This window comes from Pongo abelii, chromosome 18 (assembly GCF_028885655.2).
Source record: "Pongo abelii isolate AG06213 chromosome 18, NHGRI_mPonAbe1-v2.0_pri, whole genome shotgun sequence".
NCBI lineage: Eukaryota > Metazoa > Chordata > Mammalia > Primates > Hominidae > Pongo > Pongo abelii.
The window spans coordinates 23089405-23209456 of NC_072003.2; the positions used below are offsets into that span (position 1 = coordinate 23089405).

Here is a 120052-nt window from a genome sequence, read left to right on the forward strand (position 1 = left end):
ATCAATTCACCCATGTAAGTAGATGCTGGACCCATTGGGTTTCTTCCTTTTCGTTGGGTAGTGTCAGGTGTCGTAAAACTACACACCCTGTAATCCTAGCACATTGTGGGGGCCGAGGTGGGCAGATTGCTTGTGTCCAGGAGTTCAAGACCAGCCTAAGCATCATAGCAAAACGCCATCTCTATGAAAGATTAAAAAAAAAAAAGTTGGTCTAGCCTGGTGGGGCATGCCCATAGTCCCAGGCTGAGGTGGGCAGATCGCTTGGACCCAGGAGGTAGAGGCTGCAGTGAGCCAAGATTGTGCCACTGCACTCCAGCCTGGGTGACAGAGTGAGACCTTGTCTCCAACAAAACAAAACAAAACAAAAAAGTGAAATGTCATTTGAGTTTTGTGTCATCTGGTTTGATGATTTTTTTAGAAACTTCGGAGTCATCCATGTGTTCTCCTCTTGGGAGCTGCCTCCAGGGAGTCTATGTCCAATCAGTGTGAAGGAAGCCTGAGAAGCCAATCAGATGGGAGAGGAAAGGGTTGCATCCTGCTGGGATGTTTGCAATGCGGGAGTCACTAGGAGTGACATGACCAGGATGTGAATGAGAACTCTACTGACCTTTGTTTTGTAAAATGTGTCTTGTGTAGATCATTGATTCACCCAAAGCAGAAAGAGTCTTAAAGTCCTATGATTGTCCAAATATAAAGAAATGACAGGTTTTTACTTTGAAAGTTTCCTCCCTCACATTATAAGCCTCACCACTACCCTCAGGAGAGGAGATGAGAGTATTTGTTCTGAGCGGCATGCACCAGATTCTTAGAGAGGGATCTGGAAAAGTCTAGTGATGGGGAGCAACCACTGCATCATCTCGCATGAGTACCTCCAACCAAAGAAGAATTTGTTGTTTCTTTTGAGGTTATGAAGGAGGAAATGTCTTGATAATCTTTGTTGGAATTTTTTTCTCCTTACCTGGCTGCATTTTCATAGATCAGTTAAACTCTCTTTCCCTACCTCACCTTTGAAGACTTGGATAAGTTTTCCTCATTGCATCTTCCACCTTCAGCCTTGCTCATGGCCGTCGACTGTCAGAACCTAAGCTTTCCTGGCCCCTTTGGACCTAATCTAGGTAGGAGCCCACTACTGATAAGCTGCATCCAGATAGTTGTCAGATGTGAAAAGAGTGCCCAAGATGGGAGATGTTTTCCTGGTCAATGAAAAGGTGGCCTTTGTCCTTCTCATGCATTTGATCCACATCTTTAACCATTGTGCCCAGAGCTCCTAGTCCCTTTCACACAGAGGCTACTCAGAAACAGTGTGTCCCTCCCAGGAGCCCAGGCCGCACTCACCTCCACTGTGAGGCTGAAGACGAAAGTGCTACAGAGCTCAGAGGCTGCTTTTTAGAGAGGTTTTGTTTGCACAAAACTGAGTCTTGGTATGTGAATTGGTCTGAATTACATTTTGAATGTATCTTCTCCTCCAATACTTGTAAATCCCTAGTGTTTGTAAAATAATATGTGTGCCTTTTGTGGTGGTGGTCACACATTCCAGAAAGTTTGTATTGCTTTCTGTATTGGTTTCCAGGGTTGCTACTGATTGCTTTAGGTGCAATGCTCTAACATATGAAAGTGAACTCTTGTTATTGGTTACTTGGTTATTTAACTAACTTCAATTCTCACAGTTTTAGTCATAATTAAGAAGATATGTTATGCAAATCTTTATGGACTTTGAAAATCTGACATGAAGTGCCCTGTTTCAGCAGCAAAGTGAACATTGATTTTCAAAGATAATGCTTTTATAAACTTGGGCTAAACAACAATCTGTGATTATTTTGTTGGAATATAACCCAGGTATTATTAATATAACAGCTGTCTGCTCTCAGTTTTATATATATAAACATATCTTTGTGTAATATTTTCATCTGTAATTTTAAGACTTTTTTCCTATATTTTTCTTATTCTTTCATACAGTGTGGGCATATTTTTGGATATATTACAAATAATGTGATACAAATTTCTAAATATTTAAAAGAAGACCTTGACTTCTTCACCATTGTAACTTTGTATTTTCTTATCTCCATTTTCAATTGAATTATACATTTCTAGGTAAAGTTCTGTAATTATTTTTTAAAATATTTGCAATGTTTTTGTCAGATAAATGGAAACTAATAGTTTGTGTCTCAGATTTCCTTCCTACAGTTTAAGTGTTCTAAAGTCCCGTATAGTAAATAACATCTTTTTAAAGAATACAATTTGATTACTTTTACATATGGATACAGCAATTAAAGCATCACCACATTCCAGATTCAACACATTCCTCCCTCTTCAAAGTTTTCTCCTCTCCTTTTTAATACGCCTGTCCTTCTGCCTCCATTCTACTATCCTCCCCTTGAACTGCATCATACAGGACAGGCATTCTTCTTCCAGATTCTATAAAGTCGGCAGAATCATTTTCACATTGATCCATATTGTTTTAAATATTAATATTTTGCTCTTTTTTATTGCTGAGTAAAATTCCTTTGTATGGACATACGACAGTGTGCCAGTCCTCTCCCTTGGAAAGAGATATGAGACTTATTCTTCCCATTTGGTCTTTGTCCTGAAAACAACAAAACCCAGAAAGCAGCACCTCTGCAAGATTTTCCCTGTGTATCCTTGCGTTTTTGCAACTCCATGGTCAATTGACAGGGAAATGATCCAATTGATAGAGTGTCTCAAATTGTTCAAACATATAGAACATGAATAATAACTATTTTCAAACACTTGTTCAAAGGAAAACTCACTGACATGAGACAAGTGACTTTTGGCAATTACCATCAACATTTTATTATAAAAATGCTCATACATACAACATTGATTTGTTAACATTTTAATGAACATGACTTAACACATATCTACCCATCTTTCCATTCCTCTACCCATCCCTCAGCCCATCTTATTTTAGATGTATTTCCAGCTGAATTGGGGACATCAACATACTTCCTGCTGAATAGTTTGGCAAGACTAACATTAACTAGAATTCAATATTTCTTTATAAAATTTTCTTCTAAAGAAAAGTGACATAGAAGAAACTATGCAAATCTTAAGCGTAAGTTTACTAACTTTGTTTTTTTTTTTTTTTGCATACATTAAATTTTAATTACTGAATTATGTTGCCATCAAGAATTATTGTTTTTCAAATTTAACTGACATTTATAGGGAAAATACTTTTTTTTTTGTTTCTCTTTTTATGTTTTTTTCTTTATTATTATTATTATTATTATTATTATTATTATACTTTAGGCTCTATGGTACATGTGCGCAACATGCAGGTAAGTTACATATGTATACATTTGCCATGCTGGTGCGCTGCACCCACCAACTCGTCATCTAGCATTAGGTATATCTCCCAATGCTATCCCTCCCCCCTCCCCCCACCCCACAACAGTCCCTGAAGTGTGATGTTCCCCTTCCTGTGTCCATGTGTTCTCATTGTTCAATTCCCACCTATGAGTGAGAATATGCGGTGTTTGGTTTTTTGTTCTTGCGATAGTTTACTGAGAATGATGATTTCCAATTTCATCCATGTCCCTACAAAGGACATGAACTCATCATTTTTTATGGCTGCATAGTATTCCATGGTGTATATGTGCCACATTTTCTTAATCCAGTCTATCATTGTTGGACATTTGGGTTGGTTCCAAGTCTTTGCTATTGTGAATAATGCTGCAATAAACATACGTGTGCATGTGTCTTTATAGCAGCATGATTTATAGTCCTTTGGGTATATACCCAGTAATGGGATGGCTGGGTCAAATGGAATTTCTAGTTCTAAATCCCTGAGGAATTGCCACACTGACTTACTAACTTTGAAAAGTACATACACCAGCATAACCCACCTCCTTTTCAAGATCTACACTATTATGTCACCGCAGAAAGTGAACTCTCCCTCTTCCTAGCCAATCCCTTTCTCATAGTAGGTTAATTTTGCTTATTCTGGAATTTCACGTGTATAGATGCATGCCATGCCATAGGCATTCTTTTGTGTCTGCCTTATTCTGCTCAACACAATGTTTCTGTAATCATTCCCATTGTTGCACAGATCTCTAATTCAATCCTTTCCATTTTGGACTCTGCATATTCTGAGTTCAACCTGTTGAATGGCTATCTCTGTTTAATTTGCCATCTTGAAACATTTAAAATTAAGATGTTTTCAAGAATACACAGTTAAATCCAAGGAATCAATGTAGGAATGTTATCAGAAGGTGTCAGAACTTACTCAGGTGAAGTCTTTGTCTTAATTCACATAAGAGTCTAATGGAATTAATATCAAGAATCTTAAAGAAACCCTATACTATTCATGCCATTTTTATGACCTCTGCATTGGTTATGTTTAAGCATTACAATTTGGTACTCATTTCTGAATGAAATCATCTCTTTATTGTATTTTTTTTACTTATGCCAATCTTTAAATGACAAAAATTCATGTACTCTAAGAAAGAAGTGTGATTCAGAGGGATTCTTTCATCATATGATACATGACAAATAAATGCAATGTCATATTCAATTTAAAAAATAAGTAAATATAAGTAAATAAGTAAATATAAGTAAATAACTTTAAAGAAAAGATAATTACTTTATACCTAGCTTGTCTAACCCGCAGCTGACAGGCCACATGCAGCCCAGGACAGCTTTGAATGCAACCCAAAATGAATGTGTAAACTTTCTTAAAACATTATGAGTTTTTTGTGTGTTTTTTATAGCTCATCAGCTATTGATAGTGTTAGTGTATTTTATGTGTGGCCCAAGTTGAAGAAAATTCTCCATCTTCTAACATAGCCCAAGGAAGCCAAAAGATTGGACATCCCTGCTTTAAACCAAGAAAAAGACACACCACATTCACAAAGCCTAAGAAGACTACCAGCCATGCAAGAAGCATGAGACTGGTAACTTCCAATCTTTCTTGAAACAGTGGAATCCCCTGGTGATATCTGAGGGTGCGCTTACTTCTTGGAGGAGGTTGAGGGTTTCTAAGGATAATTCTTTGCGACTGAAATATTGTAAATGTCATTGACCCTTCTTATTATTTCAACTGTTATTATTCCAGGTCATCAATTTTCTGCCTGGCCATTTTCATCCTGGGCCTGACTTTTTTTGAATTCCTTGGATGCTTATCATTGTTGTTGTGTTCCTGGGAATTATTACATTTGCCATTTTCTTCTGGAATACTAGCCTTGGTGTGAGTATACTGACTTCCTGTAGAGGTATACTTGTAATCATAAATAAGAAGAAATTATTTTAAACAATTCATGGCTCTGGACTTCATTATGAATATTGGGTTTAAAAAAAAATTGGAAAAAAATAATTTATTAGCAGAAGAATTATAAAAATAGCTGCCATTTACATTATGAAAATTAAGTAGGTTTGCATTTGTTTAGTAGGATGTCAACAGAGCTTTTGGTCAAAAGTATTTTTTTTTTTTTTACTTTTGTGCTCTTTATCCATGAGGGCAAAGATCATGTAAAACAATTTTGAGCATATAGTAGTTGCTTAACTAATAGGCATTGGATGAGTTATTAATTTGTGATAATAGCTCTTTCCCCTCAAATCTGATTGTTTGTTATTATGTTAATTCTGAGTCCAGAAACACAAATTTTTTAAGTGTTGATTTCTTGGATTTTTTTAATGTGCTATTGCGCTTATTTTAAAGGCTAGTAAAACTGATCTTCTAAACAATTGCTATTCTCCTAGTAAATGTTCCTTCAATGGTAATGGAAGCCATGTGCAGACAAGACACCCTGCAGCCCTTCAATAAGAGCTGGCAGGCTGGCTGGATGAGAGGCTGGCCAAGGCAGCAGCTAGGAGGCTGGTCCAGAGGAAGTCTGAGAGGCTGAGAGACTTCCAGAGGAAGTCTCAGAGACCTCTCTGAGAGACTGGCTGAGAGGCTGTCTGGATTAAGAGCCAGACAAGAGGCTGCCTGAGAGGCTGTATGAGAGGCTGGCTGCCTCAGAGGTTGACTGGTCGAAAGGCTGGCTTAGAGGCAGGCTGAGAGGATGGCTGGATTAGAGGCTTGCTGAGATGCTGACTGGTAAGTTGGCTGGCTGAGAGGCTGGACAAGGAGGTGGCTGAAAGGCTTGCCAAGAGGCCGGCTGGCAATCTGGTAAAGAGGCTGGCTGAGAAGCTGGTCCAGAGGATGGTGGCATGGGAGGCTGACCAAAAGGCAGGCTAGGAGGCTGGTTGGGAGGCTGTTTGAGAGACTGGCTGGGGAGGCTTGTAGAAAGTCTGGCTGAGAAGATGGCAGGCTGATAATGTCACTGACCGAGAGGCTGGCTTAGAGGCTTGCTGAGAGGGTGACTGCCTGAGAGGCTTATTGACAGGGTGGCAGGAAGGCTGGCTGGCTGAGAGGCCAGTCAAGGGGGTCTTGGAAGCTAGCCAAGAAGCCAGCTGCCTGGATGGCCAAGAGGACACCTGAGAGGCTGGCTGAGAGGCTGACTGGGAGGCTGTTTGAGAAGCTTGCTGCCTGAGAGGCTGGCTCAGAAGCTTCCTGGCTGAGAGGCTGGCTTAGAGGCTTGCTAAGAGGCTAGCTGGCTGAGAGGCTTGCTCAGACGCTGGCTGGCAGGTTGGCTGGCTGAGAGGCCACCCAAGGGTGTGGCTGGGAGGCTTGCTGAGAGACCAGGTGTCTCTCTGGTTGAGAGGCCAACTGGGAGGCTAGTCGAGAAGCTGGCTGGAAGGCTGGCTGAGAGGCCAGCCAGGAGGCTCCTTGAGAGGCTAGCAGTCTTGCTGACTGAGAAGCTGAGTGATAGGCTGGTCCAGAGGATGGCTGCATCAGAGGCTTCCAAAGAGGCAGGCTGGGAGGATGGCCTAGAGGGCTGTATGGGAGGCTGTGTGACAGGCTGGCTGGCTGAATGGGCTAGTGACTGGCTGAGAGAATGGCTGGCTGAGAATCTGCCTGGCTGTGAGAGGCTGGCTGCCTGAGAGGCTTGTTCAGAGGCTGCCTGGCTGAGAGGCTGGCTTAGAGATTGACTGAGAGGCTGGCTGAGAGGCTGGCTGGGAGGCTGTTTGAGAGACTGGGTGAGAAGATGACTGTTTCAAAGGCTGTCTGACTGACTGGCTGAGTTAGAGGCTTACTGAGAAGCTGGCTGGCTGAGAGGCTTGCTGAGAGGCAGGATGGCAGACAGCCTGGCTGAGAGCTGGCTGCCTAAAAGGTCGGCTGAGAGGCTGCCTGAGAAGCTTGCTTGCTGGGAGGCCAGCTGGCAGGCTGGCTGGCTGAGAGGCCGGCAAAAAGGGCAGCTGTGAGTCTGGCCAAGAGGCTGGCAGTCTGGCTGGCCAAGAGGTTGACTGGAAGGCTAAATGAAAGACTGGCTGCATGGCCAAATGGCTGGCTGGGAGGCATGCAGAGTGGCAGGTTGAGTGGACGGCTTGCTGAGAGCCTGGCCGTGAGGTTGTCAGGCTGAGGGGCTTGCTGAGAGTATGGCTGGCTTAGAGCCTGGGAGAAAGTCTGGATGGGAGGGTGGCTGGCTGGGGAACTGGCCAACGGGCCACCTGGGAGGCTGGCCGATCAAAGGCTGGCTGGGAGGGTAGCAGAGGCTGGCTGAAAGGTGGCTGCCTGAGAGGCTTGCTCGCTGAGAGTCTGGCTGACTAGCTGTATTAAAGGCTGGTTGTGTGGTTTGCTGGGAGTCTGGTAGAGGGGCTGGTTGTGGAGCTACATGACAGGCCTTCTGGCTGATAGGCTGGCAGGCTGGCAGTCTGGCCAAGAGACTTGCTGGGTGGCTGGCCGAGTGGACGGCTAAGAGGCTGGTTGAGAGTCTGGCTGCCTTGCCAGCGTAGAGGTAAGCTGAAAGGCTGGTCCAGAGGAGGCTGGCTGGGAGGCTGTTTGAGAGACTAGCTGGGGAGGCCGGCAGAGAGGCTGGCTGGTTGGCTGGGTGAGAATCTACCTGGCTGACAGCTGGGTTAGAATCTTGTTGAGAGGCTGGCTGGCTGAGAGGCTTGCTGAGAGGTTGGCTGGTTGGTTGGCTGGCTGAGAGGTCGGCCAATGCCGGGCTGGGATGCTGGCCTAGAGGATGCCTGGGAGGTTGGCTGACAAGTCCAGCTGGGAGGCTTGCTGAGAGGCTGGTTGGAAAGTTGGCTGAGAGGCTGCCTGGAAGCCTGGGCGAGAGGACAGATTGGGGGCTGGCTCTGAATCTGCATGGCTGAGAGACTGGCTTAGAGGCTTTATGAAAAGCTGGCTTAGAGGCTGTCTGAGAGGCTGGCTGTCTGAGAGGCTGGCTCTGAGACCTCCTTGCTGAGAGGCTGGCTTAGTGGCTTGCTGAGGGGCTTGCTGGCTGAGAGGCTTTTTGAGGGCCTGACTAGCAGGCTAGCTGGCTGAGGCAAGTCAGGGGGGCGACTTGGAGGATGGTCGAAGGGCCAGCTAGATCACTGGTCAAGAGGCTCGCTGGGAGGCTGGTTGAGAGGCTGGCTCTCTTGATGGTTGAGAGGCTGGCTGATAGGCTGGTCCAGAGGATGGCTGCATAGGAGGCTGGAGAAAAGGCAGGCTGCGGGGCTGGACATCAGGCTGTTTAGAGGCTGTTTTAGAGGCTGTCTGGGGAGTCTGGCCAAGTGCAGGCTATGTGGTTAGCTGAGAGGGTGGAGGTGAGAATGGCTGACTGAGAATCTGCCTGGCTGAGAGGCTGGGTTAGAGGCTTGCTGAGATGCTGGCTGGCTAAGAGGCTTGTTGGGAGGTTGAGAGGTTGGCTGCCTGAGAGGCTAGCTCAGAGACCACGTTGTTGAGAGGCCGGTTTAGTGGCTTGCTGAGAGGCTGGCTTGCTGAGAGGCTTGCCGAGAGGCTGGGAAGCAGGCTAGCTGGCTGAGATGCTGGTCAAGGGGGTGTCTTGGAGGCTGACTGAGAGGATGGCTAGAGGATGGCTGGCTGTGTTTCTGCCTGGCTGAGAGGCTGGCTTAGAGGTTTGCTGAGAGGTTGGCTGGCTGAGAGGCTTTCCGAGAGCCTGGTGGTATGTTACAGAGGATGACTGCTTGACAGGCTGGCTCATAGACTGCCTGGTGGAGAGGCTCGCTTATAGGCCAGCTGAGAGGCAGGTTGAGAGGTTTACTTGCTTAGAAGCTGGCTGGCAGGCTGGCTGGCTGGCTGGCTGAGAGTTTGCTTGGTTGGCTATCTTAAAGGCTGGCCAAGTAGCTTGTTGTGAGGCTAGATGGCAGGCTCTCTGGCTGAGAGGTGGTCTGTCTGAATGAGTGTCTGGCTGAGAGGCTGCCTGGTTGAGAGGCTGGCTTAGAGGCTTGCTGTGAGGCTGGCTGGCTGAGGCTTGCTGTGCAGATGGCTGGCTGAGGCTTGCTGAGATGCTGACTGGCCGGTTGGCTGGCTGAGATGCCAGCCAATGGTGCAGCTGGAAGGCTTGCTGAGAGGCTGCCTGGCTCGCTGGTATAGAGGCCACTTAGGGGGCCAGTCAAGAGGCCAGCTGGGAGACGGACTCAGAGGCTGGCTGTCCTGCTGGCTGAGAGAGTGGCTCATAGCCTGGTCCAGAGGATAGCTGCAAGGGAGGCTGGGGAAAAGGCAGGCTGGGAGTCTGGCCAAGAAGCTATCTGGGAGGCTGGGGAAAAGGCAGGCTGGGAGTCTGGCCTAGAGGCTGTCTGGGAGGCTGTTTAACAGGCTGGCTGGGGAAACCAGCTGAGAGGCTGTTTGACTGGTTGGCTGAGAAGCAGGCTGAGAAAATGCCAGGCTGAGAATCTGCCTGACTGAGAGGCTGGCTGAGATGTTTGCTGAGACAATGGCTGGCTAACTGTCTTGCTGAGAGGCTGGCCATGAAGCTGTTTGAGAGGCTGGCTGAGGAGGCTGAGCAAGAAGCCAGCAGGCAGGCTGACTGAGAGCTGGCTGTCTGGCTGTTTGAGAGACTGGTTGAGCAGAAGTCTGGCTGAGAATCTACCTGGCTAAGAAGCCAGTTTAGAGGCCTTTTGAGAGGATGGCTGGCTGAGAGACTTCTAAGAGTCTGTTTGAGAGGGTGGCTGCCTGAGAGGATGGCTGAGAGGCTGCCTGGCTGAGAGGCTGTCTTAGAGGCTTGCTGAGAGGCTGGCTATCAGGCTGACTGACTGAGAGGCTGGCAAAGGTGGCGCATACAGGCTGGCCAAGAGGACATCTGGGAGGCTGGGCAAGAGGTTAAATGCATGAGAGCCTGGATGAGAGACTGGCTGGGAGGCTGTTTGACAAGCTGGCTGCCTAAAAGGCTGGCTCAAAGGCTGCCTGGTTGAGAGGCTGGCTTAGAGGCTTGCTGAGAAGCTGGCTGTATTAGAGGCTTGCCTGGGGCATGGTTGGCAGGCTGGCTGGCTGACAGGCTGAGCAAGGGTTTAGCTGGAAGGCTGGTCAAGATGCAGTCTGGGTAGCTGCCTGGCTGAGAGGCTGGTTGCCTGGGAAGCTGGCTGAGAGGCTGCCTGCCTGCAAGTCTGGCTTACAGGGTTACTGAGAAGCTGGCTGGATTAGAGGCTTGCCTGGAGGCCAGCTAGTAGGTGGGCTGGCTGAGAGGCTAGCTGCTTGAGAGGGCAGTTGAGAGGCTGGCTGAGAGGCTGGCTGGGAGGCTGTTTGGGAGGCTGTTTGAGAGGCTGGCTGCCTGAGATGCTGGCTCAGAGGCTGCCTGGTTGAGGGGCTGGCTTAGAGGCTTCCTGAGAGCCTGGCTGGTTGAGAAGCTGGCTGGCAGGTTGGCTGGCTAAGAGATCTGCCAAGGGGGTAGCTTGGAATGTTGCCCAGAGGTGGGCTGGCTCCCTGGTTTAGAGGTCAACTCGAAGGCTCACCAACAGACCACCTGGGAGGCTGGCAGAGAGACCCACAGGCTAGCTCTCTTAAAGGCCAGCTTGGAGGCTGGCCGAATGGCTGGGTGAGAGTCTGACCCAGAAGAGGGCTGGGAGGCTGGGCTGGCTGAGCTGCTGGCTGGCCAAGAGGCTGGATTAGAGGCTGAGTGGTTGGCTGGCTGGCTCAGACACCTCAGAGCCCTGGTCCATGGGTTTTCTTAACTATCAACCGACTCTGGACAGGTAGGGCTCTAAGAAGCTACAAATGAGCTCTAAATCAGGGGGTTCCCAGTACACATCAGAAAAAAGATCACTCATCTTGTAAACACAGACTAAAATTTAAAATAGAAACAGCCATGGATTGGAAGAATATCAATAAACCCTGAAAAGAAACAGCACTGCTACTTTTCTTCAAGTCATATGGACATTTAAAGTTCTGTAAATTTATAGCTACTTTAACTTTCATATCTGTCCAGGTACTATCAAAATGTATGAACAGAAATGGGCATAAAATGACTAGAAGTACTGAGAAAAGGTGACAGCATCAGAAATTAACTGAAAAGTTTTAGGGTGACACCTGGAATGTTAGAAGAGTAAGATCACATGGAAATTTAATTTACTAATGCAGTTATATTATATAGTCCACAATAAACAATTTAAACAGACAAAAAAATGAAGCTCCAAAAAATGTAAATAGATGCTTCTTCTCTTAAAGCAGATCTCATGGTGCAATAGTGATCTATGAAGACATAGCCAGAAAATTTCTGCTCTCATCAGCACATATAGCTCCCATTCTAAAATGTTATTGGTGTTATTTTCTCAAATGAAAGAAAAATAAAGGCTTTATGCTGACTTAAGGTGGGAAGGGGAGCTGGTCCATTTGCTTTCTAGGCTCATCTTTTCAGTTAAAAGTAACCAAGATGTCAGAGTGGGGCAAAGTCCACAGTCAGTGGAGGATCCTAAGCGCCGCCATTCTCAGGGGACCATCTAAAAGACATTCAGCTGGGGCATCTGAGAAAAATAGGGTCCTGCCACCAAGTGAGACACATGTTCTCTGTAATAAGTGCTTAGAATTGTTTCCAGAAAACATTATTGTTACCCCACCTGAGCTCTCAACCCCAAAAGGAGAAGCAGGGTGTGTGGATTGTGCAGCAGAAGTGGCTACCTTCACAGTGAGCTCCTACCTCTCCAGAAAGTGCTCTCTAGGCCCAGTTGTCCCTGGGCTGGCTCCTGACTCTTGTGTATCTCCATGACTCTCTGCTTTTCCATCATTTCCCATCTGGAAGACAGAGAAAGAATTCACTTGAAGAAGAATTAAAACACCAAGTTCTTTACTAGACACTCAAAGCTTCATCTTAAAAACATCCTTAAAAATGTCCATCACAATGACCTACCTGTGCTGCTTGTAGGCAGCTTTCCCCTCTGCCATCTCCCTCTACAAGGCTTGAGCACAGAGCTGTGGGGAGAAAAATACATCCACATCCTGACCTGGCAGATTATGCCCAAAAACAAGGGGAGAGAAACTGCCTGGTTGTCGAGGGCCTTTCTTACAGAAGGGACAATCTGAAAAAAACCAACACATGAGAAATTGTATGTTGAGAGAGTCTAACGGCCATGGCATCATCCACATCAGCACTGAAGGAGCCTGCAACTGCGGGGAGGAAGGCTCCTTACCTTGTGTCTGTAGTAGTTTTCTACTCACCCCCAAAGCTCTTGGGTGTCTTGAATTATTTTCCAATGGTTTAGAATCACTTTCATCAAATAAGCACCATTTCAGTGTGATTTTAAATAATCTGCCATGTTTCTCTTATCCTCACAACTGCATCCTTACACTATCTATACACAGAAGATGTATTTCACATGGTTTTCAAAGTACAGTATGATCAAAACTGTTGCTATAATGATTCTTCCTCTTTTACTCAATGCCTGCTGGGTTCTGAGTTGACATTGTTCTTACCCATTCTCATTCATCCTTCATTGGGCATCTTTGATGATAAAGCTCTAGTCTCCTTGTATTAATATCCTCGCCATATTTCACAGAGTAGAAACAGCTGGGCACAGTCCATTTGAAAAAATGTGGTTGATGCTACAACATGCTTTTCTAAGAATGACGGCAACGGATACCACCCCTAGAATGGCAGAAATGAACTGAGTTTCTACACATTCTGACCCCATTGGGGTCAGATGTTTTGCTACTTCACATGTTTTGGTCACTGATAAATCTTAAGGTATTTTGTTTTCTCTTGTGTGAATTCTCTCTTTCTCTAAATATGTCTTCTGACCATTTGTTTGTATTTCTGTGTTAACTGGGTCTAAACATTGCACAAAAGTTAAAAACAAAACACTCCAATGGAAGTTTCCCATGTGGCTGGTGTTCAGTTTCTGAACTCACTTGTAGGTGTGAATTTTTTCCATAACCAATTTCCCTTTTTCCTCCACCTCTGACAGCTGCCTCTCTTTTTCTGCTCACTCACATTCTTTCATTCTCAGCTTCCTGAGATGAAAATGGAGAGAAATGCACACACATGATCCACTTGCCCATGTGGGATTCTTTCTGCCATTCCGGCATCTGAAGGCCCGTGACTCAAAGGACCCCCACTGCCTTCCCATACATGAAACAACTGATATTCAACACTGGGGAGGAAGAATGGACACATCCCATTGACAGACAAAAAGAATTTAAAAAAAAACAACACTCTGGCCTGTTAGCAAGTCACCTGTAATTTCCAGCTCTTCTTTGTGGCTCCATAGTCCTATTCTTAAGTAAATAAGGACCATTAGAAGCTTCTACAAGATGCGCTATGTGTACTTCTGGGGTCAGTCTTGTGCTTGACACACTGAAAGCTCATTTTAGTTCACTATGGAAAATCAGATCTCACCAACTCATCACAACTAACTCCATCAAGATGGAGCAGAGGATCACTCTTCATCTGACTCCTCCCATAGGAAGACCTGATTCTCATTCAGAGGCTGATGCCAGAACCCAGACAATTAGCCTTTGAGAGATCCTTCCAGGACATGATGTCATTAACCCTGCAGTTCACTACAGCATGTTTCCATGATTCAGGACTGGAACTCTTGTCATTGACCTGAAGGCAAGAAGCTGTTCTTCTCCTTTCCAGGGCAAACTCATTTCCATACTATGGGGACTCGAACAGACAGCATAACTTCCTGGCTATGCCTGTTGGACCTCCAGGCTCTCTGCTGCAGACCTGTGGATCCATCATTTACATTTCATGACTTTGAGATAGACTTGGGAAAAGACATCTAGGAAATAATAACTGAAAAATGACGTGAGTATACTTCACACATGAACTGTACACTTCAACATTGTTAAGACGGCAATGATCATGTTATGAATGTTTTATTAGGAATATTTTACCACAGGTTAAAATGTTTAACAATTTGAAAAGGAAATAATTATCTTCAGTTCTCTAAGTTCTAGAATTTGTAAGATTTCACCTCCTGCTCCTTCCCGATGTGGAGCAGAGCATCTTATTCTTTCCCTGCTTTACTCAGGGTTCACTTTCCCTTATGTAACAAAAACATTGCAAATATTTTTTAAAATAATTACAAAACTTTACCTAGAAATCTGTAATTCAAATTAAAATGGAGATAAAAACTGCAAACTCACAATGGTCAGGAAGCCAAGATCTTTTTTTAAATATTTATAAATTTGCATTATGCTACTTGTAATATGTCCAAAAATATGTCCACACTGTATGGAAGAATGAGAAAAATATAAGAAGGAAAGTCTTATGGTTATAGATTAAAATATTACATAAAGACATGTTTACATATATGCAAAACTGAGAGAGGACAGCTGCTGTAATAATAATACCTGCGTTATATTTCAACAAAAATAAACACAGATTGTTGTTAACCCAAGTTTATAAAAACATTAACTTTTGAAAATTAATGTTCACTTTGCTGCTGAAACAGCTGCATTTCATGTCAGATTTTCAAAGTCCATAAAGATTTGCATAACATAGTCTTCCTGGAATTATAATTTAAACCGAGAGAATTGAAGTTAGTTAAAAATACAATGCCAAGACACCAATAACAAGAGTTCCCCTTCATATTTTAGAGCATTGCACATAAAGAAAGCAATCAGTAGCAACCTTGGAAATCCATACGGAAAGCGATAAAAATAGCCACTGCCACAAAAGGCACATATATTATTTTACAAACACTAGGGATTTACAAGTATTGGGGGAGAAGATACATTCAAAATGTAATTCAGACCAATTCACATACCAAGACTCAGTTTTGTGCAAACAAAACCTCTCTAAAAAGCAGCCTCTGAGCTCTGTAGCACTTTCATCTTCAGCCTCACAGTGGAGGTGAGTGCGGCCTGGGCTCCTGGGAGGGACACACTGTTTCTGAGTAGCCTCTGTGTGAAAGGGACTAGGAGCTCTGGGCACAATGGTTAAAGATGTGGATCAAATGCATGAGAAGGACAAAGGCCACCTTTTCATTGACCAGGAAAACATCTCCCATCTTGGGCACTCTTTTCACATCTGACAACTATCTGGATGCAGCTTATCAGTAGTGGGCTCCCACCTAGATTAGGTCCAAAGGGGCCAGGAAAGCTTAGGTTCTGACAGTCGACGGCCATGAGCAAGGCTGAAGGTGGAAGATGCAATGAGGAAAACTTATCCAAGTCTTCAAAGGTGAGGTAGGGAAAGAGAGTTTAACTGATCTATGAAAATGCAGCCAGGTAAGGAGAAAAAAATTCCAACAAAGATTATCAAGACATTTCCTCCTTCATAACCTCAAAAGAAACAACAAATTCTTCTTTGGTTGGAGGTACTCATGCGAGGTGATGCAGTGGTTGCTCCCCATCACTAGACTTTTCCAGATCCCTCTCTAAGAATCTGGTGCATGCCGCTCAGAACAAATACTCTCATCTCCTCTCCTGAGGGTAGTGGTGAGGCTTATAATGTGAGGGTGGAAACTTTCAAAGTAAACCTGTCGTTTCTTTATATTTGGACAATCATAGGACTTTAAGACTCTTTCTGCTTTGAGTGAATCAATGATCTACACAAGACACATTTTACAAAACAAAGGTCAGTAGAGTTCTCATTCACATCCTGGTCATGTCACTCCTAGTGACTCCCGCATTGCAAACATCCCAGCAGGATGCAACCCTTTCCTCTCCCATCTGATTGGCTTCTCAGGCTTCCTTCACACTGATTGGACATAGACTCCCTGGAGGCAGCTCCCAAGAGGAGAACACATGGATGACTCTGAAGTTTCTAAAAAAATCATCAAACCAGATGACACAGAACTCAAATGACATTTCACTTTTTTGTTTTGTTTTGTTGGAGACAAGGTCTCACTCTGTCACCCAGGCTGGAGTGCAGTGGCACAATCTTGGCTCACTGCAGCCTCTACCTCCTGGGTCCAAGCGATCTGCCCACCTCAGCCTGGGACTATGGGCATGCCCCACCAGGCTAGACCAACTTTTTTTTTTAAATCTTTCATAGAGATGGGGTTTTGCTATGATGCTTAGGCTGGTCTTGAACTCCTGGACACAAGCAATCTGCCCACCTCGGCCCCCACAATGTGCTAGGATTACAGGCTGTGTAGTTTTATGCCTCCTGACACTACCCAGTGAAAAGGAAGAAACCCCGTGGGTCCAGCATCTACTTACATGGGTGAATTGATGGCTAGAAAACCCCTGCAGGAGGAGCCAAAACAGCAGCCACCACACAGGTATGTCCTGGTCCTCTCAGGGCACCCTGAGGTGGCCAGGACAGATGTGGGAGTGGCTTAGGAGTGGGGGAAGGAAGGGGATAGGGATGGGGGTGGGATTGCAGTTGAGGATGGAGAGGGAGGGGAGGGAAAAGGAGGGAAAGAAGGGAGGGCTGTTGGGCACCCGGAGGAGGAGGAAGATAAGGGGCTCTGGGAAAGGATCCAGTTCAAACTAAGTCCTCAAGCGCTGGTGGGAGATTCAGCTACAGGTTAGAGAGAAAGGCCATCAGCTATCAGCGAAGCAGCAGGACACGTGGGGCACGGGAGTGGGAGGCTCACGAGCAGGACTCTGGTTTCCGCCAAACCTTCTCCTGTCTGGAAGCTGCCTTAGCAAATCCTGAGGCTTTATATTCCCTCTTCACAAATCCCCGGCCCGGTACTTGGTGCCTCACAGTGGACAATCCACAAGGAGCCTGTGTTCTTCCAAGGTCCCCTCCCCCAACCTGAACCCCCACCCCCAACCCAAGGACAAGTCCTCTCTGGAACCTTCGCAGACCTTCTGATTTCTGGGTGCCAGCCCACTCTGGCCCAGGGTAGGGTCCTGGGGGGCACACCTCTCTTTCTCTCTTGACTTCTAGATCTGCTAAGCGCCATGCAACACCGCCCTGTCTAAACATACCCACACAGGGTCCCAGGCTCAACCCTGTGCCCCTGTCCCCACAGTCACCCAATCCTGGCCTCTCTGGCATCTCAGGGCCAAGGAACAGCCCTTCTGAAGGCCCTGGAAGGGGCACACACCAGCCCTGGGTTTGGAACCTGGAACATACCCCCTTCCAAGAGAGCTCGGGAGGGCCAGGTCATTCCTGGGTCTGTTCTCTCCACTGCCTTAGGAGTGCCCTGTGGAGTGCCATCCCCGTGTGGTTGTCCTGTGGGCTGGGGTCTGGGAGTGTGTGCATATCTGGATGTGTTAATCTGCACATATGCACCTGTGCGTCTGAGTATCTGTGAGTATGTCACCGTGTAGCTGTCTCTGGATAGCTCTGTTTTTCTCTATCTTTGTATGCATTTGTGTGTTTCTTCCTGAATGAGTGTGTGTTTGTTGTGAAAATATGTGTGTTTGTGACTGTGTAATGTGTCTTTGGGCATGTGTGCCCCTGTGAGAGTGTCTGTGTATGTCTGTGTTCTGTATCTGTGTGTGTTGTTTGGTGTGTGTGTGTATGTGTGTGTTGTGTGTGTGTGTGAATTTGCCTCTCCTTTGGGTGTCCCTGATTGTGTCTCTATTTGTGTGTTTATGTTTCTCTTTATGTCTGTGTTCTCTGTTTCCCTGCCTGTAGGTCTGTGACTGTGTGTGTGTATGTGTGTGTGCATGCACGAGTGTCCATTGTGTGTGGGGTCTGCCCTGTGAGGCTGTGTCTCATGGCCTTGTGTATCTGTGGTCTCCTGGGGTGTGTGTGTGTGTGTGTGTGTGTGTAAGCCTGTCTGTGGGCCATACTCCTGAGTGCCCAGGTGAAGCTGGGGCAGTTCTGTGCCTTTGTGTCTCTGTGCTTGTGGTGTCTGTTTATTTACCTGTGAGTTCCTGGGTTTGTGCACCTAAGAAATTGGCAGTCACAGAGGGCCCTCTGTGGGTGAGAAGGGGACCATATGTGCTCCTCTCATTCCCAGGCTAGGCCCTTTCTGCCCCTGCTCTTCTCAGCCTCCGGTGGCCCCCTGGTGGTCCACTCTTAGGCCCCAAGGAGGGATGGAGAAAAGGGTCAGGTTACAGAATTCCAGGCCAGGGATGTGAGGAAGGCTCTAGATGCCTGGAGAGGGTTATATTCAAAGAAGGAAAATTGTCTGTGGCCAAGGGATTCTGGGCTAGAGGGACCCTGGGCCCTGGGAGGGTGAATGAGTGGGGTCCTCTGGCAAGGGCTAGGGGACAGAGCTCCTGGATCACTGGGAAGGTCTGACATGTAGGTTCCTACAGGGGAAAGCTGGAGGCAGGGCTCCTAGGCCCATGGCAGGGCTGCAGGAGTCCTGGGTCCCTAGAGGTTGGGGCTCTCACTCACACACACCAGGTTTAGGTTGGGATGCATGTGCACATGGGCATTATTGGGGGACACAAAGGCAGAAGCCCATTGGGTGGAAGACCATTGGGTGGAAGACCATTTGGTGGAAGCCCATTGGGTGGGGCCGCAGAGGTGGTCTGGCAGGCAAATGTAGTCCCCAAACCAAGGCTGACCACCCTGGACATCCGTCCTGCCCTGGCCTTGCTGGGGCCTCACCCAGGCCATGGGCAGGTGCCTGGAGCCACATGGGGCATCCCTCCTGGACCCCTGTGTCCTGGCTATTGAAGAGTGCTTAGCGCTACCCTGAGATGCTGGTGCCAGGAGGGAGAATCTGGTCCCAAGATATCTCAGGTTGGAGATTAGGGAGAATTACAGAGGGAGGGCATTTAACATAGGTTAATTCCCTGAATAAATGCTCAACACAGGGTATTGTTGATATCAGTATTTTATTACTTGCAATCTGAGTGCTCACCTGGGAAATCCTAAAGATATAGAGGACTTGGAGGAGCAGAGTAACTGAATTTAATTTAAAAGAACACAAACATTGGAATCGTGGCACTCCTGATACTTTCCCAAATCAACACTCTCAATGCCCCACCCTCATCTTCACCGTAGTGGGGAGACTAGAGTGGCCAGGGATTTGCCTTAGGTGCGCAGTGGGTTCTGAGTTCACTGCCGATTACATCTGACCAATCTCCTTTTTCCGAAGTTCATTCCGTTTAATCTTGCCAGTGATGGTTTTTGGCAGCTCTGAGACAAACTCCACCTGGTTGAGGATAAAGCAAAACCATAGTGATTTAGTCCTGCTGCCATTTCCTAACAATTCTCCACTCTCCTTCTCTGCCCCTCCACAGTCTCCCATGCAGGCTGACACCATATGGTGGCCTTAATGGAGTCCCCAAGTATTTCAGGTTCTCCCCCTGGCCCCTAGAAGGTGGATGCAGCCATAGGATTTGCTTTGACCCAGGAGATGTGAGTGGAAGTGAAGCATGTAACCTTGAGGCAAAAGAGTTGGGAGCCATTGAGACTGTCCACCCTCTCCTTCAACTCTTAGAGCAGCTGACAGGTCCCATATGGAGGCTGCTCCTTTATTCTGGTGGCAGAATGAGGAGATGTAGAGGACAGGGCCCAGGAGAGCCATGGAGGACATGAGGCATGAGCAGAAAAAGAGCCTTCAGTGTTGTAAACCTCCATTGTTTGGGGCTGTTTGTTACCTACAGTGATACCTAGCCCGTCCTAGCAGGGAACTCTTCAGGGGCACCAGATCCCTTCCATCTGCCCTCACTCACCTTCCTTGGGTACTTGTATGGGGCTGTCACTGACTTGACATGCTGCTGCAGTTCCTTGATCAGCTGATCCTTGTCATGGGACAGGAACTGTGGGGTCAGGACAATAAAGGCCTTCACCACCTGCAGAATGAAGGCATGGGCTCACAGTGAGTGCCAACCTACTCCATAGCTTAAAAAGTCAATGTTTATTGAATGAGTGGTAAAACAAGGTGACAATGAACCCTACAGTGTTTTGGAAAAGGAGAGGACCAGGTGTAAATCCCTGTATTTCCAATTCCCACTCCATGCCTTGAAAAGTTATTTGACCTCTCCTTAACCTCAGTTTTCTTTTCTGTGAAATGGAGACAATAAAGCTTCCATTCTTCATTTGGTTTCTTTAAAGCTTCTATGAGATAATACATATAAAACATCCAGCTAGTTTACATTTATTATTACTCCCGTCATCAATATTTTCATCATCATTTTTACTGTTATTATATATGTAATTCTGTGCCAGAAACCCAATGGGCATTTCATAATTACTGGCAAGTTATTATTTTTATATTAGCAATCTTATCCAAGTTTTACTGCACAAGGTCTCACATATAGAAGGTGATCAATAAAGACTTTTTTTTTTTGAGATGGAGTTTCATTCTTGTTGCCCAGATCGGAGTGCAGTGGTGTGATCTTGGCTCACTGCAACCTCAGCCTCCCAGGTTCAAGTGATTGTCCTGCCTCAGCCTCCCAAGTAGCTGGAACTACAGGTGCCCCACACCCCATTCCACCCGCCTGTCCCCACCACGCCTGGCTAATTCTTTTTTTATTTTTAGTAGAGACGAGGTTTCACCATGTTGGCTAGCCTGGTCTTGAACTCCTGACCTCAGGTGATCGGTCCACCTCGGCCTCCCAAAACGTTGGGATTACAGGCATGAGCCACCGTGCCCGGCCTAATAACACTTTTCAACATACAAATGCATGTATGTTCCGGAGCCACGTTGCTGAGATGCCATTCTGCCTCCACCCCTTAGTAGCTGGGTGATGTGGAGAGGTTACTTAACCTCCTTCTGCTTCTCTTTCCTCATCTATGAAAAGCATAAGTGTTCTTAGATTACTACATTGCATGAGAGTTAAGTGATTTGGCATATATAAGTGCTCATTAAATAGTATCTAGCATCCTTTTATTCAGAGCCACAGAGAGTCCACAGTGTCCCCTGGTGACCATACCGTGTAAATGCACATGCACACTATGCCCTTCCACCAAGGCTGCACAGGTAAAACCTGGATGTTTCCCCTACACCTGCTTTCCTAGTGCCCACGCGCAGACATGATGATCTCTGTGTTCTCCTCACCTCCCCTCGAATCGGGTCTGGGCTGCCCACCACAGCTGACTCCGCCACCGCTGGGTGCTCCACCAAAGCGCTTTCAACCTCTGCAGGCCCGATGCGATACCTGGAGGATGAAGGGTTCTGAGGCACATGCCAGGGCTGGGGTGAACCAAGTCCCCAGATCCCCTGCTTTGGAGTCACAGCTTCCTTTGGCACAGAGGGTGGAGGTCATAGGAAGCCAGAGACCCCTGACTTGTCTGTGTCATGCGCCCAAAGTGTAAAGACCTGGACATTATGGGCTGAGAAATACAAGACTCCGGTGCTCCCGGCTTCTTGCCTCACTGCCTGTATTGATGGAGGAGGGCTAATGTTTTGTCTCCTCAGAGCTTGGCCCAAGCAGCTTCCCCCAACACGAAATCTCTTGGAAGCCTCAAACTTGGTCTTAAACATTCATGCAAATTCTGCATACTATTTCCCATTGTATCAGCAGGATTTTTGGCTTTTATTATATATATTTAAGGCTTACAACTTAATGTTTTGATGTACATATACATAGTAACGCAATTAAAACACTCAAGCACGCTGGCATATCCATCGTCTCACATAATTGCCTTTTTTTTTCTTTTGTGGTAAGAGCATTTAAAATCTACTCTCTGTGCAAATTTCCAGTACATCATGTTTTAGAAATTAAAAAAAAAAAATCCCATCCAGGCTGGGCATGGTGGCTCACACCGGTAATTTTAGCACTGTGGGAGGCTGAAACAGGGGGATCACTTGAGGTCAGGAGTTCAAGACCAGCCTGGCCAAGATGGTGAAACCCCATCTCTACTAAAAGTATAAAAATTAGCTGGAGATGCTCACTTGAAGCCAGGAGGCAGAGGTTGCAGTGAGCCAAGATCAGGCCACTGCACTCCAGCCTGGGTGACAGTGAGACACTCTGTCTCAAAAAAATAAAATAAAATAAAATAAAATATAAAAAATAAAATAAAAATCCCATCAATTTCTCCAAAATATCCAAGGGAAATTGTTACTGTAGTGTAATGTGCCTTTTTATAAATCATGTAGGGGTTAGGGACAGGGGCTCAGAGTCAGATTACCTCAGTTCAAATCTGGATTGCACCCTGTGCTATCTTTGAATCTTTAGGCAAATTTCCTCACTGGTCAGTGACCCACTTTCCTCGTTAGTAAAACGGGGATAATAATCACATCTCCAATCCAGCTTTGAGAGATGGGTTATATAAAGCATTAAGGACAGTGTTTTCACATAGTAAGTACTCCAGGTTAGCTAAATAGTTATAGTAAGTAATATATTTATACTAATAAATAATTTTATAATAATATATTTATTATGCTCATAGATGTATAACAAATATATTCATAATAATAAAAATAAACAATAGCTAAAGTTAGCTATTATTATTACTATGTTTGTCCTGTGACATTTGGTGCTGCATTAGAGGGGCAAAAACATGAAATAGGCTCCCTGAACCTATGGAGACCAAGACAGAGTCTCCCTTCTCAATTCCATTCCCCACAACCCCACTTTAAATTTCACAATGTCTTATTATGGCTCCTCTCCCAGACCCTCTTGAATTTCATTTTGCTTGATTCTTCTGTGTGCAGAGAAGGTTAGGGAGGTGCACTGAAGCCTGGAATCAGGGCACCATAGACACGGCTCTATTCAGATTTAGGCTGAAATTTCACCAATGCATGAAAAAATGTCTAGGTAAGCAAAATTCCATGAGGCATGTGACGGCAACAACAGCCAGCCCAGCGTCAGCCACACCTACCCAGAGGCATTAATGATGTCATCACTCCTCCCCAGGAAACAAATGTAGCCCTCTTCATCCATCTTTCCTCTGTCCCCAGTGTTGTAGAAGTCCCCGCATTCCACTTCAGCTGTCTTCTCTGGGTCACCCTGCAAAAAGAAGAGAGCTCCTTTGTTGAAGGCAGTGAATTTAGAGGTGATGAGTCACAACCTTGGGTTCCAATCTGTGTTTGAATTCTGCCTCTGTTTCTACTCGGTACCTGGGCAAGTTTTGCCATTTCTGAGTCTATTTTCATTACATGTAGCACATGATGCATGCGACTGCTCTATGAGTGGTTGTGATTAAACCAATTTCAATGACAATGTTTAAAAATATCAATTTGGCCGGGCGTGGTGGCTCACGCCTGTAATCCCAGCACTTTGGGAGGCTGAGGTGGGTGGATCATGAGGTCAGGGGTTCAAGGCCAGCCTGCCCAACATAGGGAAACCCCATCTCTACTAAAAATACAAAAATTAGCTGGGCATGGTGGTGCATGCCTGTAATCCCAGCTACTGGGGAGGCTGAGGCAGGAGAATCGCTTGAACCTGGGAGGTGGAGGATGCAGTGAGCCAAAATGATGCCACTGCAATCCAGCTTGGGCAACAGAGTGAGACTTCATCTCTCTCTCTCTCTCTCTCTCTCTCTCTATATATATATATATATATATATATATATATTCATTTTGTGTGACACTACACTAGAATGAAATTTCCATTATACTGTACCTTGCTTACTGCTATAAGCTCAGCATTCACATATAGTCTGGACATATGAGAGGGGTCAATAAACATTTGCTGAGGGAATTTTCTTCCCTAAATACTATCTTATTTGATCCTCACAAAAAGCCTATGAGTCTAGTATGTTTTTAAGTTAACTTTTCATTTTAAGATAAATGTGGACAGCATTTAGTTGTAAAAAATAATGTGGATCAATGCCCTGTACTCTTCACTAGTTTTCCACAGTGGTACCATTTTGCAAAACCATAGATCAGTATCTTAGGCAGAATACTGACCTTGATACAATCCACCAGTCTTCAGATGTCCCATTTCACTTGTGTGTGTGTGTATTTAGTTTTATGCAGTTTTATCACATATGTAGGTTTGTGCATTCCCCACCTCATCAGGAAGATCTCTGATGGTGCTCTTTTATAACCACACCCACCTCCCTCTCATTCCCTCTTCCTCTCCTCTCCCCATCCCTGACCCCTTGCTAACAACTAATTTGTTCTCTATTTTTATAATGTTGTTGTTTCAAGCATGTTATATAAATACAATCATGTAGCATATAACTGTTTGCGACTGTTTTTTTTTTCTCAGCATAATTCCCTAGTGATTCATCCAAGTTGTGCGCACAAAAGGTTTGATCCTTTTTGTTGCTGAACAGTATTCCATGTTATGGATGTAGCTCAGTTTTTGTTTAACCATTTATCTGTTGAAAGCCATCTGGGTTGTTGTCTTCAGGTTTTGACTATTTTGAGTAAAGCTGCTATGTACATTTGCATACATGTTTTTGTGTGAAGCTGGCACTTTTTTTGTAGCCCATTTTAAATAAGAAAAAAACCTAGGCTTGAGAGAGGCACATTTATTTGCTTGCTCAAAGTCACTCAACTGCTCCCTGAGAGGGGTGATATTTGAATTTAATTCTTGCTTCATGACCGATTCACTTGACCCCTAAGCAATACCTCTTGTGGAACATGAAATGGTTTTAAGAGCTACCTGAAAAAAACATTTTAAAAACATCAAATTACATCCCTTTTTGGATTCACTTCTGATTGTTCCGAGTATATCAAGTTGATTCTTAGTTTAGTGCTGATATGCTGTGAACTCTCTGGAAGTCTCAACAGGAAGACATGCTTCAGGATCAGAGCTTCCAATGAGAATAGGATTTAGGTAGACTATGAGAAAATTGTTTGTTTTTTTTAAGCCTATAGTTATGGTTATAAATGCCTTCTGTTTATGGCAAGTAATACTGTTTTCCACTTGTGATATTAGATCAATGTGAGTGCCTTTGTGGACTGAGTTGAGAGGTACAAGATGACATCAACAACATAAATGGAAGATGGAACTGTACAGGAGTAGAGTTTTTTTTTTATGCAATTGAAGTTAAGTAGGTATTAATTCGAATTAGATTGTTACAACCCTAGGATGCAATTTAAGTTAAGTAGTTATTAATTCAAATTAGATTGTTACAACCTTAGGATGTTGTATGTAATATAGTAATCATAAAGAAAATATCTATAGAATATAAACAAAAGAAAATCAGAAGGGAAAAAAATGTGTCGCTACAAAAAGGAAACTAAATGTAAAAGAAGGCAGTTATAAAGGAAATGAGGGCCAGAAAATATTAAGCCACACAGAAGACAAATAGAAAAATGGTAGAAGTCCTTCCTTATCAGTAATTACTTTAAATGTAAGTGGAGTAGTTCCAAGTCTTTGCTATTATGAATAATGCTGCAATAAACATATGTGTGCATGTGTCTTTATAGCAGCATGATTTATAGTCCTTTAGGTATATACCCAGTAATGGGATGGCTGGGTCAAATGGAATTTCTACTTCTAGATCCCTGAGGAATCACCACACTGACTTCCACAAGAGTTGAACTAGTTTACAGTCCCACCAACAGTGTAAAAGTGTTCCTATTTCTCCACATCCTCTCCAGCACCTGTTGTTTCCTGACTTTTTAATGACTGCCATTCTAACTGGTGTGAGATGGTATCTCATTGTGGTTTTGATTTGCATTTCTCTGATGGCCAGTGATGGTGAGCATTTTTTCATGTGTTTTTTGGCTGCATAAATGTCTTCTTTTGAGAAGTGTCTGTTGATGTCCTTCGCCCACTTTTTGATGGGGTTGTTTGTTTTTTTCTTGTAAATTTGTTTGAGTTCATTGTAGATTCTGGATATTAGCCCTTTGTCAGATGAGTAGGTTGCGAAAATTTTCTCCCATTTTGCAGGTTGCCTGTTCACTCTGATGGTAGTTTCTTTTGCTGTGCAGAAGCTCTTTAGTTTAATGAGATCCCATTTGTCAATTTTGGCTTTTGTTGCCATTGCTTTTGGTGTTTTAGACATGAAGTCCTTGCCCATGCCTATGTCCTAAAAGGTAATGCCTAGGTTTTCTTCTAGGGTTTTTATGGTTTTAGGTGTAACGTTTAAGTCTTTAATCCATCTTGAATTGATTTTTGTATAAGGTGTAAGGAAGGGATCCAGTTTCACCTTTCTACATATGGCTAGCACCCAAATGTCCAACAATGATAGACTGGATTAAGAAAATGTGGCACATATACACTATGGAATACTATGCAGCCATAAAAAATGATGAGTTCATGTCTTTTGTAGGGACATGGATGAAATTGGAAATCATCATTCTCAGTAAACTATCACAAGAACAAAAAACCAAAAACCGCATATTCTCACTCATGGGTGGGAATTGAACAATGAGAACACATGGACACAGGAAGGGGAACATCACACTTTGGGGACTGTTGTGGGGTGGGGGGAGGGGGGAGGGATAGCACTGGGAGATATACCTAATGCTAGATGACGAGTTAGTGGGTGCAGCGCACCAGCATGGCACATGTATACATATGTAACTAAACTGCACATTGCGCACATGTACCATAAAACCTAAAGTATAAAAATAATAAATAAATTTTAAAAAGAAACAAAAAAAATAATAAAATAAATGTAAGTGGAGTAAACTTTCCAATACAAAGGAAGGAATTGGCTAAGTGGATAATAAAACATGATCCAAATATACACTATCTACAAGAGACTCATTTTAGATTTAAAGACACGAATTCCACTGGGCACGGTGGCTCACAACTGTAATCCCAGCATTTTGGGAGGCTGAGGCGGGTGGATCATGAGGTCAGGAGATGGAGACCATCCTGGCCAACATGGTGAAACCCCGTCTCTGCTAAACATACAAAAGTTAGCTGGGTGTGGTGGTGCATGCCTGTAATCCCAGCTACTGGGGAGGCTGAGGCAGGAGAATCGCTTGAACCAGGAAGTCAGAGGTTGCAGTGAGCTGAGATGGCACCACTGCACTCCAGCCTGGCAACAGAGGGAGACTCCAACTCAAAAAAATAAAAAAAAAAAGACACAAATACGTTGAAAGTTAAAGGATGGAAAAAAATATATTCCCTGCAAATAGTAACCAAAAGAGAGCTTGGGTTGGGTTGTGTGTTGTTATACTAATATCCGACAGAAAAAACTTATTTTTTTTTTTTTTTTTGAGTCGGAGTTTCACTCTTGTTGCCCAGGCTGGAGTGCAATGGCACGATCTCAGCTCACCACAACCTCCGCCTCCAGTAGCTGGGATTACAGGCATGTGCCACTGTGCCCAGCTAATCTTTTGTATTTTTAGTAGAGATGGGGTTTCTCCATGTTGGTCAGGCTGGTCTCGAACTCCTGACCTCAAGTGATCCACCTGCCTTGGCCTCCCAAAGTGCTGGGATTACAGGCGTGAGCCACCATGCCCGGTCAAAATAAAGTTTAAGTCAAAAACAATTGCAAAAGATAAAAAATGATATTATATATTAATAGAAGGGTCAATTCACCAAGAAGATATAATAATCATAAACATATAAGCAATAAACCTCAGAGCCCCAAAATACATGAAGCAAACATTGACAGAATTTAAGGAAGAAGTGTACAGTTCTACAGCAATAGTTGGAGAATTTAATGTACCACTTTCAATAACGAGTAGAAAAACCAGACAGAAGATCAATAAGAAAATAGAGGACTTGAACACCACCACAAATTAATTGGAGATAGCAGACATATACAGGAAACTCCATCCAACGGCAGAAGAACACACATTTTTCTCAAATGCACATGGAACATTCTCAAGGATGGACCATATATTAGGCCAGAAGAGAAGTATTAATTAACTTTAAAAGACAGAAATTATACAAGGCATCTTATTAAGTCACATGAAAGGAATTAAGAGAAGGAAAAATTTTTAAAAATCACAAATTTTTCCAATGTTTGAAAAATTAAACAACATACTCTTAACTAACCAATGAATCAAAGAAGAAATCACAAGGAAATTTAGAAATTATCTTGAGAAAAATGAAATAAAAAACACAACGTATTAAAACTTATAGATTGTAGCAAACACAGTGCTAAGAAGGTAATTTACACATATAATGTCTTAGCCCATTCAGGCTGCTGTAACAAAATGCCATAAACTGGGTGGGTTATAAACAATAGATATTATCTCTTAGAGCTCTGGAGGCTGGGAATGCAAGATCGAATCACCAACAAATTTGGTGTCTGGTGAGGGTTCATAGATGGCTGTCTTCTTGATGTGGCCTCACATGGAGAATGGCACTCTTCTGGAGAACCCTACCGGAGTTGCTTTTTAAAGGGCACTAATATCACTAATCATCAAGGAAATGCAAATTAAAACCACAATGAGATATTACCATACTCCTGCAAAAATTGCCATTGTTAAAAAAATCAGAAAACAATAGATTTTGACATGGTTGTGGGAACACTTTTACACTGCTGGTGGGAATGTAAATTAGTACAGCTGCTATGGAAAACAGTATAGAGATTCCTTCAAGAACTAAAAGTAGAACTACCATTCAGTCCAGCAATCCCACTACTGGGTATCTACCCAAAGAAAAGGAAGTCATTATATGAAAAAGACATATGCACATGCGTGTTTATACCACAATTTGCAATTGCAAAGATATGGAACCAACCAAAGTGCCCATCAACCAATGAGTGGATACAGAAAATGTGGTATATATACACCATGGGATACTACTAAGCCATAAAAAGCAGTGAAATAATGTCTTTTGTGGCAACTTGGAAGGAGCTGGAGGCCATTATTCTAAGTGAAGTAACTCAGAAATGGAAAACCAAATAGTGTATGTTCTGACTTCTAAGTGGGAGCTAAGCTATGAAGGCACAAAGGCAAAGAATGATACAATGGACTTTGGGGACTAGAGGGGAAGGTTGGCAGGGGGTAAGGGATAAAAGACCACACTGTTCAGGTGATGGATGCACTAAAATTTCAGAAATCACCACTAAAGAACTTATCCATGTAGCCAACAACCACCTGTACCCCCAAAACTACTAAAATAAAAAAATAAAAAGGGCACTAACACCATTCATGAGGACCCCGTGCTCATAATATAATCATCTTCAAATATTGCACTGGGGGTTAGGATTTCAACATACGAATCCGGGGAACACACAAACATTCAGTCTTTAGCACATACATTAAAAAAGATCTCAAGCCAAAAACCTTACACTTTAGGGAACCAGAATAAGGAGAGCAAACTAAACCCAAGCATAGCAGAAACAGGAAATAAAGATTAGAGTTCATATAAATAAAATGGCAAATAGAAAAACAACAAAGGAAACTTAATCAAAAGTTATTTCTTTTGAAGAGATGACAAGTCTTTAGCTAGATTGATTAATAAAAAAGTGAAGATTAAAGTTACTAAAATTTTACAGAAATGAAAAGAATTATAAGAGAATACTATGAACAATTGTATGCTAAAAGGTTTGATTACCTAGGTAAAATGGAAAAACTACTGGAAACACACAATCTACCAAAAACATGAATCACAAAGAAATAGAACTCTGAATAGATCTGTAACTCATAAGGAGATAAAATTAGTCATCAAAACCTTCCAACAGAGAAAAGGCCTAGGCCAGATGGCTTCACTGATGAGTTCTGACAAATATTTAAAGAAGAATTAAGACCAATTCTTTTCCAACTCTTTTTAAAAAATTAAAGAAAAGGAAAAATTTTATAAGTCAATCTATGAGGCCAGCATTACCCTGACACCAAAGCCAGACAAACACTGCAAGAGAAGAAAACTACAGACCAATAACTCTTATGAATATTGATGCAAAAATCTCAGCAAAACACTAGAAAACCAAATCCAGAAACATTTTAAAAGAATTATACATCATGACCAAGTGGGATTTATTCCTGTTTCAACATACAAAAATCAACAAATATAATAAACCACATTAATAGGATGAAAAGAAAATAACCACATGGTTTTCTCTCAGTTGAGGCAGAGAAAGCACTTGACAAAACTCAATACCCTTTCATGGTAAAAACACTAAATAAACTAGGAAACTTCCTCAACATGGTGAGGCCACATATAAAAAACCGGCAGCTAATATTATTCTCAATGGTGAAAGTTGGAAAGATTTTCTCCTAAGACCAAAAACACGAGGATGCCTGCTTTCACCACTTCTATTCTACATAGTCCCGGAAGTTCTAGCCAAATCAATCAGGCAAGAAAGAGAAATAAGAGGCATCTGAATTGGAAAGATGAAGTAAAATTATCTCTGCATGCAGATGGCATGACCATATATAGAAAACCCAAAGAATTTTACACACTCAAAAAAATGTTAAAGCTAATAAATAAATTCAGTAAAGTTGTAAAAAACAGAATCCACACACACACAAAAACTCAATTGCATTTCTGTGCACTAAAAATTAAAACTCCAAAAAGGAAATTAAGAAAGCAATTCTATTTACAATGGCATCGAAAAGAACACAAGACAGTAGTACTAGTAATAAATTTAATCAGGGAGGCAAAAGACTTGTACACTGAAAACTGTAAAACATTACTACAGAAAATGAAAGAAGAGATAAGTAAATGAAAAGACATATGATACTCATTTATTGGAGACTTAATATTAAGATGACAATACTGCCCAAAGCTATCTACACATTCAACACAATTCCTGTCAAAATCCCAATGGCTTTTTTGTTGTTGTTGCAGAACTAGAAATACCTATCCTAAAATGCATATAGAATCTCAAAAGACCCCAAATTGCCAAAACAATCTTTAAAAAGGTGAATAAAGGCCAGGTGTGATGGCTCACATCCATAATCCCAGCACTTTGGGAGGCCTAAGGCAGGTGGATCGCTGGAGGCCAGGAGTTCAAGACCAGCCTGGGCAATATGGAGAAACCCTGTCTCTACTAAAAATACAAAAATTAGCCAGTCTTGTAATCTGGTCTCAAAAAAATAAGTCAATAAAAATTTTTGAAAAAGGAGAATAAAGTTGGAAAACTCACACTTCCTGACCTCAAAACTTACTACAAAACTACAGTAATAGAAACAGTGTGGTATTGGCATAAAGATAGACATATCATTGCAATAGAATAGAGAGTCCTGAAAGAAACTCTCCCATATATTGTCAATTGATTTAAGTATAGGTGCCAAAACCATTCCATGGAGAAAAGTCAGTCGTCAACAAATAGTGCTGGGAAACTTCAATGCCCACTTGCAAAATAATGAAGTTACATTACAACACATACAAAAGTTAACTCAAAATGGATCAAAAATATTCTGGTGGGTATATAAAATGGTGCAGCCATTGTGAAAGTGGTTTGGTAATTTATTTCAAAAAGTGCCACATAGAATTACCATGGAACCCAGCAATTCCACATCTGGGTCTATCCTCCCAAGAAATGGAAGCAGGAACTTGAACAGATACTTAAACATCAGTGGCCGTAGCAGCAACATTCTCAATAAGCAAAATGTGGAAATAACCAAAATGTCCATTAAGAGACAACTGGGTACACAAAATGTGTTATATACATACAGTGGAAGTTTATTCAGACTTATAGAGGAATGACATTTTGTTACATGTTAAGACATAGATGAACCTTGAAAACGTTATTCTAAGTGAAATAAGCCAGACGCAAAAGGGCAAATGTTGTATAATTTCACTTATATGAGGAACCTAAAATAGGCAAATTCACAGATTTTAAAAAGCAGATTAGAGAGTATCATGTGCTGGAGACCGGGGCAGTGAGATGTGGCTTATTGAGTAGAATTTGTTTGGGATGGTAAACATTTTCTGAAGATGGGTAATCGTGATGGCTGTACAACACTGTTACTTTATTTGATAGTACTGAATTGTACACTCAAAAATGGTGAAAAGAGTAATTTTATGTTATATTTTATATAAATAAAATATAAAGAAAAAATCAAGTATCTGTTCAAGTTCCTGCTGCCACTTCTTGGTAGTAAATAGCCTTAGAAGTAGAACTGCTGGGCCTCATGGTGATTCTGTAATTCTTTTACATAAATAAGAAGGGAAAAAAACCCAAAGGAGTCTCAATGGAGGAATACTAACATTTCACGGATACGTAGGTGTGGGTATATGTTAGGACTTCTTTGGAAAATAAAATATATCATGCTCAATCAAAAAAAAATTAGCTGGGTGCAATAGCTCACACCTGTAATCCGAGCACTTTGGGAGGCTGAGGCAGGGGGGTTACTTGTGCCCAGGAGTTTGAAACTAGTCTGGGCAACATAGGGAGACCTTATCTCTACAAAAAATCAAAAAATTCGCTGGGCATGGTGGTACCTGCCTGTTGTCCCAGCTACTTGGGAGGCTGAGTTGGGAATATCACTTGAGCTCAAGAGGTCCAGGCTACAGTGAACTTTAATCATGCTCCTGCACTCCAGCTCGGTGACAGAGCAAGACGTTGTTTTTTTTAAATATATTTCTTTGGATTATCCCCATTTCAGCTCAACCAGAATCTCTGGCTGGATCCAAGTACTACTATTTTTAAAAATCTCCTGAAATGATTGTAATATGTAGATCTATATCTGTTCTCAAAGTTGCCTGGACATTATATAATATATATGTGTTACCCCAGGTTTAATCTTTCTTTCTTCTTTCTTTCTTTCTTTTTGAGATGGTGTCTAGCTCTGTCACCCAGGCTGGAGTGCAGTGGGGCAATCTTGGTTCACTGCAACCTCCGCCTCCCGGGTGCAAGTGATTCTCCTGCCTCAGCTTCCCAAGTAGCTGAAATTACAGGTGCATGCCACCATGCCCAGCTAATCTTCTGTATTTTTAGTAGAGGTGGGGTTTCACTGTGTCAACCAGGCTGGTCTCGAACTCCTGACCTCGTGATCCACCCACCTAGGCCTCCCAAAGTGCTGGGATTACAAGCATGAGCCACCCCACCAGACCTAATTTTTCTTTTATCCAACCTTTAAGCTGTGCTGCTGAGAAGTAAGGCTAAGTAAGGCCTGTATGTTCCCCTTTGGTCAACAGTATCACAAAGGAACCATCGCTCCCTTGAAACCACAGTGTGAGGATGGCAGTGACACCAGGACAACCGCCAATGAAAGTGTCTTTGGAGAAAGGAGATGAAGTCTGAAATCAATTTCAGAGTCTGGTCATCCTTCCATGGCCAATATTGGAAGCTGAGATTTTCCTCTTTGTGGCCATTCCTATCCTGGGAGGGCCATTGCTTATTTGATCAGGAGTTTCAGCAGGTTTCCTTGTAATCCATCTCAGTTTTCTATAATCCCTGGGTTTCTAATTTTTTAAAATCCTAAACCTACCATTTATTTGATGTGCAGATGATGTGCAGTGCTTTTAATCTGGAGCTTTTCTCTCTGTAAAATGGGATAATAGAGTTCCCTGGAGGCTCAGCGAGGATAAGTGATTTGTTTACACTCTGTTGCTGGTAAGTGAGATGGTATTATTTGAATCCAGTCACAGCCTATATTCTTGACTACAGTGGATCATTGAAACCCAAGTCTGATGGTTCTGAAGCCAGTCTTCAGTCTACCCCGTCAACCCAAAAGTCCCAGGTGGGTTAGGACAGGAAAGGATGGGAGAACGCACGGTGAGCTTCGCGTTGAATGAAAACTCATTCATTTCATTGAGTTGAAGCAAATAAAAGAGGACTTGAAGAAGCCTCAGGATGCAGAGCTCCCTGTCGGGATCCTTGGGGCCAGGATGGGGGCAGATGGGGGTTCATTACCTCATAGCACTTGAAGAGGCTTACAGGCCTGACAGGCTTGATTCTGATGCCAATGTTTCCTTCTGTGTTGGGTGGCAGGATGCTGCCCTTGTCATCAATGACCTGTAGCAAGAGGCCTGTGAATCATACACTGCAGGAGGCCCCAGCCCTTCTGCCCCACCCAAGCACTGTCTGGCTTATGCATGGGACACCAGTGTGGATGAAATAACGGAGGAAACATCAGAAAATGGAATAAAACTGTCAAAAGCCTTTAAAATAAGCAAATGTGAAACTCAACCAAGGGTCTATGTTTCATGAGTTAGTAGATGTCACCAATGTGTCTTCAAGTTGGAAAACACTGATCAACAAAAATGAAAAGCACCACTTGCTAGAGAGGGCTGCCAGTGCAGCCTCTAGGTATTCTTTCCTACATACTGTGTGTGATGCCCTGGCTGCCAGGGTCAGCGGTGTTCATGCCCACAATAATGCAGTTTTCAACTGAGGCCTCCATACGAAACTGAAGGGAAAAATGAGAAGACAGGAGGAAGGATGACTGCAGCAGGGAAGTGCGGCTGGTGTTGTCACCTGGTGTCAAATTGTCCAACCCCCACTGAGCCCTAACTGCTCCCTGACAATGCCCTTAGGACCAGACCTGGACGTCGTAGGGTGCAGCGGCCTTCCCCATGAAACCCGGCTTGAACTTCATTCCCGGGAAGGTGGCACAAATTGCTCCCTGTTCACAAAAGAAAGAAGATTTGGGTTGATCAGAGAGGCCGGGCTGATCACAAAGCAGTCCGAATCATACACAGCATCCTCTGCTCAGAGATGTAGTATTCCTCTCAATGGATGCTGTGCAAAGAGCCCTTGTAGGGAAGCTGGAAAGCCTTGGTCTAGGCTCAAGGTGTCGACCCAACTCTATTCCACAGTCATTTTCTGCAACCATTGTGGTCTGGCTCTGTACTAAGTGCAGAGTCTACAGAATCCAATTGAGAAACAAAGAAAGAAGAAACAGGGTATTCCCCTGGCTGTGGGCATATAATGTGGGGTGTGGCATGCCCACCATTGAACAGGCATGTGTGTTTCCTAGGGGAAGGCCACTAGTCTATCTAACAAACATTTACCCGGGGCTGTTGAGCAGTGATAGGGATCCTGCCACAACTTCTTGACTGATCCTCATGCCAACTTTTCTTCCTGTGTTGGGTGGCAGGATGTCGCCTTTGTCAGCAGTGATCTGTAGGAAGAGTCCTGTGAATCTCACCCTGCAGGATGCCCCAGTGTGTGTGGAGGTTGTCTGGATTGCTTGTGCTGTTCTCTCTGTTAGCACTGCCCTATCTTCATCTGTCTTCCTGATGAACTTGATTCCTCCTTTATTGTTCTCACAAATATATTTATTTCTGTAGCTGCGGGCTTTTCATCAGACCAATGAGGGTTTGACTCTTGACTCCACCACACACTAACTGCATGCCAATTAATCCCTCTTGATCTCCTCCATCAAAGGGCAATAATGATGACACTTACCTCCCAGAGTGCTTGTAAGCGTATGGAAAATTCTGCATAATACAAGGCACACACCACTTGTTCAACGAATGATGACTACTGGCTATTACTCAAGCTCCAAGGGGAGTCAAGGGAAAGATTCTCTTTTTGCAGCATTTCTCCTATACTTCCATTGAAGCCCACAGGGCATTATAATTATTTTTGCTTCTCTGTTTCCTTCAGTAGATAATGAGCTTCCCAAGAATAGAGACTGCCCTATTTATCCCTGAGCTTCCAACATCTGGAACAATAACCATCAAAAATAACAAGGACCAAAGCAGCTGCAATGTGAGCATATACAACAGGCGGGACACCAGCCAGGGCATTATATACTTCTTTTTATTTACCTTATCACAATCTGTTAAGATTGGCATTATAATTTCCATTTAAAGGTGGGTGAGCTGAGGTGAGAAAGCATACATGATATCCTTATGGTCTTAAAGCTGTAATTGGCAGAGCTGAGACTTGGACCCAGGTCTGTGCTCCTGGGATAGGAAGATCTTTGCTCACTGCCACATCACTGCTCACACTGTAGGCATGTGAAAAACATTGCACACATGAGTGAACAGATGTGAAAGTGTTTTGAGAAATTAAGCACCATCTAGTGCTGCAAATATTGGAGTCGCGGGTGGAGTGTGTTGTCCTGGCCCACCCTCCTCCTTGTCCAAATATGACCTGTGAGCCATTCAAACATAGGCCCAATGTATCAGCATTTTTCAGGTCTGGAAGCAGACAAATTAACTGAATTGCTATTATATTTTTTGCAAAATAATGTCAGCTGAGTATGTGAGTTGGCACTAAAATAATAATTTTGCACAGGGCCTGGGATAGCAGTAATCCTCTATGTGCTAGAGGGATAATGGAGACAGAGGGAGAAAGTGGCTCTGTCCAGCATTGGAAACGGATTGCAAATGTGTTGGAAGAGATGCTCACCCACACTGTAATTGATGAGGTCCTTGAACTTCCAGACCTGCATAATACTCTAAATGCCCCACCCACCTGGCAGCTCAGTGACAGTCTGGAATGACACTGTTTGTGTGTGTATGTGTTTGGCATATACAGAAAGTCTGTGCTCCCTCATCCACCCTGCTAGTATCCCACAGTCAAACCTGTGAGTTGTCCTCCTAAACACCAAGCAATGCACTTTTTGAGCCAGCTTCCACCTGCCTCTGCAGCCCTAGGGATGGTTAGCAGAGTTGACAGGACTTCCTGGAGGAGGTGGTCTCCATGTTGCTGGAGAGAGTCTCCTATCCCACCCACCTTCTGGGGCTCCTCTGAGCTGATGATCACAGGGACAGTGTTAAAACGCCCTTAGACCCCTTTTTAAGTCTTGTCCAAGAGTTTTCAGCACATTGGTCCCTTGGTAAGATGATGAGTTGTACATTTTCCTTCTGCAGATAGATTTGGAACAAATTAGCCTAGAACTTCAGAGCCTCTGGTTGGCATCAAACAATGCTGTGCATGCGATGGGGCTGTGTCCTGCACATGTGGCATAATTCAGCACATCTGCTGGCTCAATTGCTCAGCACATCATGACTATCCAGGAGGGACCTTTCCACTTTGGAAGGAAAACAAACCCCAAAATCACTAAGCCAAAGGGAAAACTCAAGTTGGGAACTGCATCAGTCAAACCTGCCTCCCATTTTATTCCTAAATAAGAGCTAAAAAGATAAAAAACAAAGCAAAACTACAGGCTTCCCTCACAATTTTCCCGCTAAGAAATCCCTGTGGGCCCCAAGATCGTTACTGTAAAACAGTTCTGTTAAATTTCACCCTGACATTGATAGCTCATCTTCACAGGTATAGGACAAAGAACAGAACTCAAAAATCATCCCTCTGCTCACCTGAGACAAATATGTACCCAATTGCTTTCTCTGACTTATGTTTATCTTACGTAAAAATGCAGATTCACTGATCTAGATGAATGCACAAGTGACTCTTCCTCTACCCTTCTCTCACATGTAAATAGCTGATCAAAGACTCACAAGAAGGCAACCATTTGCCTCGTATCTACCCCACCTTTAGAAAATTTCTTCCTTTTTCCCCAATATCTGCCTTTTCTCCTTTAAATATTGAAGCCCTCAAAATCATCTTTGGAGAAAGGCACAAACCTGTTTCCCAGGTGCGTGTCATTAACCTTAGCAAAATAATCTTTTAAATTAATTGAGACCTGTCTCAGATACTTTCTGGTTTGCACCACCTACCGTTTCTGACTGACCATAGTTCTCATAGAGCAGAAGGCCTGTCCTTCTTTTCAACTCCTCCTGATCCCCGGGCAACACGACCTCCCTGCCAGTACAGCAATGCTCCAGGGCAGGGAACCTGATACTTAGAGGAAGACAAGGTGCCAGGCATTGGTAAGCCACCCCAGCTCTGTGCATTCAGAGCTCTTAAGTCTGTCACCCAGATCATTCATCCTTCTAGTTCCTCACTTTCTTATTTACCTTTTGGTCATTTTACAGTTGGCCATGGCCAAGTGGATGTCACCCACTTCCTGCCAGTCCCTGTGAACTATTCTGGCAGAGGGTGGGTGGGTGGTGGTGAGGCTATTGTGTTCAATTGGGAATGTTTGGATTAAATTTGGATATTAGTGTAACAAGAGGGAGAACTGTGTGTTTATCAGAACTCCTCTTGGGGAAGCATTCTGTATAGCTAAGAAGGACATTTTTATAATCATAATGGGGTAAAGGATGAGATCTTAAGGACATGCTAGGGTGATAATAGAACCATACATTCTTTTATGGAGCCTACACTGTGCTAACTAAAGGGCTTTTGTATTTCTGAATGGGGAATGCATGTTAGGGGTTGGAAATGAATTGCTCAGGACATCAGAGCAGATTGAGCTCTGTTCCCTTACAGGGAACAGCCCTGACAGAAGGAATTTCAGAGAAAACAGAAAAGGCTGATGTGAACAGGAAAAATTAAAATATTTTACTCCAAAATATATTTCTTTGACATATTTTGAAATGGCTGCCACTTGGCTAGCAAATAGAGGTGGCCTTGCAAAGCCATCTTTTATGGGGGAAATGTACATCTACAGAGAATATCTATTAATGCAGCCATGCCCTGCCCTCTTTCTGCTGGGAAAAAGCTGAGTTTTGTGAAGAAAGCTGAGGCAGGGCTTGCATGTCTGACATAATGTCCTCTGGAATGTGTCTAGACTTGCTGGCTCCTTGCTTCTAGCCTTCCTAGGCTCCTAGATTGATTATATTCCCATTATCTCAAGTAGCAGAACATGTCCCTTATAAATGCTAAACCATCACAGCTGTTCATCATGCACCTTACTTTTGACCACCTCATTCTCACCACCTGTTTCTTTGTTGGATTACCAATAAATAGCATGGGCTCCCAGGGCTCAGGGCCTTCACAGCCTCCACAGTCTTGATGGCCCCCTGGTCCCACTTTACTTCTCAAACTGTCTTTTTCTCAATCCTTTGACTCTGCCAGATTTCATTGCCCCCACAACCTGGTGTTGGGCCTGATCATCCCAACATTCCTCGGTGCCCAATGTGGGGTGATGAAGACCCTGGTGAAGGAACTCTAGATCATGTGAAAGTGGAGGACACATCAGTTCTCTGATGGCCAGTGATGATAAGCATTTTTTCATGTGTCTGTTGGCTGCCTAAATGTCTTCTTTTGAGAAGTGTCTGTTCATATCCTTCACCCACTTTTTGATGCGGTTGTTCTTTTTTTTTTTTTAACTTAAAATCATTTCAAGAAGTAATGAATGCCTGTCCACATCCATTCCTATCTGGCCTAGAACAATTAATTGGCTATAAGTCTTTTGACTTTTAAGGACCTCAGCCATGGGCAGTCCTGCCAAGGAAAAAATGACAGTGCAGAATTATGACTTCTCCTGTGACAAAACCTTTTCTCTCCCAAATACCAGTATATGGTGCAATACAAAAGTGGTGGGAAGAATAGATTCATCTACTATTAACAAGTCTATAAGAATTTAGATACTGAGGAACAGGTGTTTCTTGCATTTAATTTACACCCTCCTCAGGATGCTATACCTATGGAGACAAATTGGCCGGAAAAGAGATTAAATTTATTAAATTCTAATTTAATGTTGGTCCCACAATTTCCAAATAAGACTTATCAGAGGGTTCAAATAACCCTTAATAAGTAAGGTAACCACATTGTGAGTCTGATCAAAGAATATGATGATGCATGCAGTGTTTATTCTGGCTGAAATATTCTTTCTGCTCTCTGATGCCACCTATAACCTTGGATGCCCAAATCTTCACTATCTTTATGATAGACATTTTCTTGTAAATGTTATGCCAGATACAGCAAAAGGGAAAGGCACAATTAAAGACTCAGATCATGATAGCTCAGAACATAGATCTGATCTGGGATTTTTTTTTAAAAGACTAAACCCTAAGCCTGACTCCATCTCACCCCTTAAACTCCATGTCTTCCCCCCATTATCCAAAACGCTAGTATTTAAAACTATTACCATCAAATCAGAGGACTCTAGGAACAAGCTTTCCTAGCACTGTGGGACCCTGCCAGATGGCCAAATCAGACAACTCTAGGAATGAGTCTTCCTAGTGCCATGGGATGTGCTGCTGTTTGTTGGCCTACACGTGCATTCTATGGAATGTTTTTGGGCCAAGAGCGGGGACTGAGGACTAAGCTCTGATTTTTACAATCTTGCCCAAATTCCTATCTAAGGTGTCTGGGGAGTCATACCTTACAAGCCATAAATTCTCATCAGATGGGTTTTATTTAACCCTTTATATTGTGACTTAACTTTCCAATCTGACTCTGGCATAACATTACGAGACAAGGAAGAAAATCAAAATATTGTACCCCAAAACATGTTTCTCCACCATATCTTGAAATTGCCCTGCAAAGTCTCTTGTGAGAAAAGTCCACATTCTATAGAGAATCCACTTTCCCCTTCATTTTCCTTCCTTCCTTTCCATATCCAGGAGATAATCAACTAAGAACCAGGCACCCCTTTTAAGTCCGATAAGACACATTTTACAACCTGCTTTCTCTCTTAAGTTTGCTATCTGAGAGTTTCCTCTGCACAATAAAACTTGGTTTCCACAATCCTTTCTCTTAACCTGAACATTTCCTTTGATCCCAGGTCTTCAGATAAACTAATTGTCAATGAGAAAATGTTTAAATTTACCTATAACCTGAAAGACTCCACTTTGCGTTGTCCTGCCTTTCTGAACCAAACCAATGTGTTTCTTAAATGTATTTGATTGATGTCTCATGCCTCCCTAAAATATATAAAACCAAGATGCATCCTGATCACCATGGGCACATGTTCTCAGGACCTCCTGAGAGGTCATGGTCACTCATATTCAGCTCAGAATAAATCTCTAAAAATATTTTACAGAGTTTGACTCTTTTCATCAACAGTAGTAGTTTCCTATGTACAGCATGTGATATAAAGTCTCTTCTCCCTTTTCCCATGAAATTTTCCTAAAGAATACAAAAACAATCACAAAATAATAATTGGATTCCCTGAAGAAAATGGAGAAAAGTGATGGAAGTTTGAGAGCCAGCTGGATGCATCTAGCATGAGGCTGCGCCCAGCCAGCTCTTGGTGATGAGGAAAGTGGCACCATCTGGATCACTTTTCCACCTCGTTACCCTCTCCTGATACAGACAGGGTCAAGAGTGAGGACAGGAGGGTTGTGTTCACTGAGGATGTCTTCCTCATTCTTTTGAAGCTTAAACAAAGTACATAAAGTGGGCAGAGTCTCAGATGGAGTCATTAGTTATGCTCTGATAAGATGTGTGCCGAGTTTGGACCAAGGCCATCATCTGAGGAACGTTGCAAAACTTGGCTGTCATATGAGCTTTGAAATACAGATGGAAACAGAATACAGCCAGACTGAAGCTTCATGAGTAAAATCAAATTATAATTCAGAGTTAGCTCTGTAAGGGCAATCATTAAACTCTGATATTTTAACTCTTATGTCTAAAACATGTTAGCTCTGATTTTTCAACTAGCCATTTCAATTTCAGAGTCCCTAAAAGATACATAAATGCCCATAAGTTTCAAAGAGTGTGTTTTGATTTAGCTTAAAATTAACTCTCAAACACAGGAAGATGCAAAAATAAAGTTGTATTAAGATAACACCACACACCCACCAGCCTGGCAAAAATTAATAAGTCACACAATACCAAATGTTGGCAAGAACATGGAACAATGGAAATTCTCCTGCCATGTTTATATAAGGAAGCATAAATTGGTTTGGAAGATAGTGTGGTATTGTGTTGTATCAGTTTACCCACAATTCCTCCCCTTGAAAAACTCTACAGAAATGCATGCTTGTACACACCAGGGTGCATGTCCTAGGATTCTATGTAGCATTAAACATCAATAGCCTCAAAGTGAAAACTACAGAAATGTCCATTAATAGTAGGGCTGGTATAAGAAATTGTGGTATTTTCATAAAATAGGATGCTGCACATAATGAAGATAAACTACAGCAATATGCAACAACAGGGACACATCTTAGAAACATAATTATTACATAATAATGTAGCATTACATGTGTAAAGTTCGAACACATGTAAAATAAAATTTTGGTTAGGGATAGTTCCTTAGGAGGTAAATTATAAAGGCAACTAAGGAATTAACAACATAAAAGTCAAGATAGTTGTTTCCCTTAAGGGAGATGGAAGTCTCTGAGGTGCTGGCAATGTTATTTTTTTTGACTTGGGTGAGTGGGTTACACAGATATTTTCTTTTCAATAATTTATTAATCTGTAAATTTCTGTCTTATGCATTTTCTGTACAATTGTTATTTTACAATTCAAATATTTAAAAAGGAATCAACCCACAATCATGCAAGGCTCACTGAGTTTCCTTTGGATCTCTGGATCTGCTTTAATTTCACTAATTAACTTTTGATCATTATCACCACCAACACTTAACACACAAACACACACACTCCTCAAAGAACCAGAAGAAAAACAGACCATGATGTATCAGATTCCTTAAAATCTTACCCAAAGATGTTGTTACAAGCCACTTCTACCATACCTGGTGAAATCCTGCTGCAGAATCATTCGAAATACAGGTGGTGCCACGACAAAGTGGTTGATGGGGTATTTCAACAATGTCTGGAAAGGGAAGAGAGAAGAAATTTTATTTTTACAGTTAAGGTTAAACTAACAGCCAATTATTAGCAGTCTAGTTCTGACCTTCGCACTAGAAGAGCTCATTTGTTCATTTCTTAATCCTTTAAATACACATATATTGAGCATGGATTTCATACATGGTATGCATCAGGTACTGTTGGGGAAATACAAAAACTCAGATAATATTCCAACTCTTATGGTGAGTAGGGACTCGTAGGACAAAACAGGACTCGAATGATAAGGCAGAAGTTGGCAGATGTCATAAGAAATACTTGAAGTACAAAAGTTCTGTAGGAACACAGGAGAGGGAAATACTCTTTCCAGTTGTGTGTCATGGGGGCTTGATGGAAGAGGTGGTATTTAGTCAGGACATTAGCAAATAGATATGGTGTCTACAGGCAGAGACACCTGTATCTTCATCTATCTTCTATCTTCATGTATCTTGGAGATAGATGAAATAACAAGAAATAGGGTCTCAGGAGCTAAAGAAACATTTTAGTCAAGTCAAATAATATGATTTATTTAGACCCACTAGAGAGGAGCAAGAATTAAATTTAGGAAGATAAGGTAAGTTGGAGCCAGGTTATTTAGACTCTAAAATGTTTGGTACTCATGATTAATTAGCTGGATGTGTTTTCTTTCCGAGTTTCAGATCAGGGTGGAGATACACTAAAAGAGCGAAGAACAGTAAAGAGAAGAGAAAGTGGGTTTGGGTATCTTAATTTAAATCCTGTTACTTAATTTGTCTGTAATTCAATCTCCTTATCTGTAAAATGGGAATGTCCATATATTCCAGTCAGAACCATGATGAAATATAATTGTCATTTGTGGACAAATCTAGCTCTACTTCCAGTCCCTCCTTTCATAAAGACCCAATCAGCTTTCAATCTTTAGCCTCTACCTCTTTAATATCTCACATTTACATACGCTTTTAAAATTTTTGTCCGACTCTCACCCCTGGCCCACTGCTCCTACCCCAACAGGTGTCTTTCCATGTCTGTGAAGGTCTCAGGCCCACACCAGCAATGTCTGTGTCAGTAACCTCACCCCAGGCACAGTGAGTTGGATTGGTGACTTGGTGACAGACAATTGCCTTAGGCTGTGTTGGTAAAAGAGCTGAGGCAGGACTGGCTTCTCTGTCATGATGTAAGAGAGTCTTGGAACATGTCCTGGGTCCAGGGCCTAAACAGCCTTGTGGCCTTTGGAACACCAATCTCTGTGCCAAAGGGTGGAAGGCTGCCCTGCCACACCATAATCTAAGCCCAGGTCATAAAACCCCTTGTGGCTTGGATGGAATCCAGGGCTCAGGGCATAAAACCCCTTGTGGCCTCTGGAATGTGCACAGACTTGTTGGTTACTCTCCCAGGCTCATAAACATGTTCTCCATTATCTCAGGTAGCAGAGCATATTACATATGCATCAAAGAAAATGCTAAACCATCACAGTTATGCTTGATGCACTGCTAACCTTTCTACCACCATGTCTTCCCATCCTCACCTCTTTACCCCCACATCCGCATGTCCTCACCACCTGCTTCTTTGTTTGATCACCAATAAATGGTGTGGGCTCCCAGAGCTTGGGGTCTTCGCAGCCTCCATACCAGCATTGGTCCCCTGGGCCCACCTTATGAACTCTTAACTTGTCTTTTCTCATTCCTTTGACTCCACTGGACTTTGTAGCCTCCACGGCCTCATGTTGAGTCTGATCACCCCAACATTCTGGACCACTCACTCAGCCTCTAGTTGACCTGGACTGGTTATCTGGGAAGGAGGAATGTCAGCCCTGAAATGCTGTGATTGCTATGTTTGACTATGTGCATGTGAAGTAGCAAAAGTAGTTCTACAAACACTAGAAAGAAGGAAGCACATCTATAGAGAAAAGCAGAGGAGACACTGAAGCTGCCTTAATTCTTGGTATTTTTCTAGTTTCTGTTTTAGATCTTTATCAAGCTCATATTGCTCTTCTCCTACAGAATAATGAGCTATTCTAATTCCCCCTTCCATGTATTTCTTTTTCCACTAAGCTCTGTTGAAGTAGGCTTCTGTTACTGGCAGCCAAGGGAGCTCTGCTTAGTAGGTAAGAATTAGACATCATAGGTGTCTAGGGCTTTTCCCAGAACTTGGCACTTAGTAGGTCTTCACCAAAAGTGGGCTCTGGCTATTATCATGTAAGTTGTAATCTATGACTCCTCCTGGTGCTTTGCAGCTTTCAGTAGGGGCATGGAACAGAGAGCAGGAGACTCTTGCAACAGATTTGGCAAGAAGGACTAAGTTGACGGATGGGCAGAGAGGAAATAGAAGGAATGTTTTGTTTTACTAATTTGAATAGTATTTATTTATTTATTTATTTTTGGTCTAAATGCCCCCTTTAAAAGGCAGAGTGGCAAGATGGATACAAAGAAAAGACCCAACTGTCTTGTCTTCAAGAGACCCATCTCGCATGTAATGACACCCACAGGCTCAAAGCAAAGAAATGGAGAAATATCTGCCATGCAAATGAAAAACAAAAAAGAGCAGGAGTCATTATTCTTATATCAGATAAAACAGACTTTAAACCAGCAATGATTAGGAAGGACAAAGGAGGGCATTATATAATGATAAATGGTTCAGTTCGACAAGAAGACTTAACTATCCTGAATATATGCACACCAAACATTGGAACACCTAGATTCATAAGATGAGTTCTTCTTGACCTATAAAAAGATTTTGCCAAACAAAAATAGTGGGGGACTTCAACAACACACTGAAAATGTTAGACACATGATTGAGGCAGAAAACTAACAAAGAAATTATGGACTTAAACTCAACATTTGACCAATTGGACCTAATAGACATCCACAGAATAATTTACCTAACAACCACAGAATATACATTCTTCTTGTTCCCACGTGGAACATATTCTGAAATTGACCACATGTTCAGTCATAAAGCAAATCTCAATAAATTCAAAAAATCAAAATCTTACCAAAGTAAATTCTTAGACCACAGCACAAGAAAAATAGAAATCAATGCCAACAAGATCACTGAAAACTATACAAAAACATGGAAATTAAACAATTTTCTCCTGAATAACTCTTGGGTGAACAAGAAATCAAAAAAGTATCTGAACTTAATGAAAATGAAAATAGAGATACCATCCACCAAAATCTTTGAGATGCACCTGAAGCAATGTTATGAGGAAAGTTTATAGCACTATACTGAATGGGCAAAAACTGGAAGCATTCCCTTTGAAAACTGGCACAAGACAGGGATGCCCTCTCTCACCACTCCTATTCAACATAGTGTTGGAAGTTCTGGCCAGGGCAGTCAGGCAGGAGAAAGAAATAAAGGGTATTAAATTAGGAAAAGAGGAAGTCAAATTGTCCCTGTGTGCAGACGACATGATTGTATATCTAGAAAACTCCATTGTCTCCACCCAAAATCTCCTTAAGCTGATAAGCAACTTCAGCAAAGTCTCAGGATACAAAATCAATGTACAAAAATCACAAGCATTCTTATACACCAACAACAGACAGAGAGCCAAATCATGAGTGAACTCCCATTCACAATTGCTTCAAAGAGAATAAAACACCTAGGAATCCAACTTACAAGGGACGTGAAGGACCTCTTCAAGGAGAACTACAAACCACTGCTCAAGGAAATAAAAGAGGATACAAACAAATGGAAGAACATTCCATGCTCATGGGTAGGAAGAATAAATATCGTGAAAATGGCCATACTGCCCAAGGCAATTTATAGATTCAATGCCATCCCCATTAAGCTACCAATGACTTTCTTCACAGAATTGGAAAAAACTACTTTAAAGTTCATATGGAACCAAAAAAGAGCCCACATCGCCAAGTCAATCCTGAGCCAAAAGAACAAAGCTGGAGGCATCACACTACCTGACTTCAAACTATACTACAAGGCTACAGTAACCAAAACAGCATGGTAGTGGTACCAAAACAGAGATATAGATCAATGGAACAGAATAGAGCCCTCAGAAATAATGCCACATATCTACAACTATCTGATCTTTGACAAACCCAAGAAAAACAAGCAATGGGGAAAGGATTCCCTAATTTAATAAATGGTGCTGGGAAAACTGGCTAGCCATATGTAGAAAGCTGAAACTGGATCCCTTCCTTACACCTTATACAAAAATCAATTCAAGATGGATTAAAGACTTAAACGTTAGACCTAAAACCATAAAAACCCTAGAAGAAAACCTAGGCATTACCATTCAGGACATAGGCATGGGCAAGGACTTCATGTCTAAAACACCAAAAGCAATGGCAACAAAAGCCAAAATTGACAAATGGAATCTAATTAGACTAAAGAGCTTCTGCACAGCAAAAGAAACTACCAACAGAGTGAACAGGCAACCTACAAATTGGGAGAAAATTTTCGCAACCTACTCATCTGACAAAGGGCTAATATCCAGAATTTACAATGAACTCAAACAAATTTACAAGAAAAAAACAAACAACCCCATCAAAAAGTGGGCAAAGGACATGAACAGACGCTTCTCAAAAGAAGACATTTATGCAGCCAAAAAACACATGAAAAAATGCTCATCATCACTGGCCATCAGAGAACTGCAAATCAAAACCACAATGAGATACCATCTCACACCAGTTAGAATAATGTCATTAAAAAGTCAGGAAACAACAGGTGCTGGAGAGGATGTAGAGAAATAGGAACACTTTTACACTGTTGGAGGGACTGTAAACTAGTTCAACCCTGGTGGAAGTCAGTGTGGCGATTCCTCAGGGATCTAGAACTAGAAATTCCATTTGACCCAGCCATCCCATTACTGGTTATATACCCAAAGGACTATAAATTATGCTGCTATAAAGACACATGCACTCGTATGTTTATTGTGGCATTATTCACAATAGCAAAGACTTGGAACCAACCCAAATGTCCAACAATGATAGACTGGATTAAGAAAATGTGGCACATATACACCATGGAATACTATGCAGCCATAAAAAATGATGAGTTCATGTCCTTTGTAGGGACATGGATGAAATTGGAAATCATTCTCAGTAAACTATCGCAAGAACAAAAAACCAAAAACTGCATATTCTCACTCATAGGTGGGAATTGAACAATGAGAACACATGGACATAGGAAGGGGAACATCACACTCTGGGGACTGTTGTGGGGTGGGGGGAGTGGGGAGGGATAGCATTGGGAGATATACCTAATGCTAGATGACGAGTTGGTGGGTGCAGCACACCAGCATGGCACATGTATACATATGTAACTAACCTGCATATTGCGCAAATGTACCCTAAAACCTAAAGTATAATAATAATTAATAAATAAATAAATAAAAAAGAAGTTAGAAAGATCTCAAATTAAGAATCTAATATCACTTCTAGAGGAACTAGGAAAAAAAAGAACAATCAACAAACACCAAAGCTATCAGAAGAAAATAAATAATTAAAATTAAAGAACTGAATGAAATTAAGATGCAAAAGTTTATACAAAATATCAATGAAACTGAGAGCTTGTTTTTCAAAAGAATAAACAATATTGATAGACTGCTAGCTAGATTAACAAAGAAAAAAATGAGAAGATCAAAATAAGCCCAATCAGAAATGACATAGATGACACTATAAATGGTCCCACAGAAATATAAAAGATCCTCAGAGACTATTATGAACACATTGATGCACATAAATTAGAAAATCTACAGGAAATGGATAAATTCTTGGGAACACACAGCCTCTCAACATTGAACCAGAAAGAAAATGAAAACCTGAACAGACAAATAACAAGTTCTGAAATTGAATCAGTAATTACTAATCCCAAAAAGCCCTGGACAAGATAGATTCACAGCTGAATTCTAACAGATATACAAAGAACTGGTACCAATTCCTCTGTAACTAATCCAAAAGATTAAGAAGAAGGGACTCCTTTCTAACTCATTCTATGAAGCCAGAATCCTTTTGGCCCCAAAATCTGGCAGAGATACAATGACAAAAGAAAACTCCAGGCCAATATCCCTGATAAACGTAGATGCAAAAATTCTCAACAAAATACTAGTAAACTGAGTCCTGCAGCACATCAAAAAGTTAATTCACCATGATCAAGTAGGCTTTATTCCTGGGATGCAAGGTTGGGTCAACATATGCAGATCAATAAATAGGATTCACCTCATAAACAGAATAAAAAACAAAAGCCATATGATCCTCTTAGTAGGTGCAGAAAAAGCTTTCAAAAAATCCAATATCTCTTCATGATAAAGCCCCTCAAGAAATGAGGCATTGAAGGAACATACCTCTAAATAATAGCCATCTATGACAAGCCCACAGCCAACATCACACTGACCAGGCAAAAGCTGGAACCGTTTCCCATGCGAACTGGAAAAAGTGTAGGATGCCCACTCTCACCACTCTTATTCAACATAGAATTGGAAGTCCTACCCAAAGCAATCAGGCAAGAGAAAGAAATAAAAGATATTCAAATAGAAAAAAAGTCAAACTATCTCTTTTTGCTGACAATATATGATTATATACATTAAAAAACCCTAAAAACTCTACCAAAGGGCTCCTGGAACTGATAAACAACTTCAGTAAAGTTCCAGGATATAAAATCAGTGTACGAAAATTAGCATTTCCATACACCAACAATGTTCTAGCTGACAGCCAAATCAAGAACACAATTCGATTTACAACTACCACTAAAAATGAAATACCTAAGAATACATCTAACCAAGGAGGTGAAAGATGGCTACAAAGAAAACTACAAAACACTGCTGAAAGAAATCAGAGATGACACAAATAAATGGAAAAATCCCTGTTAACAATACTGATTCTTCCAATATATGAACATGGAATATTTTTCCATTTATTTGTGAGAAATAATCTGCAGAAAGAAATAATTAATTATTTCTTTTAATTATTTATTTGTGAGAAATAATCTGCACATGCACCCTCTGAATCAAAAATTTAAAAGACTTTTTGTTTTAGTCTTCAATAAGATGGACTAATACAATATATAAATTAAAAATTATTATGAATAATTCATTAAATAATAAGCAGGAAATAGTAATGCAAATGCTTTTTTGGTAAATTTGTAGCATTTAAACTTTAAGCATTTACTAAGGCTTAAAATACATACAGACCTTTTGGGACACTATAGCAGCAGGAGAATTAGGCATGAGGGTGGGAAGGGTGGTCAGTCTTGTTTGCGGTGCTTTAAGTCTCAGGTGCAGAATGTGGTACAGAAAATAATGATGGTGACACAGGAGGAGGCGTTGATGTAGAGGTAGGGAATGAGATATAGGAAGTGCAGTTTGATGTTCTGGAGGAATGATCAGATGGGTTTTACCAACTAACAGGTTGGAAACGTTTTGCTAGCCTGGGAGAATCAGCTTGGACCGAGAAGACTAGACCCTAGGTACAGTCCTGACAGCCACCTGCATTGATGTGCTTGCTGAGAAAAATGCAGGTGAAGGAAATTGCTTAGAAAGAAGAGGAACAGTAAGGGCAGACCACTGGAGGACTGCAGTATTCAGGAGCAGGCTAGGTGAAGCAGAGGTGGCTGCAGCAAATGGAGAATGTTCTTTGGTGAAGTTTGGTATTAAGATGGAAAAGATGGGTTGACCCAGTGTGTAGCAGGTTCAAAGGAAGGCATTTTAGGATAAGTACACTGAATATGTTTATGGACTGAGGGTGTAAAACTAGCAAAAAGTGAGAGACTGAAAATACAGGAGAAAATGCGTAGTAGATTAAAGATTAATAAAGAAATGCTGTTTATCCAAGGCCAGGAGATAGAACTCTGCAGTGGTTGTGCAGAGCGGGTGGATTTTGAGAGGTGAGGGCAAGGTCTGCCTCTGAGAGGCAAAGCAAGGGTGTGAGTAGAGACATAAAGAAAATGTTGGGGTGAAGGGACATACAGAGAAAGAGTTCATGCAGGTGACTTGAATTGTCATCATGATGTACTCATCATAACAATAGCAGCAGCAGCTCCCACTGATAGAGTGTTTTCTATGTGCTGATGTCAGGGTTAAGTACTTTACACATATCGCCTCTATCGTCTCATTAATTTTACCTAAGACTTTATGAGGTAGTAATTATTAAAAGACCTATTTTGCAGATAAGGAAACTGATGCTCAGAGTGGTACGTAACCTGCTAGTTAATTTCAAAGGTGGGATAAGAAGCTGGATCTGTCATAATCCAAGGGCCGTTTTTAAACATTTCATCATACTGAGTAAGAAAACACACTCACACACACACACACACCCCCCAGCTGCTTGACCCTGGCAGCATCAGGGTCCAGGATGTGGGAGACTTGGACTTGTTGTGCTTGCTTTAATTCTTCAAAATGCACACCCTGGATCCCAAGTCTACAAAGGCTGATCTACAGGTCTGGAGGATCGCCCAGTAATATACATTTCCTTCAAGGTCACATTATGATGTGACTCGGGTATAGTGACTCAGATTCAGTGCTTCACACTTTGAGAAGTCCAGGCCCAGGATCATCTTAGGCTCATAGGCTTCTTTGCTTAATAAAATATTTTTTAGCAAGGTACAGTTTTTGGCCTGGAAACATGTATTTTTTTCTGGAATTTTGCTGATAGTGGAAGGTGAGTCTTCTTACCTGTACAATGACCTTGGTGTCAAACTGTGGCAGATGGTGGATAAAGACTGTACATCCCGCTGTCCATGGTTCTACCAGGTTCCCCATGGTAGCCAGCATCCATCCTGAGTCTGACAGGCACCAGGAGACATCAGATGTCTTCAGGCTCCATAATTTCCTCCTAACTCCAAAATGCAGTGGCCTCAGCTGTGTGATCATGGCCGATGTGATGAAGGGTTGTGCACTCTGGGTTTTGGCTATGAACCCACCTTTCTCACTCTCAGTTCATGTGATTTGTGTGGGGCTCCATATCACCCTCAGGCCAGGTCTCAAAGGTGTACTGCCAAATATTTCCTGATTATGTACAACTGAAACTGGTTCAGTCATACTACCTCTCTTGAACTGATTCTTCTCCAGTGTTCTCAGTAACCAGACATGTCATCCCTGTCCATGAAGTTGTCCAAGCCCCAAACTTTGGCATCAACCTTGACCTCCTCCCATCTCCCATGTTTAACCAGCAGATCTGGACCACTCTACTTCCTGAAATCTCAACTGTGTTAATTTCCATCATATCTCTAGTACCTGATCCATGCCACTACTAGCTTGCACCTGGATTAGACTAGGAGCCTTTAACTGGTCTTCCCTAACTCTATTCTAATTTTCTCCAATCCATCCTGCATCCTGCAGCCATGGTGATCTTATCAAAATACAAATTTGATCAGATCTCCTCCTCCCTAAAAAACTTTCAATATCTCCTCATTATTTTCCTAATAAAGTCCAAAATCTACTACAAGGTCTGCAAATCCCTGCACGGTCTGAGTCCTGCTCACTTTTCCAATTCTTCCCATTGGTCCTTCACCCTACACCCTGAGCACCAGATATTCCCAAGTCTCTGTAGTTCTATGAATACTACTTTTTATATCTTTGTGTCTTTGCACATATTATTCCACCTGCACAAAAGCTCCCCCTTCTCTCACCTCCATTCCTCCATGGGTTTTGCTACTCAACTGTCATCATTAGTGTAAATACCCACTGCCTCTGTTCTGGTTAATACAAAAAGACATCTGTGCTCCATGTTCTGTTTAATATGTTAATACATTTAAAAATATAAAAATTTGGTCCATTCTGAATATTACTAGTTGGAGATGAGAAGGCGTAGAGAAGGAGAGGTTTGGTTTGCAGGAGATTAAATAATTAACCCAAGGATAGAACTTTGCCCTCTTAGGGGTGATGGCTTGGCATAGCTTGGTTCCAGATATTTTCTTTGCTATAAGTGAGTAATTGAGGAACCCTAAGTCTGATTTGCCCATAATAGGGGAGAGGTGAGGCTCTGTCATCTCAGGTCACCCTGCTAGAATATTCTGTCTTTCCCTAAAAAATTATGGAACCACTGTCAGGCTTGTCATGTGTGTGGCTTCTGGAATGTTTATTGTCTCTACCCACATTTCCTCCACACCTCCTATGAAGATGCTCTGATAGAACCTAAATGTGCCTCCTTTGTCACTCTGAGGCCTCTGTCAGCAAACATTTAGGATTCCCAGCTTTCACCTCTCAGATCCTGAGACATCTGAACCAAAGACAGTGGAAGGGAAAAGGAGTATGGAGTCACTTCTACTTACAGCTCCTTTCCCAAGACACACACACACACACACACAAACTTTGCCCACATCTGGGATCCAGCCTCTATGTCGGTGCCCTCTTCCTACCTTCCTGGGAAGGAGGGTTGTAAGGCCAACCCATGGGAGTGTTTTGCCATCTTGGGGAAGCCTGTGGTCCCACTGGTGAAGAAGATGACCATTGGGTCCAAGGTCTTTGACTTAACACAGGTGTGTTCTTGGGATGCTGATCTGCAAAGGGGTTCAAGACAAAAGGAAAAAAGTCATGATTGCTGTTTCTTCTCCTGAGAAAGCAAAAGAAACATAAGGCATGGACAGGAAACTGGGAGATTGCAACACTAGAGGAAAACTGGCTCTCCCGGACTTAGGCATCACACTGACTTGATGGGTGATTCAGACATGTGGACCAGCATTTTTTTATTTGAAAAATTAGTAAAATACAATGAATCTTTAAGTAATTTAATAAACATTTAAATAGCACTTGCTATGTTCCAGGCAATGCTCTCAACGATTTACAAATATGAATCATTCAGTACTCAGAGCAACCCTAGGAGATGAGTACTACTCTAATCATGCCCATTTTGCAGGTAAGGAAACTGAGACTCAGAGAGGTTAGGTAATTTGCTTGGTAATATACAGCTAGCAAGTGGCAGAGCCAGGATTCAAACTCAGTCTGCACCCTAGTCTGTGCCCTTAACCAGACTGCTAAGCTTGTTTTTTAAAACTAAACTCTGTGACCTTGGTGATGAGGGGTGGGGAAGAGAAACAGAGAAAGAGGGAGAGTAAAAAAAATATATTTAGTTGGGCGTGCTGGTGGGCGCTTACAGTCCCAGCTATTTGGGACGCTGAGGTAGGAGATTAGTGTGAACCCAGGAGGCAGAGCTTACAGTGAGCCGAGATCACACCACTGCACTCCAGCCTGGGTGACAGAGCAAGACTCCATCTCAAAAAAAAAAAGAATATATATATATAATATATATATATATAAAAAACAGATATAAATATGTAAATAAGTTACATATTTATATATTATATCATATATAAGTTATATATAAAATTATATATAAATATATAAAATATATACTTATGTCATATATAATATATATACTTACATGTCATATATAAATATAATTATATGATATATAATTAATATATAATTTATATATCAGTATATAAATTTACATATTATTTACATAATTATTACATAATTATATAATTTATGTTAAAATCTATGTAAAATTATGTAAAATTTATGTAAAATTATGTGAACATATTTGTATAAATTTACATAATTATTACATAATAAATTTACATATTATGTATATATTATATATATAATTACTGCGATCAATGTACATCTGCCTTAGCATGAGCTTGAGATGGCAGATAAGATCTGTGGTTCCCTCACTCTTGTTTCTCAGGAGCTTCCCCTGGACTGAGAAGGCCTTGGGCCTACTACAATTGTAAATGCAAACCTTCTATGGTGTTCAAAGCAACTGCAAATGATCCCAACACGAGAGGAAACACTAGGTCTGCTGGTCTTGCTGTGAAATGGTATCATACTGACTTTGGGAAATTCGAGGGATTTTTCAAGAGTATTCTGTTTTAATTAAATTCTCTGACATTAGACTACAGCATAACATGTGACTTTGCTGTAATGTTTGCCTTTTGGGGTTGAAATAAAGAGCTTTAAAAACTCAAGTATTACTCCAAGAAAACAAACCCAGCACGGTTTGTGTGTATGATGTGAGACATGCCTGAAGGCTTACAGAATCGGAGTTTTGGAGGCAGAAGGGGCCTTTCTTATCTCCAGCCTTCCTTCACTTTGCCCCCAGGTGTCTCTGAAGGCACCCAGTCCCTGGGAGATGGAAAGAGTTTGCTCCTAAAGCTACCTGTAAGCCATAGTTGGCAATTCCATTTTTCTTGAAGTATTTTTACCTTAAAAATTCATTTTAACCTTTCATTCAACTACTTCATATATTTTTAATAGAAAAATAAGACTTTAGGTTTCCCACCTACAAGGAATATGTAACACAATAACCCCCTGACTTTACAAATCTCCTTTGCACAGTCCCGGGGTGAGTATATTTTAATGAGAGGAACATGGAAGGTTGACTTGCTGAAAAATGTGAAATTTTACAGATAAAGCAACGGAGATCAAGAGAGAGCAAGGAACTAGGTCAGGGTCACATAGCAGAACAGTGACATAAGTGAGGTTTCTGACAACTGACTTAGTGACCTTCCTACCACTGGCTGCTTGTCTCTCACCATTTGGGAGTGAATGGCATTCTTATACCTGTGGAACAGGAATTAAAAAAATTAAAGAATGTGTAAGCAAAAACTCAGTTGTATGTAAGAAAACCCAATTGCCCCTGAGAAGGAGGTGGAGTCCTTTAAAAATTAACTGCCTGTTTCTCTGTCTATGGCTAGTGAGCCTTATCTCTCCCTTTCCCAGGCATTGTGAAGACCCTGTTTCTCTAGCTGTGCAGCTGCAACGTCACTAGACAGATAAACCCAAGTCGCAAAACATGTTTTTCCTTGAAAAGTAAGAAATGATGTAATGCATGTCTCAATTGAATAACTATCTTTGTTTCTCACTTCTGTAATATGCTTCCCCATGAACAGATCTCTCCCTCCCCCCTCCCCACCCCCAAAATGCTTAAAAGGTAACCTGACTCTTTGTTCGGGGCTCAGTCCTTTGGATGTTAATCTGACTGGGTGGGCTGGTGCACCTAAATAATACATATATCCTCCTCAACCCCATCAGTCTCTCTGATTCCTAAATTATCCCCAAACATTTCTGGTGGCCCGTATGGGGATTGGAGATAACAGATTTACTGTCTCCTTTGCCTGTGGGACTAGGGCCCTGGGGCTGCGGAAGACCCGGCATCCAAGGCATGCCATGGGGGAGCTTCACCTGGACGGAGACTGGCTCTCCCTGCCTCCCGGCGCCCGGCCCAGCAGCGCAACGGAACCTGAGATGGGGCTGCAGGATGATACCAGCACTTCAGGAACCACGGTAAGGAGAAAGGGCCCAAGGCAGGAAAGCCCATCCCATAGGGATGAAGGGGAGCTTGATCACCTCCCAGGGACCAACCACTCATCCAACCCAGAGTGGCTGGGGGTGGCAGGAGTGGCCTGCCAATTTGGATGAACCTCGTGTCCCCCTAACAAAGTGAAAGTGGTTCACTGGTGGAGAAAATGGGCCGATACAGCGGCAAGTGCAGCAAGGAAGAGTTTGCTGGCAGGATGGTAAGAGTGGCTTGCCACCACAACTGGGAGTGTGTGGGTGTGTGTGGACCTACCCAGGACACCAGAGAGGCTCGCTTCGTCTGATGAAGAGTCCTGGGGTAGGAGTGGTGTGTGTATGTGCGTGAATGTGGGAACCTAACTAGGCTCACCCGGGACACAAGAGAGGCTTGTTTTGTCCGATGCGGAGTCCTGAGGCAAGGGAGGTGTGTGAAAGTGTGTGAAAGAGATGGTCTCAGGAGAGGCCAATTCGGGGAGTGATGTGGGGAGGCACAGATCCCTTAGCGCAGGCTGTGTGCTCTGAGGCAAGTGTGGGGGAAATCACACCTAGGATGTTGCATATGGCTGATAGGATGAGCTTCGCAACTGCACCAGTCTGTGACAGGGAAAGGCACGTTCCTGGCTAAGCAGCATCTGAAACTCCTGTAATAGGACCCAGTCTGGTGGACCTGAGAGTGAAAGTGCACCTCAAGGGAGGAAATGGGAGGAAAAGCGTCGAAACCAACTCCTTTTGGAGTGCATGATAAAGAATTTTTAAAGAGGATTTAGAGGTGATTATGGGATGAAACTGGATGTTCAAAAGTTAAGGACATACTGTGAATTAGAATAGCCCTCTTTTAGTGTTGGATGGCTGACCAATGGCACTATAGATAAATTGGCTGTGTGTTTTAAGGTAGTGACTAGCGCTGGAAGACAGCCAGGGCATTCAGACCTAGTCTTTATATTGATTCATGGCTAAATGAATGCAGCCCTGCCTAGCAGTTTATTGTAGAACGTTCGCAGCTCACACCCAGAGAAACCAGCTGCGCTGGCAGCTACAGAGTTAAAGGTAAAGTCACAGAGGCTTGTAGAACCAAAAGTGAAAAGGGAAAGCCAAAAGTTAAAGTAAAAATCAGCTGCCCCGGCAACTACGGAGACAAAAGAAAAGTCTCAGGAAAGAGAAAACCAGTTTTGCAAGAACCACAGGAGGGAATAGAGACCCCTCCTCCCTACATTCCAATCCACCTCCCTTTATCAAGGCTAACTGCCCCTAAGGAGTTAAGTTCAAAGAGATACAGGCTCCCAGTCTCACGTGAGAAGGAGAAATTAGAGCTCCAGGAAGTTAAAGTGAAAGGCTGGAAAAGTCAGGCAGGCTGTCTCAGGTCTGGTCGTGCCCAAGTTATGCTTATGCCTCTTAAGAAGACAAAAGGACCCCCACTAGGACCCAGATGATGTAGTTCAGCTTCAACACCTACGAAAGTGCCAAGAAGCACTTCTGCAAAGGCTAAAGGATGGTAAAAGAAAAAGGAAACCAATATAAAAAATCTCAGAGGTGCTCCAGGGTTCAGATAAAAGCACCAGCCAGTCTTAAAGAAGACTTTGTGAGGCATTTTGGTTGTACACTCTGTTTAACCCTAAGGCTGCTGAAAATCAGTGCATGGTGGATATAGCATTTGTAAGGCAGGCCCAAGGAGATATCAGGCATAAATTGCAGAAGTTAGAAGCTCCATAGGCATGAATGCAACTAAGCTTATTAAAGTGGCTACCAAGGTGTACATTAACTGAGTTCAGGAGGCAAAGAAGAAAGCTGATCGGAGGCTTAAGAAAGGCTAATTTACTAGCAGCAGCCCTTATGGGAAGAGAAGCTGGCTTTGCAAGGAGGCATGGACGTGGGCGTGAACACAGTCGTGGAAAAGGCTGGTCTGGACAGGAGTTTGAAAGTTGGCTGAGGCTAGAGAGAGATTAATGTGCACGGTGCAAAAGGAAATGACACTAGAAGAATAAATGCCAATAAAAATAATAATAAGGAGAACGGTCAAGGCCACGGTATAAAAAAAACCCCTCCAGCCAAGGGCTACTGCACCCAGGAGAAACCCAAGACTCCCTGCACCTGCTGTGAAAGGCAGGACATAAAGTGTCAGAAAAAAGCTCAGATCTGCTCTAAAAGTGTCCAGTATTTAAGCTTTTATATAAGCCAAGAGGAAAGATGGCTTAGTAGTAAACAAAAGCAGTCTGTTTGTGGACGTCCTACTCCAACCACCTGGTGTCAAATAAGAGAGTTCCTAAGGGCAGCAAGGTTCTGCCGCATTTAGATCCCAAATTTCTAGCTTATGGCTAAGCCACAAAGAGGAGGAAAGAAAGAGCCCCTCCTCTAGGAGGCTAACCAGGAGAAGGCTTTTAAAGAAATTAAAAAAAAAAAAAAAAAGCCTTGACTCAGGCCCCAGCTTTAAGACTGCCAGAGCTAACTAACTAAGCTTATCTTCTTGTATGTCCATAAGTGAAAGGGAGGCCATGAAGGTTCTAACTCAAGCCATAAGGTCATGGCATCACCCAGTAACATACTTATCCAGGCAATTAGATTCTGTGGCACTTGGCTGCCCTCCTTGTTTTAAAGCAATAGCTGCCACTGCCCTACTGGCTCAATAAGCTAACAAACTAGAGACTGTGAATACCCTAAACCCGGCTACCTTGCTCCTCATCAAGTCAGTGCCAGGAGACCCCCTTCATTGCTGTGTAAACGTGATAGATGAAGTGTTCTCAAGCCAGAGAGATTTGACAGATAGGCCCCTTGGGGACCCAGACATAGAATATTTTACTGATGGAAGAAGTTTCATACTAAAGGGAATCTGCTGAGCTGGGTATGCAGTGGTGACTTTGGACTCAGTAGTAGAGGTGCAGTCTTTGCCTACAGAAACTTCTGCTTAGAAAGCAGAGCTAATAGCTCTGACAAGAGCTCTCTGGCTAGCAAAAGACCGAAAGACAAATATTTACACCGATTCCAAATATGCTTCTGCCACTTTCCATGTTCATGAGGCTATTTACAAAGAAAAAAGAAAGGCTTTTAACTGCTGAAAGTAAAGAAATAAAGTAAAAGGAATAAAATTCTACAGCTCTTAAATTCTGTATAGGCCCTAAAAGAGGTGGCAGATATGCACTGCAAGGAACACCAAAAAGGAAGAATACTAAAGGCTTAAATAAATAAATAAATAAAAGAGACAAAGAGGCAAAGCAGGACAACTCCACCTTCTAAAGAAGAAGCTTTAGCTATGACTCTCCTCCCAGAGATTCCCCTCCTGTAGATCCCAAGCTACACTCCAAATGAAAGGCCTTGTTTTGCCCAGAAAAATAACAACTACATTGAATAAGGATAGTAAAAATTTTCCAGTGGGAGGCTAACCATACCTGAAATGGTGGCCCCCAGATTTGTAAAACAGTTCCACCAAGGAACTCACATTAAAAAAAAAAACCAGCACTAAAGACATTATTAAGGCATCATTTCTATGTGCCATGGCTCACTGCTATTACTCAAGCCATTTGTAAATGAACAATGTTTAACTTGTGTTCAGAACAATCCATGACAAGGGTTTACTTGGCCCCCAGGAGTTCAGGAAACAGAAGCCATGCCATGTGAAAGACTGCTTATGAAATTCACTGAATTACCCTGAGAGGAGGGCTATCAGTACATGTTGGTGTTCATTTACACCTTTTCAGGATAAGTCAAGGCCTTCCTCACCCAGACAGAGAAGGAAATAGAGGTGACCAAAGTGTCATTAAAAGACATTATTCCCAGATGTAGACTGCCTCTAAGATCTCACAATGGACCAACATTTGTGGCTGAAATAGTTCAGGACTTCACTTGACTAATAAAAATAAAATGGAAATAACATATAGCCTACAGGCTGCAGAGCTCAGGTAAAGTGAAGAGCATGAACCAGACACTCAAACAGCTGCTGAAGAGATTGTGTCAAGAAACTCATCAAAGGTAGGATCAGGTCTTGCCCATGGTCCTCCTCCGAGTCAGGTGCACCTCCATCAAGCAAACTGGGTATTCGCCCTGTGAGATTTTGTTCAGCCAGCCACCTCCCATCATCTGTAAACTAGAAGAACTAACTTTAAGAAGGCAAATGCAGACTTTAAGTATGGTCATGCAAAAATGCATGGCTAGGTATAGAAAAACGCCTGTGAGTCTAACAGACCCAGTACACCCTTTCAAACCTAAGGATTTTGTTTAAGTTAAAAAATGGAATCCAACCACTCTAGGACCCATATAGGATAGGCCTCATATTGTAATCATGTCTACTTCTACTGCTGTTAAAGTTGCAGGTGTCACACCTTGGATTCACCATAGCTGGCTGAAAACAGCGGCAGCAGTGACTCCCGACGATGACCAGTGGATTAACCAACAAGACCCTGATTGCCCCACCCGAATAGACCTACGGTGAATCCCAACCACCAGTAAGAAGGACAACTGCTCTGCTCTGGCCACTTTGGAGGCTGGTCAGTCTGTGCACGGCTGAAGCTTGAGGATCTTGCAAGCTCTGCTCTAGTCACATCCTGGAAGCTGACTAGTCTATGCACAGCCGAAGCTAAGAGGACCACCTCTAGATAAATGAATGTAGATAAAATTTATAAGCCTAGTTATAATTGTTCTGTTGTTACGTTATTACTGCAAATGCTGCAAATGTCTATGCCCAGAGGAAGGTTTGCCATGCCCATGAGTAGTGTAAGCATGTTTCTATTACATACACTAATGTTGTTATCATTTCTGCCTATACTAGAAGGGGAGAAATCTCTAGAAGGATGCCCACACTGTGTTCATACTACCCGGGTAAGGAATACCATAGTTAAAACTCTACTGTACCATACCTACAGTACAGGAACCAAGTTAGGAACCTGCACATACAACCAGACCACCTATTCAGTCTGTGACCCAGGAAATAATCAGCTATATGCATGTTATGACCCTAAGCTCTTACCCTATGAATTCTGGTTTGAAGTACATATTAAATCAGAGGGAGAAAAAGAAGGAGAGTTATAGCTTGAACCAAAGAAGCCCCTCCCTCCTATAAAGGGCCTATTTCCTTGTACTTTGATGCCTGCTATGCTGCATATGTTCATAATCCTAAAAAAAACCGGAAGCAGTCTGCAATGGTTTAACACAAGAGAGGCTTAGCAGGAGCAGCCCTAAGCATCTGTACAAAGAACCACAAATCGGATGCCCAGATTGTAGCATTCAGTGGTCCACACTAACACAACTCCAATACTTATATTCAGGAAGGAGTGTTCTGCTAAGTAGTATGTCAACCAAACCAAATTGTAAGACATTTCCCCTCTTTGTTGCTTTTTATAACAAAGGTGTTAATAAATTTTATTATATATTATATAACAAAGGTATTAATAAAGGTGTTAATAAAATTTAAAGCAATCCTTTAAATTTTACTGTCTTAAAGCCAGAGCTACCTTTCTGGTCTACAGGACAGATAGCACTATAATGACTTGATAGACTAGGAGCAGGCCTTAGAGTTCCACTACTAATTGTCAAAAAGACTAAAAGGACTCAAATGCATCCAACCCCACAATTCCGGGTCCATAGTCATTCTACAAGCATTTGGATCAGCTAGTGCCTGAGCTTCCCCCACCAACCAAAAACTTATTTGCTCAACTAGTTGAAAACATAGCTGGCAGCTTAGGAATTTCCTCATGCTATGTACATGGAGGAACTAATATGGGGGACCAGTGGCCATGGGAGGCAAAGGAATGAATGCCACAAGATAACTTCACTTCGCTTAACCCTGCCAATGAACCAACAGCCTCAGCCAGTGCTTGGTTGTTAAAAACCTCCATAATTGCAAAGTACTGTATCGCCCGTCAGGGAAAGGCTTTCACAGAGGCAGTAGGAGAAATAACCTGCCTAGGGCAACAGTATTATGATGAGACTAAAAACAAAACTCTATGGAGAAGCACCCAGAATTACTCCTACTTACCAGATCCAAATCCTTTACCTCCATTCTCTACCCTAAGCCACACTTGGCATCAGCTAGAGGCTCCAAATGCTTGGAAAGCACCCTCTGGCCTATATTGGATCTGTGGAGCATGGGCATATTGGCAACTGCCAGCTAAATGGACAGGGGCATGTGTGTAGGAACAATCAAGCCATCCTTCTTTCTAATTTCTCTAAAGCAAGGGGAACTCTTATGGTATCCAGTTGATGATGAAAATAAAAGAAGAACTAGAAGAGCATAATCACAAAAATAGACACAAATGTCAAAAAGGATGTGGACATAGGAGACTGGAAAGATAATGAATGGCCTCCTGAAAGAATCATTAAATATTATAGGCCAGCTACCTGGGCGCAAGATGGGTCATGGATTACCACACCCCAATCTATATGCTCCACCGCATCATAAGGTTGCAGGCAGATCTTGAAATTATAACCAATGAAACGTCAAGGGCACTAGATTTATTGGCAATACAAGCAACACAAATGAGAAATTCTGTATATCGAAATAGACTGGCTTTAGATTATCACTTAGCCTCAGAAGGAGGAGTATGTGGAAAATTTAATTTAACCAACTGTCGCTTAGAAATTGATAATAATGGCCGGGCTGTCATGGAAATCAGAGCTAGAATGCACAAGTTGGCCCATGTTCCAGTTCAGACTTGGTCCAAATGGTCCCTGGATTCTTTGTCTGGAGGATGGTTCTCAACCTTTGGAGGATTCAAAACCCTCATTGGTGGGTTTTTGTTTATTCTTGGCATCTGCCTCATCCTCCCTTACCTTTTACCCCTCTTTATTAGGAGCATTCAGTCAACTATAGAGGCAGTAATAACTCGACACACTACTGCGCAGTTGATGGCATTAACGAAATATCAGCCACTGCCAGTAGAAGAAGCTCAGCTCTGTGAAGAGGTGGAAAATAGTGGTGCTTTCTATTAACACCTTTGTTATAAAAAGCAACAAAGGGGAGAAATGGAAGAGGAATTAAAAGAAATTAAAGAATGCGTAAACAAAAACTCAGTTGTATGTAAGAAAACCCAATTCCCCCTGAGGAAGAGAAAGAGGTGGAGTCCTTTAAAAATTCACTGCCTGTTTTTCTGTCTGTAGCTAGTGAGCCTTATCTCACCCTTTCCCAGGCATTGTGAAGACCCTGTTTCTCTAGCTGTGCAGCTGCAAGGTCACTAGACAGATAAACTCAAGTTGTAAAACATGTTTTTCCTTGAAAAGTAAGAAATGATGTAATGCATGTCTCAATTGAATAACTGTCTTTGTTTCTCACTTCTGTAATATGGTTTCCCCTGCATAAATCTCCCCTTTCACCCCACAAAATGCTTAAAAGGTAACCTGACTCTTTGTTCAGGGCTCAGTCCTTTGGATGTTAATCTGACTGGGCTGGTGCACCTAAATAATAGATATATCCTCAACCCCACTGGTGTCTGATTCCTAAATTATCCCGCAACACCTGTACTCAGAGATCGTATTCATCAGACCAGAAACTCACTTAACCAGTGATCGGAAGTCCAGCCACCCTTCACGGCTGTGATCAGACACCAGGAGCTTGGTTTTCAGAGAGGGGCACTCAGAAGCTATGGAGTCCACCTCTGAGGCAAGGGTATCTGTGGTCACAATGCCCTTGGCTTTAGACATCTGTAGTCAATAGATAATGTCTTTGGCCTTCAACAGGTTGGTCGCAGGAATGAAGATGATCCCTGGGGATGAGAAAGGAACTGATTGTTTTGGGTTCTTTTTCACAACCATTGGCTTTAGGCTTGGCTTGTCTGCACCAAAATACCCTAACTTCTTGTTATGCAAAGTATGGGCCACAGAACAACAGCAGCACCACTATCCAGGATGCAGAATCTCACACCCTGTTTCAAACCTACAGAATCAGAATCTGCATCTTAACAAGTTGTCCAAGTGATTCTTTTGCACATTAAAATTTGAAAGCCCTGCCTTAATCTTTTCTACTGTAAATGGATCTAGCCAAAAAATGGATGGACACTGCTTTACACACGTTTACACAGGATCTGGAAGTATAGATGTAAACAGGACAGTGTCTCTGACATCAAGAATAGCTGCATCTCTCTCCCATCTTTCCCTTCTTATTCCCCTTTCTGTCATTCCTCGGATGTCATCTTGAATGTCCCCTCTTTCCTTCATTCTGTATTTCACCACATTGTCCTTTGAGTTTTTTGCATTCCCTTCTACCTCCATTGCCAACAGTGAGCTCAAGCCTTCGTGTTTCCTTCTGGATTCTCATCCCTCCACCAGTTTTGAATCTTCCTGCTACCCATCTTCCATATTATTATTTGCTTAGTTCCATAAACATTGACTTTTTTTCCTCTGAATTTCTTTTTTTTTTTTTCAGATGGAGTCTCCCCCTGTCACCCAGGCTGGAGTGCAGTGGTGTGATCTCAACTCACTGCAACCTAAGCCTCCTGGGTTCAAGCAATTCTCCTGTCTCAGCCTCTCCAGTAGCTGGGATTATAGGTGTCCACAACCATGCCCAGCTAATTTTTATTTTTTTATTTTTAGTAGAGATGGGGTTTCACCAGGTTGACCAGGATGCTCTTGGACTTCTGACCACAAGTGTTCTGTCTGCCTTATCCTCCCAAAGTGCTGGGATTACAGCTGTGAGCCACCGTGCCTGGCCTCTCTACATTTCTTCTCTGCACTAACACCTGTGCCCTCTCTCCAGGAAAACACAATTCTCATCCTGACTTTGAAGATGCTGCTTTCTTTCCATCTTTCTCTCCCACGACTTATTTTCTATTTCAAAATGGCCATGCCTCACCCCATTCTTGGAATGCCCATCCTTTGTTTCTAATCCTTTTTAATTCTTCTTATCCCAGAGGGCTCAGCTCAAGTCTTTTTTTTTTTTTTTTTTTGACAGAGTACTTGCCACCATGCCCAGCTAATTCTTTATTTATTTATTTATTTATTTATTTATTTATTTATTTATTTCTCTCTCTCTTTCTTTTTTTTTTTTTTGTATTTTAGTAGAGATGGGGTTTCACCATGTTGGCCAGGATGGTCTTGATCTCCTGACCTCGTGATCCACCCACCTCGGCCTCCCAAAGTGCTGGGATTATAGGCCTAAGCCACCACACCTGGCCAGGTCTTAGATTTCCCATGGACCATCTTATAGGTCTACAGAGGACATGGCTTTTCATCTCTATAGTCCTTCCACCAGTTTTATTACTTCTTGATTTCACATGATCTGGCTGAATGAATCATCTATTTTATTTGTGAGAGAATATGAGATGGAGAGAGAAAATATGATCAAGAGTATGGCAGAGTGCTGTACACATGATAAAATGAGAGAAGTGATTCAAAAAAGAATTTGTAAGTCACAGATTCTAATTTATATAGACAAAAAAGTCATTAAAAGGGGAAGGGAAATCTCTACATAAGAATCCTAACTAATAAATATAAAGAAACTGACAGAAATAGAAAATTTCCATGTAAAACCAACATGGTAATATTCAATTCAGTAAAGAATCATCACTAGGTACTCAAACCATAATGTGAAAGAGTGTTAGGGAATAGGAATATTCACACAATCGCTTAAGGATCACACAATGAATTATTTATTAATTACAAGGAAAAATTGTGCCTTTGTAAAGGATAAAGGTTTTCTGTGAAAACCACCTTACTCAAGTGATGAAATAGTATAACTGAAGAGGGAACAAACTGACTTCAGAATATACCCCCTGATGTGATGCACAGAGGAAGACACAACTTTGTCCTTGTAATTCTCCTGCCTAACGTGTCTAATCTGAATATAATCACAAAGAAAGAGTCAGAAATACAAATTTGGAGGTATATTCTAAAATACAACTTGTATTCTTCAAAAATGTCACTGTCATGCAGAAAAGGCTGTGGAATATTTTGGATTTTATCAGATGCCTGCTTTTTTGTTTATGAGTGTTTACCTGGTGTTCATAGGTGTCACAATGCCCACAAGTGATTCTTAAATAATTCAGTAAGAAAGGGAGAGAAAGAGAGAGGGAGAGAGTGCTCAAATATGGAAAAATGTTAGCAATTGATGAATCTTTAAAAAAGTAAGACTCTCTGAGGCTGTGTAAGAGAAAGTGTATGTGTGTTTGTGTGTGTATGAGAGAAAGTTTGGCACTGCACTTGAGAGTGTATAAATGTGAGAGTGTGAGGGAGAGAATAATAAAGAATAAGAGAATTTGTGAGGGAGTATGAGAAAGACAAAGACTGTGAAGAAGAAAGGAGGTACAGAGAAGAGAAATTGTTTTGTCTCTAATTAAACTGTTAATTCCCAGAGGGCAGGAAGCCTTGCTTTGTGGTCCCAGCACAGAAACTGGGGCGAGGGCTTCAAAGCTGTGTCAGTGCCAGGCTGGGTGCACAGCACCTAATATCTCAGGACCCACTGGTTCTAGAACAGCCCCGAGGTCCACCAGGTCCCTCTTGCATCACTGACCTGTTCGCATGCAGCCCACAGCCACCAGCCACCACTCAGGCACTCGAGGCAGAATCAAGGCCAGATGGTCTCCCTGCTGCAGGCCACAGGTCTGTGTGAAGACACTGGCTACGCGGCGGGTTAGGTCTCCCATCTCTCTGAAGCTCCACTTTACTTCATCCCCTTGGCCATTCACCCACCAAAAGGCTGGATTTGGACCTCTCTTGCCCTCCTGGTCAAGACCATACATTATGTGTTATTTTCTGCTTCAAAGAAAAAGGGCACTAATTAAACTAATCCACAGCCATAGTCACGTTTCAATGCGAACACAGCTTAAGGACTGAGATCCCATTTTAAAACATTTATACAGCTGGACGCAGTGGCTCATGCTTGTAATTCCAGTACTTTAGGAGGCAGAAGCAGGTGGATCATGAGGTCAGGAGTTCGAGACCAGCCTGACCAATATGGAGAAACCCTGTCTCTACTAAAAATTTAAAAATTAGCTGGGCATGGTGGTGCATGCTTGTAATCTCAGCTACTCAGGAGGCTGAGGTAGGAGAATTGCTTGAACCCAGGAGGCAGAGGTTGCAGTGAGCCAAGATTGCACCATTGCACTCCAGCCTGGACGACACAGTGAGACTCCATCTCAAAAAAAAAAAAAAAATTATAGCATCAGGAGAGGTTTGGTGGTGGAGTGGGACTTCTGGCCTACTGTACCCACCCTGCCTCAAGCCACATAAGACCATAAACAGCCTTTATGATTCCTATTGAAGATTTAAAACTCCATTCCACCACATGCCTGCCTTAATTCCATTTGGACTGTGCATTCCTCTCTGTGCCTTAGTTTCTCCTCAATAAAATGCTGACAATAATTATTACCTAGAAAGTAGCAAAGTTTAAATAAGTTATTTAAATAAAGCATGTAAGAGTGCCTGTCACATAGTAAATGCTCAATAAATATTATTATTATCACAATAAAACAAAACAAAAGAAGCTTACTTAATTGCTAAATTTTTGAAAAAAAAAATTTTTAATTAAGTTACTCTTAGAGGTGAGGGCAGTAACAAAGCAGACTAGGAAGCTCCAGGCCCTTTTTTGCCTCATAGAAACAGCAAGATTCTACCTACAGAAACAACAGATGGATTAAATAGCTCCATGGGGGGTCTAGAAACCAGCCAAGGATCTGCAGAAAACCAAACAAATGCCCGCAGTCATGAAAAAGCCATACTCAACTCCCACTTACACAGGGAGGGGAACAACACACACTGGGGCCAGTCTGGAGGGTCAGGGGCCATGGGACGGAGAGCATTAGGACAAATAGCTAATGCATGTGGGGCTGAAAACCTAGATGACCAGTTGATAGGTGCAGAAAACCACCATGACACGCATATACCTATATAACAAACCTACATGTTCTGCACTTGTATCCCGGAACTTAAAGTAAAATAAAAATAAATAAATAAAAGCTAACTATAGAGCCAGACGAGGTGGCGCACACCTGTGGTCCCAGCTACTTGGGAGGCTGAGGCAGGAGGATAGCCTGAGCCCAGTTTGAGGCTACAGTGATTGTGCCACTGCATTCCAGCCTGGGAGACAGAATGAGACCCTGTCTCAAAAAAGAAAAAAAAAAAAAAGGTTAACTATGGAAAGTGATTAACATGTTAATTGGTATGACTGCAGTAGCATATGTACAATAAGACATCATGTTGTACACCTTAAATATGTATGATTAAAAATTTAAAAAGGAAAAAAATGAAAAAGCCATACTCAAAATGGTAGAAAATTTTGTGATTTTTTTTTTTTTTTTTTTTTTTTGGTCACCATTGCCCCCATCTCTTTCTGGTGGGGTGCACTGCAGTCAAGAGGAAGCCACCCAACTCCCAGCTCTTCTCTCAGGACTGAAGGAAAGGAGTGAAACTTGTTTACAATGTTCTGGCTTGTCCAAGGGTTGCGGAGGGACTGGCTTCTGTCTTGCCTGACTTGCAGGTCAGATAGAAACCATGGCATAATTTGAATATGATGTTGGAGGTCACTGAAAGCAGTGGTGGGTGACAGGCTGTGCGAAAACATCAGACCTGCAGGCATGTAGGGGCCAGAAACTATGGAAAGAGAAATACAATAAAACATGTAAGACCCTGAAGAGAAGCAAGGAAGAGACTTTTAGGGAAATTAAGAAATTAAAACAGCCATTTATATGGGAAAATTAGTGAGGTGGGGCGGGATGCACACACAGAGGCCAAGGAAAGATAAATGCTAGAAAAGGCCTGAGAAGGCCTAAAGCCTTCACACTACGAAGATTAGTGAAGGTCTACCCCTGCATGCAGCTGGTCTTCAAGACTGAGAGAGGGGGCTGCTTTTTTTCAAATGCCTAACTTTCAACATAAAAACATAAGGCACACAAAGGAGCAGGAAAACATGGCTCATTCAAGGAAGCAAAATAAATCTCCAGAAACAAACCCTAAATAAACACAGGACTCAGCTACTAGGCAAAGATTTTAAAACAATTGTCTTAAATATGCTCAAAGAGCTAAAGGAAAACACAGATCCACACCTAAAGGAAATTAGAAAAACTATATATGAACAAAATAACAATACCAACAAAAAGATAGAAATTATATATTAAAAAAGAACCAGGCCAGGTGCGGTGGTTCACGCCTGTAATCCCAGCACTTTGGGAGGCCGAGGCTAGCGGATCACTTGAGGTCAGGAGTTTGAGACCAGCCTGGCGAACACGGCCAAACCCCATCTCTACTAAAAGTACAAAAAATAAGCCAGGTGTGGTGGCACGCACCTGTAATCCCAGTTACTCAGGAGGCTGAGGCAGGAGAATTGCTTGAACCCGGGAGGTGGAGATTGCAGTGAGCTGAGATAGTGCCACTGTGCTCCAGCCTGGGAGACTGAGCGAAAATCTGTCTCAAAAAAAAAAAGAACCGAACAATATTTGGAGCTGAAAAATATAGTAACTAAATAAACATAGTAACTAAATTGAAAATTCACTAGGGGTTCAATGGCAGATTCAAATAAGTAGAAGAAAAAATCCATAAACGTAGACAGGTCATTTGAAATTACTGAATCTGAGAAGAAAAAGTTAAAAAGAAGGAAGAAAAATAAACAGAGTTTGAGGGAATTATAGGACACTATCAAGCCAACCAATATACACATTTTGGGCATTCTAGAAAATGAGAGAAAGAAATGGGCATAGAGGTTATTGGAAGAAATAATGGCCCCATGATCCCCAAATTTGAGACAATGCATGGTAATACAAATATGAGAAGCTCAATAAACCTCAAGTAGAATAAACCCAAGGAAGACCAATATCAAGACACATTATAATTAAACTGAAATCAGCAAGAGAAAAGCAACTCATGTACAAGAGATTCTCAATAAGATTATCAGTGGATTTCTCAGTAGAAACCTTGAGGCCAGAAAGAAGTGGATGATATATTTAAAGTGCTTAAAGAAAAAAAAAGCCAACCAAGTATGTTACATCCAGAAAGATTCTTCAGAAGTGAAGGGGAAATTAGAGTATTCCCAGATAAACAAAAGTCAAAGTTCACTATCACTAGACTTGTCCCTACAAGAAATGCTAAAGGAAATCCTCAAGGTGAAATAAAAGAATGTTGGAGAGGAACTCAAATATGAAAATGTAAAGTTCTCTTGTAAATATAAATTCATGGACAAATATAAAAATCAATATTATAAATTTGGTTTGTAACTCCACTTGTTATTTGTTACAGTATTTAAAAAATAAATAATAAAAATAATTATAAATATGTTAATTTAGTAACATATATTTAATATATGTTTATATATTATATATTAACATATATTTAATATATGTTAATATATATTACATATTAACATATAATATAACATATATTTATTATATATGTTAAATAAATGTTAATTAAGCAAAATACAAAAATGTTATTGATGACATCAATAACATAAAGTGTGCGGAGGGGCTGGCTGGGATAGAACTGTAAAGGAGAAGGATTTTTACATTTAATTTTCATTATTGGCCTTATAATGTCATGGGAGTAGGGTTTTGTATGTGTCAGTTAAGTTGTTATCAGTACTAAATAGATTGCTAGAACTACAAGATATCATATTTAATCCCGATGGTAACCACAAGGCAAATATTTATTGAATATACACAAAAGGAAATGAGAGGAAAATCAAAGTGTATCACTACAAAAACTCAACTAAACACAAAGGATGTCAGTAAGAGAGGAAATGAGAGACAAAAAAGCTATAAGACATCAAGAAAACAATTACCAAAATGGCAATAGTAAATCCTTGTCTATCAGTAGTTACTTTAAATGTAAGTGGACCAAACTCCCCAGTCAAAAGACATAGATTGGCAGAATGGATAAAAAAATAAAATCCAACTACATGCTGTCTGCAAAAATTAAGCTACTTCTATGTGATTGAATATGATAAAATCAATGAAAAACTTTTAGAATTGTTTTTATAATAAAATGCTCTTACCTTAATATTAATTTTGAAAAGCAAAATTGTATTTATATTATTCAAATATATATAGTAACGTTCACCCATTCACCTCCTCCTTTTACTTCCTTCCTCTCCAACCCATCTCATGTTTCAAAAATTCTCAACCAGATTTCCAGTCTGGGCAATGAAAAAAATGAATTTATACTCTTAAGGCAGAGATATTTTGGCATCATCAGATTGGGAGACTAGGTTAAACAATGGATTGTGAAATCAGACAGCCTGGACCCAAACCCTGCTCTCCCACTTATTAGACATGTGATTTCAGTATATTCGTTAAATCCTTGGAACCTCAGTTTCTTCATCAAGGAAATAGAGACAATAACAGTACACATCTAATTAGATGATTAAATGCAAGGTGATTGCCAAGGCACATAAAAATGCTCTCTGTAACTGAGGGTTTTATTTTTCTTGAGGTTACTATGCAAATTCAGAGAAAAGAAAAAGAAGGTGGTGGGGAGGAAGATGCCATAAAGGCATGTAGGTTTTGGATAGTAATACATGAATACATGTTCATGGAACACTTAAAAATTATATTAACTCTCCAATTCCTTCTTGGGGGGATTCTCTCTTCTGTACAAAGACAGTGCTGGGTGACTTTTTACACTACCATATTGGCAGCTGGGAGTTAGTGGCTGTAAATACCATCCATTGTCTACCTGACTCCTAATGTCACTACTGCTTCTCTCTTGGTCTGTGTCTTGTGAGAAGACAAACCAAGCACTTGGGGTTTTCTGCAGAAACACATAACCTCTGGAAGACACAGGGCTTGGTTTTTCTGGACATACCTTAAAGCCACAGTCAAGTAGGTAGTTAACAAGGAGGAATCTAATTAGACTTGCCATCCTCATGGGAAGATGGATGGCCTAACATAGGTAAATGTGTCCGACACTCATGTGCACATTCAGGTGGTCTATCCCCTCTTCTGGGTGCAGTCTCAAGTCAAGCCCAAGTTTGATGACATGAATATCAGTTAAGACACATTGTCCCATTCACTGAAGATGAGAACTCAGACTAATATGAATTTGCTGACCTTGTGATTAGAACTTTGCACCTGGTCACAATTATAGTACCTGACTGAATAAAAGATACATTTACCTATTTTCTTGTTTTTAAAGGAGTTAATTCCTCATTTCATAGATGAAACCACTGAGGCTCAATGAAGTAAGGAAATGGCCAGGCTGGGAATAGAACCTTGAAATATAAGCTTTTTCCACAACACTGATAAGTTGAGGCAGAAGTAATTTTGGTTCTGTACCTTTCAGCCTAGTAGGAGCAAGATAAGGAAAGTGAGGCCACCCTTGTTCTTACATCGCCATCACGGCAGATCTCTTACCTTCTCCATTTGAGCCCAGTAGTCCAGTACATAACTTGCAAAGTTAAATTCCTCCAGTACTTCATAGTCATTCCATCTTGGAGCTCCAACTTCTGATAAAGATCGGCAGCGCAGCTGCGAAGGGGCAGGGTGGATGTTGTGGAAGGATTTGTGGATGCCCCAGAGGGTCCGGAACCTCATCAGCCACTGCATGGTGAAACAGTCCTCAGAAACTGGGCACAGAGTTCTCAAGTCACCACCTGCCTTGGGAAGAGATGGCTAATAGATTGGTTGTGTATCCAAAACTTTCTCCCTAAATCGGATGCATGTTTTTGGTTAATTGCTAGAGTTATAGCTTTGTTTCAGGTCACCAGAATTTGGAAGGCACAACTGATTGATTTTGGTGGGGATTCATCTTCCCAGATGAGGAACCACATGGCAGAAAATGCTGGGGAGGTTCTATAGCTACTATTATGGGTTTGGTACACGTTCCTAGGGATCTTCTTCTTCAACCTGCTAAGATGTCAGCCCAGGATGGAAGCCATATGGTCATCCCTTTTGTGGTAGAGCAACTCGCCTTTTGGAAAGTTCTGTACCTTATGGTGTCTTTACTTTAGAAACCTCCCTTTCTGCCAAGCCAAATCATGTTGTTGCCATGGAAGCTGTGATATCTTTATATGATCCCATCCCATGACTAAAGTTGATTGGTCCAGGGTTGAGCAGTCATTTCTCATGGCTTTGTAACCTAAGCTGGGCCAATCATAATACCTCTCCAATGTGTGTGTGTGAGTGTGTGTGTGTGTGTGTGTGTGTGTGTGTGATTCTAAACAGATTTAAATATATCAGGCTGTCTCCCTCTGGTGGAATGCACATTTTGTGTGTTGTTTGTGGTTATGATTCCTATCACGTGGAGACAGTCCCCCTACAGGAGAGAATAAAACTGATGTGCAGAAACAATGAGATGAGGTAGAGTAAGAATCATGCAGTCATTCAAGTCCCTGGTTCAAATTGTTCCTCTGCATCTCTGCTCCTGTCTTGTTAATATTCTCTGGATTCTGTAAGCCAAAAGTTTCTCCTTTGCCTGAGACTGGGTTTCTGTCAGTTGAGACTATAAAGATACTGAAAAATATACACCATCATCCTCTGAGCAGATGCTGCTGTTGACAAAAAGAGTTAAACTCTGTAAAATATTTGAAAAGATTTATTCTGAGCCAAATATGAGTGAACCTGACCCATGACACAGCCCTCAGGAGATCCTGAGACTATGTGGCCAAGGTGGTTGGGGTACAGCTTGGTTTTATATACTTTAGGAAGGCATGAGACATTAATTAAATACATTTAAGAACTATGTTGGCTTGGTTCAGAAAGGTGGCACAACCTAAAGTGGGAGCTTCCAGGCTATAGGTAAATGTAAATATTTTGTGGCTGACAATTGGGTGAGTTTATTTGAAGACCTGGGATTAATGGCAAGGAATGTTCAGGTTAAGGTAAAGGTTTGTGGAGAACAAGTTTTATTGTGCACCGGTCTCTCAGATACCAGACTTCAGAGAGAGAGCAGGTTGTAAAATATGTCTTATCAGAACTAAAAGGGTATGTGGCTCTTAGTTGATTGTTTCCTGGATCTGGGAAGTAAGGAAAGAAAACAAAGAGGAAATGGGGTTCTCTATAGAATGTGGATTTTTCCTACAAGAGACTTTGCAGGGCCATTTCAAGGTATGGCAAGGAAACATATTTTGGGGTAAAACATTTTGATTTTCTTCTTGTTATGCCAGAGTCAGATTGGAAAGTCAGTCATGACATACAGGGTTAAATAAAACCCATCTGATGAGAATTTATGATTTGTAGGGCATGACTCCCTAAGCCCCTTAGATAGGAATTTCGGCAAAATAAAAAATCAGAGCTTAGGCCAGGCACGGTGGCTCATGCCTGTAATCCCAGCCCTTTGGGAGGCTGAGGTAGGTGGATCACGAGGTCAGGAGTTTGAGACCATCCTGGCTAACATGGTGAAACCCTGTCTGTACTAAAAATACAAAAAATTAGCCGGGCATGGTGGTGCGCACCTGTAGTCCCAGCTACTGGGGAGGCCAAGGCAGGAGAATCACTTGAACCTGGGAGTCGGAGGTTGCAGTGAGCCGAGATCATGCCACTGCACTCCAGCCTGGGCAACAGAGCAAAATTCCATCTCAAAACAAACAAAAAAAAAATCAGAGCTTAGTCCTCACTGCTAATATCACTACACTTTCCAATGGACTGGGATGTGGCATTGAGTTCTTCCCTAGAGTAGCATTCAGGACAGCTGATACCAATGCATCAGAGTTGACACATAAAATTAAACCTCGTTGCCCCTTCAGATCCTGAAATATGCTGCCAACATGACAGCAGGAACCTCCTTTATTAGGATCCTTCTTGAAGTTTGATTGGAAAAAATGGCTTAAGCTGGAACCTATCTTTCCATGTAAATGTTGACTGAAGAAAGCTATTTCTCAAACAGCTTTGAGATTGAAGCACTTCATCATCATGAACATTTAAGTTCCCTCTTGCTCACTTTCAACAATGATAAAATACTGGCTGACAACACACCCATATAATAGACAATAGAACTAGTAATGGCCAGTGATGCTGGTTCTTTATTTCAACTTGTTGTCAAGTGGCTGGAGCTGAGAATTGTCTGCTTTATTTAAATGAAATGTTCTCCAGTTTGATGCAGTCCCTACCACTTTATTTTGTCCCTCCTGCCTGCTTCTCCACTTATTGTAGCTGTCCAGCCCCTGTGTATATTTGAGCTTAAAATCTCTAATCTAGGCCAACATCCCAGGAGAGGCAGGAATTTCCCCAAAGTCATGATGCAATTTTAATATTGTAAAAAGTAAAATAGAGGTTCCTTTTCAAAGACTTTCCTCCCCATCTAATTAGGAATAAATAGTAACTTCTCTTAAAAGCAAAATTTATTCAAAGTCCTGTGCTAAGATTCTTAAATATCTGCTAGCTGTAATAAAGAAATCAATGTACTTTATGTTCTTACCTCTCACAATTTAGCCTAAATATTTGCCCTGGCATTCTTATACTGGTCCTTGCAAGCATTAGGCCATAGCCTGTTCCTCTTGTTTATTTAAAAGTGTTTTAATCTTTCTCAGCATTTCACAAGTTACTTCCTCTTTCCTTTGTTCTCCTCTACCTTTGCCTCTTTAAAAAAGTTCTAAGTTGCTAGCCAATCGGGACAAATACAGAATGTGAGGTCCCATTCCAGCCAGTGGAAACCGGACACAGCAGTAGGGTGGATGCGTCAGGTTATAAATGACCCTGTCTCCTTTGTTCCGTGTACTCTCCTGTCAAAACTGCTGGCAAGCGTACCCTTTCTGCAGGAAGTAAAAATGGCCTTGCTGAGTAAATTAAATTTATGTTCAAGTCCTATTTCTTTACGGCACCAAGGAACAAACATTTCAAACAATACTATAGCCAAGTTGGTTCTAGAAGCCCATCATCTCTGCTACATTTTCCAACACACACCTCCTTCCACAGGCATGAGCTTAGTTTGGGTGAGAATATCAAACTCAGTTGCGAATTTTCTATGCAGGTGTCCATTTGACCTCAGAGTCTTCCTTAAAATACAAACTCACTGTTTTTCCTGAAGACAGTTCAAACAACCCCTTACTAAGTGACTAAAGACCAAAACAAAAGGGAGAGATACAGTGAGGAAATCCATTAACCAGTTATCATGGTTTGAACTGTGTCCCCCATGAATGTATGTGGTGAAGTTCTAACCCCAATACTTCAGAACACCACTGTATTTGGAGATGGGGTCTTTAAAAATGTAATTAAGTTAAAATGAGTTATTAGAGTGGGCCCTAATCCAATGATTGGTGTCCTTATAAAAAGACGAGATTAGGACACAGACACACACACAGGGAGACCATGTGAATATGAAGATAGCCAAGGAAAAAGACCTCAGAGAAAACCACCCTGATCTTGGACCTCCAGCCTTCAGAACTTTGAGAAAATCAACTTCTGTTGTTTAAATCACTCGGTCATTAGTCATTTGCATGGCAGCCCTAGCAAACCAATGTACTCCTCTTGATCAAATGAAGAAGAAATGACTTTGGCATCGTCTCACAAATGTGTTTGTGATTCTAATTTAATCTTCATCACATGAGAGGGCCAAACACAGTGTCCAGCTGCAGAGAACTGTGGTAGCTGAAACAGCATGGCCCTAGAGATCAAACAACAAGGGCTCAAATTCCAGCACTTTCATTTCCCACCCACATGACTTGGGGTAATTTATTTAACCTCCCTATAAAAACATAGGCATATTGGCAGCACCTACTACCTGAAGCCATGGTGATAAATGCATGATATCCTGCAAAATGCATGATATCCTGCAAAAAGCATTCAGCACAGGCAAGTATTTTAGAAATAAGGCTGTTGCTAGTTAACACACTTTATAGGGAAGCTCTTACAGAGTAGTTAAGCCAGATGAAAAAAAATTTCCTTAACTTTTGGAGTTAAGGTCTAAAGAGAAGGAATGGGGATGAATATCTGAACATAGACACCACAGGACTGGGCTACGTCCAGCTTTTTCACTGATTATCTATCTATCTATCTATCTATCTATCTATCTATCTATCTATCTATTACCTATCTATCATCTATCTATCTATCTATCTACCTATCTATCTATCTGTCTAGATATACAAGAACCTGATCTCCAAGTGTTGAGGACTGAAAATCAGAGATATTTATATGTCTATGTCTATCTCTATCTCTGTATGTATGTTAAGCTTCATTTCTAAATCTATTTCTGTATCTATATACCAATATTTACATTGATACCTACATCACTATCTGTGTGTATCTATACATTAATATTAATGTCTATAACAATAACACATCTACACTGTAGTCATGTGCCACAATATGATGTCATTGTCAGTGATGGACCACATATACAGAGTGGCCCATACAATTATAGTGACATATTTCTACTGTACTTTTTCTATGTTTCAATACACAAGTACTTACCACCATGTCATGATTGCCTACAGTATTTAATACAGCAACAGGCTACACAGGTTTGTAGCCTAGAAGCAATGGGCTATAGCATATCCCCTATATGTGTAGAAGACTATGCTCTGTGGGTTTGTGTAAGTACACTCTATGAGTTCCCATAATAACAAAATCACCTAACAATGCATTTCTCAGATGTATCTTGGTTGTTAAGTGATGCATGTCTCTATCTCTATCACTATTTCTGTCTCTAGCTCTATCTCTGTCTCTATCTCTATCTTTATCTCTATTTCCATCCACATCTGTCTTCAGATTTGACTTCACAAAGCTTAGTTTGTCTATTTCTCACCGTGCTTGACATAGTAAGTACTCAACAAAATGTTAGATTCTTCACTTCTTCATCATAATTCAGAAAACTGAGTGATGAAAGTCAGAGAGAGAAAAGCCAGTGTGCCCAGAAATTATCTGAGTTATAGAAAAATGTATTTTTTCTTTCTCAAATATTTACTATAGACATATCTTGTACAGTTTTAGATACTATTGGAGATTAATTAAACTGAAAGAGTTCCTACCCTGTTAGAGCATATCATTAAAGCACATCCTATGAAATCATTTTAAAGAACAATTTTCTGAACTGCTTAAAGTGCATTCTGAAAGCAATTTGACATCGTGGCTTTGAGAGGCAGCTGGGCTCCCCACTGTATTCCCAGATACATAGTGCCTTGAACAGCTCCTGCAACTAAGAATTGACTTCACAAGACTTGGGACTGATAAAGCTATTTAATGAAGCAACATACTTACTGTGTTATAGGGTATCCCAGAGTTACAGAGCTAGGGCTAGACATTTGTCTCTGTTGTCTACCAGCTGGGTCTTTGGTACTGTTCATGTCTCTGAACTTAAGGGCACAGTAGTAATACCTTCTTCCCAGCTTCCCATAAGGATTAGTGTGATAATTTACTTGCCGGCACTGAATGAAGTGTACGGTAAGGACTCAATAAATGTTGAGGTACCTTTTAACTCCCAGCAAATTCTGAAGCCAACCCCCTCCCGATTAGATGTTAACCATTTTTTTTGAAACTGTCACCTAGACTGGAGTGCAGTGGTGTGATCATAGCTCACTGCAGCCTCGATCTCCTGGGCTACAGTCATCCTCCTGCCTCAGCCTTTCAAGTACCTGGGACCACAGGCATGTATTACTATGCTTGGATAATTTTTTCAGAAGGCATTCACTTTATAGAAAGTGAGCCAACTTCTACATAGATAGAAAAGATTTCCTTCAAACATTCATCTCTGACTTTGTGCCTGTCTCCCACGGCTCACCACATTCAGAGCTTCCTGACACTAAACCAGTCCCCATTTACATGACAGCCACTGTGCTAAACATATTACATGTACGTTCCCATTTATTCCTCTCACGCAATATCACCATTGTCATTTTGCCTTTAAAATGAAGTGCCAAGAAGTTAAGTGACTTGCCCAAGGCCACTCAACTTCTAAGTAGCATTGCCAGAACTTAAAATTGGATTACACAGATACACACAGAGAGAGAGAGAGAGAGAGAGAGGGACAGAAGCTGTCCTTCACCTCTGTCTTACCTGGTACTGTTTAGGACACAGCTGAGCTAGGTCCCATGTAGGTATGGAAAAGGAGGTTGAGCTCTCTTTTGTAGGTTCACTTCTCTGATCAGGTGATCCGCAGGATTGTGCACCTAGCAGAACTTGGCTTCTGGCCACAGCGGAGGGGGACCTTGAACAGAGAACTTGTTAGGAATTGGGTTATTCAGTAGGGGGAGGACATGCTCAGGTAAAATAGGACAGAAACAATTACAGGCCTCAACGGAGAGATAATCAGTTAGAAAACAAACCATGTGGGCTGGGCGTGGTGGCTCATGCCTGTAATCCCAGCACTTTGGGAGGCCGAGGCGGGCAGATCACAAGGTCAGGAGATGGAGACCATCCTTGCTAACACGGTGAAACCACGTCTCTACTAAAAATACAAAAAATTAGCCGGGTGTGGTGGTGGGCCCCTGTAGTCCCAGCTACTCGGGAGGCTGAGGCGGGAGAATGGCCTGAACCCGGGAGGCGGAGCTTGCAGTGAGCCGAGATCATGCCACTGCCCTCCAGCCTGGGAGACAGAGACTCCGTCTCAAAAAAAAAAAAAGAAAAACAAACCATGTATACGAAGTCACCTCCAATTCCTGTGGCATGGCTAGGGGTGTGAATGAACTAGATCCAATGGTGCATTTTCACTAGTTCTCTGTGGCTAACCTGCTCCCCCTTCCCAGCCCTACATCCCCATAGTCTCCCTTAAATGACAGCTGAGAGGCAGTGTAGCCTAATAGACAAGAGCCTGGGCTCTGGAGGTCTGGAGGCAGAAAAGTCTGAGTTTGAGCCTTAGGTCTGCCACTTAACCTCTGTGTCATCTTTGTGGACCTCCTTGCTCTGGGCCTCACCTCCCTTAATTGGTTTTCGGTTGCTTTTGAGATGAAATCTCGTGCTGTCGCCCAGGCTGGAATGCAATGGCATGGTCTTGGCTCACTGCAACCTCCGCCTCCCAGGTTTAAGTGAGTCTCTTTCCTCAGCCTCCCAAGTAGCTGGGATTATAGGTGTCCGCCACCACATCTGGTTAATTTTTGTATTTTTAATAGAGACAGGGTTTCATCATGTTGGCCAGGGTGATCTTGAGCTCTTGACCTCAGGTGATCTGCCCGCCTCAGCCTCCCAAAGTGCTGGGATTACAGGCATGAGCCACAGCACCCAGCACCTACCTTATTTGTAAAATAGGAATGATAACAACAATACCTACCTCCCAGGGTGTTTTCTTTGCTTCTTCATTTGTTTGTTAGAACTAGATGAAATAATTGATGAAAAGCATGTAGCACACAGTGCTGGGCATAGTCGATGTTGGCTCTTTTTATTCACTTGGGATTCTCAGAGGAACAATTTGGTGTCCCGGTAAAATGCAGGGTCTTTGGAATCCCAAAGTCTTGAGCTTAAGTCCAACCTCAGGCACTCCCAAGAAAGCTCTTGGTTGAACCATTTTCCTTTCAAAGCTTGGTCTTGTCATTTGTAAAATGAAGCAGGATTTGTTAATAAGATTTGTTGCATGGGATCATTGAAAGGATTATGTGACACCAAGCCTGTAAAGCACCTGCATCAGGCATTTAGATGGAGGGTTGATAGTGATATTGCATTGGATAAACCAAGGTAGTCATAGGTAGTGGCTTGTACTACGACTTTTCTACTGGAGCCATTTTGGGGGCATTGGTGGAGAATGAGAGATCTCAGTATTTTCACTGAATCTGGGAAGAAATTATTTCTGATCAAAGTCATGGCTAAAGATTTGTGGAGACACCCAGGACATCCCTGACAGGACCGTGTGGCAAGCTAGGATAGTTTGGGTGTTTAATGTTTAGCTTTCTGTGGCCAGTCACTGGAGAGGTGAGGAGGCAGGGCTAGTTGACTGGCCATGGTAAGCTAAACCTTAAACACCCAAAGCATCAAAGTACAAAAAAAAAAAAAAAAAAACAAGCAAACAAAAAAAAAAAAAACAAAGAAACAAACAAAACAAACAACCAACCAAAAAACCTCTGTTACTAAAGCAGAAGTAGTAGCCACTTTTCAGAAAAGAATGGAGACAGGAGGAAAAGCCCTTGACACACTCTCTGCATCTCAGTAGGTCTCCCCTGTGGAACTGCAACATGAAGGTATGGACAAGAAGACAGGCTCTGGCGCCAGGCAGCCTGGGCTTGAGTCTAGCTTTTACCAGTTACCAGCTCTCTGACATTGAGCAGATTTCTTATCCCTCTTTTCCTCAATTTTCTCATCTTTAACAAGAGGTATACAGCAGACAAAGGAAAACTCTCCAAACATTCTATGCATGCTCCTCTTTCATTTCCCAACCTCTCTTTAAGCTAGAGTGAGGCCATTAAACTCTAGTTCTGAACAATAAACTCCATGTGGAAGTGTTACAAGTCACTTCTGGTCTAGGGCATTTATTTAAGAGCAGGTATGAGTTTTCTGTACTCTCTTCCCCTGATTCAATGCTCCTGGAAGCCATATATGGAGATAGTGACATCATAAAATGGCAAAGTCTCTATCAGCTTTGTTCTCTGAGTGACTTCATGTAGCTAAATATCCTACCAACCTCAGCTTTTTGCACTTGCTATCCTCTGGTTATTATAGAAAACCTATGATACATTCATTCATTCAGTGGATATTTAAGGAACATCTTCTAGGCGTGCTTTGAACATGTAAGACAAGGTTGGTGCTCTCAAGATGTTTACCTGCCTATGATAGAAAGACAAAAGCCAATAAGGAAAAAGTCAATTAAATAAGCAAGAGGATTTCAAATGGTGATACTGCCAAAAAGAAAACAGAACAGGGCAATACGATGGAGCGAGTGTGGGGAGGTGGCTAAGGATGTTCTCCCTTAAGAGGTGACATTTTGAGACCTGAAGGAGGAGAAGCAGCCAGCTAGGGAAAAAGAACTCCAGGCAAAAGCCACAGCAAGTGCAAAGCCTGAGGCTGACATTTTCAAGGCATAGGTGGGGGGCTGGGATGGCAGATTACTGAGGAGAAGTGTAATAACGTGTGAGGTCAGAGACACAAGCAGGAGACATGCCATTAAGGTTCTTTATGGGCATAATAAGGAGTTTGGATTCTATTCTAAGTGCAATGGGTGGGTGCATGGGAGTCTTGTGAATATTTTAAGAGGAAAGAGACATGATCCTAATAAGTAACTCATTTTCTTGGTGACTTGATTTTGAAATAAAGTAATACAGGAAAGTAAAACATTCAGAAAAAGAGGTCAGATTTGCATTTAGAAAGCCCGCTCTGGCAGTTCTGTGGAGAAGATATTTTAAGGAGGCAAGAATGGATGTGAGGATGCCAGTTGGGAGGCTACTGCAATAGACTAAACAAGTAATGACGGTGGCTCAGACAAGACTTATGGCACTGGAGATGGAGGTAAGCAGATGGATATGGGATAGATCTTTAAGATAACCTTAGGTAGACTTGTTGATGGTTTTGATAGGGAATGAATAAAAAGAATCAAGGATGAATCTCAGCCTTTGACTTCTTCAATAATATAAATGGTAGGTCATAATTTATATATGAAAAAAAGAATGCTGAAAAGATTATATAGCATGTACAAAGTCACAGAGGCTGTAGAAGGCAGGAATAGGACTTGAATCCTGATTTTATTTAAGCTAGTTTTTCCTGCTTATAGGCTGTCTCTATGCTATCTGCCATGCTTCTCCACACTCTGGAATTGATGACAAAAGAAAATTCCAGTGTGGTTTTATTCTTGTTCAACGATGCCGTATAAATTGACCAATGACTTCCCCACTCATCTCAGATCCAGTATTGCATGGACTTATATACTGTGGAAGGAGTGATTTGAAATAATGTTGGGAAGACACTTGACAATGTCTACCATACAGCAAATGCTTTTCAAAGGGTGGCTGTTACAAATTTTTAAAAAGAAACTTCAGAGCCAGATAGACCGAACTGGAATCTTTTTTTTTTTTTTTTTTTTTTGAGACGGAGTCTCACTCTGTCGCCCAGTGGCACGATCTTGACTCACTGCAAGCTCCGCCTCTGGGGTTTACGCCATCCTCCTGCCTCAGTCTCCGGAGTAGCTGGGACTACAGATGCCTGCCACCACGCCCGGCTAATTTTTTGTATTTTTTAGTAGAGACGGGGTTTTACTGTGTTAGCCAGGATGGTCGCGATCTCCTGACCTCGTGATCTGCCCGCCTCGGCCTCCCAAAGTGCTGGAATTACAGGCGTGAGCCACCGTGCCCGGCCCAAACTGGAATCTTTTTTTAAAAAATTTTACTTTAAGTTCTGGGATGCATGTGCAGAACATGCAGGTCTGTTACACAGGTATACATGTGCCATGGTGGTTTGCTGCACCTATCAACCCATCATCTAGGTTTTAAGCCCCACGTACATTAAGTATTTATCCTAATGCTCTCCCTCCTCTTCCTCCCCTTGACAGGCGCTGATGTGTGATGTTCCCCTCCCTGTGTCCATGTGTTCTCGTTGTTTAACTCCCACTTATCAGTGAGAACATGCAGTGTTTTGTTTTCTGTTCCCGTGTTAGTTTGCTGACAATGATGACTTCCAGCTTCATCCATATCCCTGCAAAGGACATGAACTCATTCTTTTTTATGGCTGCATAGTATTCCATGGTGTATATGTGCCACTTTTTCTTCATCCAGTCTAGCATGGATGGGCATTCCGGTTGGTTCCAAGTCTTTGCTATTGTAAATAGTGCTGCAATAAATATACACGTGCATGTATCTTTATAGTAGAATGATTTCTAATCCTTTAGTTATATACCCAGTAATGGGATTGCTGGGTCGAATAGTATTTCTGGTTCTAGGTCCTTGAGGAATCCCCACACTGTCTTCCACAATAACTGAACTAATTTACACTCCCACCACAGTGTAAAAGTGTTCCCATTTCTCCACAGCTTTGCCAGCATCCGTTGTTTCCTGACTTTTCTTTTTTTTTATAAGACAGAGTCTTGCCCTTTTGCCCAGGCTGGAGTGCAATGGTGCAATCTTGACTCACTGCAACCTCCACCTCCCAGGTTCAAGCAGTTCTCCTGCCTCAGCCTCCCGAGTAGCTGGGATTACAGGCATGTGCCACCACGCCCGGCTAATTTTTTGTATCCTTAGTAGAGATGGGGTTTCACCATGTTAGCCAGGCTGGTCTCAAACTCCTGACCTCGTGATCTGCCCACCTTGGCCTCCCAAATGTTTCCTGACTTTTTAATAATCACCATTCTGACTGACGTGAGATGGTATCTCATTGTGATTTTGATTTGCATTTCTCTAATGACCAGTGATGATAAGCTTTTTTTCATATGTTTGCTGGTTGAATAAATGTCTCCTTTTGAGAACTATCTGTTCATATCCTTTGCTTACTTTATGATGGGGTCGTTTGTTTTTGTTCTTATAAATTTGTTTCAGTTCCTTGTAGATTCTGGATATTAGCCCTTTGTCAGATGGGTAGATTGCAAACACTTTCTCCCATTCTGTAGGTTGTCTGTTCACTGTGATGCTAGTTTCTTTTGCTGTGCAGAGCTCTTCAGCTTAATTAGATCCCATTTGTCAATTTTGGCTTTTGTTGCAATTGCTTTTGGTGTTTTACTCATGAAGTCTTTGCCCACGCCTGTCTCCTGAATGGTAGTCTCCAGGTTTTCTTCCAGGGCTTTTATGGTTTTGGGTTTTACATTTAAGTCTTTAATCTATCTTGAGTTAATTTTTGTATCAGGTGTAATGAAGGAGTCCAGTTTTAGTTTTCTGCGTATGGCTAGCCAGTTTTCCCAGCACCATTTATTAAATAGGGAATGCTTTTCCCACTGCTTGCTTTTGTCAGGTTTGTCAAAGATCAGATGGCTGTAGACGTGTGGTGTTATCTCTGAGGTCTCTGTTCTGTTCCGTTGGTCCATATATCTGTTTTGGCACCAGTACCATGCTGTTTTGGTTACAGTAACCTTGTAGTATAGTTTGAAGTCAGGTAGCATGATGCCTCCAACTTTGTTCTTTTTGCTTAGGATTGTCTGGGCTATATGGGCTCTTTTTTGTTCCATACGAAATTTAAAGTAGTTTTTTCTAATTCTGCAAAGAAAGTCACTGGTAGCTTGATGGGAATAGCATTGAATCTACAAATTACTTTGGGCAGTATGACCATTTTCATGATATTGATTCTTCCTATCCATGAGCATGAAATGTTTTCCCATTTGTTTGTGTCCTCTCTTATTTTCTTGAGCAGTGGTTTGTAGCTCTCCTTGAAGACGTCCTTCACAGATTTTTTTTTTTTTTTTTGAGACAGTCTCGCTCTGTCACCCAGGCTGGAGTGCAGTGGCATGATCTCAGCTCACTGTCACCTCTGCCTCCTGGGTCTGAAAAATTCTTCTGCCTCAGCCTTCTGAGTATCTGGGACTACAGAAATGTGCCATCATATGTGGCTAATTTTTGTATTTTTAGTAGAGATGGGGTTTCACCATGTTGGCCAGCCTGGTCTTGAACTTCTGATCTGAAGTGATCCACCTGCCTTGGCCTACCGAAGTGCTGGGATTATAGGCCTTAGCCACAGTGTCTGGCCAGAACTGGAATTATTGTTCTACCAGTTATTAATATTAGGCCACACAGATATTGATAGTTATTGCAATGCTGTTCTTCTATTTCTTCATCTGAAAATGAGAAAAAATTGTAAAAGAGACAATATATATAAACTACTTAGAATAGTGCCTGACACTTAACGAGAGTATTATTATTACTATTATGTATTAGGACAGGGAAATGAAAAGTGAGAAGAAATGACTACTTCTTAAGTACACGTTGCCCAGTAAAATTTATAAGCACAACCCCATTTACACATATATTAATGCTGCAAGCTTGATATTTCTCTTTTCATTACAAAGATGAAGAAATTGAGACTCTCTGGGTTTAGGCAGCTATATAATATGGACTCAGATTTATTGAATGTTTGTTTCAGGCATTGTTTCCAGGCTTATATATGTATTAATCATGTAATCTAAAACCTTATGTGGAAGGTACTATTATTACTACGTTTTTACTAATGAGAATATTGACATTCAAGATTTTTAGCTACTTGCCCAGCCTCACAAAGCCAGAAAATGATAGAATGAGCTCTTCAACTTAGGTGCACCTGGATCTAAATTCTTAGCTTAGTCACCATGTTTAACTACTAGCACAAGTTCTTCCCGGGGCTAACTTAAGAACTGAGAGAACACACAGGCCCTTGTAAATCATACTTTGTTTTGATTTCTAGAATCAACATATCAGAATTCCAGGAAGTGAAAATGCTCTGAGGCAGAATACAACTTAGCTTGAATCTCAAATACTGATTCCAATCCAAAATGTTCTCCTACATTGTCCTGAGAACTCTTAATATGTCTTATTAAAGACAAAAAAAGGGGAGGCATATAAAAGACATATTAAGAGTTCCCAAGACAATGTAGGAGAGTATAAAAGTATAGCCAAGTTATAAAACAGGATGTCTTCATAAAAGAGGATGATTTTGGAGTATAAAGGTATAGAGTATGAAAGTATAGCCAACTAAAGCCAAGTTATCATAAAAGTATAGACAAGTTATCATAAAAGAGGATGATTTGGGAGTTGATTTTTCTAGGTAAGCTAAAATTCACATGCTCACAATGAGTATTGGTGGCACAGATAAATCAAATAATTCACAACTAGAATTTAATTATAGGGCTTTCACTTCAGGTATCATGATCTTTAAGTATCTTGAAGTGAAATGTACTATGTAGTATTTTCCATAGGATCAACTTTTGATAGGTACCACCTATAAGCCCTGGACAAAATACAAATAACAACTTCAGGGCTGGGCGCGGTGGCTCACGCCTGTAATCCCAGCACTTTGGGAGGCCGAGGCGGGTGGATCACGAGGTCAGGAGATCGAGACCATCCTGGCTAACACGGTGAAACTCCATCTCTATTGAAAATACAAACAAATTAGCCAGGCATAGTGGTGGGCACCTGTAGTCCCAGCTACTCTGGAGGCTGAGGCAGGAGAATGGCGTAAACCCGGGAGGCAGAGCTTGCACTGAGCAGAGAGAGCACCACTGCACTCCAGCCTGGGCGACAGAGCAAGACTCCATCTCAAAAAAAAAAAAAAAAAAAAAAAACAACTTCAGAATGCATTAGAGATTAGGCAACACAAAAATAAATTAGGAAAAATCTACCTTTGAAGAAATAAATGGCATTGAGTGAGTTTTCAATTTTTATGGAAAAATTTCAAGAGAGAGAGTCAGAGAAGAGGAGCTTCAAATTTTGTGTATAAATTCTGGCCAAATCCATGGCTGATCCCTGAAATACACAGAATCCATGCAGCCTCAGGCTAAAAGAAATGAATAAACAAACCAAAATCCAGAATCTCTACCAAAATCCAGAATCTCAACAGTATGTTAATGACAATGTTCAATATAAAATCTAAAATTACTAGATACACAAAGACACAGGAACACATACTCATTTGCAAGAGAAAAAGAACATCAATGGAGAAAACTAAAGACTCAGATACTGGAATTAGTTGAGAAAGATTTCAATAACAGTGCTATAGCTGTAATGATTATGCTCAAGGACTAAAATAAATATGTTCAATATGAACAATAAAGTTAGTGGAAAAATAGAAATGATTTTAAAATTGAGACTATTTAACTAAGAATGTATTACTCTAAATTAAAAATGAACTTAATGGACCTTATAGCATATTGGAGATCCAAGAAATTTAGCATACTTGAAATCAGTTCAAAAGAAATTAGCAGTCTTAAGAATACAGAGAAAAATATTTTTATAAAAAGTGAAGCCTCAGTGGTAAATTGTGGAACAATGTGTGTGTGTGTGTGTGTGTGTATATATATATATATAAAATTGGAGTTCCAGAAAAAATATTTTAAGAAATAATGACCAAAAGTTTTCCAGATTTTGGTGAAAGATATAAATTTACAGATCCAAGAATATTAGAAAAATCTAAAATGGGAGAAATACAAAAAAGAACAATACTTAGGCATGTCATAATCAAACTTCTTAAAATCAAAAAGAAGATAAAATTTTGAAAGAAGACAGAGGAAAATGATACATTACATATGTGGGACAATTGTTCAAATTACCACTGACTTCTCAACAGAAACAAAGGAAGCTAGGAAGTGATGTCAGCAAGATGGCAGAGTAGGTAGTCCCCCACTCACATTCCACAATAGCAACAATAATTTCTCATCCATTCACAGGCAAAAGTGCCTTTGTGAGAATCTGAGGATTTAGGCAGGAGTTGTAAAACCCCAGTGGAGCCCAAGACCTAGGAGAGTTGTTTTGAGAGGGTAGACCCACACCCAGGTGGCAAACTCATTGACGGTGGTCCTAACTCTGGATTTGGAAATGGCCCCATCTGCCTCATGTTTGTTGAAAGCCCTATTTGGACTTGATCCTGCTACCAAAACCATCTTCCTAGGGGTCTGACAGGAGGCAGTCATGCACAGTAGTACATCAGAAGATAGGCCCACTGAACTTGGTCTCAACTGAGGCCCTGAAACAACCATCTAACTCAACTCCAGCCCATCTCAGCTGCAGTAAGCAATAAGTCCTGCTTGCATAAGGACCCAGAGAGAGGCATGTCCATATGAGTCCCTAGGGCAGAATTTTTGGATTTTAGTTCCCAAGCAGACCAGAAAGGGCCCTCAATCTTGCCTCCAAACCCTCTCAGCAGCAGCCCAAGAGCAATTTTGCCTGTACATGGAGCTGCTGAGAGACTTGCCCATCTGTGCCACTGGGACAGCCTTGCCAACTTCAGTCACATTGTAAATCCTGAAATGACCCTGAATTTCAGCCCAAGGCTCCCTCAGCTGAGGTCTAAGAGCAGTTCTGCCCAGCCAGGGAATAACTGGGAGACAAGTCCATGTGAGTCCCCAGGGTCATACTTGCCAACCTCAGTCCCCATAGCAGATCCTGAAAAGGCCCTGCAACTCAACTCCAACTTCACTTAGCTACAGATCGAGAGCATGGCTGCCTGCCCAGGGACCCACTGTGAGACATGCCCATCAGTGACACCAGAGATAGGCCTGAATATTTCGGTCTCAGTTGTAGACCTTGAAGCAACCCTGTAACTTGGTTTCTGCCCCTCTCAGCTGCAGACTGGAGCAGTACTGCCTGTCCAAGTTCTCACCCAGTGGTCCAGCAAGAGCCCTCCTGGGGACCTGGAGGAGTCACACCCATTCACAAACCGGGCAACAGGCCTGTTCCTGTGCACCTGAAGTAGACCATCAGCCCAGTACCAGCCCTTTGGACAGAGGTCCTGGAGACAGTAGAGACCACCCTGGGCCCAGACAGGATCCACGCCTGCTAGAGCCCCTGATAGTAGGCTCACCAACTGTGGACTCCACTGTGGACCCGGCAGCAGTCATGTTACCTGGCTGCATTGGCTACAATCCCATAGGCAAACTCATCTGCCTGGGAACTTAACAGAACACAAACCTGCCAAAACCAGTTTCTAAGGCCTGGAAGAAGTATTTGCTCTTTCAAATGCACAGATGCAAAGGTTACATGAATAACAAGAAATCAGACAAACATGAAACCACCAAAGAAAATTAACAAAGCCCTAGCAACCTACCACAAAAAATTGGATATCTATGAATTGTCTGAAAAAAATTCAAAATAATTATGTTAAAGGTCAATGAGATGCAAGAAAACACACCTAAACAACTAAATGAAATTTAAAAAAACAACGACGCATAAAAGTTTTTCTTGCAGGGCATGGTGGCTCATGCCTGTAATCCCAGCACTTTGGGAGGCCAAGGCGGGTGGATCACTTGAGGTCAGGAGTTCGAGACCAGCCTGGCCAAGATGGTGAAACCTCAACTCTACTAAACATACAAAAATTAGCCAGGTGTGATGGCACATGCCTGTAATCGCAGCTACTTGGGAGGCTGAGACAGGAGAATTGCTTGAACCCAGGAGGTGGAGGTTGCAGTGAGCTGAGATCGTGCCACTGCACTCCAGCCTGGGTGACAGAGTAAAAGCCTGTCTCCAAAAAAAAAAACAACAACAACAACAACAGCGACACCTTTTGGCAGTGCACAATTATTTTTTAATGGAATCTTTAGAATTTTTCTACATATAAGATCCTGTCATCTTCAAACAGAACTAATAAACAAATTCAGTAACTTTGCAGGACACAAAACCAACATACGAAAATTAATAGTGCTTCTATACACTAACAATGAACTACCTAAAAAAGAAATCAAGAAAACAATTCCATTTATAATAGTGAAAAAATAAAACACTTAGAAATAAATTTAACTAAGGAAAGTAAAATACCTGTAGACTGGAAACTATAAAACACTGATGAAAAAATTGAAGAAGACACAAATAAATGGAAAGATATCCTCTGTTCATGGATTGAAAGAATTAATATTGTTAAGGCATCCATATTATTCAACATGATTTATGGACTCAATGTAATCCTTGTTAAAATTCCAATGATATTTTTAACAAAAATAGAAAAAAACAATTCTAAAATTCATATGGAACCATGAAAGATCTCAAATACCTCAAATACGCTTGAACAAAAAGAGAAAAGCTGGAGGCATCACACTGCCTGACTTCAATATACTACAATATACTGCAAAACTATAGTAATTAAAACAGCATATTATTGTCTTAAAAAAAGACATATGCATCAATGCAATAGAATAGAGCTCAGAAATAAACTCATGCATTTACAGTCAATTGATTTTTGGCAAACTTCCTCAGATAACATAATGAAGAAAGGACAGTCTCTTTAATAAATGGTGCTAGGCACCAACATGGCACATGTATACATATGTAACAAACCTGCACGTTGTGCACATGTACCCAAAGTATAATTTAAAAAATGGTGCTAGGAAAGCTGGATATCCACATGCTGAATGGCGTCAACCCAGGAGGCGGAGCTTACAGTGAGCTGAGATGGCACCACTGCACTCCAGCCTGGGCGACAGAGCGAGACACTATCTCAGAAAAAAGAAAGAAAAAAAGTGATATTGCTTAACATAAGTTATGAAATTTATAAAATTATAATGAAAAATGAACATACAAGCTGAAATGGTTAACATAAAACAATTAAATGTAAAGCAAGCAGGTTAGATTATGTCTTCTGACTCAGAATTATTGCTATACCTATACATGGCAAAATATTTTGGCTTTTGCTACAAAGTGTATGCCGTAAAGCCTAAGATATTTGCTATCTGAAACCCACTAGAAGAAAACTTCCCCTAACCCTGAAGCTAGAGGTCAACTCATTGAGTGCATTCATATCACAAATCTACCAAGGGTACTAATTATTTATAAGTCATTAAGAACAGGTGGTTTATAAAATAAATAATCTTATATTTTTACATTGAATGAATACTCTAAGGTATTTTCTTAATCCACTTCCTTATCCTTATACAGTTATTCACTTTCTCAAGAAGGGATGATATTTAAAACTTTTAAAATATATTCATAAATAAAGTCTCCTTCCTAGGAATTCATCTCCACATTTCCCTATTTAGCTAACTTCAGGGAAGTCACCAGGAAATAAGCAGTTTGGCTTATAGCACAGGTCTTGGGAGTCTGGGGAATATACCTTTGAATCCTTTTAGTTCTTTGACACTTACTGACTTTGTGACCCTTGAATAAGTTATCATGCACTGGGATTAATTTTAAGTGAGATGCCAGGCACATAATAAATGTTCAAGAAACAGTAGTAGTTATCTGTAATACTATATATACACTCCACTTCATTCCCAATAACTCACTTTAGAAAGTACAAACTATCTTCTCTCTGTCTTTCATCTAATTAGGACGTGCATGTTCTTTCTGTAATTAACTGGTACTTTAAAATCAGACTTATCTGCAGCCAGTGTTTAGGATGAGATAAACTAAGCATTGCCAAAGTAGTTTAGGCAAGGCTTGATGATGCCAGACCACTAGAATCCATAGAGTGGAGGGCTGGCTCTGCCACTCACCAGCTATGGCCAAATCTCATATTCCACCAATGGGCACAACCACATGGACCTTCCAGGGTTGCTTAAAACAGTAGTCTCTAGGCATTTTGGGTTGTATAATCTATCAATAAAAATATTTAGAATACACATCTTCCCATCTGGGTGTAGCACTTACACTGTTCTACTGCACTAATATAATATGCATATTATAAAACATAGATGAAAATGAGATAAAAGCATTAAAAGAATTGTAGTATCTCAGTAATTTTTAATTGTATTAAATTATTAACATTATTTTAAAAATTAAATAGAGATGGGGTCTCATTGTGCTACCCAGGCTGGTCTCGAACTCCTGGGCTCAAGCGACCCTCCCATCTTGGCCTCCCGATGCACTGGGATTACAGGTGTGAGCCACCATGCCCAGCCAATAATTTTTTAAGTTTCTGTTCTCATTTCTTAGTCCCAGTGGATTGTCCCAAAACTCACTTTGGAGACCATTGGTTTAGAGGATTGAGTGAAATATTGCTCATGAAATGTGTCATAAGCTGTAAAGTGCTATTTAAGTGGTACATGATAATAATTTAGGTCGAGTGCAGTGGCTCACGCCTGTAATCCCAGCACTTTGGGAGGCCTAGGCAGGTGGGTCACCTGAGGTCAGGAGTTCGAGACCAGCTTGGCAAACATGGTGAAACCCCATCTCTACTAAGAATACAAAAAATTAGCTAGGCACGGTAGCGGGTGCCTATAATCCTAGCTACTTGGGAGGCTAAAGCAGGAGAATCTCTTGAACCTGGGAGGCTGAGGTTGCAGTGAGCCAAGATCATGCCACTGCACTCCAGCCTGGGTGACAGACTAAGACTCCCAGACTCTGTCTCAAAAAAAAAAAAAAAGATTCAAATATTACATTAAAATGTTACATAATAATGGCCCACCATAATAATGTCTACTATGTTCCAGACACTTATTATTGTTATTCCCATTTTACAGATAAGGAAAGAAAGACACAGAGAGATCACAAAGCTAGTAAGTTGCAAGGCCAGGATTAGGCCCATGGTCTGTCAGACTCCGAAGCCAGCGCTCTAAAAATCTCTCAGGGATCAGAGTCTTGTACAATATCATTGGAGAATCAAGGCAGAGGTACCTGAAGGATGGATTGTAATGCTCCTCCTCACCCAGGCACAAAGCCCAAGTCTTCCACAGTCCACAGAGTCTCACTTAATGGATGGCGGTTCTGTTTAGTGTCCTTCCCAGGGATTGTCTTCATGCCAGGAACAATCAAGCTGACAGCAAAAGATATCCTCTACCGGCTGCAAGCATCCAAGGCCAAGTGCATTGTGGCCAGTGAGGAGGTGTTCCCAGTAGTGGAGTCCATTGCACTGGAGTGTCCTGACCTTAAGACCAAACTCCCGGTGTCTCCACAAAGCCGGAACAGGTGGCTCAGTTTCCAGGAGTTATTTCAGTGAGTATTTTTCCCAGCCAATCTATGCTGCCAGCAACAACACAAATTATAGCTACATCTTGGAATATCTTTGCCTCCAAGGACTCAGGAACACTGTGAGTTGATCTGGGCTCCTACTCAGAAAAGAATTACCTAATAACCAGATTTAAGGGCATAAGGAAGGGATGTATTTCTGCCTCCATCCTCCTGCTTCCTAGTGGTCTATAATGAGTATCCTGCATGATTTGGCTCTTGCTTAAATCTGAACCAACCACGTATCCCACCACTCTTCCTTTTCTTCCTCAAACATGCCCTATCTCAGGGCCTTTGCACCTGCTGTTTCTTCTGCCTGGAGTGCTCTTCCTATTCCTTTTCATGAGTGGTTCCTTCTTGTCAAATTTTGGCTCAAATATTTTATCCTAAGTGAACCTCTCCTTGACCACATTACCCCAGCCTCCCAAGTAGCTGGGATTGCAGGCATGAGCCACCACACCTGGCCCTGTTTTTGTAAATAAAGTTTTACTGGAATGCATCCACGCTCATTTATTTACATGTTGTCTATGTAACAACAGCAGAGTGGAGTAGTTACAACAGAAACCTAGGCCCACAAAGCCTAAGATATTTGCTATCTGGCCCTTTACAGAAAAAGTTTGCCAACTCCTGCCCTAAACCATAAGTTCTAAGAAAGCAGAGACTTTGGTTGATCTTCCTATCCTCAGTTCCTAACATAGATAGTGCTTAATATTTACTGAATGAATGAGCAAAAGAGATCACAACTACAGTTTTCTTCATATGTAAAATGAGGATAATTATACTGTACATATCTCTTGTTATTTTGAGGATAAATTAAATGAATATGTGAGAAAGTGTTTCCTAAGATGTAAAAAAAAAGAGTAAAATATTAATGGTATTATTCTTCGAAGAGGTGTTGAGTAGCTTATGTTTAAAAAAAAATTATTCCAGGCCTGGTGCAGTGGCTCACGCCTGTAATCCCAGCACTTTGGGAGACTGAGGTGGGTGGATCACCTGAGGTCAGGAGTTTGAGACCAGCCTGGCCAACATGGTGAAAACCTGTCTCTAATAAAAAAAAAAAAAAATACAAAAATTAGCCAGGCGTGGTGGCAGGCGCCTGTAATCATAGCTACTTGGGAGGCTGAGGCAGGAGAATCTCTTGAACCTGGGCAGTGGAGGTTTCAGTGAGCTCATACTGCACCATTGCCCTCCAGCCCAGGCGACAGAGCGAGACTCTGTCTCAAAAAAAAAAAAAAACCAGAGAAGTTTATAGAAAGAGATGACATGCAAACCCTGCTGAATAATAGTTTTCTTTGTTAGAATAAAATTTTCTTCCACTAATTAATATATACCAAATACTATTTGTCCAATCCCAAAATTCTTTCCCAAGGGCCACATCAGTGAATATTGCTTGTGCCTTTTATAAGCTGTGTAACCTTGGATAAGTAACATTTGGTGAAACTCTGTATCTTATCCATAAAATGGAGATAATGATAGTATCTACCTCATGGGGTTGTAGAAGAATCAAATGTGATAAAACATGAAATTCTTAGCTTAATGCCTGGCATAGAGTAATCACTCCATAAATATTACAGTAATTATAACTGCAATCATTATTATAATTTTCAAGTTAACAAAGTCATTCAACAGTAGTGATTCCTAAGGTAGTGGTATTTATATTATTTGAATATACATCTCCACTAGTAAAATACTTTTTAACATACCCCCATACATGTATTTATTTATTTATAAATTATATACATGTACTTTTGTGCATTATACGAATACCAAAAATAAAAATTTTAGAGGATGAGTAAAAAAATAGAATTGTGCCACTGCACTCCAGCCTGGGTGACAGAATGGAACCCTGTCTAGAAAACACAAAACATATAATTTTCAATTCCTGTTTCTTCTCTATCCCAGCTGCCTTGCACACTTCCTGAGCAGCAAGCACTTCCACTTCAGAGACTCCTGTCCTAAACAACTTTGCAATATTCTGCAGAGTCCCCAAGAAACCTTAAAGGAGCCACAAAATTTACAAAAGATAAAGGACTTTAAACTCATGTGGATCTCAAATTGGAATGTGCATATTTTGGGGGTAGTTTTCAAGATGGAAAAAAATCCTCATTTCAAACTTTGAAGTGCCATAACTCCAAAAAGGGCATGGATTGTTTCTCTAAAAACTAGGGAAGGGAAAGCTGTCTCATTGCCAACAGTTGGCTAGTTTTTCAGAAGACTACACACGGCAATAATGTGGGCTAATTTTACACTGTTAGAGTTGATCTTCTATTCAAGGAGTTCATTTTAAGGCTTCTCACCCTCCTTCTGACTCTCAAGTGTAGAAGTTCACGAACACTTTCCAGAATATTCATAATGGATGAGGGAAAAGGTCAAAATTATAAGCCAGAATTATATTTCTCTTTTTCTGTCCTAGTACAGAAGACCCTGTCCAGGACTCTGGATTCTGATCTTCAGGCGGTCAAGATGGTGCTCCAGTTTCAGGAACAGCAAGAGCAAAGATATGGATGCAAAAAAAAACACCCTAAGGTGTGCAAGGAATAGACTACACACAGTTTGGGGTAGCTAGAGAACAAAATATGGAGATAGAGTGAAGGCTGTAAGAGCAAACAGAGGCCAGATTATGGAAGATCTCATATGCCATGGTAAATCTTAAACTGACCCTGTAAACAAGGGATGCCATTGATGGGTTTTAAGAAGGGAAGTTCCAGGGCCAGGTTTGGATTAAATTAAATTAAATAGATTTATCTGGCAGCTATGTAGAGGATTAGTTTGAGGAGGAACAAACTGGAATCAGACCATCTTGGAGCCTAATCTAGGAAAGAGATGACGAAAATCTAAACCTGAGCTCTGACGAATAGGATGGAGGGAAAGCAGCAAACTAAAGAACTAGCAGGACTTAGAGAGTATTGGATGTGGAAGATGAAGGAAGAAAGAGTCAAGGTTGATCTGCTTTTTGACTTAGGTGATCAGTGGGTGGGTACCATCGGTTGGAGAGAGAGAGAGACAGTTGATGTTAAGATAATAAGTTTAGAGTTGGACATACAAGATCAAAGGTTCTGTGAAAATTCAAATGTCTAGCAGGTGGTGGATATACGAGTCTCAGGTACAAGAGGCAAAGATACAAATCTGGAAGTCATTAGTATATACTTAGCTCTGAAAACCTGGAAAGACAACTCAGAACTCAGGTATTCAAGGAAATGAAGACAAGTTGGATAATGGAATCACTGCTTGACGCTCACAAATTGTGATGTCTTTTCTTTTAGATAGACAGACAGATGGATAGATGAAAGATAGATAAATAGGTAGGTAGATAGATGGATGGCTAGATGAAAGGTAAGTAGGTAAATAGATAGACAGACAGATGCCTTCTACCAAAAGATTTCCATACTGGATTGAGAAGTGTTTAAATATGAGGGGTCTCCCTGCAAGGTATCAGATTCTGTGAAGAAATCCCCCTCTCTCTAGCCCAACACATACCAATTTGACTCTATATTTGAATTGAAAAGAAAATCAATATAGCTGAATGAATGATCTTTTTCTATTTTAAGGAGAGGAAGGAAGTTACCAAGAAAACCATGTTAATATTTTCTGAAACTATTTTTAAATAACCTTCACTGTTCAACAGGCATGGTGGCTCACATCTGTAATCCCAGCACTTTTGGATCCTGGGGCGGGTGGATCACCTGAGGTCAGGAGTTTGAGACCAGCCTGGCCGACATGGTGAAACCCCGTCTCCACTAAAAATACAAAAATTAGCCGTGTGTGGTGGCAAATGCCTGTAGTTCCAGCTACTCAGATAGCTGAGCAAGGAGGATCAGTTGAACCTGGGACGTGGAGGTTGCAGTGAACCGAGATTACACCACTGCACTCCAGCCTGGGTGACAGAGTGAGACTCCATCTCAAAACAAAGCAAAACAAAAAAAAATCCTCACGTTGTTACAGTTTCAATGACAATCTCACTCATTCATCATCAAGGTGAATTAAAACAGCATCCTTAACCCTATTCCCTTCAACCAGAGAAATTAAGAATATGATACACCAGTTTCAAAAATCCTTAGATATTGTATCGGTTACCCATCACTGAGTAACAAACCATCCCAGCACTTCGTGGTGTAAACAGTAGTATTTTATTTGCTCATGATTCCATGGGTCAGAAATTCACACAGGGCTCAGCAGGGGCAGCTGGTTTCTGCTCCACATCAGCCTGACTGGGGCTCGAGTATCCAAGGCAGGTTCACCCTCAAGTCAGGCTGGCTGCCAGCTGAAGCACCTTGGTTTTCCTGTACATGGCCTCTCTCTCCAGCAGGACAGTCTAAACATCTTTATATGGTGGCTAAGTTACCCCCCAGGGAAAGTGAAAACTATGAACCTTCTTGAGGCCTAGGCTGAGAAGTTCCAGAACTTGTACCACAGTGCATTAATCAAAGCAAGTCATGAGACCACCCCAGATTCAAAGAGAGAGGACATACACTCTGCCCTCCAATGAAGCAATGGCATACAGGGGTGGTTTGTTACTCAGTGATGGGTAACTGATAACAATATCTAAGAATTTTTGTACAGGGATTGTTGGCAGAAGAGCTGAGGCAGGACTGGCTTGTCTGTCATAACATAGAAGAGTCTTGGAAGATGTCTGGGGTCCAGGGTCTAAAACCCCTCGTGGCCTTTGGAACACCAAGCTCTGTGCCAAAGGGTGGAAGACTGCCCTGCCACACCACAAATCTAAGCCCATGGCATAAAACTCCTCGTGGCTTGGATGGAACCCAGGGTTCAGGGCATAAAACCCCTTATGGCCCCTGGAATGTGTTGGTTGCTCTCCCAGGCTCATAAACATGCTCTCCATTATCGCAAGCAGCAGAGCATATTCTATATGAATCAAAGAAAATGCTAAACCGTTACAGCTACGCTTGATGCACTGCTACATTTCTACTCCCACGTCCTCACGCCCTCACCTGTTTACCCTCACGTCCTCATCACCTGCTTCTTTGTTTGATCACCAATAAATAGTGTGGGCTCCCAGGGCTCATGGCCTTCACAGCCTGCATACCAGCGTTGGCCCCCTGGACCCAACTTATGTATTCTTAACCTGTCTTTTCTCATTCCTTTGACTCCGCCGGACTTCGTAGCCCCCACGGCCTGGTATTGGGTCTGATCACCCCAACAGGGATAAAAGGAATCATGGAGCTATCTTTGTAGACAATCTTACACAGAGATCGTTATCAGTTAGAATGTCTTTGGATTTAGTAACCCAAATACAAGTGACTAAAACAATAAAAACAAGTTTATTATCTGACAAATGAAAATACACAGGTAGGGTAGACTGAAAGTTGGTGAATTCAGTGGCTCAATGAAATTAACATGGACCCAGATTTAGTCATCTTCCTAACGTGCTACCCTTGGTATGAACCCAACATAGCTATGGTAGCTCCAGACATCCTATACGTGCACAAAACTCAAAGGCCATAAAACAGGATGGGGCAGGGGAAGAAGGCTGCATCTCTTCCTCATGACTCTTTTTAGAACAAAGAAATATTTCCCATTAAAGCCATATATCTCATTGTCCATACTGCATCATGTGCCTAATCTTAAACCAAAGGAATGACTGTGACTTGCTTAGATTAATCAAGCTCCCCCAGGAGCTATACAGGACAGTCTTATCGGAAGCACTTGATTGCCTGATACCTGAACAAAATCAGTTTTATGAGTGCAAGGAAGAAGAAGGGGACAGCTATTTGATAAGCAACTCATTCTGTCTGCTACAGATGTCGAAGATATTGAACAAGAATTATTTATAAGTTTGATTCAAATATCAAAAAGGTGCCAGCTGAAGCACCTTGGTTTTCCTGCAAATGGCCTCTCTCTCCATCAGGACAGTCTAAATATCTTTTAATAATACAAGATGTCCTTTAAATAATAAAAACTCCTGAAACATTAACAGCAATTTACAAAGATTCCACGCTGATTGTTAAAAACCCATAGATTTTTCTAAAAAGCACTTGGAAAAAAACTTACAATAAATAAAATGCATGTCCTTTTGTTATTAATATTGAAATTTATCTTGGCTATTTATTTAGTCTATAGGGAGATGAAGCTTAAAAAAAGAAGAAGAAGAGGAAGAAAGAAGAAGAAGGAGGAGGAAGAGGAGGAGAAGGAGAAGAAGGAGAAGGGGAAGAAGGAAGAAGGAGAAGGAGAAAAAGAAAAGGAGAAGGAGAAGAAGAAAGAAGAAAGAAGACAGAAGACAGAAGAAGAAGAAAAGAAGAAGAAGAGGAAGAGGAAGAAGGGGAAGAGGAAGAGGAAAAGGAAGAAGAAGAGGAAGAAGAAAAAGAAGAAGAAGAAGAAGAAGAACTGGACTGTTAAATTTTAGCAGGGACTGATCTTCCAAGTCCCTCAAGGAGAAGGAAAAAGAGAAAAAGAAGAAGAAAAGAAGAAGGAGAAGGAGAACTGTAAAATTTTAGCAGAGACTGATCTTCCAAGTCCCTCTAAGATTTCTTGAGAATCCCTCTCAGGAAAGCTTTGGATTAGGTTCAGTTCTGTTAACTATCTTCTGGTAACAAGAGGGCATAAGTAGCTAAGCAGAAGAAATATCATAGTTAAACTGGCCATCTTACACCACCATCTTGGGGTCCATCCGTATTTTGCAGATCCGCCTCTGAAGAGCACAGCTGTGTGGAAACAGGAAGTCAAGAACGAGTGGCCATTTATTTCACCAGTGGGACGACAGGCTCTCCTAAGATGGCCCAGCACTCTCAGAGCAGCTTCAGCATTGGGTTCACTGTCTGTGGAAGGTAGGGAAGAAAACTCTGGTTTTGGTGAACTCCCCAAAGAGCTGCCAATATGCGTATCCAACTAATCGATACTTCTCCTTGAATTGCTATAAGATATTGCCAATTAATGCTACCAAACAGAACTTGTGCTGGTCCTGCCCAACCTAGCTTAGTAAATGACACCATCTAACCAGCTGATCAAGCAAGAACTTAAGAATTGACCTTAATTCAGTCCCTTAACAACACGTCTGGCTTCCTTTAATCATTGCTAGGTAAATTTACCCACCCAGAAAGGCCTTTCTAAAAGAGAGGCTATCCTAAGTTGTCATGTTACCCTATTTTATTTTCCTAATAGCATTTACACTATTTAAAATAATGATATACTTAATTCACTTTATTGTATATGTATTCGCTGTCACCCTAAAATAAGAGCAGAGATCTGGTCTCTTGCTCACTGCTGTAGAACAGTGCTTAGCACATTTTTACTTGACAAGTATTTGTTGCATCAATGGACAAACTCAAAAAATCATGCCAAACCCAGCCTCCCACTCTACTCTCAGACAACCTAGGATTCTGAAAAGGCCTTTAAGAAGAGTAGAGGTAGAATCTGTCAACTTGCCTGGTGCTTCTTTTGACCCTTCTCTGTAGCCCTTAAGGTTTGGGGGCAAGGTCACTCCTGAAAGATACCAGTTTGTTTTTAATTTTTGTTTGTTTATTTTTGATCTGTTTTGTGGCTTCTTCATATCATTTAGATATTGGCTGGATATCTAAGTCCTCAGATAGCATATGGAATGTGTCTGACACAGGCTGGGTCAAGGCCGCCTTTGGCAGTATATTTTCTTCCTGGCTTTATGGAGCCTGTGTTTTTATGCATCAGATGGCACAGTTTGACACTGACACCTTCCTAGATGTAAGTCATGTCCTCCAGCTAGATAGATCTTTAGAGCTCTTCCTTGTCTCCCATAAAATCACAAAGAAATGATACCTCAGAATACCAGGCTTCTTGGGCTTCTGGAAATCATTTCTTTATAAGAAGCAAAGTCTCCAGGGCCTTGGCTTTTGAAACGTATTTAACAGAGTGGGGCGGGGCGGGGCGGGGGGAACAACTGCAACACTCTCAGGCAGGAAATCCAGACTTCTGCTTCAAATAGTTCAGGATTTGCTAGTGTTGCCAAAACTGTAGCTACTTAAGAATCTGGTTCTAAATAACAGACTGGAAGTCTCGAATCTAAACAAATGCTTCATTTCTAATTCAGTGAAACCAAGATAATAGCTGATAAACCACGACTCTTGTGCAGAGCAGAGATTAAAGGTGGGGGCACCTTTGCCCAGAGCAGCTCCTCTTATTCTTCCCCAAGTTGTTAATTCTCAGAACCTAATACTCTTCTGGAAATCAGACATGCATGCGCTGCCTTCTCAACCAGGGACAGCTAGATTGAGATATCAGATAATTCTAATTTCTTTAGCCTTTAGAAAAATATGATTCAGGCTAATTATTTTCAACCACGACAAATCAATTAAGTTTAAGAAAATACATATTATTACATACAAACTACACCTATATGTGAATAAAAGCTGTTCACCTGTTATTTTGCTAACTGGCCTGACACGATGGTTTAAGGCAGAAGTCCCCCAGCCTTTTTGGCGCTAGGGACTGGTTTCATGGAAGACCATTTTTCCATGGACAAGGGGGTGAGGGAGGGATTCGAGCTCATTACATTTATTATGTGCTTTATTTCTATTACTATTAAATTGTAATGTATAATGAAATAATTATACAACTTACCATAATGTAAAATCAGTGAAAGCCCTGAGTTTGTTTTCCTGCAACTAGACAGTCCCATCTGGGGGTAATGGGAGATAGTGACAGACTATCAGGCATTAGATTCTCATAAGGAGCCTGCAAACTAGATCCCTCGCACGTACAGTTCACAATAGGGTACACACTCCTATAAGAATCTAATGCCACCACTGACCTGACAGGAGGCGGAGCTCAGGCCATAATGCAAGTGATGGAGAGTGGCTGTAAATACAAATGAAGCTTTGCACACTAGCCTTGTCACTCACCTCCTGCTGTGCAGCCCACCTCCTAACAGGCCATGGACAGGAACCGGTCTGTGGCCTGGGTGTTGGGGATCCCTAGTTTAAGGGCCTTAACATAAATGTAGGCTAACATAAGAACTGAGATCTCTACATCAGGTTTACAAAGTGCCCTAAAGTTGGTAAGTTAACTTTGCAGTTTCAAAACCTACATTTGTAAAATAAGAAGATTTTTATTTTACAAAGATCATGTGTGTATTTCAAGTGCTATAAAAACCTTTATAGATGTATACTATTCTTAGATATATACATTACACTTTATAAAAACAATTAGAATCCATGGAGCAGATACACATGGTAGAAATGCTGACTTACAGATCAAATATTTTTCTTTATCTATGACAATCCAGATAGCCCAGACATCCATTTTGAGCCTTCTCACAAATGCTTAAGTTTAATACAAATTGCCAATAAGTTGTCCTATTTAGTGCGAAGAAAATAATATGGGTACTATAGACAGCTGTCAAGAAAGTGGCGAAAGAGTAATAAAAAGGGCTCAGATGCTGGTGTACAATGTGTTTGCAGCTTTGATGATGAGGTCTTTGGAGTAGAAGCCTTTGAGGAAAGGTATACCTGTGCGAGGCTGCCAATCATTAGGGAGGAGGAAGTGAGGGGCGAGTCTTGAATAATCCTCCTATTTTTCAGACGTCTTGTTCATCATTGAGGCTATGGATGATGGACCCAGAACATATGAATAGTATAGCTTTAAAAAAGGCATGAGTGCAGATGTGAATAAATGCTAGGTGTGGTTGATTAATGCCAATTGTGACTATTATAAATTCTAGTTGACTTGAGGTGGAGAATGCTATGATTTTTTTTTTATATCGTTTTGTGTTAGGGTGCAGATTGCTGTAAATAGGGTAGTAATAGCCCTGAGACATAATGTAAGGGTTTAAGTTGATAAATTATTTTTTATTAAAGAGTGGAAGAGGATGAGTAGAAAAACTCCTGCTACAACTATAGTGCTGGAGCACAGTAGGGCTGAGACTGGGGTTGCACCTTCTATGACGGAGGGAAGTCAGGGGTGGAGGCTGAATTGGGCTGACTTTCCTACTGCCTCTAAGAGAAGGCTAACCAGTGGGAGGGAGTTTGGGGTAGGACTTAGAATAAATATTTGTTGAAATTCTCGTGTTGCTACCTGACTTCAAACTATACTACAAGGCTACAGTAACCAAAACAGCATGGTACTGGTACCAAAACAGAGATATAGATCAATGGAACAGAAGAGAGCCGTCAGAAATAACGCCACATATCTACAACTATCTGATCTTTGACAAACCTGAGAAAAACAAGAAATGGGGAAAGGATTCCCCATTTAATAAATGGTGCTGGGAAAACTGGCTAGCCATATGTAGAAAGCTGAAACTGGATCCCTTCCTTACACCTTATACAAAAATCAATTCAAGATGGATTAAAGACTTAAACGTTAGACCTAAAACCATAAAAACCCTAGAAGAAAACCTAGGCATTACCATTCAGGACATAGGCATGGGCAAGGACTTCATGTCTAAAACACCAAAAGCAATGGCAACAAAAGCCAAAATTGACAAATAGGATCTAATTAAACTCAAGAGCTTCTGCACAGCAAAAGAAACTACCATCAGAGTGAACAGGCAACCTACAAAATGGGAGAAAATTTTCGCAACCTACTCATCTGACAAAAGGCTAATATCCAGAATTTACAATGAACTCAAACAAATTTACAAGAAAAAAATAAACAACCCCATCAAAAAGTGGGCGAAGGACATGAACAGACACTTCTCAAAAGAAGACATTTATGCAGCCAAAAAACACATGAAAAAATGCTCACCATCACTGGCCATCAGAGAAATGCAAATCAAAACCACAATGAGATACCATCTCACACCAGTTAGAATGGCAATCATTAAAAAGTCAGGAAACAACAGGTGCTGGAGAGGATGTGGAGAAATAGGAACACTTTTACACTGTTGGTGGGACTGTAAACTAGTTCAACCCTTGTGGAAGTCAGTGTGGCGATTCCTCAGGGATCTAGAAGTAGAAATTCCATTTGACCCAGCCATCCCATTACTGGGTATATACCCAAAGGACTATAAATCATGCTGCTATAAAGACACATGCACACGTATGTTTATTGCGGCATTATTCACAATAGCAAAGACTTGGAACCAACCCAAATGTCCAACAATGATAGACTGGATTAAGAAAATGTGGCACATATACACCATAGAATACTATGCAGCCATAAAAAATGATGAGTTCATGTTCTTTGTAGGGACATGGATGAAATTGGAAATCATCATTCTCAGTAAACTATCGCAAGAACAAAAAACCAAACACCGCATATTCTCACTCATAGGTGGGAATTGAACAATGAGAACACATGGACACAGGAAGGGGAACATCACACTTTGGGGACTGTTGTGGGGTGGGGGGAGGGGGGAAGGATAGCATTGGGAGATATACCTAATGCTAGATGACGAGTTGGTGGGTGCAGCGCACCAGCATGGCACATGTATACATATGTAACTAACCTGCACATTGCGCACATGTACCATAAAACCTAAAGTATAATAATAATTAAAAAAAAAAAAAAGAAATTCTCGTGTTGGAGGACAGGAGGAATCATGCCATAGCTAGAATAAAGCCAGTATCACTGATACAATTGTACAGGACTGCTTGAGGGTTGCTGCATTAGTATCTGGTCAGCTGTATCGTCAGCCGATTAGTAGGAAAGATATAATTCCTACACCCTCTCATCCAATGAAGAGCTGAAAGAGGTTGTTAGCAGTAACCAGAATTAGTATTGTGATAAGGAAAATAAGTAAATATTTGAAAAAGTGATTAATGTTACGGTCCGAGTTTATTTGTCATATTGAGAATTCTATAATAGATCAGGTAACAAATAGTGCTACTGGGATAAATATTGTAGAAAAGTAGTCTAGTTTAAAGCTTAGTGAGGGTTTAAGGGTCTGGATCCTCATTCAATGTCAGTTTGAGACAATTACTTCTTGGTCTGTACACATAAATGTTGTGGGGATAAAGGTGATGACAAAGGCACATGTGAGAGATGATTTTGCATAATTGGGGTGTGAGCCTTTTTTAAACCTGCTGGTTAAGGTAACAATAATTGGTAAGATTAAGGGGACTAGGGCTGTTGTGATAGTGGAAGAATACATGTTTGTTACTTTTATTTGGAGTTGCAACAATGTTTTTGGTTCCTAAGACCAACTGATGACTCTTATCCTTTAAAAGTTGAGAAAGCCATGTTGTTAAACATGGGGGCATGAATTAGCAGTTCTAGCACACTTTTAAGGGACATAGGCTCCATTTGATCAGGTTCTTCCTATTTGATAGCAATCAACTCCAGACTTACACAGGTTAACAACCCTCCACCCCTCCAGGAAAGGACAGACCTCTGTTTTCAACCATTTCAAGTAACTCTCAGGACTGCATTTGCCTACCTTAGATCACATCTCTCACCAATGTGGTTCAGGGAATGGTATATGCTGATTGGCCAGACTTGGATCATATGTCTATCATTGGAGGTAGGGGTTGGTGTCAATCCCACCAGAGAGGTTAGGGTAATACTCTATAGGAAAAACTACAGTAGCTACTAAAAAGGGGGAACAGATACTGCATAAGCATATGCAGATTTCACTGAACAGGCAACAGATTTCACTGAATGGACAACTGTCATGGAACTCAGAATACATTTTCTCACAGAAACAAAGCAAATAGAAAATTGTGGCCAGTTTCCCAAATAAGTCTCATGAGCCTGTTTAGGACCAATGGAAAGGAAACTCTGGCAATGACAATAATAGTCGTAATTCTAGGAAGAAGCCCTATTTTCCTAATTTCCTTTCCTCATGGAAGTTTCCTACAGACACAGCAAGTGACAAAATTTCAAAACAGTTTGTCTCTCAGCATCCTCCCACATCTGTACCTCCCTCTCACACACCAGTGAGCCTCTGCAGTGACACTATGGGTCCCCTACTCTTACCTCTTATACCCCCTCCACTCGCATTTATTCCATTCTCAGAAAGTTTCCTCCTGCTGCCATGTTCTCATCCTCTCAATATAAATGATTTCAGCTGAAGAGCAGAAGTAACCACCAATTAGAATCAATGTATGAACAATGAATAATATAAATTATGCTTACTAACCTCAGTAATTATCTAATTGGTAGGTTTTACACAGTATTACAAAGAGAAGCAAACAATATGAGGCAAAAAAACGAACTTATAGAGATAGATCAATCTTTCCTGAGAGTTTTTTGTTTCATTTTGTTTTGTTTTGAGATGGAGACTTGCTCTGTCACCCAGGCAAAAGCAGGAGTGCAGTGGTGTAGTTATAGCTCACTGCAACCTCAAACTGCTGGGTTCAAGCAATCCTCCCGCCTCAGCCTCCTGAGTCGCTAGGACTACACGTGTGCATCATCATGCCCTGGCTAATTTTTTCTTTTTAGTCTTTATAGAGATGGAGTCTCACTATGTTGACCAGGCCGGTTTCAAATTCCTGAGCTTAAACTATCCTTCCACCTTGGCCTCCCAATGTTTTGGGATTATAGGTATAAGCCATCACACTCTGCCCCTTCCTGAGATTTGATCTCCCAGGATACACAGTCCTTCCTCCATTAAGACTCTTCCAACTCCCTTGAAACCACATATTCTCTGGGAACTCCATTTGTCCCCCTGCTACATGCTTCTAGTGGTATAGATTCGAAGGAGTAAGTGGTCATCTATAAACCAAGGACTGCCTGTATAATAAATGGGATCACTCTGAAATGTTAAATACATGTGTGACCTGTAAATAGAACTTAGCCTTCTTGAACCGCTGCACTTCTCATACTCACAAACCATTTACCTGGAATTATTCTCAAAACCTCACTTTGTAATTGTATCCAAGCTTTGTTCAGAAGCAATCTCTGGCATTCGCAGTCATCACTCAAACTGCTATTAACAAACAGTAAGTACCTATGTTCAGCATTGATTGCAGATCCTTGATGTGTCTGAAAAACAGAGCAAGATAAATTCTCTGTTGCAGGTGGTGAAAGCTTTTGTTGTCGTAGCTCCATCCTTTAAGTCCTACAGCGCAGAGAAATTAACTCTTGAGCTTCAGGATCATGTGAAAAAAATTAACTGCACGTTACAAATATCCAAGAAAGGTAAGTATTTTGTCCAAAAGTTAAGTTTGGATGTTACCAAACTAAGACCTAAGCTAAAATGTAGATTTTACTGGATTTTGACTTTAGCTCATTATATAGGTAGAGGGCACCTTTTTTTGTTTAGCCCTAAGAACTTGAAAATGTTTTGTTAGAACAGTATAAATGCATTATAAACTAGAGTCTTTAATCAACTCTGCAATACTGAATCACTAAGATTCTTTCTAGAAATAATTTGTCCCATTCTGTATAAGAAAAGCACAGTGGCCAAGAATGGCCAACTGCCTTGTTCTTAGGGACAGCACTTGGACTCATCTATCCTAGGACTCTTGGCCCTAATAGCCATATAAATTCAAAGAACATACCTGTATGTATCAAGGGACCCCATTTAATATTCAGAAAGAAGACAATATCCAAATAAACCATGAAATCTTTCCTGAAACTTTCATCAAATAAGGATTTAAGAATACTATATAAAGACATGAAGATGGCCCTGTAGTTTCTTTCTAACCATGGAATTGGTTGATACTGACTGATCCTCTGCATGAAATTTCTATTTTAGTTAGCATCATTTCAGTCAAAAGGTAGTAAATTTCAACCTAAGAACTACTCAACAATTTCTCCATTACATTCACTAAATTAATGAACTTTGACTTTCAGAAAGGCTATTTGAGGACATTTTAAAATACAGCAGTAGTCTTATTTTGACAGAAGAGAATAAAAAGAGGATTTTTATGGTCAAGTCAGGGCAGAAAACTGTATATATTCCAAATTATCCCTAAAAAATCTTCTCCAATCTCCAGGGTCCAGCTCTGCAAAGACAAGAACTAAATGTTCTTTTTGCATTTAGGTGTAGTCTCCACTTTCCAGAACAGTAGAGACCTAGGACTAGTTTGAACTAGGGGAAAGCAATGGGGTAAAGGGATTATTACTTTCTTGTGGCAAAGCATTTATGTGAATTTGCACTAAAAACCCCTAAGCTGGCGCTACACTGTCACCCTTCCTATACAAACAGAACAGTTTCTGGTGTCTATGAGATTCAATAAGCTTAGGCTAAGATAATCTAGACTTTAAAATTCAGTCTCAGAGTTTCATGCAAGCTCTCTCCTATTGCACTAATTGGAAAAATGGAATCAAATGTCTCATAACGTTTTTCTGTCAATTAGGTGGAATTTGTTCAAGAACTCCCAAAGACAATCATTGGGAGAATCAAACACGTTTTAAGAGACCAAGAATAGAGACGAACATAGCTTGATAAAAAAGCTGAAGGGTTAAGTAGTAATATGATTGCTTTCTCTATTTGTTCCTGATAATTCAGTGACTACTCTCTTAAAATGTTTAAGATCCTTCCTGGTTTTTGTTTTCTACTTAGCTAAAAAATTAAAAAGTAAATAAAAGTCTAAAAATATATGGATGAAAATTGTTTCAATAACCAAACTGACAAACGTAATGATGGTTTCTAGTGTTTAAAATTGCAGGAGTCAAATGATTACTTAGAAAAAGAAAGTGCACAATGAATCTGTATTTCATTTATCTTGTGCCTAATTCAAAATAAAGATATATCCTAAATGTTCAAGACAATTTCTTCTACTTAACAACTTTATGAGACCAAACTTCAATATATTAAAATACTGTTAAAATGAGGAGTATAAATAATTCAAAAATCAGTAAGTGAATTTAATGAAAGTAAGCACTGTATTACTGTGGCTCATTTTGAAGCAAATTAACTGTAAAATATCTTAAACTTGGATTTAGGAGTATTAATTACTCAAGGGTAATTAATAATTTTTTAATATTTTTTAGGATCATGTCCATGACATATTTTATAATTTGACATATAAACATATTTTATGATACATATATACTATAAAGCAAGAGATTTACTAAGAGTCAGAAAGAAAGAAAAAATATAGAACACCAATTTTTAGGGAACAAATTTATTTTGATTTTTCTGAAAATATCAGGAACTATGAAAAAACAAGCTCAATTTCTGGCCGTACCAAAAGCAAAATCCAAGTAAAAATAACATTTGAAAACCAGGTTTAACCTCAGAGAATCATGTTTTAAAATACGAAGTTTAACATTCTTTCCTCTATGGAGCTAAACAAGTTTTCTAAACCACAAGACTGCAGTTTTATTATTATTTTTTTTAACTGACATAATTTTTTAAAAGAAAAAATAAAAGGGGAATAAAAAGCACTCACTTCCTACCCTGGAATCTTGTCATTTATAAAATAACATGCTCAAATGTCAGTGAAAATAAACAGTTGATAAACCTGAAAACACGTCTTTTAATGAGTTCAGGTTACAACCGAACACAGGATTTTGTAACTGGGAAAGAACAGCTTGTGTAACAACCGATTCTTACCAAATACAAATAAATATAAAAGACAATTAAAAACAAACTATAAAATCAAAATCTTTCCGTAAAGTAGCAGCTTTCACAAAATAAAAACAATTTAGTTCCACAGAGTTGTATGTTCTGTAGGCATATGGCCAATGTTTTTCCGAGTCCTTTTGTCTTGCACAATCAAAATACAATCTTTGTCTTGGAGCAAGTCTGCTGAAGAAGGCACCAAAATCCTATCCTCCCTATTCCCCTAACTGATATTAATAATCCTCTTATCAATCATTGCAAGGTAACTTCAATGTCATTAAGTATTAACATTCTAAATATGTAAAGCTATAGAAGGAAGGTCCTGCCTATTCTCTTTGCCCCTCTCAAATCATTCTAAGTCTGGTTTACCAAACAGAACCACTAGCTAGGAGGATAAAAATACATTCCCATGTTCACTAGCCATTAAATGAACATAGCCACTTGTGCAGGAAGCCTAACATTTTTAGGACTTCCTAACTTTTTAAAACTTAAGGATAAGCCCTTTCTACAAGCTAACTTTACAGCTCCTTAATATTCTTAATCTGGACTGTTTGCAGACTTTGTTGGTGTCTGCCTTTTCAATTGTTTTACCCAAAAATAGGCCTTGAAAAAACTTTCAAATTCAGGAAACCCCTAAACCCCTGCAGAGAACCCTCACGGTATGTGAGTGTAAGCACTAAGTTGAAGAATACTCTTATTTCACAGAAATCTAGGACTGTCAGACTAGGGCTGAGTTCATTCTCTTCCTTCAGAGACAAAATTTCAAGCTGAGCAGATTCAGAGACAAGGGTTCCTCATAAGTTATATACTAGCGCTGGGAAAAGGAGAGAAAATGCTATTTCATTGGGTCTTGTGGTTCCTCCAGCTGGGTTAGAACAAGATTGGAGAGTTGCACCCTTTATTTTCAAGTCCAAGTGGCTGCAGAAACATTTCAAGAATTCCTCTGGCAAGGTAGCAAGTCAGTTTCCTTTTAGATCTAAGACTCTTGTCACTTTAAGAAAAAAATTTTTCCCCAGAACCTTTCAGAGACTTGTCCATTTGTTCATGTGATGAAAAACGTCTGCAATAGGCTACTTTCTGTAGTCATTTTTCAATTCCAAAGCACTCAGCAAAAGCTGGCTATTTTCTTAAGTACTCTGGCAATTCACCTTTCAATTCAAATATCCTGTAGAGAACGCTTCCTCTGATAAGCCACTGGATGTCTGTATGGTGCAGGAGGTTTATGTGCTGTCTGTCCAGGTTTTTGTTTTGGGTGTTTTTTTTTTTTTTTTTAACATTTTTGCATAAATGGGTCTTTGATACAGGTAACCAGTTTTGTAACATTATTCAGAACATCACTGTATCTTCAAGTTTTTGATATCAGCATCTCTGTGGAGAAAGCAGTGTGCTATAAAGTCAACATCAGGATTTCTTTTTTTTTAATAACGCAAAATGACTTATGGAGACAACCACTGATGGGGCACCAGGAGTGTAGATAACAGACCTCTGGTTATCAGATACGATGTCACAACATTATATATTGGCCTTTGTTCTGGCAGGCTCCTAGCAATAGAAAAAGTTTTCTTTGAATTTCATCATTTACAAATCTTACAAATGCTACAGCATGACAAATATTAGCGAAACCTGTTGACTCATCATCCTGGATAGAGAAGCTGCTACTTTTCAGTTAATGACACAAAACCTTTTTTGCATCATATGAGATATCATCAGTAAATCAACTTACTGAGAATAAAGTCTTCTCAATTTTGTACTGCATCTTGCCCCAGCATTTTAATGTTATTAGATTCTCACCAACTATGCATATTTTCCTTTCCTGAGATAAGTTCTGCTACTAAATAATTTGCTTCTTAAACCTTTTGACTAAAGGTGATTTCTGAACAAAAGCCCTACTGTTTTTGATAGTCCAAAAGCCATTTGAAAATAATGAATATCCTTTCTTGTCAAGTGGCTGTGATTTATTGTTACAATTGCTAGTTCTGTAAGTTGCATGCCACAGAGAATGCACAATGGGACAGGACAGCTTGGACTGAGTACACATAATACCCTTGAGAAGTAGCTTTCTTTATAAAGACAGAATTTCTTTGTGTCCCTTGTTGCACTAGTATACTGAAGTATACTCAGAAGACTGAAATTCTTCATCACCAACCTTTTCAGAAATGTCTGTAGTTCCATGCCTAAAATGGTTCTCTTCTCTCTCACATCTTGCCTTCCAAAATTGCGACACTGGACTGTCAGCTTTATTACACACAAATGTTAAAAAAATAAAATAAAAATAAAAACAGATATAAACAAGAAAATCACAAAAGTACAAAAACTTCACTAAACAATTCACTTCTAACCTACATGATCCACATTTTTGCAATGTTTACAACAAAGTGGCAGGCGGACAGCTGAGCTGTGGCATGTAAAAACTCCTTCCTTAGAATGAAAACTTCCCTCTCATTTTCTACTTCACAGTTAGTTCACGCCCATAAGTCAGCTGTCACTGCAGAAGAGGAGCCTGGGAGAGGCCAACATCCCCCTCCTATCCTCCCCTCTTTGCAATAGCAGCACATGGGTCTGCCTCTACATAATACCATAAAGGCTGAAAGATCCCTAACAAAACTGTTAACAGGGCTGCGCAATCATTGCTCACTACTGTGAGAACAGCATAATGCAGCACACAAATAAAAAACTGTTTTTAGTCACAATTTAAGGTGGAGCCCCAGCAACATCTCGTAGAGCCTCAGGTGAGAAACCCACCTCCAACACCGAATGACTTCCTATGAGAGGTCATTTTCATTTGACTTGGATTCTTCTGTGGCTTGACTTGCAAGTTCAGGTTTGGCTCCTCCCTCATTTGCCACCTGTGGATTAGACGTTAGTTTTGTCTGCCCCAGCTCCTCAGTATTCGCTGGTACCTGCTGGTTATTTTTTCCTTCTGCTGTGTTGTTTTGGTCTGATTTGTCAGCAGATTCCAGTTTAGTTTCTTTCCCATTTCCCTGCTTTGAGTTAAGCTGTGATGGATCCTTAGGGCTCTTCACCACCTCCTGGAGATTGTATTTTCTAAACAACATGTAATCTTTCACAACACTCAGGCAACAGACAGCTTTGATGATTTCTACTACCACTGTGTATTGTGGATTGGTGAGATCCACTTTATTTTCTGAATTGAGGGTGCACACTATTCCTGTAACAAAAACAGAAAAACACATAGCTGAGGAGGATACCATTACATCTGATAGATACAAAAAATCTTTTGTCTCTGTTTCTTGTTAAAACAAGACATACAGTAATCCATTCTTCTATGTGGACTTCAAATAATCTGAACCCTTACAATAAATAAACACAAATGAAACCCTACAACATTTAGTAAGAATTTTTTTTCCAAACAAAATTCAATTTCGAGTTAAAAAAGACTTTATCTAACTACCAGAAAACCTCATATCCGACATATTGAAATTAGTTGATTTAATACTATTTTAAGAACATTTTAATATATTTGTTCTACACTCAAAAATGTAAGCCTTAAATCTTTCAAAAGAAAAAAATCCTTAAAAAACAAGTATTTACCATTGAATGCCTATGGAAAATCACTAAGAAAAACATACCTGCCAATTCTCTGATAACTTCTTCTCTATTCACATGACTGTTATTTCGAGATTTGTAAACAATCTGAAATGTCCCTTTGTTTGGAGCTTTAAACCAGGGTTCCAAAAATGTTTCTGCATATTTTTTCATATCTTCTAAAAAAGCCTTGCATGTGCCTGAGATGGGTAACATTCGCAAAATAACTCGAGTCTTCTTTTTCTTCGTTTTGTACATATCCTGGAGAATATGATGCACCAATTTCTCAGGCTCTTAAGAAAAAAAAAAAAAGTTAAGAAGATAATTTCTCAGACATCTTAAAGACTAAACTCTAAAATGAATTTTCACTGGCAATGACATAAGTTGACAGAAGAAATTCTCATAATGAATTTTAAATGAATCTACCCAGTCATTCTTTCCAACCAATATTTCTTCAGTGCCTAATACGTACTATAATGTATCTAATATATTTTAACTTTTCATCATTATTACTGCTTGCACTAGAAATGACTGTTTAGGTAGACACCGTTGTTAACATTTTTGTGATGTCCTGAGTCATCCAACCATAACACCATGCTGTTGTTTTCCCGTAACAGAGTACATTAAACAGTACACACTTTTTTACAAAAAAAAAAAAAAAAAATTCTGTGAGTCACTTTAAAAGATGTAATTAATCCATTAGCTAAGTTAGCACACAAGTCTAAATCTCAGACCCAGGAGGAATCCCAGAACCATGGTGGGCACAAGATCATGAAAGGGAGGTCCTCAGGCTGCAACCTGCCTACATACAAGTCTATTTGGGGCTGCTCCGAAAATCTGTAAATTAGTTGACCACATTGAAAAACAAAAAAACTCCAGATTTCAAACTTCTTTTGAGAAATTCGAATACCTGGCCCTGCATACCCAAAGAGCAACAACTGGCTGGAGCTGAGTAGCAGCTGCCCCTTATTTACACAGAACTGGCACTCTAGTTCTGCCTTAAGTTATATACAAAGGAAGCAGCAAAGCCAGGTTTCTACTCATAAGCCAATGCTACGTCCACCACCCCATTCTACCTCTCCACAGGCCTGCTGCTAATACAGTGTACAGAAGCTGCCATCAAATGATTCACTGAGTCATGCCCAAGAAGCCATTTTGTAAGCAGTATTCCCTGAGACAGGAAGATACCCAGATGTTATGAGATCGATAATCTTAGCAAGTATTTGTCACACCTATCCCAAGTGTCCTGATGAAGACGACGTTATTTGCTCCACTTTCCACTGACTGGAATCTTCTTAACCTCATCTCTGTAGATGCCTTAATGTCACCAACTTCTTTCTTCAAGGCAGCCTCTGCATCATCATCCTCTCCCTCACTTCCAGAGGGCTGCTGATCCTTGTCTGTAAACTGTTTGCATAAAACTAATGAGCAGAAATAACACAACAGCTCACATTTAAACACTATAAGTAATTATTTATGTGAAATCCCTGGTGGCAGGTGGCTCAGTATTGATTTTTTTTTTTTTTCTAAAGATGGAGTCTCGCTTTGCCTCCCAGGCTGGAGTGCAGTGGTGCGATCTTGACTTGCTGCAACCTCCGCCTCCTGGGTTCAACCAATTCTCCTGCCTCAGCCTCCCGAGTAGCTGTGATTACAGGCGCATGCCACTACACTCAGCTAATTTTTGTATTTTTAGTAGAGATGGAGTTTCGCCATGTTGGTCAGGCTGGTCTTAAACTCCTCAGGAGATCCACTCGCCTCAGCCTCCCAAAGTGCTGGGATTACAGGTGTGAGCTACCATGCCCAGCTGACTCAGTATTGATAATAAAGTTTTTTTAGGAAGCTGGGACACCACACCCTTCAAAACGTGGAGCAAGGCCGGAAGTGGTGGCTCATGCCCGTAATCCCAGCATTTTGGGAGGCAGAGGCAAGCAGATCACCTGAGGTCAGGAGTTCGAGACCAGCCTAGCTAACATGGTGAAACCCTGTCTCTACTAAAAATACAAAAATTAGCCCGATGTGGTGGCAGACACCTGTAATCCCAGCTACTCAGGAGGCTGAGGCAGGAGAATCGCTTGAACCCAGAAGGCAGATGTTGCAGTGAGCTGAGATTGCACCACTGCACTCCAGCCTGGGTGACAGAGCAAGACTCTGTCTCAAAAAAATTTAAAAAAAAAAAAAAAAGTGGAGGAAGAGGGAATTCCCACAGACTACAGAATGTAAAATTTGAAAATGTTTTCAAAAGCATCCTGACAGTTTGAGGCAGAGAGAAACGTGCTGACCAGATCAATCATTTTAGGGTGGACCTTAACACCTTGACCAGGTATCTGTGTGCCTCACACGACACTGTCCTTTTGGTAAGATTAGACCAAATACTTGTGGAATTAAAAACCCTTACTCTTGTTCTATTAAGGAACAAGGCAAAGAAATACATTGTTCAATAATTTTGGCCAAGCATGGTGGCTCATGCCTGTAATCCCAGTACTTTAGGGAGCAGAGGTGGGCAGATCCCTTGAGCCTAGGAATTTGAGACCAGCCTGGACAACATGGCCTGAGAACCCGTCTCTACAAAAAATACAAAAAATTAGTCGGGCATGGTGGCACATGCCTTCAGTCCCTGCTACTCGGGGGCTGAGGCAGGAGGATTGCTTCAGCCCCTGAGGTGGAGGTTGCAGTGAGCAAGATCATGCCACTGTACTCCAGGGTCCACCTTGGGTGACAGAGCAAGACCGCTTCCAAAAAAAGAATTTGCTCAAAGTACAGCAGTAGACAGGATATGCACTTGTTGCCCAGCTCTCTGCCCCCTAGTGCCCAATGAAATTGCCAGTCAGGCACAATAATAATTGTATACATTTACAGAAACTTTATTACATACCAGTATGTACTTTATGTACATAAGCAACTCACTAGCCAGTCTTAAAGTATTCTCTTTTTTATCTAGCTCAGCAGCATCAAATAATGTGCCCATGTCTGAGTCCCCAAGCTAGCAGAGGATGAGCCGTGAATTTAAATTCCCTCTGTATTACCCTTCTTCATTTAATCCCTCAGTGTGCATGTGTGTATTGGTCCAGATTCTAAGCCAGTAATATGATTTCCAAGCAGTAAGACTTTAGGTGATATTGGTAGAAGTTTTTACTTTCTAAAATGTATTTTAAGTGCAATAACTAGCATTAGTAGTAAACCTACTATTTCAGAGATATTATTGCTTCAGGTAAATACATTATTACTCCAACTTCACGAGGCTGTCATGAGAAATGTGTTTTTGAAAGAGCTTCAGCACACCGCCTGGCCCTCAATGAACAATCCGTAAGTGGGAGGTAGGCCAGGCTCAGTGGCTCGCGCCTGCAATCTCAGCACTTTGAGAGGCAGAGACGGAGGGTCGCTTGAGTGTAGGGTTTAGGACTACCCTGGGCAAAACAGTGAGACCCCTTATCTACAATTTACAAAACTTAGCTGAGAGTGGTGGCGCCCACCCGTAGTCCCAGCTACTCTGGAGGCTGAGGCAGGAGAAGTCGAGGCTCCCCTGAGCTATCATCACGCCACTGCACTCCAGCCTGGGCAACAGAGCGAGACTCTGTCTCACAAAAATAAAAATAAAAGTAATGGAAGCTACCGTGGTTAATGATGGCAAGGAAAGGTGCAAGCGCTTCAAGCACAAAACCGATAGCACCGAAGTCTGCGAGCGCCTCTGGAGGGACGGAAACGCCGGCGAGGCCACGCCCCTACAGCCGTCACGCCGACGACCCGAGGCGCGCATGCCCATACCGGCAGCCATCCCTCCACCCTTCCCTCCTCCCGCAAGGCCTGGCAGCCGGCCGGCCCGCGCGCCCACCGCGGGACCGGTACCTTTTCTGGCCCATACATGTCGTCGCCGTATTCGTTGAGCAGGCTGTAGGCCTCCTCCACGCACTTGCGCTCGTTCATATTGCAGGTGATGAGGATGCCCTGTAGCCCGGGCTCTAGCTGACGGGGCCCACCAGCGTCGCAGCGCCGAGCGCGCTTGGCCAGCACATACTGAGCCTTGCCTTTGCGCTTCCCGCCGCCAGGCTGAGAAGTCTGCTGGGCAGGGGCCGCCATGGTGTGCGCAAGCTGAGAGGAAAGAGAAACGTTTCTCAGCTGCCGTTGGCGTCCTCATCTACCGCCAGCGCGAGCTGGTGACGTCAGATATGAGCGACCGCCTCCCCTATCCCGCCTCGAAGCCTCATTCCGTGCTGCGCCAGGTCCTAAGGCCGGTCTGTAATCGTCAAAGGCGTGGAGTGATACCCGCCCAAGCCCCGCCTCCTGCCCCGCCTCCCGACTGCGACCTGAATCCAGTAGAGGCAGCATAGCAGCCATTCTGGAAGTGGTGTCTGTGGCTCCCCAAGCCCTTGAAGCTGGCTCCAGCCATATAGCTTCCTCCACCCAACCTTGGTACCTGTTCCTCCAGCCTTCCCTATAATTCTGCCAGCTACTGTGGAGGAAAAATTAAATATTAAATTTGAACTCAATTGAACGTGGACAAAATGGTCAAGTCCCGTAACAGGTTGCATGAGCCCCTTGAGGCATTCATTCATCCAGCACTGTTACAGATAACTCTGTACCTGTATTTGAGTTATTGAAAAACAATCACAAAAACAAGTTGACCTTTATGTGTTCCTGAGCCCAGTCGCGAATATAAATATATCTTTATATAAAAATATATCTAAATACATCTTTATATAAAAATATATCTAAATACATCTTTATATAAAAATATATCTAAATACATCTTTATATAAAAATATATCTAAATACATCTTTATATAAAAATATATCTAAATACATCTTTATATAAAAATATATCTAAATACATCTTTATATAAAAATATATCTAAATACATCTTTATATAAAAATATATCTAAATACATCTTTATATAAAAATATATCTAAATACATCTTTATATAAAAATATATCTAAATACATCTTTATATAAAAATATATCTAAATACATCTTTATATAAAAATATATCTAAATACATCTTTATATAAAAATATATCTAAATACATCTTTATATAAAAATATATCTAAATACATCTTTATATAAAAATATATCTAAATACATCTTTATATAAAAATATATCTAAATACATCTTTATATAAAAATATATCTAAATACATCTTTATATAAAAATATATCTAAATACATCTTTATATAAAAATATATCTAAATACATCTTTATATAAAAATATATCTAAATACATCTTTATATAAAAATATATCTAAATACATCTTTATATAAAAATATATCTAAATACATCTTTATATAAAAATATATCTAAATACATCTTTATATAAAAATATATCTAAATACATCTTTATATAAAAATATATCTAAATACATCTTTATATAAAAATATATCTAAATACATCTTTATATAAAAATATATCTAAATACATCTTTATATAAAATATATCTAAATACATCTTTATATAAAATATATCTAAATACATCTTTATATAAAAATATATCTAAATACATCTTTATATAAAAATATATATAAATACATCTTTATATAAAAATATATATAAATACATCTTTATATAAAAATATATATAAATACATCTTTATATAAAAATATATAAAAATAAATATAAAAATATATAAAAATAAATATAAAAATATATACAAAAATAAATAAAAATATATAAAAAAATAAATAAAAATATATAAAAATAAATATATGCTTATATAAAAATAAATATATGTTTATATAAAAATATGTTTATATAAAAATATATGTTTATATAAAAATATGTTTATATAAATATATATATTTATATAAAAATACATATATTTATATAAAAATACATATATTGATATAAAATATATATATTTATATAAAAATATATATAGATATAAAAATATATATATAGATATAAAAATATATATTGATATAAAAATATATATATTTATATAAAAATATATATTGATATAAAAAAATGTATATTTATATAAAAATATATATTGATATAAAAATATATATATATTTATATAAAAATATATATTGATATAAAAATATATATAGATATAAAAATATATATTGATATAAAAATATATATATTGATATAAAAATATATATTGATATAAAAATATATATATTGATATAAAAATATATATTGATATAAAAATATATATAGATATAAAAATATATATTGATATAAAAATATATATTGATATAAAGATATATATTGATATAAAAATATATATATTTATATAAAGATATATCTTGATATAAAAATATATATCTTTATATAAAAATATATCTTGATATAAAAATATATATCTTTATATAAAAATATATCTTGATATAAAAATATATATTTATATAAAAATATATCTTGATATAAAAATATATATTTATATAAAAATATATCTTGATATAAAAATATATATATATTTATATAAAAATATATATTTATATAAAAATATATATATATTTATATAAAAATATATATTTATATAAAAATATATATTTATTTATATAAAAAATATATTTATATAAAAATATATATTTTATATAAAAATATATATTTATATAAAAATATATATTTTATATAAAAATATATATTTATTTATATAAAAATATATATATTTATATAAAAATATATATTTATTTATATAAAAATATATATTTATATAAAAATATATATTTATATAAAAATATATATTTATATAAAAATATATATATATTTATATAAAAATATATATTTATATAAAAATATATATTTATATAAAAATATATATATTTATATAAAAATATATATTTATATAAAAATATATATATTTATATAAAAATATATATATTTATATAAAAATATATATTTATATAAAAATATATATATATTTATATAAAAATATATATTTATATAAAAATATATATTTATATAAAAATATATATATATTTATATAAAAATATATATTTAAATATATATTTATATAAAAATATATATTTATAAAAAATATTTATTTATAAAAAATATTTATAAATATATATATTTTTATTTATAAATATATATATTTTTATAAATATATATATATTTTTATAAATATATATATATTTTTATATATATATATTTTTATAAATATATATTTATTTTTATATATATATTTTTTTATAAATATATATATTTATATATAAAAATATATATTTATATATATATTTTTATAAATATATATATTTATATATAAAAATATATATTTATATATAAAAATATATATTTATATATAAAAATATATATTTATATATAAAAATATATATAAATATAAAATATATATATTTACACACACCATTATATACACCATTATATACTACACCATTATATATTATATATAATATATAATATTAATTATATATAATATATTATATTATATATTATAT

The 120052-nt window shown here is 40.6% G+C and overlaps 2 protein-coding genes and 1 long non-coding RNA gene across 8 annotated transcripts; 1 reads left to right on the forward strand and 2 right to left on the reverse strand.

The window, feature by feature from the left end:
• Positions 1-18905: 18905 nt before the first annotated feature.
• LOC100444423 (acyl-coenzyme A synthetase ACSM1, mitochondrial-like) lies at positions 18906-80347 on the reverse strand. Its single transcript, XM_054533557.2, is given in 15 exon segments — positions 18906-19242; positions 19766-19885; positions 21094-21193; positions 22860-22987; positions 33651-33752; positions 34282-34362; positions 37370-37493; positions 42184-42263; positions 50877-51036; positions 52562-52702; positions 62980-63187; positions 65929-66139; positions 71756-71998; positions 78332-78482; positions 78601-80347. Coding segments are annotated over 15 exon segments (1962 nt in total). The 5' UTR covers positions 78627-80347; the 3' UTR covers positions 18906-19155.
• A 514-nt stretch (positions 80348-80861) lies between these two features.
• Positions 80862-108105, forward strand: LOC134760374 (uncharacterized). 2 transcript variants are annotated; one of them, XR_010137726.1, is made up of 6 exons: positions 80862-80998; positions 81512-81703; positions 92244-92715; positions 95146-95253; positions 106614-106734; positions 107898-108105. It is a non-coding gene; the product is annotated as an uncharacterized LOC134760374 (long non-coding RNA). The 2 variants fall into 2 exon arrangements; XR_010137725.1 differs by having other exon boundaries at positions 95141-95253; positions 107898-108080.
• Positions 84552-116891, reverse strand: THUMPD1 (THUMP domain containing 1). Of its 5 annotated transcripts, none has more exons than XR_008514429.1 (8): positions 116498-116861; positions 113887-114061; positions 112699-112947; positions 111851-112277; positions 106544-106578; positions 105571-105661; positions 99333-99500; positions 84552-84944 (listed from the first exon to the last, which is right to left on the reverse strand). XR_008514429.1 is itself a non-coding variant. In XM_024241439.3 (5 exons), the coding sequence occupies exons 1-4, from the start codon at positions 116726-116728 to the stop codon at positions 111871-111873; spliced, it is 1062 nt and encodes a 353-aa protein (XP_024097207.1). In that variant the 5' UTR covers positions 116729-116877; the 3' UTR covers positions 110345-111343; positions 111851-111870. The 5 variants fall into 5 exon arrangements, 2 of the variants coding, with proteins under 2 accessions (XP_024097207.1, XP_024097206.1); XR_008514427.1 differs by having other exon boundaries at positions 106434-106578; XR_008514428.1 differs by having other exon boundaries at positions 106544-106654.
• Positions 116892-120052: the final 3161 nt, after the last annotated feature.

What these genes read in the sequence shown, in the direction of transcription:
- THUMPD1 (XM_024241438.3), bottom strand. Translation starts at nt 116,728, where the DNA reads ATGGCGGCCCCTGCCCAGCAGACTTCTCAGCCTGGCGGCGGGAAGCGC. An exon ending in CATCAGGACACTTGGGATAG is followed by an intron (nt 112,948 to 113,886) that starts GTGTGACAAATA and finishes TTTTTTCTTAAG; the next exon opens with AGCCTGAGAAATTGGTGCAT. An exon ending in AGTTATCAGAGAATTGGCAG is followed by an intron (nt 112,278 to 112,698) that starts GTATGTTTTTCT and finishes TTTTTGTTACAG; the next exon opens with GAATAGTGTGCACCCTCAAT.